At 42.2% G+C, this 144179-nt stretch overlaps 1 protein-coding gene across 1 annotated transcript; it reads left to right on the forward strand.

The window, feature by feature from the left end:
* The first annotated feature begins 2680 nt into the window (after positions 1-2680).
* On the forward strand, positions 2681-82256 carry CDK5RAP2 (CDK5 regulatory subunit associated protein 2). Its single transcript, XM_061352332.1, is given in 41 exon segments — positions 2681-2759; positions 2762-2898; positions 2900-2964; positions 3118-3179; positions 5205-5272; positions 9840-9950; positions 11230-11306; positions 12627-12750; positions 14841-14992; positions 16919-17081; positions 18592-18645; positions 19059-19178; positions 19760-19852; positions 21797-22015; positions 27396-27566; positions 28300-28473; positions 34133-34230; positions 38010-38140; positions 39704-39844; positions 40806-40840; positions 45144-45239; positions 45927-45974; positions 46579-46766; positions 48915-49377; positions 52240-52498; positions 54261-54377; positions 56464-57064; positions 58613-58845; positions 61483-61528; positions 62276-62460; positions 63586-63711; positions 68030-68134; positions 69974-70163; positions 70370-70491; positions 71876-72124; positions 73824-73907; positions 74038-74297; positions 76498-76644; positions 78645-78783; positions 81097-81143; positions 81959-82256. Coding segments are annotated over 41 exon segments (6024 nt in total). The 5' UTR covers positions 2681-2695; the 3' UTR covers positions 82019-82256.
* The last annotated feature ends 61923 nt before the right edge of the window (positions 82257-144179 follow it).

Below are 144179 nucleotides of genomic sequence, written 5' to 3' on the forward strand. Positions count from 1 at the left end.
TTAACTGAGCCAGAGCTGTATAAGTAAGGGCTACACTGGTGAAATTCCAGGGAGTTTATTGAGACCTGGTTTGTATTAGCAGAACAGTTTGATTGTGTGTGACATAGCTTAGGAGGAATTTCACTATGAACTGTAACAGGAGGAGGGATAACCGAATGCTGAGCCAGGTCTCCAGAGAAGGGACTTAAGGACAGGATGGGAAGGAGGACCCATACTCAGCTGATGGTGACATCTGTCCTCCTTATGCCACCATCACACCTCAGCCACAGCACTCTGAGTTGCTGGATTTCATCCTGTTCCTTGGGATGAGCAGCTCATCCATATTGTTACACTTACAATACTTCTCTCCTGGACTCCCTTTAGTGCTTTTGTTTCTGAGGCAGTCAGGATCTCAGGCTGCCTTGTAAAGGAAGAAAGCATCATTCCAATACAGCTTCCTAACACAAGGATTTAGAATAATCTCCCCAAATGTGTTACTAATTAAGATACGGTTAAACAGCATTAAGCAGATTATCAGGAGGCAAGTTGTTAACTGCTTCTAAACAATGCACTTCCCAGCCCCTTCTGCCCCTCACAGCTTCTTGGTGCTGCTGCAGATTGGGCAGTGCAGATAGCCAGGGAAGTTTTCCATTGTGTCTGTGTGTATATACATCTATATATGCCTTTGTCCACCAAACAACCATTCCATGATGTGATAACCACGAGGATCCTGATGATTTCCTTTTGAAAGACAGTAAGTTGGGACATAAACCATGGTTCTGCAGACACAGAGGTGCCATGCCCGCATCACATGGGCAGTGAATAATGTGTCCTGTACTAAACACTGATGGATGCTGATTTAATGGCATGTATCAAATACGTAACACACTATGGTAACCTGAAACGTGAGCCAGGTGGTACCATCCTCCCAGTAAGTGGGCTCACTCCTTCTGTGAAGATCTGCTCTGTAAAGGAGTGAAGCCATGTTTCAGACTGACTCATAGCACCCTGGTGCCATATGGCAGACCTGCTTTTGCAAACTTAACTTCAGCTCAACAGAAGGTGAGGCCACTGCACCCAGTCACATAAGGTGATAAATGTCTCTCAGGGGCCTATGGGGGAGTTGAAATGACTGAACTTTTAGGGTCATCAGACCCCGAATGCAAAGCATTAGGCATGGTCAATGGGATAGAGAGGAGATTAAAAGCTTACTTGTGCTAAGTAGTGCATGGTGTTTCCTGGCAGTTTGGGGCACCAGCAGCTGCTCCATCATGCACTTGTACACATAAAGTTGAAAGACAGAAGTAGGGATGGGAAGCCCTCCATGATCATCCACATCCAGTGGTCGCAATGGCCACTATCACCAGTCTAGTGCATTTTACAGGCTTGAATCTGTTCTGAATAGCAAGTAGAACTGGGAAGGGTTCACGCAGAAAACGGAGTGAACAGGGCACCATGATTTGGAATAATCATATCCTAGAACGCCTTAGGTTGGAAAGGGCCTTAAAGCTCATCCAGTTCCAACCCCTGCCACAGGCAGGGTCCCCTTCCACTGGAGCAGCTTGCTCCAAGCCCCTGTGTCCAACCTGGCCTTGAACACTGCCAGAGACGAACTTCTTCCTAAGATCTCATCTCAGTGTCCCCTCTGTCAGTTTAAAGCCACTCCTCTTGTCCTGCCCCTACCTGCTCTTACAAGGGCAAATAAACCCACCTAACTGCCATAGCCCATGGTCAGCCCTTACCCGTGGCCTAGATCCTGGCCAGGTATGAATCCCTTTGCGATAACCCAGATGCCACTGAGTGAAACCTGACACAGTCCGTACGGAAGAGGCAACCAAACCGTGTTGCCTTAAGCACATCACCGCTGTGGTGGGTCCCTGCAACGGGCTTCCTCGTGTTGCAGGTGACGCTGGGTGAGTCCTGCCACGATGCCCTGGTTGTGAATGTCTCAGAGAAGTTGCAATCTCGAGTTAAGAAGAGAATGTGGAGTGCATGAGGGACATGGAGGCAGCAGCTCCACCGGCTCCTGACGCCCTCATGGGCCCTCCTCAGAGACACAGCCCCTGGGGGAAGCATTGTTGTTAGCGTTTAATTCAGTTTGCCGTTTCCAGCTGCCTGAAGCGTTCAATATAATTCCATTTTATCGCTCAAAAGTGGGAAAGCTGCAAGGGTTAGCTCTTTGCTTTACAAACCACCCCCCCCCCGATTGATTCAAGATCGTCCTGTTTGGGTGCTGACAGCAGCTGGCTTCGCGGATTGTCACCCCTGCCAGCTACAGAGAATAGTGACTGGAATGGGAAATTAAAGCCTCATTATTCCTCTCTCCAAGCCTGACAGAGGACTGGCGCCGAGCAGGACATGGAAACAATCAGCTCCGGCGGCTCTGGCAGCAGCGTGGAGCCCGCAGCACCCCACAAAACCCTCTTCCAAAGGCGGAGCTCTGGAACTGAAGGCAGCGGGGAGAGGCGGGGGCTACCCCATTGCTCAGCCCCATCCCATCGCCGCCTCCCACACGGACTCGACAGGCTTGCCCTCAACAAAGGTGGCAGCCACTGTGCTCTCCGTGACCACAGCGGCTTCTCGCCGCCTGTCTCCCTTTGAAAGCAAGATGGCGGCTGGCTGACATCGCCCTGGCTTCCCTCACTCAAGATGGCGCCCGACGCCTTTCTCCCCCGTTGCCCAGCTGGCAGTCTCCACCATACTGCCCTCAGCCAACATGGCGCCTACCCGCTCCACTTCAGCCACTGCCCTCACCAAACATGGCGGTTCCCCTTCAGTTTCTATATGCCCGCTTCCTACGCTCATCCGCGGTGGCTTCAGCGGCTTCACTTCCGTTGACGCAAAGATGGCGGAAGCGATTGCGCGTGTTTGAATTCCAACGAAGCCGCCAAAGCCGCGTACAAAGGAGCCGGAGCTGTGGCTGTCCGGGTGGATGGACTCACTGCCGGGGGACGACCTGACGCTGCCGGTGGAGCTTTAGGGCAGGTAGGCGGGCGGGGGGCGCTGAGGCGCCTGGCCCGTTGCTCCTGCATCCCGCCGGTGCATATGGTGGGGCTGGGCCCGCCGGTTCCGAGCGGGGGTCGAGGGGAAGGGACCCCCGCAGCGCTTGTCCTCAGCGGTGTTCTCCTCCTTCTTCAGCGTGTCCCAGCTGCCGGACGTCTCCCGCATGGATCCCCAGCGCGATCTGGCCGGCGGCGACGGTAAGGATGGGGGCCGGGCGGTGCGGGAGGCGGCGGTGAGGTACTCACGGCACCCGAGGAGGAGTCTGCCCGGCTCTGCAAGGGGCTCGGTGCTCCTCTGGGTCTGGGAATTGCCCTCATGCAAGAGGGTTGGAGGAGCTCTGCTCTGGAGCCAGGCTGAGAGAGCTGGGCTGGGTCAGCCTGGAGAAGAGAAGGCTCCTGAAGGGGAGACCTTAGAGCAGCTCCGGAGCCTAAAGGGGCTGCAGGAAAGCTGGAGAGGGGCTTGGGACAAGGGCGTGTAGGGACAGGCCAAGGGGAATGGCTTGAACCTGCCAGAGGGGAGACTGAGCTGAGCTCTTAGGCAGAAGCTCTTCCCTGTGAGGGTGCTGAGGCGCTGGCACAGGGTGCCCAGAGAAGCTGTGGCTGCCCCATCCCTGGCAGTGCTCAAGGCCAGGTTGGACACAGTGGCTTGGAGCAAGCTGCTCCAGTGGAAGGTGCCCATGGGTTGGAGCTGAATGAGCTTTGAGGTTCCTTCCAACAGAAACCATTTTGTGATCTATGAAAAAAGTCAGTAAATGCCTTCAAGTGATGCAGCTTTTTGTCAGTTAGGTCTTTTTAAGGCTATAAACCACCAGCAACTGCTGCAATTACCACTGTCTGCTCTGTTGCCTGTGGTCATGATGGCTCTTAGTCTTACATAAGATGATCAGTGGTTTTGTGAAGCGTGTACTTAAAACACTTACAGTATCCAGCAAGGCAGTACTATTCTTTCATGTTGTGCTTAGTTTTAGGGAAGTTGGATGCTGTGTGTCGTTAGGTTTTCCAGCTCAGCTCTTCAGAGTTACTTCCTGCCTGAAGTAGCCTGCTCTAGACTCAGTATCTTTGCTTTTATCTATTCACATATTCAGAATCCTCCTTCTGTTGAACAGAAGCTTCAATTCAGTACAGTTTTGTATATGAGAGCCATGTAACTATGTTCATCTTCAGGTGTGGGAGGCTTGCTTGAAGCTCTTTAAAGCTGGATAGCTGCAAAGTACTGCTCTGAAGCCTTCTAGCTGTGGTGTTAACTGTTCTGTGTTCCGTTAGGTACATTTGAGGTGTATGGTTTTGATTTCTCTTTACACACGTGTGTCCAGCAACATAACTTGGCTGAATTCATTGTGTAGATGAAGTACGTAACTGAAAGTAAGACTTTATGGTTTACCATGAAGATCTGTTTGCTCACGAAAGGAAACACATGTAAGAAACATACCCATGCTGCAAAAGAACTTTATTGTATTCAGCCTGTGCTCTAGGAAAGCTGTCTGTGAAATTGCTTAGAAAATGTCATCACTGTTATTGGGGTGATTTTCAAAGTCGCACTACCTTACAGAGCAATTTGGGGACTGTTTTGAATGAAGTGTTTTCTTGTGGTTAGTATGAGAATGAGTCCTCAGCTACCTCTTCTCTACATTGAAGACAAGCATTTTATACAGTCTCAGTATTCCCATTAAAAGCTTGCTCTCACGCTTTTGAGTGGAAGCAAGTCCAATGTAACAGAATGTGTGCAAAAGGAAGCTTTAAGTTCATGTAAATTATGCTTTAGAAACTTACATATTGGTCATTTCCTATGTCCATGGTTTCCCATATCTAAGGTGGAGTACTGTCCTCTTACCAGTAAGGTACTGAGGTTTTAACTGCTTTCTAATGGTTTAATAGGACTTAATTCTAATATGGGACTCCTCTAGTTGCTCTGAGGACTTAGTATTGAAAATGCACCTCACAGAGCTTGATTTCAGTGCACATTTTGGTTTAAATGGCTCAATTTGGAACTTGGGAGCTTAAGTGGTAGAGAACTTGCTGTGATCAGAAAGAAATCTAGGTACTAACTAGTTAGTAGCACTAACATTTAATGTGAACAAGGGACAAGAAAAACGCCTCCTTCACTTCCCCAAAGGTGTTGTACTTTCACTATGTTGAGATTAGCTAGGCCTTTGCTGTTTCCAGCTTGCAGCCCAGCTTAGAGATTCTGCTGTCTGAACTTTTTCTGTCTTCTTAAATATCTAGGGCTGCCAGATGTGGCAGAAGACACAGTCTCACCAACCAGAGCTCGGACCATGAAGGACTATGAAAATGTAAGCAGACTTCTACTATAAGACTCGGTGATATATTTATGGCCAAGATGTATGTAACATGCTGGCTCAAGTGTTGACTCCCTGGGTCAGGCTTGTTCGTCTGTTAGACGTGTGACTGGCTGGCTGTGCTTTGAACCTCTGTTTCTGAAGTATTGCTTTTGAGAACAGAGGGAAAAACGTGTTGCTGAGACCAGCCAACTGCTGCTCTGAAGTTGTGAAACAGAATTGGCACCCTCTGCTTGAAAATTCATGCAATCACCAGAAACATAAGAACTTGGCTTGCAAGTCTGCAATTGATGTATTTCAAGGGATCGTCAAGCCTGTTTTCATTTGGGCTAGTAGAGGAGTTGTGGGTTTAATTCATTGACTGTGTGTAATACTTTTAAACTATGTAATTATGTATGATTCTGCTTGGAATACTTTCGTTATAAAGGTCTGGAATTGTGATAATTCTGTAGATAAAACTGGGTTTTGCCCTTGCTAAAATCCAAAGGAAAACGTCAGATTTTTAAAACCACGTATGAATTGTATTGGTTATTTAAACTGGATAAGCCAATCTTTTATAGCTGCTGAATGCTGCTTTGATTGGGGTATAACTGCATTCAGCTTTAAATTGCTTAACTCAAGTTCTTATGGCTGCGTGAAGAAACTGTAGAGGGGAAGGCAATCAAAATGCTGAGATGAGTGCTACAGATAAAGGCTGTGGCTTGCTATCTTTAGGATGTGTCGAGTGTCTGCAGTTTTTAGTGTGCTTCTGCAGCTGCTGCTACCTTTTGTAGCATTGTTCTGTTTGAAATGAGTGCTTCTTCTAAACTCTTGAAAGTTTCTGGTGGCCTTATGTCCCTCTAAGGCAGAAGCTTTGCTCTTTGGTCAGGATTGAATGCTTGTTTTGAAATGCCTTGGTCTGTGTCTGTTTCACTTCCTCTTTTGTTTTTATGTATTGGAAGACTCTTGCCTTGGCATTAGTATGTGCTTAAAATCTCTTACTGTGATGTGTGCCCAAGACTTCAGTCTAGCATATACATTCTGCAAGGGGTTTATTATCTGCAGTGCTCGTTTGCACGAGGGAAGGTGTTATAGCAGGGAGGAAAAAGTCTGTTGTTTGTTCCATGTGATGTAGAGGAGAAAGGGTGTCCTCACTTGTCTCTGGGTTCCTCGTGTGTACAGACCCCTTATGTTAAACTGAGCTGTTAAACTTCTCATGGGCTTTTATGGGTGCCAACAGTATAACAAAGCTCAAAAGTTCATTCAAGTAAGGGAAGAAGAACCCATTAAGCACTATTAAACACAGCGATATTTCCCGTGGTTTTGAGTCGAAGATTTCTGGTGGCAGAAAAGCTGAACTTGAAAAAGGGAGCATTGACCATCCTTGTCTTTTTAACTATTTACTAAGCATTCAGCTGCAGCTGTGTTTAGATGTGCTTTTGGATTGACTGTTCTTATCTCACTTTAAACCAAATCTAAACTAGTAGGTAAAGCTCGTGATATCTCCTGCCAGGAGGTGGTTTGTGTGTGTGTATACATATTTATATTACTGCATCAATTTGCTGATCTTTGAGGCTATGTGATTTATACAAGGTATGAGAAGGAGGTAATGAAAGGAGTGGGCTCCTTTGCAGCTCAGAGAACAAGATGGGTATACTGAGCCTTGAATGGGCTAAAGGGTGGATCTGTGTAGAAAAGGTCCTTTTATGTTTATAAAAGGATTATATATGGACCATCTCCGTATCCTGGAGATGCTGCTGATCTAGGTGATGTCAGAGGTGTAGATTTTGTTAGTATTTGGAGTCTGTCCCACTTTCTTACCATATGGGGGGAACCACCTTGTAATAGAATATGTGAATACGTGGGTAAAGTGAAAGACATCTGTAACTGAGGGCCTTGTTATTCCTAGATGTTAATGAGTAGAAAGGACAATTAGTACCAAGTTAGGGAACTATGTCATAGTATATGTGTGTTCATTTCTTGCTTCCCCAAACCCACTTTCAGTTTTGCTGTCTTGTTAAAATGGCCTCTGCTAGCAAAACCTGTGTTGTGCTGTGAAGCCACAGCCTCTGCTGACAGATGCTGTTTGGCATAAAAGTGGCTTTATGAACTTGAAAAGGAGCTAAACCAAGCTAGGCAAGTGATGTTTGCTACCGTGCTGTCTAGAGTATTCTGTGTAGAGTGTATTGCTTTGTTCTGGTTTTCTTTTTGGGAACAGTCTGTTGTTTCTCTTCTTTCATTCCTTTGTTAAATACAGAAATCAAAACGCAGAAAGGGATTAAGACTGAGTCTTTAAATGCTTAAGTTGAGATGATTGCCATTAAAATCCTTTTGCAGTGTGAAGTTGCTCACATTTTATATGTTGTCTTTTATTAAGCTATAACTTTTTAATTGTAGCCTGCCTGAATTAACTTTCCTCTGAGCAACTGAATGTCACAGACAACATTTGTTTCACTGCTTGGTTTATGATTGTGTAGTCTGTTTTGTTTGCCTGTTGAAAACAGTACCCTTAAGCTCTTTGATTTAATTCTATTGCCACTGAAATACATGTGAGCAGAATTAAGATATACGGAGTTCTTTTGAAATTGTTTCTTCCTTTCTGACTCAGACTGGGTTGTATGAGTGAATTCTAACAAGGAGTTCAACTAATACAGTTTCAGAGCATCTTTGGACTGTTTCTGAATGAACAAACAGGGACTATCTATTAGGAATAACCTACTGAGAGCATAGAAAACCTAAAACCAACAGCCCCAAACCAAATGCTGTAAGGTCTGCTCTCATGAGTTGAACAAAGAGCTGAGCTTGCCAGCAAGACATGTAAAATCTAGCACAGTTCTGCAGCCTTGCTTTAGAAGGTCTCTCATGTCTTTCCTTACTCTGAATAAGGATTTTAGTTCTGAGCAGTATTCTGCATTGGGCTCAGTCACTTGAATTCAAGTACAAAGTTGCATTGTTTTCATGCTTACATCCATTCGAATGTTCTGAAAGATTCATTCCAGTTACTCAAGATGCCTCATTATACTCCTGAGGTACCATGCTTTAAGCAGTTACAATGTGCATAGTTCAAGTTTGTCCACTACTGTTTGTGATCATCCAGTTGGAATTGTAGGGAAACAAGGGTCAAGTTAACTTATATGTATTGCCACTAAAGACAGGCTTCTTCAGGATGTGTGCATGGGCCATAGAGTTGATGTTGTCAAGGGTATTTTCAAAGCCTTGGATGATACTTACCAGTGTGAATAATGCTGAGGCACATCGCTGGGCAGATGACTGAACTGCAGAATTGTCTGCAGATACAGGTTCTGCAGTTAGAAAAGATCATTTTAGGTTTCACAAGCCAAATATTTGAAGAATTGTATTGCTAATAATTCTTACAAATGGTACAATGCTGTTCTGGGAGAGCCTACATAAATATTTGATTAGTAGCTCTGTAACGTATTAGATTTCCTTTTGCTGAAAGCATCTGGCAGGGGACACAGGGCTTATTTGAATGAATGTTTTATGCTCAGTTCCTTAAAAGAAATTTAGAGGGAGACTCCTTTCTTTAATGAAACCATCAACTATGTTACTGCTCCTACTAGGAAGGGTAAAAACCATAACCAAAGAATTGCACTATGAAATATGTGATGGGATAAAGGTTTTATTGGTGTGCGATTGGGCACACGTGCTTTGTGTGCCTGTGGCTTTTCTTCCTGTGAGTAGGCTGCCAGCCCATGCTTTTGCCAAGAAAATGCTTCAACACGATATCTTGTTTTGTTCAAGTTCTTTCTTATGAAAGAAAGAGCTACTTCATATTTTTAGATTTAAACCCCTCCAAACTCTTGGATTCTTTTTGTGTAAAGTCAGACAATGTTTTAGTACTTAAGGAACGTTCTAAAAAGCATTGTCTGCACAACAGCATGTATTATATATGTTTAAACAATACCCTTTTATAATTATTTGCTTAATTGCTGGTGTCTCCGAGTTTTGCAGGGCTAAAACTAAACACAAGCTAAATGATAACGTCTTGCACAAATGTACAAATTCATGTGTGTACCAATGGGCCTCTGTATCTTAAAACCTAAAAGCAAAAAACAAACCCTAAAGCATTCTGAAGGGGTAGGCTGGGATTTGATGTTGTTCAGGTGAGGAATGGAAGTGGGATATGGTAGAAGGAAAAATGTGATGCATGCTGAAGATGTAGGAGATAGAAACCCATTGAAGGGCTTGGAGTGTTTGCAGCTCCCTGGTGGTGCTATCTTGGTGGGAAGGATATTTCATTTTCATTTGGATGTCATATGCTGGTATTAACACCTTCACAATTTGAATATATATATATGTGTGTATCAACCACACATAAGTATATGTTTAGTTGTATGCAGTGTAGATAAGGCCCTCAGTGACATGGTTTAGTAGTGGATTTGGCAGTCCTGGGGTAATGGTTGGACTTGATCTTAAGAGTCTTTCCAACTTAGTTGATTCTATGATTGTACGAATTCCGATCTTGCAATGTGGAGAGCAACCCTAAATGGTAGTAGTCTTCACTGTTTAGCTTACTTGGTTTGAAACACATGCCATAATGTTCTCCTTTCTTATTTCACAGCAAATCACTGATCTGAAAAAAGAGAACTTCAACCTGAAGCTTCGTATATACTTTCTGGAGGAACGAATGCAGCAGAAGTTTGATGGTCCCACTGAAGAAATATACAAAATTGTATGCATTTAGAAGAATTTAATAGGTTATCTTTCTGAAGAGTTTGTTTTCTCATAGCTTAATCCTTTCCAGTAATAACTAAATTGAAAGAACCAGTATAAGATGTGGAAAAATGAGTTTCAAATGCATGAGTGTCCATAGGTATGGGACAGACTAAGATGTTATGTTTCCACTGAATGGCTATCAATCTTTGGTAGCTGTACTACTCAAATCAGATACTGAATGGGAAATAGTAGCAGCAGCAGCACACTTGTGAGTTTGGTATGTAATTACTCTGCTTTCTACCATCCGGCAGTTCAGTTCACCCTCTATTCTTTCCTGGGTTTATCAGGTGTTGGTTCAGCTATTTGGAGATGGTTTAAAGCGAGTAGAAGTTGTATTAGGGTTGTGTATAGCTTCTAGTTTTATGGCTGTGAACTGAAAGAATGCATATTTGTACTGGATTCAGGAAATCTGTGTCAGTTTGTGGAAGAAACTGACCTCTATAAGTTTGAAGAAGTTCGAAGAGTCAAGTGGTATGTTTTGCATCCTCATTATTTCAGGCTTGCAGATGATAGGAAGCACCTTTGGTGGTGCCTGAGTTCTAGAAGAGAAAAAAATCATTTTGGTATTTCAGTAGCATGTTATTTATAACAGGTGCTTGCCTCAGATCCCTTTTCCATAATAGGATGGAAACTTAACTACTGCAACAAGCACCAAGAGACTTAAGTTATAAGTTGATGTTTAGCTAGGTCGTGGTTTCAACTGAATATTGCTGGTGGGTGTTCTGTCCTGGTCTTCTATGCTGGTATCTTGTAATGGTTAACCTACTGAAATGGTGTCTGTAAACCTGCAGTTGTTCTTTGTACAGTGTGTACTTATGTCCTGAGTTGTTTTATTGGGCTGTACCAAAGTAATTTTAAGATTATTAAATAACTCTGTAGTTGATACAATCAGGTTTTTAAAAGAATACAAAATATATCTTAGGTCAAAGAAAAAAACCTGCATTGAAAGCTTTAGTAACTCCCTGTGCTGATCTGCAGTACCGGTCATTATAGTAAAGTGTGTGTAGGGGATTTGTCTTGCTTTAATACAATGGTCCTAAATGCTTTCTGAGATCTCTGAAATCTTGAACCTTGCAAAATATGTCCTTTAAAGCTTAAATATCTCTAGGCTATTCTTAGCCCACTGATATGTTATATTTGCTGGTCCAAACAAAAAGTAATTGACACATTGCCAATAACTTTTGGGTAGGGTGACCTCTGAGCTCTCCCCAGACACCTTAATTCTTTTGTCCTAGAACATTGAGCTGAAAGTTGAGATTGAAAGTCTGAAGCGTGATCTGCAGGAGGGAGAGAAGCTGCTTATCAAAGCCTCGTAAGTTCCAGTGTGTTTCTTCATGTCTGTTACTTAGGATTTCCAAGATCTTGCTGCTGTTTTTTTCCCTAATGTTTTAGGAATATGAGGATCCCCAAAAGTAGTATTTTAAGGATACTTATCACGCAATTATTCATTGCTGAAATCACATGTGTGAATTCTTAAATGCACAATGATGTTAATTTACTTACACTGAGTGGAGTGACTTTGATCTCCTTCATTCTACTGTTTTTTTCAAGTACATAAATGACTCCCTAGTTGAGAATGGCTTAGCATACCTGTTGTAGAAGTCAAGTTAAGAGCTTAATAGTCTCAGCAGGTGAAGAGGTGGAGGTTATTTTAACAGCACTGGATTGAGAAGACACAAAACGGTTCTAAGAAAGGCTTAGGAAACAGTTCAGAGCTAATCTAGAATGGGTCTTGTGGGTTTTAATGATATCAATGTGAATACACCTCGAATTCCTGCCTTTCTGTTAGAACCTCTTTTCTAAATAAATATTATTTATTTAAAAATTATAATGCTACATTGTTTTACAGCATGGGCAGGGTGGAATATGCTTTGAAGAGGGAATGGATAAGTAGGGCTGACAATAGCCTGTTAAACTGCTTCTTTCTAGATGTCATGTTCAAAACTAACCTGGACTGGCAGTGACTGATGGCTGCTGACTGCTACACAAGCTCAGTTTCAGCTGATTCTCGTTGTGTGGCCTAATACATATGGCAATGAGTTGTTACCAGTTTGCCTTTTTTTTCACAGAGGAGCCTAATTTCGAGTAGATCCTGAGGACCAGATTAGTTTTTGTTTGGTCTCTTCAGGTAACTGTTAAAGGCTGTTGCTGGGCTTTGAATGGAACCTTGCACAAGTTCAGAAAGTTTAGGGAGAAGTCATAACCAAGTGGTCATCCTTTGTTTAGTAAGGAAGCACTAGCTGTTGTGTTCCTTCAAGGTATTAACAGTTACTGAGAAGGCAGTTGGAGAGATCTCGGCAGCTGTATAACTTGACTTTATTCCACTGCTGCATTCAATAGAAAATACATCTCTACCAAAGCCTTGATACTGTATTTGGAAGCTTAAAATATGAAGGAATCATTACAGCTTACATGAATGATGAAAAGTGATTGGTTATCCGCTGTGCCAAGGCTTGTATGTGGAACTCATTGCTATATAGGGTGTAGATGTTTGTATTTAACCTTAAAGTGACAAGGAGGTACAGATGAAGTGGTAGATGCTTGCTCGTGTGTAATCTACTATCCAGTCTCACTTTAAATGTCTTCCACTTTGTTATGTAATGAGCTTTCTATCTATATTATGACCTTTCAGTAAGGCAGTTGAAAGCTTGGCCCAGGGTGGTGATGCTGAAATGCAGCGTGTAAAAGAAGAGGCACAAAAGAAGGTGCAAGAAATGGAAGAAATCCTGACTAGCAGAATAAACTTGCTGCAAAAGGTGGGTAACTGAAATGGAAGGAGCAGTTAGGAATCAGTACTGCCTTGGTGCTGTTGACTGAGATTACATAGTGTCATCTACCTGTATTTTCAGCTTTCCTGGAAAAATAGCCTCTCCATAGAATGACTGTTTTTGCCTAGAGGTTATAGAATGCCTGTTCTTTCTAGACGCTTTCTATATCTCCACTCTTGCTTGTTCATTATAGGCTGAGAGCCCACCTACTTATGGCAGCTTCTGGGTAGGTGAACCAGTGAGTGCTTCCCTCTGTTCTGCCTCTTGCATTCTGTTGTTAGATGGACCTTTATGCCAAATATTGTTGGCTTCTGCTGCTACTATATCTTTTTGCATAACATTCTCCTGTTCCAGAGGGTTATTCTTAACAATGGCTTTTTGAATTCCTTGCTCTCTGTGGTTGAGACAGTTTATTCCTCTATTTATTCTCAAGACATTGCTTAAATTGCCTCTTTACAGGGGAATTGCTTCGTGTTTCCTCCTCTTGTAGTGTAAAGCCAAAACCCCCAAATTTCTTTGCATGAATAACCTGCTTCCTTAGAAGGAAGAAGTTCAATTTCTTGTAAAGAACAAATGTGATACTGAGTGGTCTGTGCTGGAAATGTTTGTGTCGAGTTCTAGAAATACATAAACTCACGGTTGTTTTGCATCATTGTCTGTGTACACTTCACTGGACGTGTGGGATTTTATAGCTGTGTTTGTGAGAGGGATAGAGGTCTGCTGCTCTTCCTGGAAGTAAACAGAAATAGCACAAATGGATGTATGTCAATATATGCTTTCCCTTCCTAAAGAATGAATTAGACATGGAAGGTATTAGTAGTGGTCTCCTGATCGTATTTTTCTATCAGGAATTAGCAGTATTCAGAAAGAAGGGAGCTCCTGCAGACAGGAGAAGGGGGGAATCTCCACGACCTTTCTTTAGTGGAATGGGGATTTCTCAAGACATTCTTCATGATATTGCATTGGTAGAGAAGTTCCTAAATCACTTACTCTGTACTAAACCAGACAGTCAGACTGGTGTTTTCCAGATCTGCCAAGGTATAAGGCCAAATACTCTTAATTTCTTGGTGATACAGTGTTTTTTGTAGCCTGTGTTGGGCTCTGATATCAATTTCATTATGCTTCTCAATGTGAACACTGCAGAGTAGTTTTAGTCACTTGTTTATGTAGCAATATGTAGCATATAATGATACAGACCCAGGTAACATTAATAAAGGTTAACTTAATTCAGAGGTTTTGATTGAACGGTGAGTACTGACAGATCAGGTTTTCATTAAAGGGGTTGGGTGGTGAACTCTGGTGGTGAAGGACCTTTTCTTCAAGCTCCCCCAAAGAGATATGCTTTGTAGTATAGATATGAAATGGAGAGGGGAATTACTTGTTAGGCTACAAGGAGGCTTCTGTTTCATAGAAAACACAATTCAGTGAGCACAGTGGAGAAGCTTACAATGTCAAAATGAAGATCTGAAACAAATTTCATGTAAGAGAAGCGTGGGGTTATTTGGTGTTCCCCATGAGTTGGGTCACCTAGAGGAGGTTGACTGGAATCTCTGGGTATTATCTCCATTCTATTGCTGTTGAAGAGAAAAAGGTCAGGTTCAGACTTTATCAATTCTTGCAAAATATTATAAATGATGTTGGGAAGAGTTCCAATTAGCTACAGTGAGTTTGGGAATATTAATTTCATCTCTGATGTAATAAAAAAGCTCTTGTTTAACCTCTGTAAGTGTAGCTATTTATTATGATAGTGAGAAGACAGTGGGACAAAGCCGAATTATAATGGCTAAATCTAAAACCATAGCATAGGGGCACTTTTAATTCCAGTTCTGCTATCAGGGTATTTGTTTTATTTCTTTGAAACAAACTTCCCTTTTTCTGTGTATCTGGAAAATGTCTGCGTTTTCAAGATTAAACCATAAAGAGTTCAGAAGCATTCTCAAAGTGCTTGAACTACTTGGTAAAAGTTGCTAAATTAAACATGCCAACATATGTTTGGGAGAAGAAACTTAAATATGCGAAAGAAAATTGTGAACATTTTCTTCTTACAGGCATCAGGATTGTGTGTTTTTTAATTACAGGATCTTAAAGCTGCCCAAGAAGATGTGGAAAAAGCTGTTGCAATGACAGAGAAGGAGAAAGCTCTGAGAATAGCTGCTGAGCAGAAACTTGCTTCAATTATGAATGCCCCTGCGAAAGACGTGGATATGGTTACAGGAGCTGAGAAGGACAGGTCAGAACTCTTGCTGGTGCTGCTTCTGACTACTGGAATTCTTTGTTGTTCAAGTGCAAAGAGTCAACATGGATTTATAGGTTTTGATAGTTTGATCCTACCCTCAGATACATGAGTGAGTGTTACTGGCCATCTTATCTATTCTGCTATTAAATGAATAGCAACACAGCAACCAGTTTACATGGTGCATGATAGAAAAATCACCTTTAAAAGTTGCCTGAAAGTGTAAAACAATCAGTATGCATGTGACATGAGCATGTCCTACTTCAAAGCATCTTTGTAACTTTGACTTACCTCCTGCCTGCTGCTTTCTTGAACCACTACTGAATAGAACTTGACTCTACCATTTGTATTCACTTACTGCTTTTGTGGTGCTTATGAACTCTGCAGTCCCAGGGATGTGTATGTTGAGGCTAGTAAGCCTAATGGGGAGAGAAACAGTGTGTTTGAGCTGTTTTGATTGTGCTTTGCAAAGCATTGGCTTGGCTTTGTTTGGCAGGTAGTGGCAAAGGTGTGCGAGTTGTTCCTTAACTTGAAATGGGGAAAAATGTATCAAATAAAATCTCAATCCTTTGGAGGGTTTTTCTTTTTTAGGTATGTAGGGTAAAATATACTCCTGGCAAGCCTCCCAATAAAGCTGGATTGGTTTGGGGATATGAGCCCTGAATGGAGATCAAAAGATTGCTATGATTCCTTATATGTTAGAGTATCCTTTCCTATCTGTGACTGAGCCCTGCAGGTAGCTGCTCTGTGAGTCACTGCATAATTGGTCTACCCAATTGTGGTGGCCTGAGGCTTTCATTTTGTAGGCTTTATGTTATGGTAGCACCAAAGCAAGGTTTGCAGTGTGTTCCAGACAGTTCTTCCAAAAGCATAGAGATTGAAAACTGCCAATCTGAAATCTGTTGTGGCATAAAATTATGAATCTGTTCTAATAAGTTTTGATACTGCACCTTATGTGCCATGACTTAGTTATAACCTGGATCTCAAGTTATCTCCCTCCTTTCCCTGTCTTCCTCTTTCTATCTGTTAGTCATCTGTGTTGGGTACAGTTGCTCTCTGGAGAGACTTGAGCAGGGAAGGAGGTCTAAAGCCAGTCCCTTTCAGAGGCACTCTAGTTGACAGCTTGTGTGAAAATAGTATTTGAAGTGTGGAAGCAAATTGGCAGGATTGGAGTATAATGAAGGTTTTGTTTTAGTTTTGGTGGTTTTCTCCTCTCTTTAGCTTTCCCTCCATGATCCAGTGTTAGCAGGATCATCTATAGCATGCTGGTAGATCGGTGTAAGTATTCACAGGCCTAGAAAAACATAGTGCTAATGGAAGAAGAGAGCATTTGACTTCTTGAAGTGAATCAAATGTTAACATGCAGTGCTTTAAATTTGTCTGAGTAGCACATCTGGAATTCATATTGTATTAAAAAGATCCTTTCACCATTTATGCTACAATATACAAAGGGAATCACAGCTGGCATTTTATGCCAGAAAGTGTTGCCTTAATAACCCTGATATCTCTCAGGAAACATGAGCATTGCTGTGAAATGAGAACCAGCTTAGGTACAAATATACATGTAAATGAGTACTTGGGGGATACTCAGTGATGACATGAAAAGATATGGTGGTGTATGAAATGGAATAGATTGGTAAGCTTTTTGTGTATGCTCTAAAGGACGATGTAACTAAAATGTTGAAGCTTAAGTGTTGACATTTGAAAAGAAGAATGAGCACTTTGCAGGGGCTCAACACTGTTTGTTGCTTGTTGTAAAGTTACTTCACCTTTGTTGGTTTCTCTGGAGGGAAAAGAGGTTGTGAAAGTCCTCCCCAGAGTTTCACAAGTGTTGTCTGGAGCCTTCACCTAGGGAAGTTGTCTGCAAGATTTACTACAATGGTGGTACATGATGCAAGATTAATATTGATTTTGTAATTTCAGACTTATAGAGGAACTGAATCTGTCACTGAGAAGTAAAGAAGCTTTAATTCAACGCCTGGAAGAGGAAAAGGCTCAGAGTGGATCTTATGATGGGAACTTATCAGCAGAAAAGATCAGAGAACTTACCAATGCTTTGAGGCATGAAAAAGATAGTGAGATAGAGGTGAGGAAACTGACTGAACAGTTCTATGTGTTAAATCTCATGTGGTGGACGATTTTAAAGGCTTTGTGCATGTCAGTATATGAGTAACTTAAGCCAGTCTTTTAAAATATTCTTCTCCATGGTTGTTCCCTCCCTGTCTCCCTTCTCTGTTCTGTAACATTCACTGGTGAGATTGTGTTTTACTGGTCAACATTCATCCTTATTACCCATGCTTACCATTCATTCAGTGAGAGGTCCTGTTTCCCCTTGACTTTGTGCCTGTTATAGATACTGTGCAATTTCTTTACAGAAGTATATATTAAAAAAGAAAAATGCTAGATGTTAATCTATCCCTCAATAGATGCCACAGCTGCTAAAGAAGTTAAGAATGTGACTTGGGATTTAAGTGTTGGGAAGTATCTCTACTGTTATGGTCTGGAGAAAAAGCTGTGGTTAAGGGGGGTAGGCCTAAAAACCCTTCATGAAATAAAGGGGAAGTCTAATCTTTCATTTAGAAAAGGTGCTGTTAGCCTTCTATTTCACTTGGCTCTTAAATAGGAAGACAGATATCCTGAAAGCTGACATGTAGATAGAGCTTTTAAGGCTTGTTGTCTCTCTTTGTTTTCCTCCAATGGTTATTCAAGCAGTAAATTAAAGCTGGCAGAATTAAGAAAGCAATCATGGAGGCTTCTGGTGCTTCTGAGAAGTTTTACTGCCTTTGGTTTTAGAAGTTAATATTGATCAGTACCTGCAGACCTTTGATTTCTGTCAGGAATAGACAAGAGAACCTTGTATGATTGGACCAATGAGTAGAATTAGAAGTTTTGGGTGGTCTTGCAATTAAATCAGTATTCACAGGAAAAATCTGTATAATTATGCTGATTAAAATCTGCAATTAAATCAGTATATAGTAGGAAAAATTACCCTGAGTTCCCCAGAGTATTTGTGTTTTCAGGTGAAAACAGGGTCACCTTTAAAACATTTATAGGAAGTGGACAGTGTTCACAAACCATGTAGGGAAAGCCCTCAGTAACATGGTATAGTAGTGGTGGTCTTGGCAGTCCTGAGGTAATGGTTGGACTTGATCTTATAGGTCTTTTCCAACCAAGCTGATTCTATGACTGACTATGTGATCATTTTGGGATGCAGTATTGGAGAAAAACCCATGATGAATCACTTCACACAACCCTGCTGTTTATAAATGTTTTTAAAAATCATATGTATTTTAAAAGCTATTTTAATAACTTACTATATTTAATATATTAATATTTTCATATTAAATATTAATATATTAAATAATTTAATATATTAGTTTAATTTAATAATTTAATATATGTAAACATATATACACATTTATATATGATTTAAAAAATCATATATAAATACATGTTCCTGCCAAAAGGCATATACTAAGGTTCTTTGCTTTTCTTTTCCTCCCCAATGTTTTTAAGCTCATTTTGTCCAGTTTAATGTGTTACACTTGTGTTTAGACTAAATTTACTTGACTCTAACAACTGTTTTGTTCTTATAGGCTATTAGAATGGAGCTTAAGAATGAGAGAAACTCCTTTGAAAAGAAGATTCAGGTAAGTTCTGGTTTTAGTTGCTTCCTTGATCACTTACAGTACCTGTTGGGATCCCTTCTGTTATGCATTCATAGTTACAAAGAGGCCTTGATTCCAAAGGAAGCAAAGCAAAGTCTTCTGGTAAATTCTCTTATGTTAGGTGGCAGGAAGGCTCCCCTTGGTTTTGAAGCAATTCTTAATAAAGCTGATGGGTGCACTCACATATTGAAGCTGATACTCAAGGCCAGCCCATGAGATTAAGCTTCTACTGTATTCCAGGCACATCTTTAAGATGATGACTTGCATTTGGGATGATATTTAGTTAGTAATCTAAGTAATAAGATAGAAGAACTCTGAGAGAATGTACTTATTAATGTGCAGTTACAGTATCTCTTAGTGGGAAGTTAATGCAACTTTCACATAATCTAATTTAGTCCCTTCAAGAACAGCTACAAGAGAGAGAAAATGAGCTTGCTGTTGAAAAGAAGAATGGTTTGAAGAGGGATAAAACTATCCAAGGGCTAACTATTGCATTGAAAGTGAAGGAAAAAGAGGTATGGTAGTTATGATCTTGCTGAACTATTACTGGGAGAGGAATATGTGTGTTATGTGTGGGGCAGGGGTTGGCTGTGCCTCACTGTAACCGTTAGATGCTTCTGGTGGGTCCTTAATCACTGTTGTCATAGCTGTAAGCAGCTCTGTTTATTTAGAGTTTTGGGTCTTGGACTTGAGGAGAAAGGAAAAAGTACTTAAGATGAAAGATGCTTTCAGGTGCACATTGATTTTTATCAGCTCTGTGCACCACTTAAAAGGTAGGAGAAGTATTTTGTGGTGTTGAGTAAGTGGAGCTGTCATAAAGACACCTAAAATAGGAGAGGTCAGCTTCAGCTGGTATTCAGATTTTGTTGAAGCATGGGAAATACATAACCTGAGAGATGGGCAGTGAGTGAGTCCTGTATAAGAACCAGAACTTATTTAGACAAGATTTATTATGATGTATTGGGTGGCTTTGTTTTCTGAAGTGTTTGTTTAGTGTATTTGGATGAATGGGTAATGAGATGGGATAGCTATTACTGAATCACTGTCCCTTGGAAATAACTCTTTCTACATAGTATTCATTATACTTTATTTAAAGAATGAGGAGCTTGGATCTGAAATTGAAGTTCTAAATGCTTCACTGGCTAAGGCAAGAGAGGCCACTCACACAGCACATATGCAAAAATTCAAGGTAAGAAGCAAGCAGTTAATATGGTTTCCCTCATCCCTGCTCCTCCCTACTCTATAGTTCCCCGCAGCAAGTAGTGCTTTGTGTCTCTGAAAGCAGAGAAGTGGAAATGAGTTTAAGATGTCTGATTTCTCTCACTTTGAAGAGTTTTCCCAAATCAAATCATTTAGAATCACGGAATCGTTTGGGTTGGAAAGGATCTTAAGATCATCTAGTTCCAACCCTCCTGCCATGCGCAGGGACACCTCACATTAGAGCATGTCACCCAATACTCCATCCAACCTGGCCTTTACCACTGCCAGACATGGAGCATTCACAACTTCCTTGGGCAACCCATTCCAGTGCCTCACCACCCTCACAGGGAAGAACTTCTTCCTTATATCTACCCTGAACTTCCCCTATGTAAGTTTGAACCCATTTGAAGGGCAGAGTGTTAAAATTTATCTGTTTCTTGAGTTTCTTTTATAACAACTGAAAACCAAGGGAGAAATGTGCAAAACCAAAATGAGTTAAAAATAAAGGCACTGAGAGTTGTGGAGCTGAGATGGTATCAAGGTTGCTTTGTTGACCTAAGAATCTTTTGGGTTTTGTACCAAAAGTATGGTAACAACACATGCTTCAGGTTAGCAGAGTTGAACTGTCTATGAGGCACCTGTTTGGATTTATTTGTATAATAAATGTGAAACCACTATTTATAAAAGAGTGGAATGTTACTTGTGAAATGTGATTTAGTAATGCTTTCCTGTGTGTGTAGGAGAAGGGACTTTATGATGATAAATTATGCATTATAAAGGTCTTAAAATGTAAACTGGGGGAAAGCAAGAGTTTGACATTAAAGCAGACAACATAATGTCTCTTGTAATGGTTTCAAACTCATCTAAAACTAAGTCTGATAAAAGTATCTAATGCAGATTAGAGGCAGTGATGAATCTTCCATGATGATGTTTGTATATCCACTCTGAGCTCAGCAGGAATGGAAGAGGTTGATGTGCTTGTGTCTGGAATACACACAGCTAAAGCTTTTGTGACTGACTGCACTGTTTCTTGATGTCAGTCTAATGCAGTAGTGATCTTTAGTTTTCACAGAGCACCTGCATTTCTTCAAAAGCCATTTATTTCACTTAAGCCCAAATTTTAAGTGTGCCCTATATTGAAAAGCATATCCTGTTGCTTCTTCAGGACGTTTTGGCCTGGGTGTGAATCAGTAGCTAACGTTTGCTTTTTCATACCAATGGAAGTCCTGCTTTGAAGTATTTATCTAATTTTAACCCTTTTGTTTTAATGAAAACTTGATTATTTTTGAGAAGTTCTAGGTTTAAAAAGTGTGCATCTAATCCCTCCTGTCCACAGAATCCATATTGCATGGTGGGTGAAAGAGCAAGCCCTTCTCCTCATAACTCTGCTACTTAGCTACAAACGAGTTGAAGGCAGTTCTCTGTGAGTAGACCATGCTGCATAGCCCACTACTCCTATCATGTGTTGTGAACTTTGAGGCCAGTTCTAACAGTGTGTGATGGGGAAGAGCATAAATCACATGTTATTTCATATACAACAATATGCTTATGACTTGGTTACTCGTTGACTTAGTCTGGATTCAAACTGACACAAAGTTTATGTAATAAAAGCTTTGGGAGCCAGTAATAATAATACGATCTCACTTGCACTATGGACTCCTTTGCAGGTCAACCTTTGTCTAGTCCTTAGTTGTCTAAGGCTTTGTTATCCTGCACTGGATGCAACTGAAAGTTGTGTTCCATTGGTTGGGAAGATGCTCAGTGTAACCTTTTCCCTGTTGTGTGAGTAACTGTCACTCCACTGCATTTTTGCACCACAGTTTTGAAGCGCTGGAAAGAGATGTGTGAGAGTGGGTTTGGGCACAACAGGAGTGAAGACTTCCAGCCTCTACAAAATACCCTTATAGAACTTGGATGCTGCTTTATGTTTCAGGGTGCTGCAGATTATCAAGCTCTCTTGATGGAAAAAGAGACCCTCTTAGCAGAGCTGCGTTCAGAAAACCTTACAAAGGATGCTGAGAATCGTAAACTACAAAGGAGGATTAAAAGGACCGATCAAGAGCTCAATGATTTGAATTTAGAAAGAGAGAAAATGGAGAAGGAGCTGGATGAAGCACAACTACAGAAGAGCAGAAGTGACAAAACCATTAATGTTATTATCACTCTTTTCCTTTATTTCATAAAGTTTAAAAGTAGTTTAGCACTTTGAGCATGTCCTTCTCTAACAAATTGAGGGGTTTAATATAAGTAAATTTGAGAAATGCATTTCCCTAAAGTCAGTATTCAAAAGAATGGCCAAGAAGATTGCCTGGCACGTAGTCTGCATTGAAAAATATGTTAAATATCATTTTGATAAGCCTAGGTCCTCGAAAATATCATTAGCCTTTGGAAGCGCTAAATGGTTACTATTGGCTTCTGTCTGATGAGAGAATCTGAACGTGCACAGCAGTGTATATTGTATATTTCTGCTGTATTTCTCTTGTTACATATCTCTACAATATCTTTAATTACACTACTTCAATTAAACTGTAAGTTCTAATGCAGAAGAGGAACAAGTAGCGAATAGTTGCGACCATAAGCCAAACTTCGGCTTTTTTTGTTATCATAGCAGGGTCACTACAAAGGCTTTCATTTCAGAAGGCAATTTAATAATTTCTGCTTGTAAAATTCCCAAAGCAGAGGATTAGTTGATCACAATTTAACCTAAAAATGATGTGCTCTATCTGTTCATTAACTTTGCTTGCTTCATATTCCACGTAGGTTTTTTTTACCTTGCTGTAGGCATTTAGATAAGCGCTTCTGCTCCCAGCATCGAAGTGAATGATCAGGTTCCTTTTCTTCCTTTGAGAAAGAGTGCACTTTCTGCTGAGAGGTTGCCATAAAACTCACCTCTCTCTTCTTATCTCTTCATGTGTGTTTTTAACCAAAGCTTCCATTAGGGCAGCATTTCTCTAATGAGTGAGTCCTGCCTACGTGTAGAGTCTGGTCATCTTCAGTTAGGGATTAGTCTCCTGCTTTATTAAATTACATAAAAGATTAAATGAGCTTGTCTTGTTTCGGTTCAATTTTTAAATAAGGACCTTAATAAAGCAGATACGGGTGGAAATTGCTGTTCGTGCAATCTCACTTGAAACCAGTAGAGGGGACTCTTTACCTACAAACAAATTAGTTCCTCCTCCTGTCCCCAATTTAACTTGCATGTTCGGTTGATTGTCAACTGTGGTTAGGCTGCTGTCACAAAGTCTCTATCTTTGGTGTGCTTTGAAATTCCTTCGGGGTGTTGAGGTTAAGGAGAGAAAGAACAGATCGCTCCTGTCAGTAAAACAGCCACAAAGAACATGTTTTATTGATTTAAAGTATTTTATATGTCTGCGCTATTCAGAACTTTTTCTGTCTTTCAGGGGAATTAGGCTATAACTCTGTATAGCAAAGGCAGGAAAAATAGGGCTGAGTAGGGAGTTGCCAGGGGATTCAAAGTTACTTGTGTTACAGAAACCTATTTGCCTCCATTACGTCCAAGGTTTTCATGTAAATGACTAGTTCCTTGGGGAAAAGCATTCCTGCCAAAAGATGAGCAGTCTTATAAAAATTATATCCCTAACCTATTTCCTGTTCCTTGTAGAACAGCTGCTTCAATTTCAAGAGTTGCTGGTACATTTGGATACAGCACCATTGCCTGTGAAATGTTGCCCATTAAGTAGTAGCTATGTGGGAGGAAGAAAATATGCTGTGATATTTTGCTCTTTGACAAATAGAAAAGCACTTCAGTGATCGGTTGCAAACTTTTTATGAGACAGCCTTAAAAATTCAGTTCTATTTATACTCCAAAATACCTATTCATCAGTGTTTCTATTTTGTTAGAATAAAAGCAGCCTGAATGTGTGTAAACTGCAGAAAATGCCCTTGACATCTGTAATGAGCTGCTCTGTTGGCTCTTCATTCACTCACAGGGAAATTTTTAGTGACTTTTCAATACTGTAATTGGGATAACCCACTTTTTTGCATGTATCTATTAAAAAACCTTTAAAACTTGAGTTCCAGAAAAAGTTCTTCTTCCCTGTTGTAAACCCAGTTTGGTTGGAGATGATTTGGGTGTTACTGTCCTGGAATCGAAGAAGGTTGACCTAAGTTAAGACTGCTACATGCGAGCTTATCATACAAATCACAGACTGGGCCCAGTATCAGAACTGTCCTGGAGGGATGAGTGTAGATGTCCTTGGACAGCATCCCTGTCTCAGTATGGGTGCATGCACTGGCTTTTTACTAGGTCAACTTTAGAAGCAAACCCTCTTCCAGTTGTGTACTTGGCAGAAGCTGTTGTCAAGCATTGATTCAATTTATCCTCTTTGAAAACGGAAACTTTGGGCATATATATTCTTACATCTGATTGATGAGGATCAGACATAATCTCATCTTTAATGTTGCTTGTGTCCACCATGTTAGTGTCTTTGTAACAGAGACTCAGTGCTTCTTGATCAAAGAGTTTGTTCACATTTACATGAATAAACACTTCAAGTACCCATTCTCTCTCCAGGCCTAAGTGTAGACAATTAGAGTGTATTTACTAGGTATTCATATTTGATCAGTTGGTTGGGGAAATACAGAATAACTCATTAGGCAGAATTTATTATTTAGTCTTCCTGTCTGTAGTTAAGCCTGAGAGGGAGGTTTTGGAGCTTCACAACTCAATTATTCACCAAACTGTTTTCCATCTGACAAGGAGGGGGAGGCATCTGCTCTGGTCTTCTATATTAGAGTGTTTCACATTCATTTTCTTACTTCAACTATCATTAATCATAGAAAAGTCTCTTGGGGAAAAAGGTTGGCAGAGGGAATTGCAAAGTTTATGCTTTAAGAGCTGTAGCTACTATATTATCCTTGCAACTCAATGTATAGAAACCAATAGATATTCTCCCAGACAATTTGAGTGGTCAATGAGTTTGAGCAACCTGCTATAGTGATGGATAGTTTTGTGCTACAGAATTCCAGCTCATGCAAAGAAGATAATTTTCATTCTCAAGCCTTGCTTGTTTTGGGAAGGATTTAGGGAACTCTGGGGGCAGTAATAGTAGAGACAAAGTAGCTGCAAATTGAAAGTCTCTTGCAGGCTGTTTTACTTACTCCACAATTGTATGCCTTGTCAGTCTACCTCTTTCCATAAACCTAGCCATAACTTATTTTTTGCTGCTTTCAAGGCAGCGGCATGCTTTCTGTACCTGACAAGCATTGTACACCAAGATGACTGAGAGTAGATGATAGGGGGTGTACTACTGTTACTACAACAGCATCTTTTCTATCTATGCATGTCTATCATCATTCCTTCTTAAAGCTGTATATTGTTTTCATAATGAGAAGGCACAGAGTATTGGGCACTTGAACTTATAGCAGAGATCAAAAGTGTTCCTTTGAAGTTACCTAACATGTAATGTGTTCACTTAAAGCCTCTCAGTGATGTGATAGTATAAAAGCAATGTACAAATGGAAAGCCAAGGAGTGAACTTTGCAATGCAGTGACAATTGTAACACTGCAGCTGATCCTTTGCTTCCAATTAACATGTTCTATGTGAACAGGCTTAATGTGACCCCCTTGAAGAGCTCCGTACCTTGAAGCCAAACAACAGACCTTGCACTGTTTCCAAGAGAGCTCTGTCACATTCCAGGTTATAGGTAGTAGTTAGGAAGAAATAGAAACTTATTTGAGAGTTTATGTATATAGACAAACCTGGGATCTGATTCTGCAACTCTTCAGTTTTCTTAGTTAAGGAAGTGGTTCTTTTGATCCTGAAAAAAATTGACTTAATTAGTTTTCAGAACCGAAGGTCTAAGCTTAATCATTGCTTGAATAACATTCAAGGGTTTTTTTGGGGAGCTATTAGGGATTTTTTAGCTGAATCCTGGTAATGAAGCAAGTAAACCAAAGGCATTGTAAATGACGATTTGCATTTAATGTGCAAAATAAACAGAAGTAAAACACTGAGTAGTAAAATTGATGTTAAAGATTTGATGTGAACCTGCATGAAGCAAGGTAATTAAGCCAAGAAAAGGACATAAAGCAGTTTGTAAAGAGCTTGCAATTAAAGTGTCACTAGTACTATTTCTTTGTACTTAGAATGGGAAGCAGCTATTGCATTTGAGATCCCATGGGAGGTAAATGTAAAGTTGATAGGTGACTACCATATGTGCAAACTATTTAAAGGGCTTATGGTACTTCACAAATGGGCCCTCTTTGGGAATAAAAGGAAAACATTTATTTGAAGGTGTAGGCTGTGTTACCTGGTTCTATGGGTCTGAAGAGAAGGTTAGATGGGATAAAGTTTCCTCTAAGTTTTAATTGTTTAACTTCAAACAGCAGCTCCTTTGTTACAAGTTCCTACTTCTCTTTTTCTACACATGCAGTAAAATTCTCTGGATCTTCTTGGGGAATAAGAGCTTATACAATGAGGCTCTTAGTATATATGCAAGTGAGGCTAGCGTATATACAAGCTGTGCCTCCTTCAGCTGACAGGGTTGAAGATTCCAGCAAAACAGTTTGAAGTGACACAAATGGTGGTGGTGGGAGAGGAGATGAAACGAGAGAAGCCAGTTCTTAGGCAAGTGTAAGGAATAGGAGTTCTTTGCTGTTATTGCTTGGAACCCAAGGCTTTGTTAGGTGGTCAGGCTTTGAAACCCCATAGGTAACTACAGATGGCGGGTTTTCAAGTGAATGGGAACAGGATCTGCAGGAATGCAAAGGAGAAAGCTGTAACAGTGGTGTGCTTCCAGTGTGTTCCTGTGAACTAGGAGGTACTTCTTTCTGAATTGCAGTAGTCCTCATCGGTCTGTACAGATCTTAGTCCTCTGGACTTGCTACTGCACATGGTTATTGAAAGAGCTTGTTTCTGTCTTTTGGAGGCAAAATGGGCTTATGGGGAGCAAAGCTGTGGAGATGATGCAGTTAATCTTGGAGCTGCAGGAAGTAATTAACAGAGCCAGAATCGAGCTGCAGTTCTCTCCACAGCATCTAATCACAAATCTGACCTCAGTGGTCATTTGAAGTTTGTGCTCTTGCCAAAAAGAAAATGTTTTAACATTTGTGACCTTTTGTTTGATGCAAAAGGAACTGGTAATACAATGTTAGTGCAAGAATTTTCATGGTGTGATGAGAAAAAGAGCAAATGACAAACTGAATCACCCGTAACCAATTTTCTCCTATTTCTAGTAAGGCAGTAAATTGACTCAGAAGCGAGTGCTCATTCTGACAGTGGCAACATGTACGTGCATGATATTCCCGATAGCCTTGGAGCCCAGTCATTCTGTACCAAAAGCATTTAAACAATAGCAACCTGGAAGACAGCACTGACACCTCATCTAAAAGTTCTCTTTCATGCTGTGTTGATGCCAAGAGAAAGAGCCTGGATTAAATACCCTTTCCAAACTCTTAAGTGATAGGAGGAGTTTAAAGCAATGGAAAGTTCAACTAATAATATGGGTTGTTAGGCTTAAACTTTTAAAAGAGTTGATTTGCTGAATATTCAGTTTCGCTTGTTTTGTAGGATCTTAGAAATCAACTGGAGAAATTACACAGTGAAATGACTGAGAAAGAGCAAGCGCTCGAACATCATTACAATATTCTTTTGAGTGAAAGTAATCGGAAGCTGCAGAGCCAAGAACTAGTTATCAAGCAGCTAACAGACAGCATCAGTCAAAAGGATCTACTGCTTCAGGTAGGTAGGCTTGAAATGAAAAGTTGAAAGTTATAATTTGATTTCTGTATGAGAAATTAATACAAAATCACGTTTGTATTTGGTATTACTATTGATTTGGATGAAATTCCTTCACTTTCTATAACACTGTATTTGAAGAATAGAGATATAATTATAGTGTGTGGCATTCAAGAAGATTTCTTGTTAGGGTTTTATGAAGCGTGTGGACAGAGGAGGAAGAAAGCTTTACTAATACTTAGTAGAGTTTTCACTGTTGTGGTAAGATACTTTAAAAGCTCTGAAATGCCTTTGATTGTCAGTTTATTGTGCAGAAACTGGGAGTTGAGGAATAGGTAGAGATACTGAAATATTTAATCTTCTTTTTTTTGGAGCCTATTCACAATGACATATAGGAAGGAGCTGCCTGAATGTTAATGGACCCCTGCTCAGAGTTTCTTGTAGCTAGAGATGTAACCCTGGAAAGTTCTGATGGTATTCAACCAGCAATGCAAAGAGTAATAGTTGAGGTTGCTCTCAACTTGATTTGGAGACCAAGGTACATGCCTTGGGTTTTAATACTTGAAAGATTGGATTGCTGGAGAAAGTTGGATCTTTTCTTGCTTCTGTTATGTTAAATTGAGTTCTTCCTTTGTGTGGTAAAAAACACGTGCCTGATCATTCTTAAATTTTGCTTGTTTGCCTATTTTGCAATATAAAACTAGAGTAAAACTGTCTGGTTGTTTTCTTTTGTTAGAAACTTGATGGAACAGTTAAAGAAAAGGATGTGGAATTGCAGGAGCTCCTGACTAAGTACAAGAACCTTCTGAGAGCCAACGAAGAACTTGAACTGAAAAATGAGGGCTTAGTAAAGGAAAAATGTGCTGCACAGTCTCAACAGTCAATCATCAAGATAGTCAGAGAGTTGGAGGTCAGTTTTTTCATAACTGATAATTTGCAGATAAAGACCTTGACTTCAAAGTGAAGAGAATTTGAACTTCAGATTTGAAAGTGTGAACTCACGTACATTGTAATTCACTGCTGTAAGGGGCTGGTTTTCCTTCATATCAGTACCATATCCAAATGTTCTGTATTACTATAAAGATAGCGATGGTTTTATTACCAGTTGCTGAACATGATTTGTATGATTGTGATGGTATTGGTCTACCATCATAAAAATACATAATATTGTACTTGGAGGAGTTTATCCTTGGCATCACTAAACTTACTAAAATAAGACAGGTACTGTTAAGTTTTTTAATCACTTGCTGACTCCATCAGTGCGTTATCTGTACAGATTATTGAGAACTGCTTTTGGAGGTACATTTCTTGTCTTATTTTGGTGGTGGTTGCAGCCTAATATGTTAAGGTCTCCAAAAGCATCAGGCAAAGTAAAAAGGATTTGAGTAGTACATACTATATATGTACTGTTATTTAATTTCTTTAGTAATATATCAGTCATGAATGAGATTTCCTCAACAAAGTTTAAAATTAAGTGAGCCAATAGTAAAGGAAACATAAGTGCTGTTTTATGTCACATTCTGAACACACTAGTGATGACCCACTTAATATGTTATGGGCACTATTACTAAACAAGGTAGGTGTGAGCACACATTGAGTCATGGGTTATATGACAAGTTCAGAGTAAAGGAGCTGCAGTGCTGTTGCCAGGGTACCAGAGCAGAGTATAGCAAAGTATATATGAATATACATGCAGAGAAAATAAAGTCTGTGAAGTCTGAGTAGAAATTCTAACTCTTAAAACAAACTGCAGTGCACACACGTAACTTCTGTCCCAGAGGAAGATGGAAAATCATGCAGAATCAGTGAAAATCAAACACTAACTTTCCTCTGTACACCCCACTTCCAATACAGGTATGTAACCAGGGGAGAGAACAGGGGCAAGTGAAGCCCTGCATGCTAATGACCCAGTACCCACCTTCTAATCACCATCTATTCTCTGTTGCTGGTTCACTTAGTGGCTGTGAACAATACCTAATCACAACCCATTGTCCTTGCAGCCCAAGCTCTGTGTAAGATACCTCCCTAAGAACCTGCTTTGGCATATTAAACAGGAGGTTTTGGACACAGGTTACCCAGAGCTCTGCTCTCATTGGCTGCTTTGGCCTCTGATGACTTTCCAGTGCTGCACCAACTCTCAACAAACGCCCAGCAGGATGCTCCCCACCAGAGAGAACAGAAACCAAGCTGCTCTGGCCTCACTGATCTCGAAAGTTGAAGAAACTGAATTGAGAGATGCAGAACTTTCTGGCTTTTCATCAGATCTTTTTACTTCATTTGAATTTAATGATAGATTTTTAAAGCAACCAACATCCAAAGCTCTGCTGGGTGCCTTGGCCAGGCCAGGGAAGATAAATGACAGTTTCTAATTTGGGAGTGGATTCTTGAGCCACTGTCACAAGCTGAAGAGAGAGCATGCGAGGACACTGATAATTAGGGTAGTCATGCAACTGCTGATTCTGACATCTATGAAAGCTTGGAATGAAATCTATTTTATAGCTAAGAAATGCAGAATTGCAAATAGACTCCTTATAATTTTGGAAACTAGTTGGTTTAGTGCTTAATGCTCTTCTCTCACAACCAGTATTCCTTACAAAGCTCTTTTTGTTGGAGTACTTGTTAGGTAAATCTATTTCTGACACAGATTTTTAGACCTCTGTGGTTCATTTTATTACTGAGAAAAGCAGGGAAATTGAGCAAAGTGGCTCTTGTTCAGTCCTTGAGCTGTGCTTCTGGGTGCTGTTGTGTTGCAGGTGTAATCTTGCACACAGTGATACTGCAGTATGGGGCCACACTAATAGGAGGTTTAATTCTAAATTGATTTCTCTATATTTCTTTAGATATGTGACTTGGTGGCCTGTAACGTTAGCAATTGTCTCATTTATGGTAGCCAATACAGAAAGTTTACTGCAGTACTAGAAGAAACGACCAAGTTCTAGTACTGATAGATGGGTGGAAGCATCAGTGATGAGGTGTAGGTGGTGGTCTTCTCTCAGTCATCATCCTCGAACCTTCAGGGATTTTGGAATGATCCTAATGGTTGTTGTAAGCAGAATATTCAGTGAGTTAACTTTGCCAATCACTTATTTATGATGGAGGTATAAACCTTTTACTTTGCTTACAATTTGAGAAACCTTTAATGAAAATAAGTTACGTTTTACACCTCTGCTGCTTAGCATTAGTATTTCAGACTTAAATATAGACTTTAATGTGTTAGATTGCCTCCTTTCATGGGAATATAAATCTTTCACTGCAATATGGTCCTGGATGTCTTGCAGCTATCTCCTTTAACACATTTTCCCTCACACCATGTGTCAAGAGGTTTAATGTTTCATTAACTCCCACAGCATTACGGTCTATTTAAGTTACAGAGCTGCCTTATGTTTTGTGTACCGTTGGGGAGTTGATTGGAGTAATTCACTCCTACGCTTTATTTAGAAATGACAGTAATAATGTACAGGGGAAAAAACCCCCCATGTTCAGGCTGTATCTCCTCATCCTTATTATTCATGAGAGAGTCTGTAAAATCAAGAACACCTCTTCATGATTTTCCTAACGTCTACCTAGTTGGATGTAGAGTTTACTAATTTGTGTGTAGTCTGTGACATTTAGAATTAAACAGCTCATGTCTCCTGTTATGCAGGGGAAAAAGAGGGAGAATTTCACAAACTTCCTGAGATTTTGGTGCAAATGTAGAACTAAATTAACCTGTGAATTCTCAAAGCAACACAGGAAGCCGGAGCATCATTCTATGCATGACACTGCTTTGATAATACAACAGCCACAGACCCTGAACAACTGGTGACAACCGTTATCTAATTTGTGTACTGTAAACTCTTCACAGTGACATTACTTTGCCAGTGCTTCAGAAAGAGCTTTTAATTAGGATATGGCTCTGTCGTGTCTTCAGTAATAATTGCAGAGCTTGTATCAGACATATGGAAGAGTTCACTGGAACTTTTAACAGACTGTTAACCGACTAAATTAAGTCAAAAGATTTATTTCTTCCTGTGGCTTGCTACGTCATTGAATGGTGTCGTTGTGATCAAACTTTCTCCTAGTTAAACTGCAATCTGTGTGTTTCATGTTCAGTGGCTGTTCTTGAAAGGCTCAGATTCCAGCATCGTGATAAGACTCCTTCATTCAGGCTGTAAGACATACTTTTTAATGTGGGGTTTCTGTGAGGTTTTTTGATTAATGCATCAAGATGGATCTGGATCACTCGCCTCCATCAGTTTGCCTCTGTATTCCTCAGCACTGAGTCAGCAGAAGGCCTTGGTGTGTGCTCCTCATCTCTGTGTCTAGATAATAAACTTGATATGTATCATGAAATGGTTTGGGTTGGAAAGGGCCTTAAGATCATGCAGATCCAACCCCCTGCCATGGTGGGCTCACCTCACACTAGACCATGTTGCCCAAGGCTCTGTCCAACCTGGCTGGAGCCAGGAATGGAGCATTCACCACTTCTTTGGCAATCTATTCCAGGGCCTCACCACCCTCACAGTGAACTTCTTCCTTGTATCTAATCTCAACTTCCCCTGTTTCAGTTTGAACCCATTACCCCTTGCCTTATTGCTACAGTCCCTAATGAAGAGTCCCTCCTCAGCAGCCTTGTAGCACCCTTCAGATATTGGAAGGCTGCTCTGAGTTCTCCATGCAGCCTTTGCACTTTACACGTAGAACAGTATTTAATATATCCATTTCACTAGAAACATTTGTTAGAACTCCAGATACCATTGGGAATGACGGTGGTTTAACAGGATACACGTGCACAAAGGCAAGGTCAGAGTCCGTAGCGTTAGGTGATGGATGGTGCTTGCTCTGCAGTAGGATCTGACACGTAGCAATAATTTGATCCAAACCTGATTACACTTGCAGAATATTATTTACCACGTTTGCCAGCATACTGTTAAATCTGAGTGTAAATAATGAAAAGTAAACAACAGTTGTCCTTGCTTTTGTGCTGTTTGCTTTGCAGAATACTGATTTTTCCCCAAATTAACAGAGTCTGTGCATCATTAGTGTGATTTAACGAGGTTTTATTGGAGCTGGGTTTTTGTTGTGATCCCTTCCTTAGGAATTGCAGTTGGAGTAATAACAGCTGCTTCACACTCCCAGGTGTAGATTTCTTCCTTGTTAATGATCTGTTCTAATGATTTAGTATCTCTCGAGAGTTTCCTTAGCTGAGATTCCACCTGAGCTGTGGCACTTTTTTGTTCTTCCTTTCAGCTTTCAGTCAAAAGAGAGAAGTGAGAGAAGCAAAACTGCTCTTCAAACAGAGGCAGAATATAGGTGTCTGACATTAATACAGCTAAATTTGCTATAGCTATCCCAGTATTTTCTCTTCTGAGATAGCTTTCTTAGGTATTTTATGTAATAAGTGCAAGCAAATACTCCATTAAATAGCTGCATTTTTTGTCTCCTGCTGGAAAAGGGAGCATGTCGTTGTTTTGGAGTGAAAAGATCTTGGGGAAATCAGTGGTTCCTTACTGAGAATGGAGCACAAGTGTCTGGATTTATTCACATAATAATAATATACTGTCTGTGAGCAAGACTGCAGGCAAACAATTGTCTTTTCTTTGCACAAGTAAAGCAGCAGCTTGCAGTGACCCAGCTGAGCGTGCAGAAAGCTGACTCAACGAGTGGATCTGACATGTTCATCCTTTATTTGTCTGCTCAATACAGTCCTTTTTGTTCAGAAGTGGAACAGAATTTGCAGGAACCCTTCCCTCAAAGAAAGCCAGTTTTATCCAGAACACAGAGAGGACTGTTAGGACAATGTTCTAAAGGATGTGCTTGGAGCTTGCGTTTGTCTGCTTTCCCTTCTCCCCCTTCTCCTCCTGCCAGATTGTTCCTGGGGTTTTGAGTTGTAAACTGGAAGTGAGGATGCTTGGGTTGGGGGGTGCAGCGAGAGCTGGTGTGGTTCAGCCTGGAGAAGGCTTCTTACGGGGAGACCTTGGAGCAGCTCCAGTGCCTAAAGGGGCTACAGGAAACCTGGAGAGGAGCTTTGGACAAGGGCCTGTAGGGATAGGATAAGGGAGAATGGCTTTAACCTGCCAGAGGGGAGACTGAGATGAGCTCATAGGCAGAAGCTCTTCCCTGTGAGGGTGCTGAGGCACTGGCACAGGGTGCCCAGAGAAGCTGTGGCTGCCCCATCCCTGGCAGTGTTCAAGGCCAGGTTGGACACAGTGGCTTGGAGCAAGCTGCTCTAGTGGAAGGTGTCCCTGCCCGTGGCAGCGGATGGAACTGGATGAGCTTCAAGATCCCTTCCAACACAAACCAGCCTGGGATTCTGTGACTGTGATAAAAATGTTGAACCACTGTTTAGATCTGTGACTCATAATAAGGAAATAGTGAAGCAGTATTTTTCCTCCTTTAATAATAGTTGGTTTTAAGTATCATGAGCAGTTTCCAGGTTCAGATTAGGCTTTGGAGGTGGACAGTCCTGTTCAGCAGATTTGAACTGTACTTACTTCACATTTTCTTCAGGACACAGGTGCACACATAGCTGTAGATGTGCAAATGTAAAACTGACACGGTAAGCTCAGTATGTTCTTCTTTTAATCTAGGAAAATAAAGAAGCTGAATATGAAAAGCTGATGCTTGCTTTAAGAAAAGAACAAAATATTTATTCTGAGCTAGTGAAGACCTTCAAAGAGTCGGATAGGTGAGTACTGTTTCTGTTGTGGTGGATAATCTAAATTCAGAGGGCAAAAGGCAGAAGTTTGTACCTGTCAGCTGTTCATAAGGGTAAAATGAGCTGTAAAAGAGAAATATTTGTGTAAGTGAGGTTCTATTATGTAAATTACCTAAATGTTCCTGAAAATATTTGTGTTTGCATTGAAATCTCAGATGAGCCACATTTCCATTTAGCTGCCAAAGCAAGCAGCTTAGGGTTCCAGGAGTCAGCTGTGTTGGAATATAGGGGGGAAAACTCAATTCACAGTGAACTTTTGGGTGCTGGATGGTTTCTTGTGCTTTACTCCTGAAATACAGATAATGCTTATCTTAAACGTGACACTGTGAGGATTTTGATGGGAACATAAGTGAGTAAGATTTCTTTAACCAGAAGGTTAAACAAAACAGAGTAATTGAAGTTTGCATAGTATGCCTTCAATGTAAGGCGTTCAGAAGTATGGCAGAGCAAGTGTTTTTTAACCTTTGAGAATCAAAGAATACAATATTTTAGAAAGGAGTCTGTGGCCTACTTTGTAGCCTATTATTGCTTGGCAGCTGAGGAGGACATGTTAAGGTAAAATAAAGACAATTCTTAGCCTTTAGGAAAAATAAATGTGTTTTAGAGAAAAAAATTACTTTTATGATTACAAATAACTTGGTTTTGACGGTATTTACAGAGCTGCCTCTAGTCTCCCTGCTGAAAGCAATGGCTTGTACCTGCCAGCTTTGTGGGGATGTGTCTTTGTATTTTGCAGTTGGTTTATAATCCACAACAGTTTGGAAACTATCAAGTGAATACCACTAGAGTGGGTAAGATCTGGTGTTTGTATTAAGCACATTAATTGTAATGCCATCTTGTGCTTGGCCACAGCTTGGAAGCAGTTCTAAGTACCAGAGTCTTTTTCCTTAGAAATAGTGATAGAAGTCAGATTATGGGTTCAAACTGAAACAAGGGAAGTTCAGGTTAGATATAAGGAAGAAGTTCTTTCCTGTGAGGGTGGTGAGGTGCTGGCACAGGGTGCCCAAAGGAGTGGTAAATGCGGCATCCCTGGCAGTGTTCAAGGCCAGGTTGGACAGAGCCTTGGGAGACGTGGTCTAGTGTGAAGTGTCCCTGCCCATGGCAGGGGGTTGGAACTGGATGATCTTAAGGTCCTTTTTAACCCAAACCACTCTGGGATTCTATGATTCTATGGTTGTGGACTTTATTTCTTCTTTCTGGGAAAAGAGCAATATATTTTGTGACTTTTCGGTTGAATAGTCACCAAATGAAGGACAAGTCAGTTGTTTTTAATGTCTTATAAAGAAGGTGGGACCTGACTTTGAAATATGTTCTGTGGGTAAGGTGGTTGTCAACACTTCAGAATGATGACAACAAAATAATACAGCTCTGATACTAGTTTTTCTTAGAATAACTTTCAAATGAAGAAAATGATAACTGTAGTTATAATCATTAGGGTAATAGGAGTTTTGCAATTAACTTCTATAGAATGTGGAGCAGGATCATTAGTTTTGTTTTCTTGCCATTGAGTTACAGGATGCACAGAGCAGCGATTTGCAGAGGGTGTGCAGTGATTCAGCAGCAGAGCTGGAAGCTGGAGGCAGGTTGTCTTATGTCTCCTCATAGTTTTGTGGGCTGAGATGTGCTGTTAATCCCATCAAGGAAGAGTTGGCCCCCCCAGAGTTCTGGGTAGTTGATAAACAAGCCCTGCCGATAAATTCCACTTCCTCATTTGTGTAATTGCCATCAGCAGTGCCACAGATTTTAGGCAAACATCTGTTTTCTTGCTGACATATCTTCTTCTAGGCGTTATTTATTTTAAGCAACCTGGATGGTTATTTTTCAAGCTAAGCTACTGGATGTCAGGACCAAGACATTTTGTGTCTCTTCAAGCGGGAAATAAATGCTTTCTCTTATAAAACCTTTAGCTCATGAAAAGGAGGAAATGTGCTTACTTAGCTTCTCGTAATGTGTGGGGTTGGTTTGATTCTTAATTTTTTGCTGAGCATTTAAGAGAGCTCTCTCTTCAAAGATCCCCTTGAAGGTGGGAGAATTGGTTAAAGCAGTAGTTTCTTGTGCTAGAAACACTGACACCAGTCATGTCAGAAGACAAACTGAGGCTTTTCATACATGCTGCCTGTTGATTAATGTGTTTCTACAATATGCTGTTATTTTCACATGAGTATGATGTGCTGGATGTTACTGTAGAGTCTCCTCTAAGACGGATTTAAATCTGTTGTAAAGATTCCTCAATTCTCTGGCATTTAGTGCTGTGGATTGGAAATCTGACAGCAGCTTAATTTCAAACAGTGAGGTTCTGAGTGAAGTAAATAATACAATGAGTTCAGTAACACTGAATTTGTTACTAAATCCACTTTATTTCATATTACAGTTTCAGTTTTTAGTGTATTTAAGTCTTTTTAGGGACTGATCAGAACTGAATTGGTATTCTTGAACAGTTTGGGGAAGATACAGCAAGGGGCAGCCAGAGGTGCTGACACTGAGGACAGTGGCTGATGCTCAAGTAAGAGCCTCAGTGGCCACTTTGGAATGAAGCTGCTGAAAGAATTATTTTACCTTAACAAATTGTAACCTGTAAATTTTGGTATTGACACCCCCTTGAGATAATAATAATAATAATAATAATAATATAGTAGAGACGATTTAGACCTTAAAAAGTCCTTTTACAGCCTGTTGGATAAATCAAGGAATAAAACAGTTGTGTCTGGGTCATGTTTTCAATGAAACACAATCTTTTTGGTTTTATCTTAAGTGGAGCATTAGACTGTATAGTATAGTATGGGAAGGGAACAAAGTTTCCATGGTCACCATATCGTGGAATGCGCAGAGCCATCAGTATTATGTGCTAATGATATTTTTGGGCATTGTCGTGGTTTAAGCTCAGCCGTAAATCAGAACCATGCAGCCATATTTCTTCCCCCCTTTCCTCCCCCTGCTCCTGGAGGGATGGGGAGGAGAATTGAAAGAATGTAACTTCCATGGGTTGAGACGAGAGCAGTCCAGTAACTAAGGTATAACACAAATCACTACTGCTACCACCAATAATAATAATGATAAGGGAAATAATGAGGGAAGAGAATACAACCGCTCACCACCCGCCGACCGATACCCAGCCTGACCCCAAGCAGTGATCTTGCCCTTCCGGGTAACTGCCTCCCGTTTTACCTCCTGGGCATGATGTGCTGTGGTATGGAATACCTCTTTGGCTAGTTTGGGTCAGGTGTCCTGTCTCTGCTTCCTCCTGGCTTCCTCTCCTCCCTGGCAGAGCATGAGACTCACAAAGTACTTGGTCAGAGTAAACTCTACCAAGCAACAACTAAAAACATCGGTGTTATCAGTGCTGTTCCCAGGCTGAAAGTCAAAATCACAGCACTGCACCAGCTACTAAGGAGAAAAAGGACTGCTACTGCTGAACCCAGGACTTTTCAGAAGTTAGCAATTGTGATTTACCTTAAATAGAATTACACAGCACTTGGCTGGTGGAATATGTCTGTTGAAGCTGACATAGAAGCAGTACAGCTCCAAACAGCAAGATAAGGTCATATATGTAAACTTTTAATCTCATCTTTCAATATAGAGATTTGTTTGTGTCTATCTATCAAAATGCTGTAACTGTGTGGTTACACACTAGTGATGGCTTAATGGGAAACAGGCTCTGTGTGGAAGCGCCTATGTATAAAACATGCTGAGATCCACAACAGAATGTTTTACATTGAAAACTGAAGATTGCTTTTTCTCCGTTTCTTTAGTATAAATAGCCTGCAAACGGAACTGAACAACATTATCATGTTGAGAAAGGAACTAGAAGAAGCTGTTTTAGATAATCGGAATCTCCAGAAGATCTTAGAAGATCAGATTAAGAACATTAAAACCCGACAAGGTCTGTATACAGCAGCTCATCCCTTTCCTTGATCTGCTTGCACAAAACTGGTTTTACTACAGTTTGCTGTGATGGAGAAGAAACGTTTGAGAGAAGAAAAAGGTGGGAAAAGACTTTTGTGCAGCTTTCTATACCGAAAATTACGTGGAGGATTTGTAACAGAATGTCTTTGAGCAATCAGGGTATATAGGGAGGGACAGCTTTGCTCTTTCTGTGCAGCAAATGTTAGCAATTCCGTGGCAGTTCTCCTGCAGTGATCATTTCAAGCTGCCTACAATTTTGCACCCATAGAATTTACTGTTTTCTGTAGGAGTAAGAGATTCCTGCCTTTAAGTGAAGCTGTGGCCATGGGATCTCTTTCTGGCCATGGAATGTAATGATTTCACAACACTTGGTAAAGAGCTCGTCTCAGGAAATGGCTAAACTCCTCCTACCTGAAGTGCTTCCAGAGAAAGAAGAAATGGCCAGAGGTTTTACTTTGTAACTCATAAATAGTAGAGCTTTTAAATATATCTTATCTTCTGGCTTTTTTATTGCACTTCTTTGGATGTGTTTTTAGTATACACTTAGATATAGAAAAGAATAATTGAAGTGGACGTAGTTAAATATAGTTTACTGCATCTGTACAGAGGTATCTGTTTTATTCATGAGGGGATATATAAATAACAGTAGAGCCTGTTCAATTACCCCTTTCAACTTAGATTTTCAATTTTAGCATCACTCTCTTGACAGCTATGCTAGGTGACAAAAGGTAAGCTTCTGCTGTTGCAGTTTCCAATCTCAGCAGCACAGAGATGATGAACTAGGGTAGGCAAAAGGGTCCTGGGGATACTCCTGGCTTCCCAGAGCAGTTATGCTGAGGGTGGGGCTGATAGGAATGAAAGCTCTGAACGTTAGGAGTCATTTGTGAAGCTCTGGGTCTTTGCAGCAGCCACGGGATCAGTGTCAGAGGTGGGAAGAGGATTTGGATGTCTCCTCTGTCCTCATTTAAACACGCTTTCTCTCTATCTAATGAGATGTATTTATAGAATTAGCTGTCATTTATAGTGTAAATGAACAGGTGTTTATTGAAACATAACAAATCATTCCTGCAGTTAGAGAGGAAATGAATAGGTAACTATGCTCAATTCAATTAATGCAATCTTTTGACCCCAAAGCAAACTCTGTTCAGTAACCTGGCTTTTCACCTTGAGACCTTGTGTTTGTGTCTGTGAAAAGATGGTTAAACCAGAATAACTATTCGTGCCTTCCTGCCCCTCCCTAAAAATTATTCCTAATTGTAATGCTAAATATGCAAATTATAATTCAGAACTCATCCTGATACCCACAGAAAATAGAGCCCCAGAAAATAGAGCCTGTCTGCATGTCAGCGGCACAGAGATATGAGGGCAAAATCTGTTCGATTAAGCAGAAAGCTTATTTTGGGGTTTGAAGAATTTTAACTGGCCTCCCACAGACTTTACTAGTTGGTTCTTATTTGAAAAGTCCTGTCTTTGTATTTGATGCTGTGTTTCTCTGCAAATAAGTTTCTGAAATAATTCCTATCCTTGGTTATTTTGACAGATGAAACACTTTCTTTCTGTGGCGATCAAACATCTTATATGAGTATCTGTTTAAGAGAGCAAGACCATTTATGCCCACATATAGACCATCTGTCTCTCAAAGAACTTAAGGAAAAGGTATTGATCTCGTCTATTATTTACTGTTTCTAATGGCTTAATTCTGCTTCTTTTAGAGTCTGTGTATCTCTCTCAAAAAGGTTTATTTAGGTACGGTTGGGTAGTCCTGAAAGGATTTGAAGTTTTCATCTCTGTGGTTTGTGATCCGCCTTTTATGAACCATTTAGTCTTTGTTCCACCACATGAGCTTCAGAATCAGCTGAAAGATAGCTGGCTTGCTGCAAAGGTTTTATGATAGACACTTGGATTAAAGTTGTTTCAGACTCAGTACCATATTTTAGTGATCATGAAGCACCTCCAAAGAAAGGTTTGTGCATTGAGAATCCTATGACGTGTATTTCATGCATCTTTATTAATCATGTTAGTGGTGTCTATAATTTCTACTTCTCTATAGCATACTCCATCCCAGGATTTTCAAGTCTTTTGGTAAATATGGCATGTTATAAAATAACCATGAGGTAAGTTAATGTTCTCTCCGTTCTACATAAGGAGATCTGAAATTCACAGAGATTAAATGTGCAGACCATTATCAGCCAGTAAATCAGTCTTGCAGTTCAGAAACTTGTTCTTGTTACATACCCCGTGCAGTGACCTCCGATCCATGCACCCATTTATGATAAAGAATTACTTTGACTATGGTTGTTTAGGAGTGAACATAAATCAAGTTTTACATTTCTTATGGCCAGCTGAATTGTAGGCAGGCGTTCAGAATCTGAGGGTGGGTAATCGAAGGGAAGAAGTTTGCCTTACACTGAACAGGTTTCAATAAACTGAGCCCCAGATTGTGTCCCAGTCTCGTTCTGGGGTTATACCACTTTTATCTCTGAACATATTCCCTTCAGTACGTTCAGGGATGCTCATTAGCAAAAGAGTTTATGGTTTATAAACCATTTCTTACTTGAAAAAAGGTTTCTATGCTTGAAAGCTGGTCTGTTTTCCCAAGTATTTCAGTTGGTCTAATAAAGACATTCCACTTTCTTCTGCAGATGATGTCTTCTGCCTTGGCAGTGTTCAAGGCCAGGTTGGATGGGGCTTAGAGCAACCTGGTCTAGTGTGAGGTGTCCCTGTCCATTGCAGGGGGGTTGGAACTAGGTGATCTTAAGGTCCCTTCTAACCTGAACCTTCAGTGATTCTTGATACGAGTCTACATTACTCTGTGACAGTGATGTCTGTTCAAGAGCTTTGAACATGGTTGTCCTATGAAACTACTCAGAATTACAGTGGTTATAAAGGGTGTTTGAGGTAGATCAAGGCTGTTTCTGAATGCTGCTATTTCCCTGTAATGCTGGTTTCCCTTGCACTGAAATGTTTCTTCTCAAATCAGTTAGTTGGTGTGAGGTGCCCTCAGGTTTCTTCTTGCTGCTGAGTTGCGAAACATGGTACCTCAATAACATGGTTGGAAACTATGGCCTTACAAGTTAAGATTTCTTAAACTCACAAACACATAACTAGGGAGATTGCCTCATGAGCATTTTAGTTATTACTGAAAGTCTGCTTGTCTACTGTTCAAGAGTCATTCTGATGCTGTCTAATTCTGTTCACATCTCCTCTGCATCAACAAAACGAGAGTTCACTGTAGCCAAAAAAGAGAGAAGAGCACTTCAGGTCACTCAAATACTTGGCTGTTCCTCCATATAGAGTATAGAAGTATATGGAGAAGCGGACAGCATGTAGTTAGATTGCTGAGAGGTGCAAGGAAGTAATCATTGCTGGGTGTTTCACTCTTTAGCCCAAAACTAAGACTTGTTTTAGCTGTAGGGAGGAAGATGTCGTGGCAAAATACTTCCAGTGAGAAGCATTTTGGGTCCTGGATTGCTGGCTGTGAATGGTGAAGGAGGCTCTGGTAGATTCTAGTGAATGTTCTAGCCTCTAGTCACAAAATACTCTTGCTTTTTCAGTTTGAAGCCATGCTGGTGCTACCTTTAATTGAAATACGTTTTAAATCATAGATTGACCTTTAGAGATGCCATAGCTTTTATCAAAATAACGGATTACATCTTCCTGTAATAGCTTTGCATGAAAAGCTTGTGGGCAATCTGCGCTTCCTATAGATGAATACATGCGGCAGTTTGCCCCTTTACCCTGCAGAGGGTGCTGCACTCCCACTGATGCCATAATTAACGCCAAAGATGCTTGTGTCTTGTGTAATAAAGATTATCCTGACAAGATACTGTGTGCTCCTGTGTTTGTCTCAGCGCGAAAAGTACATGTAGGGCTACTTCCTTAAGAAGCTGTCTACATGAAATTAGATGTAGAATGACAGAGTGAAGCTTCTAAATTACAAATAAACCTCAACATTCTAGTAAAGGAAATAGGAAAATAAAATAGGGTATTTTAACCATTTTAACCATGCCAGAATGATAATATCACTACGGAGCTCAAAAGTGAAAGGAGCTATAATTAAGTGTTTAGTTTAAAAAGTATCATTTGATCAGTCTTGACAATAAAAGGCAACCTGGATTTCGGGCTATGGTTTGTGACAGCAGTGTGTTTTACATCTTAATAACTATTGTCAAAACCCCCCTAAGTTCTGGTTTTCATGTGTATTTTGGGCTCAAATTTGCTGGCAGGTAGTGCTGAGCTGACAGTAATGTATGTGCTATATGAGGGATTTGGACAGGCACAGGAAGATGTATACTACTCTTGTTCTTACAATGTACCCATCTTTCTTTTCCTTTGGCTTCTTCCTTGGCTTCGGCGCACAGATCAGATGAAGCTGCATGTTGGTGCCTCTGAAGGGCATTTCCCTAAGGTCTGATAGCCCTTAGGACTCTGGGTCTTGGCTTAATGTTCATGCTAGGAGGGAGAAGGAGGAGAGAAAAAGGTTGTTTTTGTACTGTCCTCTGAACATCTGCTTTCTCAGAGAGAAGCAGCCTCAGTGATTTCAGCCTTCAGGGCTCCAGGGATCTTTGCAAACCAAGCATATCAGTGGTTCATTTAGGAGAAACATTCTCAAGGTTTTTAGTCTCCAAGGAAATACTTTAAACAGCAGCTTATTCTGGGTAGGCTTTTTTCTTTTCCTGGCCTTAGGACACTTATTTTCTTTTAATATTATGGTTGTATTCCTTAGAGCACAGCAAGTTTCTTTCCAGCATCTCAGCCACAGGACCAGGCTCAAACCGCAGTCGTTTGTTAGAACGGTGTTCTATAACCCAGTGGTCCTGTGTAATAGTTTCAGTCTAAGTATCATCACTTACTAAACCAAATACTGGCCTGGGAAAAGCCTATACTAATAAATGCTGAAGTATAAAAAGTAGTTGCATTGGGTGGGTAAAGGTGTATATGGAAACAAGTTTATTTTCAATACACAAGTGTAAGGTTTGTCCTGAATATACACAAAGAAGATTAAACCTTAGCAGTTTTCTTTATAATAGCTAAAATGACTGCACCTTTGGCATCCCATGAGTACAACAAAAAGATCTTCTTATAATGCATGCCCTTGCTATATATCAGAATCCTGTCTGTGTCTTCCTCCCCTTTTCAGATGGTCTTTACTTTGTGCTGCCCTAGAAAACCAAGTCTGAGTGCAGATACCAAAATAATTCAATCACGAGGTGGAAGTTAGTTTTCAATATAGATTTTTAATAGCAAGAGGCAAATATATCAATATGCTGCACCATCCGGTTTCTGCCTTTTAAAATTCATACTTTAAACCATTAGAGCTGCTAATGCTGGAGGGATAGGAAGATAAGGCTTTTCTCATTTATTTCATATATATATATATATATATACATGCACACACACACATATATATATGTGAGTACATTCTCTGCATACTCAATTAAAACTCAAACCCTACACAAGCAGTCAATTCCCACTGTCCTTAAGAAGGAAAACTTATGCCCCTTGCAGAATCCTGCTTTCCTGTGGTTGCACTGCCATGCTGTGAGCTGAGACTTTCCAGCATGTGGTACAGAGGAAGCAGGTTTCTGTTCTCCTGCCGTAAGTTGCAGCCCTGTGCTGTGTACCCCTCAAAGCTATAAATATCACATGCACGACCCCTAGGCACCAGCTCCTTTCCTTCCAGTCCATCTTGTGAATCTCTCTGCCTATGAACTCCATTTGCTGTAACTATGCTGAAGATTCTGCTTTCCTTAAGGTAATCTTTCTTTCACCCAGTCACACCAAAATACGACTGTTAAACCCAGAGGTGCTGTACTATTGCCACAAGTGCTTTAAGACTAATGCAGGTTTGAGTCCTCTGTTAGTGCTGTATCCTACTATGGTTTAGGCATTTTAGACACAGCATCCTTAATGTTCACCATCACTTTTGCATGTTTCTACTATTTAATGAGATTTTAGCAGCAAAGATCTAAAGAGAGGGGAGGTTTAGATCAGACATAAGGAAGAAAGAAGGGTGCTGAGGCACTGGCACAGGGTGCCCAGAGAAGCTGTGGCTGCCCCATCCCTGGCAGTGTTCAAGGCCAGGTTGGACACAGGGGCTTGGAGCAAGCTGCTCTAGTGGAAGGTGTCCCTGCCCGTGGCAGGGGATTGGAACTGGATGGGCGTTAAGGTCCCTTCCAACACAAACCATTCTGTGATTCTATCCAGCAAACCAAAGGGATTCTCACCTTCCTGCCAGTAATGCTGATGTCAGGAACTTCAGTTCTGCTACTAAAAAGGCTTGAGTCTTCCTTCTTTTTTGTTCAGGAATTATTAGTGATGGGCCGTGGATTGGGTCTTGTGGAAAATAAATGGAAAAAAGATGATTTGGCACCGTTTGCCACAGATTGGCATATTTGGGCAAGACACAGCAGATTGTAACTTGAAGTGTTACAGGAAATCTTACTGTCTAGCAAGCTACATGTGCTTTGTTTTAAAAGCATCTATGTTTTGGATGCTGGAGCATAAATCGTGTACCAAATGCAAATACATTCTGGAAACTGGTGAATAAAATAGGCAGAGAACATGAAGAGACAGAGGACTTTTCCCAGAAGGTTTTTATGTTCTTTGTAAACTCTGAAGAGAAAGGGTTAAATATAAATTATATAAATAAATATATATATATAAAAGGTTATATATAAGTATAAATAATAAGGGTTAAATATAAATGAAGAGAAAGGGTTAAATTTAAATATAAATAAAAGGGTAAAATATAAATGAAGGAATGTATAAGACAAAGTTTCATTGTATTGTGAAATACACTGGGTCTGTGTTAATTTTCTTTGATCTTGTTGAAGGAACCTAATTCAGTGTTTGTTACTTTGTATTGCAGCCATTTCTTATTTTTCTTTCAAGACATATCACTGACTTATTTATGCATGTTTCATATCATGGTATTTTTTGTTGTGCTACATTTTCACATCATTCCATACTTTGTGTAGTGTCCTGAAACAACAGAGGAGCCTGTCATGCAGACTGAAGGCAGTGACAATGCCAGGAAGATGCAGAACAGCCAGTTTTGTGAGAGGGTCAGTCAGGTAGGGCTTCACTCTGGGTTCATTATGTTAAAGTGCTCTTCTCTCTGCATGCCTTTAGAAGTTCTGATTTTGTCAGAACACTCTTGCAAACAAAGCATACTTCTCTTGGTATCTGATTTTGCTTTCAACTAATCGTTATCCTAAAGAGGTTCTGAAAGCTTTTTCTGCTGCTAGGCTTCTGCAGTCAGGACAGGTTTTGTTCTGGTCCTTGTTTTCTCTTGTTTGAGTCATAATCTTCCTTAATGGGGATGTCAGTCCCTTGAAGTTGTTTCTTTGCATACACACAGACTGATCTTAAGCCTCCACTGCAGTCAGGCCTGTAGTTCAAATTGTATAAGGTTCACTTGCTATGATTGAGGAAAAAATGCTGTAGATCCTTCTTCACGGTTGAAATACTTGATGTCTTGATTATTTGATGACTGCATTTTCATGCATACAGGAAACTGTTGTGCTCTTATTCTATCACTTAAATGCAATGTAATAGAAAGCATCATGGCATCATAAAATAATTCAGGTTGCAAGGGACTTTAGAGGATCGTAAAGTGCAAATAAAGGTGAACCTTTCTTGTTTAAAAGTTGAAACAGGCTAAAATATGACACAAAATGGAGCATTTTGGTTAGTAATCATGAAGAATATGATGTTCTGTTCTTTGAAATGTGTGATTTCTGTGTTCCTCTGTTTACTAGGTATGCCCTCAAGTACCTTCGGATTTCCCATGTGAAGTGGATAAACAGGTAAGTGACGTATTGTAAAGGTTCTCTTGATGACCGTTAAGCATCTTAATCTCATGTCGCTGGTATCTGCTGGTAGAAATTATATGAATTCTCTTTGAAGACTTCAATTGATTTAAATGGGGTTGAATTACTGGAGAGATCCCATGTAAAATTTGCTAAGACATCTCTATGGTGTTGCATGTAAGAAGCTGGCAGCTTGTAGGTACTTCAAGCTTCATCTTGTCCTGTCCATCAGGGCTTGCATCTGGAGATCCCAGGACAGAATCTGTGCTATAGACAGCTGATTCAAAGGGGAACTAATAAAAAGTTAGCTCCAATCTGCAGACAACATTCCAGAAGTTTCATACCCCTTCATAGATAAAGACCTTCAGGGAAATCTACTTACTACTTATGAAACAACCAATCCCTATGAATTAATCATATGGAATAGATGTTAATTAGTTTTTCTATTAATAAATAGTAAGTGAAATGTCTGTGGATGCTTCTTAATGTAGATAAAAAGCATCAGGAATTACAAAACCTGATTACAAAAAGATTACAGCCTTGAATTTAACAGAACATTACATACCTCTGTAATAAGAAGATGTTGGCAATTTTTTAACAGATAACTCCATCAGGCTATTCAGAGAGTTTCTGCACAAACAGACATTATAGGAGTCCACATAAGCTTCAATTTGAACATGATACACCTGGCAAACACTTGGGCAGAATGGGAATGAGTGAACATGACACAGAAGGGGATTTGCACACATCTCTGCTAAGAGAAAAGAGAACATCTGTGCTGGAAAATACGTAAGTATGAGGGATATGCACTGCTTTTGACAGTATTTCTATCTGAGAAGAGAATAAAGTCATTTTGCTAAAGTGAATTTAGATAATGGCACTGTCTAATTTACCTGAGAGATTGACAAGGCACCTTCAGAGCCATTTTAGTCTATCAAGCAATTAAGTCATTAGGAAACGTACTATCAGTAGAAATCCTTGAGAAAAACCCATTACAAGCAAAAAAACCTCTCCAAAGTTACTGATAGAGGGAATTTTACCATAGGAAACGGTTGTTTTCAGGATGTGCTCTAGCAGTGTGAAAGGCCACGGATAGGTGTTAGTGAAAGGCATTATGGTGGAGGAGACAGCACTTCTTTGCTGTAAAAATTACTTGTGAGGAAGTGAGGTGGAGGAACTGGAGTGACAAGGATTGTTTTACATGTTTAATTCTGAATGGACGTTACTGTATGCTCTGTGGCCTTTGCTGTTTCAGCTAAGCTGCTTGGACAGAGGTTTGCTCTATGTGTGCAGTTTAGGGAGTCTGGGCCTGTGTCCTGTGGATGACTGATTGGGTTACTCCAGTGTAACTACTTGTAGGACTGTGCTGAGATGAGCCATATAGTAAGTAGTTAGGTCACTTTTCATGCAGGAGAAAATACTTGTGTAACTGAATCTATATAAACCCTTGTGTAATCCATGTTTTTCAAGTGTGTGTTACACTATGGTTTGATCAGTTTCCAGCTGAAATGCTCATTTCCATAGGAACTGGACCATGCGAAGCAAGAATATAGAAAAAATCACACCCTGACTAGTTTCGTTTCCCCCAGTTTCATGCTTACACCACTGAATCTGGTTGAAAATAGAGATAGAGCTTTTGTGGAGATCATTTTCATTTTCCTTTCCTACTTCTCTCCCTGCTGTAATAACTGTGTACAGTGTATTATGTGACCTTTTTTCAGTGCCTTTCAGTGCTGTTCTTTCAGCTACCCATAGTTTCTGGAGAGTAATGGGAATGACCTGCCATACACGTTGTGCTCAGCGATGCTGGTAGCAGCATCTCCTGTGGAGTTACAGAAGTCACATCCAGTTTTCTGTGTTCAGCATGCACTGTGCTTGACTTTACTCAAGCACGTCTATATTTTTACATTACTATTTAAAACTCTCCAGTATGCATAAATGGTCTTAGTTGCCTAAGCACTAGTTACTGGCAAATGAGGGGATGCTACTGTCTTAGAAGATGAATAGATAATGTTGTTTTATTTGTTAACTTTACTTAAAAGGCTGCTAATGAGTGATTCCAGCACCATCATCTTTACCACTCTAGTGTGTAATCTTTTCTATGTTCAAGTATAAATGACCAGACTGACTGGTGATGAGCCTGTACTTTGCATAACTGAATTCTCACTAATGACATTAGGTGCCAGAGAAAGACATAAAAAGCCTAGTTAGCGTCCCCATTTTGAATGCTAGCTATACAAATGCAGTTGTTTTAAATGCTGGTTTATATGTTTAGTGGCACAAACAGCTCTCTATTGGACACATGAAATTGTCTGTAGAATTTGAGGGCTTGCTTTTGCTTTAAATGGCTCTTATTTGGCTTCAGTTTCTCTTAAAACATTGCTTTCTGAACTGTTGTCTATGGACCACTAGCTATCTGTGGGGCAGTTTGGTGGTCTGGAATGAGCTGGCTTTCAGGCTTTTAGCTGCTTTCTCAGTTTCTATCTTCCCTGGTTCATAAGAAATACATGAAGGGATAGATTTTCAGATAAACTCAACATCTGGAGTCTCTCGTGGTTTTGGTAGAATTCTATTATTAAGGTAGTTAGAGAGTAAACTCTTTTGCAAATCCATTTGTGTTTCTTACATTGCTGTTCTGTGTAAGCAGTTGATTTTGTTAGCAGAGGCTTAGCATCTGTTCACAATGGTGAGGGGTGAAAGGGCATAGGTGGTCATAAACAGGAGAAGGGCATTGATGGGATCATGTATGATATAACTCATGTTGTAAAAAGGTTTGAATTCTCTTTGTTAGTAATTAATTCATTAATGAGTAGAATGGAATGTTCTGGGAATTTCAGGTATGTCAAGCCACGTCAAAAGAGTTCTTTAGAGGGTATTCTTGTTTGCTTAAATAAAAACCTAAATTCTTGCCTTTTCTTTCCTCTTTCCTGAGTATAGCAGACAAGAACAAATGAAAATTGTAAGTGAACTCTTAGATCATCTAAACGCAACTGAGGAAGAATGTTCAAGTGAAGATATGGAGAGAAAGGATGAAAAAGATCTTAGGCAAATGATTATTCAACTAAAAGCTGAACTTAAACATTTCAAGCAGGTCAATAAATTCTTAAAGCAGCGAGTGGAATTGAAATCAGCTTCTGATGGGAAGGAGAAGCTTTACCCAGATGCAGTGCTGCAGATTAATAAGGATATTGAGTTGTTGAAAGCAGAATTGAAAGATGCAGTTACACAAACAATGACTTTGGAGGGTAATGTCATGAGATTCAAACATGAAGGCGAAAAAGGAGCCTCAGAAGAAAAGTCAAAATATTCAAGATTAAATGCAGAAAGAGAACATCAGCAAGAAAATGTGTGTAAGAAGGGTGAGCAGCATGAAAGAGTGTTTTCTGCAAGAACAAATGAAGTAAGTTTATTTAAGATTCACTTTATGGTACTTAGGGAATAGATGTATAAAAGGGAAAATAATGTTTCATTTCTAATATTAAAATCTTGCTTTTGTGTAATTTTCAAAATTAGAAAAAGGAGATGCAAGCTCAAATATATTTTAGATAATTGTTCTTAATGTTCAGAGCTTTTCATCACATACTTCAGTGTGCTTTAGAACATTAATGAATTGAATTTCAATCCTCACTGGGACCAGATACTGGTAAATATTATAGCTATTGGAAAAAGAGATAGTTTGTAGCATAATGGCCTGATTTGGTACTATCTTACATCTCTGCCTACATGTTCATGAAGTGCAGAACCAGAGCATTGAACTGAATGCTTATGAAGTCGAAATGACAAATGTGTTCTAGCAAGTTGAAAACCTGAGAGCTGGTGTCTGAGAGCTGGTGAAGAGCTAATAGTAGAGTACAACAAACCTGAATCTTAATTTTAGGCTTTTATTAACATCTTATCATTGTGCCTTGCTTTTAGAGAAGCATGAGCAGTAGTACTCTATAAAACTGGGGGTAATTCTTCATGCTTGTTTGGAACCTATGTGCACAGAATCTATGTTGTGGCTTGTCCTGCGTTCAGCTTAAACCACAACATGAGTCCAGATGTAAACTGCTTGTGCCAGCTGAGTTTTCAAGCCTTTTGTGTGCAGGCAGTCTGTAATCCCAAACAAAGAGGTGGGAAAATTATCTACTAAAGAGTTCATGTGTATTGTTTCAGTGGCAGTCATAGAAGTGAAATTGAAAACTCTTTGAAGATCTTCATTCTTGCAGAGCAGACAAAGGACAGTATCACTTTTAATTCTGTGCACTGTTAATAGAGAAACATCCTTCAGCAAAGAATGTTTTCCATGGTGTTGGTGGTCAAGAGGTTTGTGAGCTAGAAGTTGGGAACCATGCCTTTTTATTCTGGCTTGTTCTTGTTGGATCCTTCCTTCTGAAGAAAGGGACTTGTAAGCCCAAGAATATTGGTAGGACTTTGTTCTGTACAGGCATAAGCATCTCAGTATAGACTGGGATCTTAAGGAAGAGATTCTGGCAGGAGTGGATGTGCTTCCTCATCTGTTGGTGTTGGTGCTTGCAGGACAGGTGACTCCAGGAGTACATGAAGAGAAGAGGGCAGGGGGAAGTCAGGAAGAGTACAGGTAGTAGAGGGGTTTGAGGACCTCTCTGGTCTATTAGTGAAGATCTGCTTGTGATGGTTTGCTTGAGAACACTAATGATGTCTTTGGGTGGCTTGTCTTCTCAGCAACGAAGGACAGCCTCTCTGAAGGCAAGTAGAGGCCTGTCTGCCCTCCACAGGGAATACCCAGAGTTCTTTCTGCAGACCTCCTTTTTCCTATTTTTGAAGTTCCTATTTTTATTGATTTTCAGTGTACTGTTTTGATTCATCAATTTGCAGATTCTTCTCGAGTTAAATCACTTGCAACCTCAATGCAATCCCTGAGTCAGATGCTTTAAAAGCTTTCTTATTTGGCTAATGCAGTGTACCTTTTGCTTCTGAATGGCTTGATAAATAATTACCTGCAGCCAGTTGAACTGGGCTTGGGGTAATCGGGGTGACGTATATGTCTGTACAACAGCCCTGAGACAGCTGGAAATTGTTGGCTGTTATTAATGCAGTTTAGGAAGTTCATCCCGTCTGGATTTATTTTCCAGCCTCCAAATGATATTGTATTCATGTATGTACCACAGGAATTGAGTGTGCCATTAGGAAAATGGAACTTGCTTTTTATTATGTGAAATTGTGTAAAGACTATAATTGCTAAGAACTGAATGTGAAAAGGTACTTCAGAGTACATTGGGTGGTGAAAGACATTAAGGGACTTACAACACTGGTGGAGCAAATGAACAGCAAAAAAAATACACTAAATCTATCTGAATATGCCATTATTGAGTTTTATTATTATTACACACTATTCCATAACTCTCATCAACATACAGCACGCGTTTAGCTTTTTGGAGATAGCAGCCTTTAATGCTCTGTGGTTTAAACAAGGACACATTTGTTTTATGCAGAGTCTTCAAAAGGTGAGAGGCTAAAATGTAGTGACTTAAGAATTTGGCTTCTTAAAGAAATCTAGTTTTTTTCCCCCTAACTTCAATGATGGAATGTCTGTTCAGTAGGAAACAGGAAGCCTGTGGAAGCTGTTTATAGAGTCTATGGGTGAAGCAGCTATTCTCCTTCATAAGAGTTTCTCTGTGGCAGTATACATCTCCTCTGTAGCTGGTGCAAAGCCATGCTGAGTTTCTCAAAGGGATGGACGTGGGCTGGTATGAAGTAGGGACTGCTGGTTGGAGACAAAAGGAAGAAAGGAAAAGAAATTCAGGAATGTGTGAAAAGCTAGGAGGAACCTCTACTGAAAGAAGATCGAAGGGAAACAGTTCCTGGGCTGTCTGACATTTGTGATATAAAGGAGAGTGGAAAGTAGGAGTTGGAGAGGTGAGGTTGGGTGAGAAACTGTTTTCCTAGACCATACACAATTCAGAGTTAACGAAAACACCTACTGATTAAAAGCCTTTGCTAGTCAATGGTGAATTGTCTGTCTTGCTTAATGAACTGGAAGCCATTCCCTGCATGGCTGCGGATGCGTAAGCAGCAGTTACCTATAGAAAGTGAAATCAGTGGGATAGGTGTGTTTTCCGCTCTGAATGCTTGTTTTTCCTGTTGCAAGGCTGTTGCCATCTCCTTTTCAAAACTAATGTGACAGCTGGCTGATCTTATAGGAAAACCTTTAGTTTTCCTCTCTGAATGTCTGTTTATACTTCATTTACTTGACTATAGATGTAAGCTACCGACTGCCCATCTTATTCCCTGCCTTTTTCAGACTGATTCTGCTTTCCTGCCCAAGAAGTCCCGTCTGCCTGTTCTCTTAAAGTCACACAGACCATTAGGAAACGTGCCTTTGAACTCCTGTGCGCAGAAGTCAGATTCAAACCTACAGCCTCATAGCATGGCACCCTATGAAGGTCTGAAAGCCTGTGAAGTGCAACCTGAACAGATTGAGCCACAAACAAATGGAGAGGTGAAAGAGTCTGTGATTGAAAGCCTTCAAGAAGATCGACAGAAAAGCAGATCAGTGAGAGGTAAATAAAGAGTAGACACAATGACTTGTAATAGTGCTTGAAACAGTGTCTTCTCTTCTTGTAGTAGAAAGTAAAAACAGATAAGTTTTACATAGGTACAATGCTGCTTAATCTGACGAATTTCTTGGGTAGGCAAATATATATAGACCTTGAAACATACCTTTCTTTTTCCTTCTATCCTTGCTGCTAGAATGGAAACCAGCTTTACATGGAATGGGAAGTGCTGTGTAGACATGGCATAACGTGTATAGTAAATGACAGTTTCATAGGGTGCTCACAAATGCACACATATGTCAACGAAAGATTTCCTTTAGAGATGCCAAGTCTAATGAAACCTGTCTGTAATGGAGACAGGAGAGTATAAAAATGCTGTATTTGTTCATGCTGCATAAAGAGGCTTTCCCAATATTCCGCTATCAGTCAAGTCATCCGTGTCTGTTTCCAGTGTGGCTGGGTGAATTTCAACTGAGCTGTTGACAAAGCAGCTGGATTGGCAAAGGATGATGACAAATGGTAAGGCAGAGAACAATGGGTGTTGTATAAAGATTTGGAGTGGTAAATAAAATAGACATGTGCTTAGCAGTTCCATTAAAAACTGAGTAGACGTGGAAAGGATAGGTGAGGGAGAGAGGAGGTATAAATATAACAGAATATACTCAAACAGCAAGTGAAGCACTGTCAAACGCGGAGGTTGCAGAGATGTTGCTAATGTTATTGTGGTAAAGGACAGGTATGGCACTACTTTCTTGAGAATACTTAAGCTGATAGGACTTCAGCCTTGAGAAGAGAAGGCTCCTTAAGGGGAGACCTTAAAGCAGCTTCCAGTGCCTAAAGGGGCTACAGGAAACCTGGAGAGGAGCTTTGGACAAGGGCCTGTAGGGACAGGATAAGGGGGAATGGCTTGAACCTGCCAGAGGGGAGACTGAGATGAGCTCTTAGGCAGAAGCTCTTCCCTGTGAGGGTGCTGAGGCGCTGGCACAGGGTGCCCAGAGAAGCTGTGGCTGCCCCATCCCTGGCAGTGTTCAAGGCCAGGTTGGAGACAGGGGCTTGGAGCAAGCTGCTCTAGTGGAAGGTGTCCCTGCCTGTGGCAGCAGTTGAAACTGGGTGAGCTTTAAGGTCCCTTCCAACCCAAACCAGGCTGGGATTCCATGAACAAATAATACTGGTGGGTGCAAAACACATGGAGAATTCCGAGAAGGGCGGTGCTGGTGGTTTGGATCCTGAAATCAATGAGAACCTGTTGGGACTGAAGGCGTGAGATTTCCCTTCCACACCAATTCTTTCACCCTGGCTAAGAGCTGTACTGCACAATTAGGAATTCTGAGACTTGATGCAATAGGAGATTGCACAAGATTAGCTTATGATCAATGCTCATATTGGAGAAACTTTTTAGCCTTTTCTCTAAGCTTAACATAAACCATTTAAAAATGCACTAGAAATTGAACAACTGTTACGTTACGAAGGGGACCTGCAAACCTTTATTTGGTGTTAGGAAGCTTTGCAGTTCACATCTTTGTAGTTATCCTTATAATCAGTTCAAGGATTTGAAGAATATATACAAACACTGTTTCATGTGACCAGTAATGTTTGTAATATACTTTCAGTTGTTGTTCTTGGGTGATTTTCCTGTTCCAGGTTGTAAGAGAGCTAGATTTGGGTTTATGGGGTGGGTGCTTTTGGAGGTGGTCGTGGTTGGTTTGGGGTTTTTAACTATCCTTATTCATTATTTTTCAGTCACTGACTTCTCTTTCACCTTCTCCAGACAACTCCTCCCTCAAACTGGTTAATAGTGAGGTCCAGGCGGAGCTGCAAGGTGTTGATGCAAATACAGAAAGCAAGAATGAATATGCAATGGACAAAAGTCAGCTGAATTATCAAGGTAGAGCATTTATATGGTATAGTTAAAAAAAAAAAGGAATTTTAAAACTCAACTCTCTTCTGAATTGTGCCAAATTGTAAAGTACTGCAGGTAATTGTCTCCCTTGCCATCCTTTGTGGGGTTTAAAACTTGCTTTCTTAGGTAGCATGGATTAATTGCTGCAAGAATCCAAGCTGGTCTTTTAAGGGTTATGCTTTCAGAAGGACCACAGGGATTTATGAGTCTGGTTTCCAGTAAAACTAATGAGTTGTATGCCTAACTCTGATCTCGATTGCTAACGTCCTCGCTTCTGAACTCTCCTCTGAATGAAATCTTTGTTACTTATTGCTTCTGCATCTAGTTATGAACTATTGGAATGAAGCAACCAAGTGATAGATTTTTGCTTATCAGAATTATTTGAAAGCATTCGGCTAGGTTGATACCTAATGGAATTGTTTAATGAAAATGTAAACAGATTTAGTGCTGTGTATTACGTGTTTCTGCATCACCCATTAGTATTTTTGGGGATGGCTTGAATAACCTGATTAGCGTATTGTCTTATAGAGGATATGGCCAATTTGGTAATCCTTTCTCACATCCTTTGTGTACGTAGTTTCATCAAAGCTGGGCAGTTGATTCACAGGATCATGCCCTTTGTGTGTGTGAACACGTAGTTGTACAGAGACCTTAACTAAAGGGCAGTGTTTCATTAAGAACTATAACCAGTATTCTAATCAGGACTATTTCTGCCCTAATACCTGATTTTATTTCCTCTTCTTCTTATGTTGAACTTCTGCATGAAATCAGGATGACAGGTTTTAAGAGGTCATTTAATACTAGGATTTTTCTATCTCAGTTGACATCTGTGTTAATGCAGCCAACCAGGTGGTAGAGAAGGAGGAGATGATAATGAATTTGAGTGTTGCATTCCCTTAGTCAATGCATCTTCTCAGATTCATACACAGGCATTTTCTTGGATGCATTTCTGTCCTGTGATTGTGTCACCTTTCCAATGACATACATAATACTGTGCAGCAATCCGTGTACTGCAAACATCATCTAGCCTTAATTTCAAAGAAGTTGATATCCCAGCTTCATGTTTTTCTGGCTTTTAGGTTATATTTGTTTCTATTCTCTTGCATTTGACTTGGACTTTCATATACAGCTGCCCCCCTCCCTGAGACTTTATACTGAGTTAGAGCTTGAACCTGGGCATTCGGATTCTCCATGGAAACCAATTTGAAAGTATTAAGACCTCTGCAAGATCAATGAATGACTCCCAGAAGGGAGGTTCTAATTCATAGTGATCTTTTGCAGAACTAATAGAAGGGGAAAATTTAATTTACTTGTAACCAGAAAATAACCATTTTCCAAGATACTTTACACATAGAAGCCCTCAACATGCCCAGAACTATAAACATAGAATATATGTAGGAATATATAGCTTTTATTGGTGTGAAGCTGGGGTGATTGCATTACTTATGAATGGCAGAGTCAGCTAAGGGATGTGATGTGCATGCCAAATGAGTGCCAGTAAAACCTTTAACACTGAACGTATTAATGGATTTTAAAAAGAAGTTATTAAAGCCCTTTTTTCACATTTTACAATTTTGTTGATGATCTTTTTACAATTCCACTGACTTTCTGCTCCAGTTGGTTTTGTATAGATTTTTGGAGTGAAAAGTATTTAATTAGAAGTTTTAGGAAGAACCATTTGAAGTCATAGAGTCTACTATTAAATCTCGGTGCCTTATGTTTGAGGTTGTCATCATTGTGGCTGGAAAGGTCTGGGCTTCATTGGTGTCTGATTCAGGACTGCCTATAGCAAAAGTCATTTTCAAGCATTTGGGCAAAGAAAGCAGATGTATTTTGCCTATTGTTTATTTGAAAGATGAGAAGGGGGTTTGAATATTTGATGTGCAAGTTGAATTAATGAGCAAATCTTAGAAAGGGGTCAGAAGTCCAAAACTAATATTGTAGAGCTTGTAATTATTCTGCATTTGTATTCTGTTATTATAGAAGTCAATGAATTCATTCTAGTGCTGTTAAGAGCAGAATGTCAGATAAAGAAATATTAATATTCACATGCAAAACTCCTGTTTTTCAGATATGCAAAATCATCATAGCATCAGCAATGTGAATATCCAGCGTTCATTAAAAGAGATAAATGAAGAGTTTTATTCCACAGAACATGAGGGCATTGACTCAGCCTCTGCATATTCAGGTTCCAAGTGCCTGCGTTCTCTGAAATTGAGTGTAACAAGTACAGATGCACTTGATGACTGTGCAGTCATAGAGGATATAGAAGAAATGAAAGAAAGAATTAAGAATATGGAGTCTGAGCTTGAGAAGTACAAAATGTTTGTGTTTCATTTACAGACCTCTGACCAGTTCTTATTGAGTGGTGTTTCCAATATAGCTTTAAGTGACGCAGCCTTGCCTGTGGAAGGACATGTTACACAAGTGCAAGACAGAGCTGTGCAAGGGATCAAACCGTGTTCTAATGTCCATCAGCTGGTGGATTATGAGAATCACCCTGAAAATAGGAATTCAGTGTCTTCAAAAGCACCTGATACTTGGACAGCACAAAACCTTAAGGAACTGCTAGCAGCAAATGAGGCAGAACTTGAAAAAGAGCAAATTGCAAATATGCATCTTGATGAAGTGTATCATCTTCAGAACAAACTGAGAGAAACATCACCATCCAAGTGAGTAAACCTATTACTGTTTCGGGTTCCTTTTTGTAGACAGCAATACCAAATAACACAGGAAGGCAATATGAAGACAATTTCGTTCACATTGGAGTGTGTTGTTATAGTAAAGGCTGAATTTCACTAACATTAACATACAGCCACTGAAACGTTTAGTTCAAATATGCCTCAAAGTACAAAACAGTATTCCTCTTACAACACAACTGCTTCTGATGGGCTCATATCCTCTGGTAAGGACTCTACGCCAGATACCTCTGTCTCTCCCCACACCTCCCTTTGCTGCAAGACATCCTCTGTTGAGCAAAGTCAGATTACTCTGTGAGATGGGCTGACCTCTGTAATTAAAGTATTATACTGTTGCATACTCAGGGTTTTTTTTTTCAGGTGACACCCTTTTAATTTCCCCCCTCTAATATTCATATTGTCCTGAGAGCCTTAAGGAAGTATAACAAAAAGGTATTCAGCCTTTGGCTTCAGAATGCTTGAAGAGAAATATCTGGAGACATTAAGCAACCACCAACATGGCCTGCTGTATATCTCTTAGTATTACTGACATAAAATACAGTTGTGCTACATAATACATATAAATGTACATACCTTGAAAATATACCTCATCCATTTCACAAAGACAGATCCAGCTATAAATTAAGGGATGAGACAGTATGGATCGCTGTAAAGGTTTTATGGCCACTGTCTAGGACAACTGCATGAGTCACAAGTGACAGGCCCAAAAGTGAGTTATGCATCTCTTCTTATAGCAATGATGCTAAAAATCCTATAACAACCCACACCATAGTACATTTTGTTTATGCTGCATATTTTCCTTGATTCCCTGCATCTTTCCATTTCCTCTGCCTTTTTCTCCACTAATTCTATAGAAAGAAGTCAATCTGTGATACAGACAGTGGCACTATAAAAGGAGCATCTGTATTTGCAAGTGCAGAATAACTGAGTTGAGATTTATATCCTGGTGTGTGGAGTACAAGAGTTTGGACATTACAGCGTTTGTCATGGCCATAGTCTCTTGTAATAAACATGGAGAGACATGGAGAATTTTCAGACTGGGTGAACCCATCAGCTCAGAAAGTCCAATACTGTGCTCCTGGCAGTAAGTACAAGAAGTTGTAGAGGAGACAGCTCTCTATTGTTGGATTTCTTCTTAATTCACTATGGAAGAACAAAACCAACCAGTCAGAAAAATATGTGTATTCTAAAAGATTCTTTTCATGTATTCACTCATACTTACTTTCATTTGGCACCTTTGAGTGCCATCGAGGTTATTTTCAAGCAGACAAACAAGTCATCACCTTAATTTCTGCCCATCTTATAAATGAAGGATAATAACCCACAAGTTATGCCCATAAATACAAAACTCGCCAGTTAGAGACGATCCATTTCTCATCGTGGAGCTGTAAAAGCATTTTAAAAGCAAATTGAGTCACATCAAATGATAACTTAGGAATATAAGTTTAATTCTCTTTTTATGTATACTTAAACGTTCCTTATGGTCAGAAAATGACTTGAAAGCTAATTTCATTTTCTCAGCTATGATTCATTAGTTCATTCCCAACCTCGAGAAGTCTCCTTCCAACGCCAGCAAATGAAAGAGATCCGCAGTGGTTGTGTCACTTACCATCAGCATCTGACGAGCCTTATTAAAGCTTTTGAGGAACTGCTTCAAGCCAGTGATGTAGATTATTATGTTGCTGAAGGCTTCCGTGAACAACTGAATCAAAGTGTGCTACTGTTCGGGAAGCTAGAAGGGCAATTCCTGTATGGTAAGTAGGAGTATTTTGTGCTTCTTGGCTGAAATATATTAACATTCTTGAAATTTGAAGGGTTTTTTTTTCCTCTTTTCAGAGGAAAGAAAACCTTACTTCCTCTTGGCTGTTTTAGAATGATTTATAGTGAGGACTGTCTTGGGAAGTACAATTTTAGTGCTCCACAAAGACTCGGTTTTGCTCCTGTAGTTATCCTCTGTGTTGACACCTTCCATTTTGAGTTGTTTATCTCAGCATATGCATATTTTAACTGTTTAAAAGATAGTGGTTATAGTTTATTAGAAGTTTAGTTGCAAGTAGGCTTTATGATTTTCTGTATCAGGAACCAGCCCAGCTGATTTGTTGAGCCTGAGCACCAGATACCTCCATTGAAGGGTTCTTACAGTTGTTTTTTAACACAATCTATATTGAACTAAACCCCCCAAAATTACAAGTTCCTAAAGTTTTTCTCCTAAAGTGCAGTCATTTGGAAGAAGGGTAAATGCAGTGCAGACATCAGGACTGTACTTTTAACTTTGACTCTAATATATAGAAATGATTATAGCCGTATATGACATGGCTGATTTCTATGGCCAGTTCCTTTAAAGAAACCACAGGGAATCTTGCATTGGACAGCTGGGAGATAATACCAATTGATGTTCCTGTAGAGATAACACAAGTTAAATCATATGCAGGTATAAAATCAGATGTCATGCAATATACCAAGAAAAAGGACCATAGATATCACAGAGAAACCCACCCAAATGGTGCACATGGACAATTAGGGGGGAGAAAGGGAAAATCTGTTTGGTTAGAAGGCAGAGGAGAATTCCTTCAGAATTTTGAGTAGCTCTTGAGTTAGAGACTGTGGTATTGCAAATCAGTGCATATTTGTAGGGCATAATAGAATAAGAGCCTTCTGAGCAGAGGTCCTAGGGGAAGTCAAGTAGAGAAGTGTTGGCCTTGTGTTAGAGAAAGCCAAACACTCAATGGAGTGCATAACCTGGGAAAGGACATTGTAATGTGTACTTGTGAGCAAAGCCCTTGGAATTATCAGTGAGAACTGTCATGTTGTCTGAAAAATGGGAGCAGTTTATCGCAGTTTTCCCACCTACTCTTTGGCAAAGCATTAAGTGGAACCATGTCAGGACATACATTATTCCTATATATATATATGTTATTAAAATTACCATTTCTAGTAATTTTCCTAAGAGACCTGCATCTTGCTGCCAGGCAGTCCAGCTTGTTAAGAAAAGCACTCTGTCTTTCATAACAGAGAGCTACAATGCAACCATGTTTGGTAAAGTGAGCATCAAAGTCAAACTTTATCACCTGAAGGAAGGGTACCTTGTACATGTTGCCTTCAGTCCATAGCTGGAAGAAAGTTAGCAGCACAATGCTGGAAAAGGGATGCTTTCATGGGCGAAATTCAGCAAGAAGGACCTTTTCCTATCATCACAAAGTTGCTCTTTCTGACCCAAAAGCGATACTTCCACAGATGTCAGTACAAAACTGCCACCCTCAGCAAAACACTTGAGCTGGCTTGAAATAGGGCTTCTGACCCCCACATCTTCCCAGAATTAGCTCCAGAAGATCACTTTGTTCAGAACCATCCAGGCCCCAGCCATACAATGATCTGTATTCTGCCTTTCACTAAAGGTAGTGGCAGCATGTTGCAGTTTCAATTGCTCATATAAAGGAGCTGTATATGAGAAAAAGGTATTATGGCTACTGTGTCGTAGCATAGTGTAATAAAAGATTGAATGTATTCAAAGATTTCAGTGGCTACAGATTCCTTGCATTATAAATGAGAAGACTCTGTAGTGAATAAACATTAAATGCCTTTAAACCAACAGATGGTACCCTATATACTATGAAAAGACACTGACAACCGAGACAATTCAATATATCTAACACAATGGTGCTGCATTGAATCACACATTAAAGTAAAATGATGTTTGTAGGGTTATAAAGAACAGCCAGCGTACTAAGAATTGACTGTAAAGAAGCATCAACAACCGTCTGTCTCTGCATTTCCATCCTGACCTTCAGTTCATTCCCCTGCATTTGCAGCTGTGCAGCTCTTGCCTTCCACCTCTGCTTAAAGGCACTAAAAAGTCAGAATATGGGGAGCCAGGGGGACACCACAGAACTCTTTATTTCCTTTGTTAAATCAGTGTCTGAATCCAGCTCTCTTGCACTGGATTGTGCTTGTGCACGCCATTGGGAATATTGGAAGCAAAATCCTGTGTATGCCCCTTTATTGAGGATAACTGATAAGCCTGGGTGGACAAAATCCAAATGTGATGGAATTGGGTTTATGTATTTTTTTAATTGAAGATATAATGGCATGTAGGCCCAGTCCTTTTGCTATATAGCACAATATTTTACATCTGTGTGCTAACTGAAACACCAAAGCCATAAAATCTGGGCACCTGTGGTACCTCGTAATTCTTTTTGAACTCCAGAGAATATTGCTTTGTTGCTGGGCTGTAAATAGTTGTGCATTTGACACTAATACGCAGTGTGTTGAGTATCTGTTGGCTTCTCTAATTTCTCCTTAATTTACCATTCTGTATATAAATAGTTGAAGATGGAGGGGGAAAAATTATCATTATCAATATCTGTTTTTAACCAGATCTTTCTGCTTTGCAGGAGAAGCAATAGGGGCAGAAGTTACTATACTTGAATTAGCTCAAAGGTAAGAGTGCAACTGAATGTTTACCAAATGGTTGTTAAGTTGATAAGGATGCTCCATGTTTTGTAGCACAACTTCCACTCTTTTGCTTTCTGGAGGAGCTTTGCTTATGTTGCATATTTCACTAATATATATTTAGTTAATAAAATACCCATAGAAATGAAACTAAGCCTTTTTTTCCCCCCACTTCTCATCACACTGAGATACTGAGAAGCTACCAGGTTTGTTTCTTTTATGAACAAACAAAACATGTGCCATAAGACACTGTGTGTGCTCAGGTATTACCCTCACTGCAGCTGCCAGGAGGGATACTCAGCCACCTTTCTGTTGCTGTGACCTTGGGGACTGGCTCAGGATGACTGGAGCATGGTGCTGGTGCAGTTTGTTCTCTATTACCCTTATGCTGAAGGTGAAGAGAGCAGGTGGTGTTATGCTGCATGTGTTGGTTTTATGCCAGCCTGGGATTCTTCTGTGCTACAGAAATCCTCAGCTACCTGTTCAAGGCAGCTTGAGGTCCCCTTAACTCAATGGTAACTGCCTAGTGCTGGGACATAAACCAGGCCTGAAGGTCCATTGATTCTTCCTGCTGACTTCAGTGAGGTCTGGATTTCAGTTTTGATCTGTTACTGTGGTTTGTCATGTTCTGTCACAGAAATTCACTCCTGTACATTTGCCACTGTGCTCTCTATTCATGCTTCTAAAGTAATAAACCAATTTCTGTATTTGAAAACATTTTGTTTGGCACAAAAGGGATAACGAGAAGAACACTGCTATGTACCAGCAACTGAAGGAGGAGTCACCTGTACCATCTGCTCTTCATAGCTTGTCTGACTTTGATTTGTCAGAAAAGTCATCTCTTGGCTCACCCGAGCCCAGGCACGACCTGGAAGGACAGCATGGCACACTGGAGCTTCTGCCAAACAAGTTTCCCCCAGGTAATTTATTCCCCCACTGAAGATTCACTGGATATTGGGAAAAAATACCCTAAATAAGACACCAGGGAACTAATTAAGAAATAATGAAGAATGTTTGTCTGCTTCAGCTTTCCAGGATCCTGGCATAATCATTGCAATTTCAGTAATAAGACATCTAGAGATGACAACGATTTGAACTGCCTCCTGCTTGAAACAAAATTAGCTTGGATGTTTTGTGTCTTTGTTGTTTTAGACTACCGTCTTTTTACAGTACTCCAGACGGTCTTTAAATAGACATGTTATAAGGGGAAAACAGAAAATTGTCAAGAGAATATTACATAGAAAAAGAGAGATTTTTCTAATTTTATAAAAGCCAGTGTTATGTTTCCTTGAGAATTGTAAGTGCTGCATAATTAATAAGTGGTGTCGTGTTTGACCTGGATAGTTCCACTGAGCACAAGTGATGCAGTAGTTTGTTATAGCCAGCGATGAAAATTTAATAGCTTGAGATAGCACATGCTGCTCGGGAAAATACTGCAGAGTAAACCAGGAGTTTGTGACATGGATAAACTGACAAATGAGGTGGTGACAGTTAGAACAGATAAGTTCCTGAGTGAAGCTCAAGCTCACAGCCAACAGAAGAAAAATTGTAGAAGGAGAAAGCAAGAAGAGAAAGGTACAGTAATGAAATTTGGTAGAAGAGATGCATTTATTGTGGCATGCATTGTGTAAGTCAAAGTCAAATTGATATCTGAGTTACTCTGGTAAGCTTCCCACTATTAGAAGATAAAATATATACTGTTGGTGTGTTGAGCCTGAATGTGAAGCTGCATTGCAGAACTTTGGATTCGTTTCCCAGTATGTGCAATGTTTTTACCGGGCAAATTTGTTATCTACTACAGTTTTGTAGGAAGAAGTTGTTTAAGGAGCCTTAAAACTGGGCTGTTGTTTAAGTTAAAATGGAGTTTTCATTCCATTTTTCATATGGAAAAATGTTCTTGTGGTGTCAGATACTCAATGTCTACCAGTTTGAGCAGTTCTGTATTATTTTTTAGTGTTAACTCACATTAGATTTGACAGGAGTACACAGTATAAGGGAATACAATCATTTACTCTGAATAAGAAGTGGTCTGTTGGTTTATTTAGAGTTACTAATGGAGCATCTGCAAGAAATTAGAATCCTGAGACGACGTTTAGAATACTCCATAAAAACTAATGAGAGACTGAGGAAGCAGCTTGAGAGACAAGTAATGGACAAAGAACTAGATCAAGGTAAGGATTTATTCCATAGCAAACAAAATCCACTTTTCCTGCTTTAAAGTGTGAGGGATGAAATGCTGCTGGAAACGTTTTGTGTGCTTTTTAGGCTAAATCCCACCCCTTCACATTTGGAAAATGCTGGGTCTTTCTCTGAGCACTGCTGCATCTTGAGCTCCAGCAGCAGACACAGCTTTACCATGCTGTGTGCACAATAGCATTAACATAGACTTAATGTGCCTCTTCCTCAAGTCCATCGCTTGAATTGTATCCAGGACTGATGCACAAATCTTATTTCTACCTCTGTGAGGTAACACGACACAGCCTCAAGCCTACAATTGCGTGTAGTGCTGAGAGAACAGGACAACCAGGTAGTTTTATGGTGTTTGATGATGCTGTGCTTGAATTTCATAACAGGGAATTGAAACCTTTCTACTTCTGTTATCAACAAATAGCCTGCTTTTTTTTTGTTCCTTTATTGTGCCTTTGGGATATCATTATTGTTGTAATGATCATGGATTCTAGGATGTCATCTTCTTTTCATTCTCTGCCATGTTCAGCCAGGGATAGCTGCAGGAGAAGAAGCCCTTTTTGCCAACACACTTTCAGTGAGGCCTGGACCCACTCTGAATACAGGAGGAGGTGCTTTGTTCTAAATTACATTGCTGCTATTGATCCAAAGTAGGAGTTTTGTGGAATTAGCTTTCCTGTGCCTACTCCATGTATACCTGAGGTGGTCAGTACAGCAGCACTGCTAACAGGACTGTTGGGACATGCCTCCTCTGGAATTTTCTGAGTGCTTTGAAGCCAGCTTGTATTCGCATACAGGGACAAAATATCTGTAAGAGAGAGCCTAGATCCAGCTTGTCATTTGAATTGATTGATGTCAGAAATGTCTCCTGCACAAAATAACATCCCGAGTTAATAAGAAATACCTGACAGCAACTGATGGAAATTGGTTTTCGTTCCAAACTCTAAAATAAAGCAGTGGATGAAAACCACTAAAAATAGGCATGCAAATTCAGAGTCACAGCTCGCCATTGCTTGTGTTCAGCATTTTTGAAACTCAAACTCTGTGGTACCTTTAAAACTTCCAACAGGAGGGTAGCCAGGCTCTCACTGGGGATGCTTTTGCAGCATCTTTTCAAGCACACCATACCAGGCATACTTTCCTAATCTTATTCCGTTCTTGTTCTCCTTCCCACGTTTTTCCCCATAGGACAACTGATTAATATGCAATATTACTCAGACTGGAAGCAGGCAATAAATACTTACATGTTTTCCTTTTACTCAGTTTCACTAATGTTGACATTAGATTCATTATGTTTTACATCATCCCCATGATCCACTTCTGTTGTTGTTTAAATGGAGACTACCTGCAAATAGCAGTTGGCTTTCAGGAATAATTTACAGTGATGGAAAGGTGTATAAAAGCATCCATTTCATTCATGAAGTATTTACGCTGCTGGAAAGGCATACTGTTCCCATGAAATAACCACACTGAAACACTTCCAACTCTTTTACAGCTTCATAAAGATTCTGGCAAGGGCATCCATTAATGCAGTGAAAGTATATTTTCTTTATAAACTGTCTTTTACCTTCCATCTGTCTTCTTGTTGCCTTAGTGCATCTGCAAATGCATGGAGGGGAAATCTGGAAGAGAAAGAAGGAACTACCTGTTAGAACAGCTCATTTTTGTTACTATGATCTCTCAGTGCTTCCTGTTTGTTTTGAAGATCTCTTTCATGTTATCAATATGGATATCCTCTCTGCTAGTAATGATGCCTTTTTTCTTCCTAATAGATGGGCTTTTTTTTGGCTTTAAGGGCAAAAATGAGTCCCGTACTGAAGCCGAAACAGATTTTAGCTTTGGGACATAATAGTTCAACGTTTTAACTTAATATCCTTAGTTTGTTTTCCATCAAAAACCGAAACCAAGTTGTAACATACTTAATTGCTGATGAAAGCTTGTTAAATTTGTGTGATTATTGTTTGTTCAATCAGAGTTAATGCACAGATTTATTCTTGTTTGCTGAATATTAGATGGATGTTTGTACACACATCTGCCCACTATTTTTGCTATACTATTTCTAATATTTAGATTCTCAAAGTGTTTAAATGCCTCTGGGCTTCTAGTAGTCTATAAATGACTCGAGTGCTGGTAATGACTACATCGTTACTGTAGAGCTGAGGTTTGCAGTGCAAGGAGAACTGAAATAATTGCTTCTATAATTTCAAATGTTAGGCTTCCAAATCAAATCAAAGGTTTCATTTTGAGTTTCCAAGGTTTCAGATCTTATTAATGGCAGTTAACATTAAAAGGGGGTTTTGTTTCCCTTATTTTTAGCCCATAAGTAACTAATGTATCTACTCAGACTTCAGCTTTAGTATGCCTTTATTTTGCTTTACTGGGAATGAATATTGGCTTCCTCTTGGCTGTGGTTTTCAGCAGTGCCTGTCTTTCAGTCAGTGTTTTCTTTGAAACCATCAAGGTACGCTTCCTTAGCACTCACTTTTTTCAGCACAAAACATAATGAAGACTCAAGTGTATTGCAATTGTAGGCCCTGACGCTCCACTTTACTGTGGCTAGATAGACCTTTTGCATCTATGGAGAGCGTAATTGATGTCAGCAGGGCTCTGCACAGCAGTAGTCATCTCGGCAGTGGGTCAAATTGCAGGATTGTGGCCCTATTACCACTGGCTCTACATTATCCCTTATTATGTAAGATAACTGGTAGTTATATTCTAAAGCCTTTCAGTAGAACTGTGATAGCATAACTTGTCAAATAGGATAAAGCTGGGTGATGGGCAATAAATTAAATTAGAATCAAGATGAGACCATCAAGCCTTGCCACTTCAAGTTGAATTGCTTTGTTGGAATCTGAAAGGGAAAAGCCTTTTGAGTTCGCATAGCTACTTCTACTCTTTAACATATAGATAGTAAAATGCCATTAGTGCCAGGCTTCTAGAGCCTTTGAGTCTTTCAGTAACGACAAGAGGTGCATATCATGGCACACTACATCCCAGTTAGGTAGTGGGTAAAAGCTTCAATTGGGATTACAGTAAAAATGAGATTACTCAGAGGAAGTGCAGCACATCAAATTGAAGTGAACTTCCAGAGCTGAAAGGCATCCTCCTCATACATTCACCTAATTTTTGTGCCAGCTGGTTATTTCTCCATTAACCAAATAGTTGACACTCATGTAGTTGTCTGAAGCTTTAAAGTGTAGGATATACTGGGATAACCAATCAACTGAAAACTATTCTTAATAGTAACATTAATTCCCGTGGGTCCTGAAGTGTTTTACTGACTATAAGCAAGTTATAAAGGGCAATAACAGTTACTTGACTTGATTTCAGAGGCAGCCCTCTCTCAAGGGAGAGTGGAATGTGTCACTTTTCAGACTGTACTGTAACATTACACATTGCTGTGGGATGAGTAGCAAAGATACAGTGCGTTGTGAGGATAACCTAGGCTGAATTTGACTGGATATGCAAGTTAACACTTTATACAACTAGTGCAGTAAGAAAGATCCTCAGAGGATCACAGGATTCTTAAGTTTCTAAAAGATAGACATCTAAGTCTGTGCTGGTTACTCAGAACTTCTCATGGAAGCACTGAAGAGTTGTACTTCCCTTTGGAAAACAGGGCATCTCATCTGCAGAGAAGACTTACTCATGAGTAGCTCTATGGTGGTGCCCATTTCTCCCCATGATGGCTGATCCACACTGGCTCAGTTATCTAAATTTTAGACACATGAATTTAAGAGGGATGAATCTTCATCCCTGTGATCATAAATGGGTTCTTGGTTTGTAATCAGAGGCAAAGACAGTGTCTCCAGCCTTAAGTTCTAGGCTTGTGCGGTAACAAATCTGTTGCCAGACTATTGACGTTACTTCCTGCATCGTGGATTAGTTAGTAGAATCTAGTGGTCCTTTGCAATGGTATCATTAAATACAAAAGGGTATGATCAGAGCCAGACTGAAATATATGGGAAACCTTCCTCCAGTTTGCATAACTTTCAAAGAATAGCAGTGTTACAAAATCCTCCTGCATTTTGTCCTGTTGGAGTATTAGTGGATAGGTAAGGACTGCCAGGGATAATTTTGCCATTTTGGTATGGTTGCCCAGCAATGAGAGGTACTTTGGATTACTTGGCATTAACCTGAACTGCCTTTTAGTCTGTGGGGATAACCTTCAAAATAGAGAGGGGAGAAATCTCTTTGATAACAGATTTTTCTGCAATTTCTTAAATTGTTCTTGTCTGGAAGGTTTAATCTTTAATGACCTAGAGATGAGTCATAAATCATCTTTTCTGTATATATTTATAGGTTCTGCAAACATTTTTAACCGTGGTTCAGAGCAGCATAATTCCTTGACTTCTGAAATACATTTCCTGAGGAAGCAAAATCAAGTTCTGAATGAAAGATCCAGAGGTAAGGATGACAGCTAGTCATTCCACATCAGAAAACAATGAAATATTAACAGGCCATTCATTAAACTGACTTAACTCTTCTTCCCACCACTGAAATTCCATGCTCAGCCATGAGCATTCAAACTGGAGTTAATGATAAAGAAGTAGCAGTAATACTCCTTCTTTCTGTTGATTTGTAGCATTTTCCATTTGATATTCCCTTTCATTTCTCTGTGCTTCTTTTTGCATTCCTTTTGGTTCTATACATTCTTTTTCTTCTTCCCCCTGTGCCTTTTATTACCATTTGCTTCCTCCTTTTTCCCAATGCTTCCATTCTGAAACCCTTTTAAAAACAATCCATAGGATAGCATTATTGCTGAAAATGTGACCACTCAGTACAGAACAGTTGCAAAAGGAAGCAAACTAATTACACTTAGATTCCATAGTCTGCTACAGAGGCTTGACTGGACAGACCAGTCCAGGGTTGGAACCAGATGATGTTAAGGTCCTTTCCAACCCTAACCATTCCATCATTCTATGACCAAGCCATCTTTTTGGAAACACTTCAGAGGAGAACAGAACTGAGGGAATCCCTTTGTAAGTATTTGTAATCTCTGAGATTAACTTTTAACTTCCCTCATTTTCCCACCTGTGAAAACAGAATATTAAAGTCTTCCCTCTCCTTTTCCCCCAGGACAATGAACAACTCACCATGTAGGGGTTTAAAAGCAGCTTAAGCCACCATTAGTTTATAAGTCTCCATGATTTCAGGTGGTGTAAAAGCACTGGTGCCTCTTCCAGAGTTATGTATTCCCTCATTTGTTCTGGTACATCTTGGTGCTTATCAGTGTCTGCAAGTTCTACTTGTTTAATTAATATATTCCTGCTTTTGTTTCCATGTTGACAATATGATCTGATAATATCAGGGTTTCTTTCTTAGAAGAAGCACGATGAATAGAACATTGTTGCCCTTGTGTGTAAAAATAATGTCAGTATTTCTGGAGTTTGGGAGCTTCTTTTCCTTTTAGTCCTGGATGCACTAGAGAAAGAAAAGCCTCTTAGATACCTCCTGCATGTTTTGGCCTCAGGTGCTTTCTGTCTATAGTCTTAGCTTGGCCTTCCAGTAGTGAAGGGCTGGTGATGTACATTTTTAACAACATGTGGGGGTTACCATTTTCATATACTTTCAACAAGAGTACTGAAGATGAAGGAAGGGTTCTAACTACTGGGAGATGGAATGATTGTTTCATTGCCAAGATTGACACTGTCTTTTCCAGTGCTAAATGTAGGGTCATGGAAAACTTGGGGTCCCGATAAGCCTCTATGAGTGTATCTATCTCAATGTTCAGTTGTCCCTGTCAGCAATTCCATGTCACAAGACCAGTTGGGGAAATGGCTTGTGCCAAGGGAAGGACTGATATATGGTACATTTGGCAGATGAATAGGGCTGGGAAAGAGAGTACAGGGAGGAACATGGATACAACGTGCCCTAAAACAATCCCACTGAGATCTTTTCCTCCTCAAGAGAAGTCAAATCCATTATTTGGCGAGGATTGGCAAAATTCGTGTACCTGCTTTGAGATCCACTATTTGCTGAATACTGTCCTTCTGACCAAATCCCAAGAGGTGCTGGGGGCATTTGGCCTATAAGGCTGTTCACAGGTTTTTATTGAGCCATTATAAGTCCTATTACAGAAAATATATCTAGCAAAAGTCATTAGAAAATTGAAATGCTGAGATCCTAAAACTCAAAAGAGCAGCTGTGATTTTTTGGCAGTCTCTGAAAAAGCTGGTTTTGTTAAAGCGCATAGCTTTGGTGGGCTGTGGGCTCTGTAAATACCTGGTGTTCTTCTTGTTTCAGATAAACAGAAGGAAAATGAAAAGCTGAGAGAATCTCTTTCTAAAAAGAATGCAATCATTGAGCATCTTCATGAGGATTATGAATGTATCAAGAGAGAAAATGAAAGGCTGCAAAAACAAATTGGCCAAAAGGAAGATGAAACCAGATATCTGACATGTCAAATTTACAGCAGTCGTAATGAGTTAAACAGGTATTGATTCTGTCCACATTTAGACATTCATTTAGAGAAGAAAATTGTCAGTGTGACAAGCACGTGTTTAGCCATAGCCATTAACATGAATGAGGTGCATAGATATATTCCAAAGGCAAGGGAAGAATGATTGAGGAAGGGGGAATGCGTTTTGGATTTTGGAGCAAATTGAGCTTTTAACTTAGGTATTTATTGGGATTTCACAGGTTGCAAACAGAAATTAATGTAAAGCAACATCAGTTCTCTGAGAATGAGAAGTTACTGCAGTCACTCCGAACTGAGATCAAGGTTTATGAGAAGCTGGAAGAAGCAAGAAGGAAGAGGACAGGTATAAATGCACATCGTTTCTACACCCTTAGCCCTTGCAACCCTTTGCTCTCTGAATACAACCCTGTCAAAAGGACAGGTAGTTAGGTTGCTGTTTCTACTTGCTCCTGCTATGCAAAGAACTGACAACTTGATAAAATATTGCTTTTTACCTTTGGAATGCAGCTGTGAGGTTGAGATCTGTGCTATGTTCTGACTTGGCATACCCAAGTTTCCTTTAGCTTTTTAGCTAAGCTAAAAACAAATACCGAGGTTCAGCGGCTCCGGATGGATAAGCTTCATGGGGAGCTTTACCTGTCATCTAGAATTTGATATTTACTTGTCATCTAAACACATGCTGCTGCATCCTCACAGGTAGTGCTTACTCAGGATGTGCCTTCTCTTGTCTGAATCCAAGAGTAGTGTCTTCTCCCTAGGGAGGGCAGAAGCACTGGCACTGCCTTCTGAATGGGATGTTTAATTACTTCCTGCCTGATTTTCTGTCACTAAAGGTGAGGAGTGACACTGACGTAAGTTCTTCCTACCCCTTTTAAGAAATCCATACTATCACAAAGCTGTTGGTGTGGTTAGGTAAAGAAGTGGAATGCTGTTCATTGCTGCTTACTCATTACGGCATCCAGCATATTTCCCACTGGAAGTGCTTGTAAAAGTTGATTGTTTTTTCTTCCTGCTTCTTTAAGTAATATGCCCTGCCATCACTTGTATTTCATGCATAGCTGCAGCAGAAGAGCCCTGTTAGCATAAGGCTTTAAGCCAAAGTTGGCTCAAGGATGGAAGTAAATCCCCTCCAGAACCGGTAATGTAATTAGAGAGTAGCAGCACTCTCCTCATGCAGTTGAGCGCCTCCCCACTGTCTGGAGAACAGTTGGATTTCAGCATGAAAGGATACATGGAATTGTTTGTGCACTGACCTCCTTCTATGGAAAGCCAAACACAGCCCTTGCTTTTCAGGTTCAGATTTGTTCCTCTGGTTGCCAGGTGATCACTATTATTCGCTTTGCTTTTCTGTGTATAAAATGAAACTCCCAAGTCTACTTCATCCCTCCTCCGAGCTCAGATTACCTATTCCTTTTCACTGCCCCAGACTGTGCACTAATGCACTTTGTAAATCCTCTTCATGTTTGTTTTTATTGTGTTTTTTTTGGTTTGCTTTTAGCTTCTTAGCTTTTATGGACAAAGTGAAAAATAATTCGGGGCTCTTTAAATCTTTCAAGGGTAAAAGCAATTAAGACATGCTTTTTTGTCAAACCATTATCTTAATGCTGTTTGTAGTTCATTCGTAATGTCAAGGATAAGGCTGGCTAGAATTTATTTGCTCAGCATTCTGATCCTAGCTAATATTTAATTGCTAAAGATGTGAAGTGTTTCTGTTCAAATTGTCTCAGATCCCAGATGTGATGCAGCAGAAGAATTCTGGAAAGATCAGAATAATCCACTTGACTTACACGAGCTGTTGACTGAAATCCAGAGTTTGCGAGTGCAATTTGAGAGGAGCATCGAGACAAACAAGTCTTTGCATGAAAGACTAGAGGAACAGCTTTCAAAAGACAAGAAAGAGGAAGTGAAAGCAGTGTCAGCTCTAAATATCAACTATCTTTTGAGACAAGAATCTCAGCATTATGCAGGAATGAACGGTACTGTGCCGTACATGCTTTTGTTACCCTGTAAAACCTGTGCCTTGTCCTTTACAGATGCTCTTAAAGCCTTGTACAACACTGACTGCACGTGTAGGAGCTGCCCATCAGCCTTCCTGATCCCTTTTCTCTTAGAGCATTTCACATACACACTGTCTTACAGCCTCCAACTGTCACTTCCTTTTCCTTCCAGAAAAGCATTTGCAGACAGGCTCTGGGATGGAAGGTTGCCTACATTAAATTGCCATACATTTTGCTTACCTGGGGGTTCTTTTTTGGATGCAGAGCTCTATAATGTTTGCTAAGGGCAAGTATATATTATTCAAGAATGATCAATAAGTACACTACATGGGTTTTTTTATGAATCAGTTGTTCCCTTTTTGCCCTTGAGGAATACTTTACCTTTATTTCAATCACTGTTAAGTGATACTGCTTTAGCAAATCAGGGAAAATGTAGTGTTTACACTCAGGGTTAGATTATTGTCCCAATATAGAATCATAGAACAGTTAGGGTTGGAAAGGACCTTAAGTTCATCAAGTTCCAACTCCCCTGCCATGAGCAGGGACGCCTCACACTAAACCATCTCAGAGGGCACAAGGATATTCTTTCCTTGCTGCTAAAGTATTTTGCATAGTAACAGCTTTCCATACTTCGAGCATAAAGCCACCTCTCTTACTGCTTGTAGGTTTACATCGTGGTATGGGAACCAATAATAATGGGGCTTTTTGGGTCCATACAACTGAACATGACTACTTAAATCTTATGTACCACCCAGAGCACCCATTAGCCAGAGGGTTAGCGTGAGAGCTTATGAGACACAACAGGGGGTTTACCACCTTATTTGTGTGTCCATATCATGACTGGACATGCATCCAGTCAGAATCATACTTCAGATGAAATACATAATGAGCATAAGTCTACTCCATACAAGAAAGAAAGATGCTGAATGTAGCAAATAACATTTATGGGTTGCTACTTTTCTCTGTGCACTTCATACTTGAACACTAAATTACAGTCTGTGCTCCATAGGGGGATGGTTTCTTAGGGCCAGTCATGATCAAGTAGGTGTGGAACAGCTATTGTGGGGAACTTGTACCACCAGTGTCCCCAAATTGTATTTGTTCCTGGTTTGTTCTAGATAGAAACCTAGATGTTGCTTTTGACCTGTGTCAGGTAGAGTAGAGAGGAACTGGAGATGCTCCTTTGTTCTTTAAGAAAGTGGTGAATTGAGTTATAACAGCTTGGTTTGATACGGACCAGAAAAACTCCTTGGAATGTCAACAGCTGAATTTGTTAGCTTTTTACATGTGCTGTGATTAGTCTTTACTCATAGGTACTTAGGGAATTTGGAAGGTCTGAAGAGTGGGGAATACAGATATGATCTTTATGCTATAGCTGTGGAAGGTGTCATGCTTGTGGTGTTAATGAGAAGATTGCATATGCTGATTAAAATGTCTTCATCAGGATGTATTTTAGATTTGATTTTGGGAGGTACCTAGGACTTGGGATAGATGCTAAAAAGGTAAATGTGCGTAAATACTGGAAGATAGATGGTGCGGTACTAGAAAATTAACTGTTTCTTTGCTTCCTGAGCCCAAATGTAGCATCAGCAAAAAAAGGGAACAGACACAGAGTTATGAATTGTTTTTTATGCATGTTAATGTTACGTACTCTCCCTTGTCCTGTTTTTATATATAGAAAATCGGTGCAAATGCCCTGCTGCCAGCAGAAAGATTTGTGAGGTACAGAAGCATGGACATCGCATTTCGCTAGTGAAACCAGGTACATCCCAACGTGTCTTTAACACGTGTGTTATCAATAACCCAGGCTTGCTGTTTAAGACGAGTCTTGTGTCATGGAATCGTAGAATGGTTAGTTCTACATGTAAGGATTAAAACTCTTTCTGCTCCAGGTACACACTCAGCCTCTAAAGACGACGTAGACAGCACTTCACACTGCAGTAGCACCTCATCCTCCAGCACAGCTTGCACCCCTCGCCTCGTGCCCGGGCATCGGATGTGGGCAGACAGAAACGGGCGCCACGTTCTTGGCTTGATTGAGGATTATAACGCTCTACGGAAGCAGATTTCAGAAGGGCAAAAGGTTTTAGCAGAAATGGAGATTCCTTTAAGAGAGGTCACTGGTACAAAACTGCAGGAGCCTGGAATAAAGGTAAGCACGGAGAGCTGTTAAAGGATGGTGAATTTTACCTAGAGGTGCAAAATGCGTAGGTTACAAAAGCAAAGAACTAGGTTAATGGTGCAGCAGGCAACTGAGTCACTCTGTCAGGACACCTGCAGCCTGACAAGCTTCGTCTAGATGCAGGCACCTATTTGTGATTCTGGGTTAATGAAGCTATGGGTGAATTAGTTAATTCTGGTCCTTTAATAAGCAATCACACTTTTACTTGCAACTTGAAATGAGGTGAAACTACTTGTTTTGACTCTGGAAATAGGAGATTGTTACACTGGAAGTAATAAAGCCAAACAAAACCAATAAGAAACTGCAATGCTTTAGAAAGGACTTAAACTAGGGCTATATATCAGTAACCTAAGGATGAAAATAATTAAGGAGATTTTTTTCTAATGAAGACTTGGCATAAACCCAGGAACTATGAGACAGTTAAAAGAAATCTGATATGCAGCTGATGAAGTTCCCTGCTTGGTAACACCAGGTTATAACTGTACATCGATGACTGATGTATACTAATGAGGCTTGTTTCGTATTAGGGAAGCTTTTTAATATGTTTCCAATTCCTGGAATCAGTCGAATGCTTGAGCAGTATTGGGAGCTTGAATATCCCATTAATGATTAAACACTGTCACTAAGGCAGTGTCACGTGTGACACAGTGGTATCAAATCACAGTCCTTGTGCTGTAGTCTTAAAACACAGTTATTCTTAAACCAATGAAATGTTTGCCTTGTATTGAATAATGTCAATCCTTTTCCTCTAGAATCAAGAGACCTAGTGTTTGTTAATGCTAATTTTTCTTATTTAATACTGTTAATTTCTGGATACAGTTGATGATAGCAGGTTTGGGGTGGACTGAGTAAGACAGATCTACCTACAAGCTTCAACAGGAGGGAAAGAACAATATGTATATGTCCATGGCAGTTAATAAGGAACCACAATAGAAAAGCCTGGATAGGGCATTTAAAATACATGCCAGTGATAAAAATAATGAAACACTGGAATGGAGGGTGCTTGTAAGAACAGATTATGTGAATGCTTGAAAAATTACATGTAATGCTTTCCTGCCTTGGAGTGGGAAAGTAAATGAGGTGACTAATGAAGGTCCTTTCACCCTTATGATTTTATGATAATATAAATGTGCAAAAAAATATGCTCATTGCTCTTCAAAAACCAGAAGTTCTGAACTGCATGGATAAATCTGCACTACTTATTTTGCCAGTCCTAATTAGTAAAGGTATTGAAGATGCAGTCTTCACCAATTCGGAACAACTTTTTGAGGGATCACATGTGTGCTCACACAGTAAAATGATGTCTGAATGACACTTAAGACTCTCTGAAGTATCATATATTTTCAAATGACCTAGTTAAGATCCTGATAATGACTTCAAAAGTAATCTGGCTAAGTTTGTAACTTGTGTTGTTGGTGTAAAGATAAAAGCAGTAAGTTTTACCATTTGCAGTTTCCTATCAAGCTTTACATCACTGAAATTTCAGACTGCTTAGCAAATGGGTTATTTTATGTGGCAGGAGGGTTCTGGTTAGGTAACAATGCTAAATACATATTCAAATGGAATACTGCACGGGGCAGGAACTGTGAATGCTTTTCTTTCATTACCCTTCCCCCTTCTGTATCACCATTGCTCTGGTAATTCATTTCCAACCCTTGCGTTCTTCCCCTCCTTTATTTTACATTTATGCAATTTCTTCAATTTGGTTTTCTCATCTGTCAGCAGAGGAAAACATTTTATGTGTGTCCTGATAGTTCTTTTAGCATTAAATGGAACAGTTTAAAGGGTCTGCTAAGGAAGAAACATCTATATTGCTTAAATTGATGTCTGTAATCATTTGACTTTCAAATAACATGACACGAAATGCAAATGGAGAGAGAAGAGAGTTGCCAGCTATTACCATGTGGCATAGCAACTCCAGTAAATATAATCTATTATTAATCATGGTTATTGATTAGGATAAATCCCCTCCCTCCCTGAGATTCTCAGATAATGCATAATTCAGCAGTCTTTGCAAACCAACAAATTAGCTTTTGGGGCACACAATAGCTGTGTACATCATCTTAAATACTAAATCAAAATACCAGCGGGGTTTAAACCATTAATTAAGATTACATTTTCATAACGTTTTAAGCATAAAATTTGCCATGTCTCTAACCCTGTGCCACAGGTACCAGAGCAGGCAGCACTGCAGAGCTTTTCAGCAAACATTCACACTTTACAGCAGATCTTAGAAGAGGCTGCACGTTTACTCAAACTCCTTTGGAGAGTTTCCCTTCCACTGAAAGGTGTACACGGTACCACGCATGGCACTCAGGTACTGTTGTGCTTCATTCTGGGGGGGTTTAGTGGGGTTTGTTGGTTGGCTGTGGGTGTTTTTACCTGCTTGGAGGGTTTTTTTCTTGTTGTAATGTGTCATTTGGGAAAAATCCTTTGAAACCCCTGAACCTTGGGTGTCTTTGGCCACATGGATTTACAGTTCCCATCATTGAAGGCTAAGGCTGAATGCGTGCTGGCTTTCTATCACACTGCATACTGAGGTGTTTATTTATTTACACTTCTATTTGCGTATGCTTTATAGTACAGAGGTAATCTGTAATGATACAGGAAACCCAGGCAGGCAAATGCTCCATTTCATCAAGAAAAGGTTTGGAGTCCCTGCTATAGAACCCAATTCGTTTATGTATATCCTAGTAACAAGAGAAACTTCAGCAACTTTGATGTAAAAGGAGAATGTAGCTCAGATAACATATTGGGTGCCTAAGATGGAAAATAGAATGCTTTTTTACAAGTGTGACAAAAGCCCCAGACAAGTTTTATAACGTTTTAACTAAAAAGGATTGCACTGTGCAAATGAATGGAAGTAAACTGAATGAGGAATGAATTATCTGTACTGTCATAATACCGCCGCTTAGCAATGAAACTGTTTCAAAGTCTGGCCTGAAAATGAATCTGAAACGTTTTCACTGAGGGGTTTCTGTATGTGTTTCCTTAAAAGAACCAGGATATTGCTGGGAAAATAACCCCAAACTTTAGGAAAAGTAAATATTTTCTATAGCATTTTCATAACATTTTTGCTGTTATTTTCTAGCATCCTTCGATGTGTAAAATCACAAAAACAGTAAGAATAAACTCTGATGTCTAATATATTCACTGATGTTTCAGCTCCATATTTAGGATGTCTTGACAAGTGTGTATACTTCCATTTTTATCATGTGTATAATCTATACAGACAGTTTTGTATTGGCCTGGATTGCAGTATCTGAACATAGCTCGCACACATGGTGTGTGATGCATCTGATGCTTTAATGTTAGAGAGATCTTAAACCTTCTTGATCTGGATCAGTCACTTCTGAAAATCCAACCTTAACATGTGGAATATCTGAATTCCCAGGACTGCACCTAATTAGAGCCTAATAGAATCTTTCCTGGAGTTTCTTATCTAACATCCTGAGATCTTAAGGATATTAGATTGTTTCTGATGTCTTTAAATGCAGTGTGTCTCTTGAAGCTTGAGTCTAAAAGATACTGAGCATTCACTGCCTTCTCTTCAGCCCCACAGGAGTTGTGAGTAATCAGTTCTTCTGAAGAGCTAAATGCCAGGGGCAAATTCCAGAAGATACTATTAGTTAACAAGTGGCACAACAAGAAAAGAAGTAAATGTACAAGCTTAAGTTTGCATGAGAATCAAGATCCATGATACTGGCAGACTATGTCAGGGCTGCTCATAGTCCTGTTTTACAAAATCCTAACACTGATTTGGTTGGAATGGTGAAAACTGAAGCTTAAATGGTGACAATGCTAAATAATTTTGCAATAGAACTGTCCCAGTCATTTGTACAATGTTTTTTAGCTCTTGAATGAAGGCAGCATCAACTATTAACAGCACACTGGAGAAGGAAGTTGGAAGCTCTCAACCTGGTAGGCAGGATACTTGCTGATCCCATAGCGCTGGTCTTCCTTACATTTTCTAGTTGAGGAGGACAGAAAAGGAAGAGAGGTCTGGAGGCTGAAAACCAAAAATAGACACTGGTTTTTCTCAGAACTAGAAGGAAAATGAATTGCACTAAAAGCCAGTTAAGAATTATAACTGTCTCTTGGCAGATACCATAGGAAATCATGTATATCACTGGGGAAGTGAACATAGAAGGACAGGCAATCAGTGGTGCTTCACTCCTCTAAGGAAGCTTAAAGGGTCTTGTACAAAAGTATTTAGCAATGCACAATATACTGTTATATAATACTGATGTAGATATATATAAATAAAATATACTTATATATAATACTTTAATATTTCATTTTCTTCTCTTAATTTAGGATGATGGAATGAAAGCAGAAATATTTAGATTACGGAAGAAACTGTCTGAGCAAGAGAAGAAGTTACACAGCACAGTGAAACGCTTGCACTCCACAAACCAGCTGAAGGAAAACATGGAGAAAGTCATCATTGACCAGTGTATGCTTTATTACTGGTTCTTGTTTGATTTTTGTAGTCTGTGGCTACTTCTAAAGCTGGAGAAACAAGAATATGGATTTTTACAAGGCTCTGTAGGGACAGGACAAGAGGGAATGGCTTTAAACTGACAAATGGGAGATTTAGATTAGACATTAAGAATCTCTTCCCTGTGAGGGTGGTAAGACTCTGGCACAGGTTGCTCAGAGAAGCCGTGGCTACCCTATCCCGGGCAGGGGTTGGAACTGGATGAGCTTTAACACTCCTTCCAACCCAAACAAGTCTGGGATTCTACTAAATGATGTACAAATTACTTATATTAAATCCAAAATTCTGTTTTGTTCAGGTTTAAAACTCAAACAACTCAGTTTGGGGTTGTCATATAAAAATCAAAGCTATTCTGGCATGTCTGTCTGAATAATATCCCTGGGGTATCTGCTGGTTTCATTTGGTCAGTTCCTACTTGCAGTGACATCTCAGACATACTGGGTAATTCCAAAAGTATAAATCAGCAGAGATTTTGCCCTCCTGGCCAGAATGGTATCCCCACAGCCACTCCATGCTCTCAGAAAGAAATACATCTCCCCCTTAATTTACTCACTCCTTCTCAGGACATTCAACCTCATCTAAACTAGGTCCTTATAAAACAAAGCCTGTATTTCCTGCAATCTCCGCAATGCAAACTATTGGCTGGCTAGCAGCAGCTTGGCTGATAGAGGATGTGACACTGAAGGCTCTTCATGTGCTGAATTTAATATTTTTGATTTAGAAAAACCTAGTTTGCCAGGTGAAATGACTTTACTAGCAGAGTTCTTTATGAGCACAAAGCAATCTGCTACACAGAAAGACCTAGATATGATTTTCTGTGAGTTTCACTGATTATGGGAATTATGGATGTCAGATTACCTTTGCCTTTAAAGAGCAATTTCAGAAAGGTTTCTAAATTGCATCTGTACACAAGTTCCTGGCCAAGCATACAACAAAACTGGGGGATCATAAGAAGCTGCTGGATTTTGTTAGGATGCTTACACTTAGTTTTGGTATTTCTTCCTTTCTCCTTCACTAGTAAGAGCAAAAGCATCACAGTAGGTGACTTTGGCTGCCTTCATTCTCCTAGCATCCTGTTAGCTGGCCAGTCCACTGAGGATATTCAGGTTTCTTCTGTTATTTAGTTGAGCATTCCTAAATCTATTTAGAGGCAGAGACTGGAACATTCTGGTGGCTCAGAGTTTTCTGTATGCTTTCTCTGGCGAGAGAACTCATTGCTTATAAACCTCATCTGAACCTCTGAACATGTAACAATGCAGTGCCAAATTGCAGTAATCTGCCAAGGGTATAATTATCTCCTGACAGCTATACCCTTGGAGTTGTTGGATTGTTATTATTGTAATGAAAAATCTTTATTATGGCTAAATTGTTTATTTTTGAGACCGGGATATTCAATTGGTACTTGTGAATGGTATTTTTCCACAGTTATGGACCTGACACAGATTAGAGAATCACATTATTCAACCTGGCATTTCTAAAGATTAGTTTTGTTTAGAAGCATCCCCTCCTCCTTTCACAGGTCTCATGCTGTCCCCACAGAGGCAAAGTAGCTGAACACAGGAAACTTGGAAGCCTTCAGAGCAAGCCACTGACATAATTTCCCCTAAGCATATATAGCTTGCTTTGTCCTTGAACTGCTGGAGGATCTGGCTTCCTTCTGCCATCTGTCCCTTTCCCAGTGCATCATTCCACATAATCTCTTCACTGCACAGTTTTTCTTCCCTTCCCAGACCAAATTAGCTACTGAATAGATCAAATTGTAGTTTGTACCACCTCCCCTTAAAATTAACAGAAAGTCTTCCTTTGATGACTTCTGTCAAGGAAACCAGGTCATCAGTATTGCAGGTGGCTGTTCATGTCTGTACATTAACTGTAGTGATGAGCTATGGCTGTTTTCACATGTATTGTTCTTATGGCAGAGAAACTAAAAGCACTTCCCTAATGTTTAGATTTGAAAATCAGATTCTGCACTAGATGAAACATAGGCTGGGGATAGGAAATGCCATTTCAGTGCATGTCCTTCTGCCTCTTTCCTAACCATCTCCTAGAGCAGCACGGTCCCTTAATCTGGGGTTGCTGCAGCTGGAGGGTTGTACTGCAGCCTGAGCTTCTTAACAGGGCTCAGGAGGGAGAAAACAGTTCTGGGTTTTGGCGAGTAGGAAAGTGGAAGTGGTGTGTGATTGTGGCGTTGCTAGTTACGTACCTTATTTAGGACTTGAATATAGAAAGTCTGCGCAGTGTTCTTCTGATTCTCCTCTTTCTTTCCAGTGGCTTTGACTCATGATGTCTTGAAGAAGGCTAGAGGAAACCTGGAAGTAAGTACAGTTTTTGGTTGCATTTAATGCCTTTTTATATACTCATTAAAAATATGCATTGCTGTGTTAGTAGTTATTCTGCAGAATTGGTCTGATTTGCTTTAGGTTTGCTGCCTAATCAGTCTGGGTGGCAGCAGGTTAGTAATATTCTGCAGTATCTGATGTTTGAATCAGTGTTTTACGACTGATCACATCAAACTGCTCCTTTCTGGTGCTTTCCCTACATTAATACTCATCTATCATCTTCTTCCAGTAGTTTTATTTCAGCAGATCACAGTCCCATAACTTGCCTACTGAATAAGTTCAAAGGCACCATTACTTAAAGCTTGTGTATGTATTAATAACTAGTGGTGCCTTCATTTAAATACAGGCCCACAGGCAAAGCTTTTGCAAATAGCTATTTGCTAATGCAGTGTATTAAAGTAATCACTGTTTAGATTTGATTTCTCCCAGAAGGTTTGGACTCTACTCCCAGGAGGATGCAATGCACCTCCTGACTCCTGCATCCCCTCCTTCTCCTCATGCCACTCCACTCAATGACTACATTTCCCAGCCCCTCCGTAAGTTTCCCTCTGACCTTTTCCATGCATCCCTTTTCCTCACCTTTCTGACTGCTGTGTGGCTGCAGTCCTGTTGTCTCAGCCCTATGTGAGTTAGAAAGTGGTGGCATAATAAAACTCTTTCTACTTACAGAAATCTTCTTACAGAAGCTCCTATTTGCAGATCCTTTTGCAGCATCATGGCCCAGGGGTAGGGACAAACCGTGTGTGCTTGAGATACTATAAAATAACAATAATTGTTGCTTTTCTCACCAGGTCCCACCAGCTGAGAATCAAAAATCACCTTCCTATACCAGCAAGAAAAGGATTCTCTGAAAGAGAAGATTCCACTCATAGAGACTGCTCCTGTGACCTTTGGTTCTTTATGCCTTACTCTTTGTTGGTGTAAAAACATTTGTTCAGCTGTTAATGGAATCAGCCTTTGACCAAAAAGCCAACAATAATCTTTTGGTAAATAACTTATTTAATGCTTTCTGTAAGGTAACAGATATCTTTTAATATTTATTATAGAAAAAAAGGTACTGGAGAAAGTGAAAAATCCAGATTTTTTTTTTTAAGTTGGCTTATTTTGAAATTTTATATTTGTACTTGTCTGTTAGAAAACTATTTGTTGTTATAAACAAGTCCTGAAAGAATCACAGATGTGATTCACCTTCCACAGTTTGTCTACTGCTAAAAGAAGGTAGGTTAAAAGAATAATAATACTGGCAGTTGGCATTGTTCTGTAGCACTGTGAGAAATGTTCACTATTTTATAGCATTTTAAACCTTTCTGGAAGGTTCTCTGGAGCTTTTTTACCTCCCTGTTAGAAACTTAGGTCGATGCTAAGTCTGATAGTCTGATGGTGTTACTTAGAATCAGACAATTATAATGAAACATTCATTGCAAATGTGTTTGTGTTTGGCCATTCTATGACTCTTTGTTCAATGAGTGCTCAGAGTTGGAAGGGACCTTAAAGATCATCTAGATCCAGCCCCCTGCCATGGGAAGCCACATTAGAATGGAGTGAATACTTCATTCAGTCCTTCATGATGTATCTATAAGGTACAGACAAGGATTGTCCTGCCTGAGCAGGGATGCTGGAAACTTGCTTTCAACAACATTGAACAGAAAGACCTAGTGCTGTTGGTAAAACATTAGTGTTACCCCACACCCCCACTGGGATCTGTACAGAGATGCAGAAAGCCATGAGGGACACAGCCTGACAGGTTTGAAATCAATTTTTTCTCCTAAAACGCCTGAAAAATGTTTCATAAATTCAATTAAGTCTTTTACTGGGGTTTTTATGTCCCATATTGATACATAGAAGTGGTATTTGGCAAGGCCAGAGAACACAAGCATATAAAACATGCGTTCATGCTCCACTCATGCTGACTGCCTGCAATCTGCTCTCAGTGCCACTAAGTAAGTGAACTGGGAAGGTGTTTTAACCCTAAAAAAACCATAATTTAAAGTGATTTTTCTGTTACAAAATAATTTCGTGGTACAATCATGACTTTACTGATCTAAGTGAATTTCTCACTAAGTGTGATTTTTACTCTTTTTCCCTTTGATGATGTCCCATTAGAGTGGATAATTCACCCTCATCATCCAAGGTCAGCACCAGGTCTTGGAAATCTCAGTGCAGGTTTGTGGTTATATTGTGTATAACCCGATCTAATGTCCTTGGATATTGCACTCTAGAGAATAACCAGTGTGTAATTTCACAACAGTCAGTCTGTGCTCAGTTAAACCTGACTGTGAACACAGATAGCTCTGACACCCACTGAGCTGGCCATGAGACAGGAGCCATTTCAACTACTCTGGTACTACATGCACATGTTGAGGAACAAGCCAAGCCAGAATAGCTCCTTCCACTAAAGCTTTGGTGTGTTCAAATGGTTTCCCAGCAATTTGTTGGTATTCAGACAACTGAATATCAGAAAGATGCTCTAAAGCACTTTGGTTCAAAATCACAGCTTGATATTAAGAGGTCAGAGCTGTGCATCCTCCCTTTGGGCAGCCCTGTGCTCCTAAGCTTAGGTGGACACCAGTATAGAGTCATAAATGGTTTGGGCTGGAAAGGACCTTAAAATCATATAGTTCCAACCCCCTGCCATGGGCAGGGATGCCTCACATTAGTCCATGCTTGAACACGACCAGGGATGGGGCAGCCACAGCTTCTCTGGACAACCTGTGCCACAATGCCTTCTGAAGGATGAAGATGGATTTAATAGGAGATCCCATGGTTTTCCAGAGGTGTCATGCTCTGATTACATTATGTGCCTTGGATATCCCAATGTACAGCTCTTACTTGAGTTAGCCTGAGCATCCATCTCGCATTGTGGCTGCTGAGACCTTGCACCTGTAGTCCGTGGAGGGAGGTGAAAGCTCAGTAACACCACGTCGTTGTGCTTAGCTGACAGCAGGGGGAGGCCAACTCCTTCATCTGGATGAGGGGAAAGATGCCAGGATAAGAAAACTGGGGAAGTTTAAAAATAAACTTTGCAAATTGACAAAAAAGGGGGAGGTAAGGGAAGAGCCAGTGCAGGCAAACTCCTTCTTGAGTCTCTTCACACATTATTGTCCTCACAGCTCACTAAAAATGTCGAGTTAATTTTACTAAGGAGCTAAATTATAGACACTCAGATGCAATCAGAGCCCGCTATACATTCCAACTCACAACATTAATCACCCCACGGTCTTGAGTTACACCACCTGAAGGAAGCAGCTGTACATCTATATATAGTGCTCCCCTGTCTCTTGGTCCTCTTGCAACCTCTCTTTTCCCCCCCTCCATACCACCTGTACTTAAATAAACTGATTAAACATTTCCCTTCCCTGCCATGATTTGCCACTTCATGGTCCCCGCTGTGCCCTCTTCGCCTGACCCCTTTTCCCTTCCTTCCCATCAGCTCTGATTGCATCCAGCTCCCCATCAGCGTTCGCGCCCTGCAATGTGCTGAGCAGGTCCCATGGGATGTGGGTGCTACGAGACTGGGTTAACAGGGGAGTTAAAATACAACCTATAGTGTATCATCACCTCTTTAAAAGCAGATAATCCTCCAAGTATTTCATCTTAATGAGAAGTGCCTCTTAACCACATGCAATTTACTGGGCTGGTTTAATAATAATTAAAAGAAAGAAGGAAAAATGCTTCCCAGATGGAGCAGGCAAAGCCCATGGAGTGTTAAACGTGGTTCCCATTAAGCAAAATTGCGTTTTCCCCCTTAAAAATCATTATGCCCAAGAAAAATAAGCAGTGTAAGCAAATGGCATTGTAAAGGAGGGGCTCATCTGCTTCATGAGCTCCTGCCTGCCTCTGCTCTCGTTAGATGTGCAAGGTGAGGGGAGACATTGCTGAGAGGAGGTCAGGAACCAGCACTTGAGTACATGAGGGAAGAGGCTCAGGGTTGGTGCTGTCTTTACCTGTGACCTTGAACCTCCCCTGTGTTCCTGTGTGCAGCAAAGGGGATTTCTCAGAGAGGATGCTGAAGGCAGATGAGAAAAGGGAAAAGAGAGAAAGGGAAAAGAGGGAAGAGGGACAGGAAAGAGGGAAGGTAGGAAAGGGAGGAGAGAAAGGGAAAAAAGGAGGGGATAAAAAGGAAAAATAGAAGGGAAAGGGAGGGAAGAGAAGGGAAAGGGGGGGAAGAAAAGGGAAAGGGGGGAAGAAAGAAAAGGGAAAGGGGGGAAGAAAGAAAAGGGGGAAAGAAAGAAGGGAAGGGGAAGAAGGAGAGGGAAAGGGTGCAAAGAGAAGGAAAGGGGGAAGAAGGGAAAGGGGGGAAGAAAGGGAAAGGGTGCAAAGAGAAGGGGGAAAGAGAAGGGGAAAGAGGGGGAAAGGGGGGAGAAGAGGGAAAAGAAGGGGAAGGGGGGAAGAAAGAGAAGGGGAAAGGGGGGAAGAGAAAGAGAAGGGAAAGGGGGAAAAGAGTTTTTTCCTTCTCTTCAGGCCCCTAGAACATGTGCAGCTCCACAGCAATAAAGGAAGCATTAGAGCAGTGCATTAACGACACGCGCATCCCCAGTGCTGCCGGCCAGCCCCAAGCCCTCCCTTCAGTACAGCGTGGCCGGGAGCCTGCGCCTGCAGCTTAAGAGCAAGGCTGTACTTACCTCTGCCAAGAGAGCAAACAGGAAGGATACCCAAAGCCTCCCCGGTGGGTGGCTGCATTAGACATAAATCAATGCTAATGCAGTCGGGCACTTGGAACAGCAGCGCAGTGGAGCCGGGCAGGGGGTTAATCTCAAGAGAAGCTGCCAGATCCCATGGGAAGCTCTGTGGGATGTGTCTGCCCAGGAGGAGAGGAATGGATCTGTGATGGGGCTGTGGTGTCCTGGAAAGCCAAGCAGAGGGGACCCCAAGTGTAAAGCCACTCATGATATAGGCAGAAAGCAAGTCCTGTTGGTGCTTGTAACTGCAACAGAAGTGATCTGAGAGGAAAGATAAAGTGGGAAGACCCTTTAGAACCCTATTGCCATCAGATCCCAATTCACAGCAGCCAAAGCTCGACCTCCAGCCACCCTCAGATGTGAGTCCATGTGCTTTCCCACCTGGATAGGTGCTTAAATCCCGTACCTGGAAGCAGACACATGGCTTTGCTATAAGATCCCCTCTGAGGTTAGGCTGCTTGCATTAAAGCCATTTGATGCACCCCAGCAAGCACCTGGGGTGATCTGCGCCTCCAGACACAGGTCCTGCTCTTGATGGGTCAAACACAGGCAGCATCTTGGAGGCTGTCACGCTCTGGCTTAGGGAACTCCAGCACTAAGCTTCCCCTATGGGCAGCGCGCTGGGCACAGCCTCGTACCCTGGTCTCATCCTCACTTCTGTAACAACATGGAAAAGAGCTGCCTGACAACACCAATACCCCCCCCATACATTTCTCCCCTTCCTGCCTTTCTCCATCACCACCTTGGCTGCCCAGGTCCATGTTTGAGCCTGTCTGGAACAGCCACTAGATGGCACAAGCAGGTTGTGCTGGAGGAGAAGCGGGGCTGCAGCGCGGGGAGCGGGCGATGGACCCCGCCGTGCAGAGCCCAGCATCCGCGGCCACCGACCCTCCCCTGCACGAAGCTGCTGAGCTGGGTTTGTGCTTAGTTCTGCTTGCGGGAAGCTGAAATAACCCCAAACACAGGGTGCTGGGGATCGTGGAATGGTTTGGGTTGAAGGGACCTTAAAGCTCATCCAGCTCCAACCCCTGCCACGGGCAGGGACACCTTCCACTAGAGGAGGTTACTCCAAGCCCCATCCAACCCGGCCTTAAATGGCATTAAGATAAGGTCTGAAGCCAGCTTTTACTCTTTGTTACTTAAATGGAATAAAACCCCATAGCAAACAGCCTTAAAACGTGCCCTACATCGAATCACAGCAATCCAGAGGCCTCTGTACAGTTATCAGCATGTTTGGTGCTTGCTGAAGTTTTGGTACCCATTCCTCTTTTCAACAGGCTTTGGTTTCTAAAGCAGAAAGTGCTTATGGATGCTCCATCCCTGGCAGCACCAAACCCATTACCTCTGCTTGCAGCAACATCCCCCCTGGGTCGATGGGCATGAAGCTAAAGCAAATCCCACCCCATCTGCTCCTAAAATGCCACTTCTCTCCACCCCCAGGTTTAACACTACTCCCAAATCAGCATCCACATTTCCCACTATGGTGCAGCACTCCAGAGGGAATTGTTCTTGGAGATGGGCAATGGGCTCCTGCCTCTCCTGCTATCCTGCAGTGCATAGCTCAGAGTTAGCAAGGGTGAAGCACACATGGGGAAAGGGCTTGGTCACTTTATACACTACAGAAGGAAAGGATGCAGCATCTGCTTGCAGCTTCTCTCTTGCAGGGAGGGGAGGCAGCATCCAAGGCTGCAAACAGCAACAGTTGGGGAAGCCAAGGCTGCTCCTGGGCTGCTGGCAGCAAGGAATAAAGATTCCAAGTCACTTCAGTGGCCAGTTCCCACCTTTCTGTCCCCTCCTCACCATCCTCTCACATGTATTTCGTTCTGCTTGCTCCTGTTGTACAGAAGCATCTCTGAATGCAGCATCAGCGCAGAGCCGCATCACATCTAATTGAATGTGGTAAATAAATCAAGTAACCCCTTTCCCTACCCACAAGTCATTCCTCTTATAAGCTCCCACCAATACAAACTCACACCTTGGACATCTCCACAAGCAGCTCTGGGTTGTCCCCATCCATCCAGGACCACAGAACTGCTGTTATCCCACTCTGTTCAGACCTGCTGCTCCACACTCATCACCTTTACTTCCATATTGACCCCTTTTGCAAGCATCTCTCCCTGTTTTTTAGGTGATTCTCTTGTCATCCCTTTAGAAAGACACTCAGTACAATATTCTTTCCCCCTCCTTCCTTTCTTCCAGCCCCATTGGAGGAATCTACTCGGGTAATTTGTGGCAGCAGCGGGTTGCTGGGCCATGCATTATGCATGAGATGCAATCTTTATCTTTGCGCTCCACTGTGTGCATCCGCAAGCAGGAGCAGCGTCGCGCCTGCACGCAGAAGGAACATTAGCAGCTCAAAAAACAACATCGAAAGGAAAATAGAAAATGGCCATTTATTTAAAGGAAAGTAAGGAAAAACCCACCCTACCCTCCTCTCTTTCAAGCTGTTCTTGTTGGTATTGCTGAGCACCAAAGAGCAGTCAGGCTGTTCCCACTTCTATGCTCGGAGCTGCTGTGTTCAGTGCGACACAAGCAGTGCTGGTGGGGAGCTTGTAGGTGCCTGTGCACTGTGCAGCATCACCAAAAGCACCCTCAGCTATAGGTGATGGCAATGGGGATGCACCACACCTTTGCAAAACAGCAACCTTAAAGTAATAAATACATCAAGTGACCCCTTTTCCTGACAGCTATGGGACTGTGGTACCTGTGCTGGGAGGATGCTCACTCTCTCCATCCCTCCTGGTACCTACGTGTGCATATACACATATATGTGCATGTCTGCTTGGGTTTTTGAGCACATTCTTTCTTGCTATTAGGGATCACTAAAGCCTGTATTGGCCACCTCTGTTGACAGCTTTCAGAGCATGTCATGGAGCTGGACCCCCAAGACCACAATTACTGAAGCTTTGAGCCTTTTTTGGCAGATCTGCCCTTATTAACCCACCCTTTCCCCTCCCAACACACACACTTTACCTTCTCCTTCCCAAGGGCTGATGCCAGAGCCCTTGGCCACCTACACTGGGATCCTATGACATGCTATGAAGCGGGGATATGGCAGCCACTGGGAGGTCAGATGAGTGAGGATACACACTGCCACTAAGTCTTATATCAAAAGCCTTTAGGTTAAATGCATAAAGCAGAACCACACAGAAGAGATGCAGAAAACTCATAGGCCAAAACCACCCCAGCTCCCACCTCACTGTATTCAACACTTGGGGGTCACTGCTATTGTAGAGCAATAAGATGTGAAGCTCATTTTAAAGTCCATTTAAAACTCACCTGTGACCAGCCTCAGCTCCTCCATCACCTCCTTTGCACAGGACCACTGTGGACAGGGGGTTCTCCTCCAGCTCCACAAGATGGGCTATGGCCAGTGCTGGATCATCATCACCAGGAACAGGGTGAAAGCTCAGGGACACAGCAGCTTGGAATGGCTGGAGGAGGAAACAAAGGACAAGAAAACAGGTCTGTTAAATCCCAACAAGAACACGAAGCATGGAAAAGAATTCCTGAGAAGGAATAAAGAGGGAAAAATGCCCGGAATGGACAATAGGGAAAGGGAAGAGGACCCATGGAAAGGAAAAAGGAACAGGAAAAAACAGAGACCAATAAGGCCAATTATTTTTGATTCTTTGGCTTAGGAGCTAATCTATTGCAGCAGTAAGTCACAGTTAGGACAGGTAATACCATGCTCAGAGCCTGGATGCTATTTAGACAGTGCAATCGTGATATTAATGCTCAGAAAAGTGGGAAAGTTTAACTGCCTACTGGCCACATCTCGCTCTGTATGGTCTCCCCTTCACTCAGCATGAAGGAATTTGGCAATTCCCCAAAGCCATTGGGCTTCACGAGGGGTAGAAGGGGTTTATGGGGAGGCAGAAGGGGTTTGTGTTCCCCCTCCTTAACATCCCATCGCTGCGCTGGGCTCAGGCTGCAACTCCACATCTTCCTCCTTCCCTGCCCTTACACTGTGGTGCTGGGGATGTGCCACCTGCACATTAACCCCCAGCTGTACGTGCTCACTGGTGTGCATCCCACCACACAGGGGTAGTGGGGATAGGTCTTCAGCCGTGATTTCTGGTGCAGGGATTTGCTGTAGGAGCTAACTGAGGCTGAGCCTTTCAGCACACCTCCACAGAGCATCTTGGCTGACAGGGAAGAATCCTTACACTGTATAAAGTTGGTGTATGTATAGAAATAGACTTTCCAGGGGTTAGAAGAGGCAAGGGGCTTGTTACAGAAGCCCTCCTCCACTGGCTCAATGGATCACTGAAGCAGCAGTTCATTAAGGTATTTGTGCTCCACAATCTCTGAGGAGTCACACTCTGATGCTGTACCTGGTCCTGCACCAGTCTATGAGGTGCCATATCCATCCTATGTCCCTTTTCCTACTACCTTGGCTGCAGTTAGAGCTGGCGCGAACATCCCATGCGCTCCCATAGGATGCAGCCAGGGCACAAGCAAGTGTCTGGGTGCTCATCCCTGATCCCCGCTGGCCCTCAAGGCTGCAAGTGATGCTGTCAGCCTTGAAAAATGATGTCAAGGATGTGACAAACCCAACCTGCCCTGCCTCAAGTCATCAGAGCACATCCTGCATTCTCCATCAGTCACCTCATATGAAGTTAAAGAACTCCATTGCGCACCCGGCTGGATGGGAGAGGAGAGTTCTCCGCTTCCCCTGAGCAGACTCTGAGCCCATTTGCTCCCAGTTTCCCTCCAGGATCACTTGCTGTGAAATCCACATTGTGATCCCATTCAGCAGATGCAGGAGCATCCCCTTGCAGCTCAGTGTTTAACTTACAGACATCTCCCTGTCCTCAAGGTGTGGAAGACACAGAGATTGTGCCGTGGCACCAACCCATACCAGTGTTGCCTACAGTACACACTGGTGCTCTGATAGTCCCCACCAGTATTCTGCTTGCCTAAAGCCACATCAGGATGGTGGTTTTTTTGGGGTAGATGGGAATATATTTAAGGAACGTGTTTACTTACATCCTGTACATCACAATAAACCTATCTCCAGACATTGCATTTAAAGAAATGCTGTGATTTGAAAAGTTAATTTGTTCTCAGCCTCCTCCAGGCAGAATTGATAATAAAAACCAGCAAACCACTGGTGGATAAGGAGGAAAAGAAAGGAGAACCACACAGCTCTGATTTCACTATTCCTACTGGGCCAGCACACCAAATGCACATGTGGGATAATGAGTTATATCTTGGAGACACCTATTCATTTATAACACTGGTAAATAAGGGCTGATGGGGACAGAGGAGGTGGTTTAAAGAGCGGTTTGTGTTGCTGAGTCCACCAGATGTCACATTGGCACTTAGAAGCCTGAGGTGGTTTGAAATGCAGAGTGGATTGTCTTGTGTTTGATCTCCTAAACCCGTCTCTATCCATCATCGTCCGCCACTACCAAGATAATGGGACCAGTTTTGATGGGAGCCTGACTGGGTTTTGTTGCTGTAAAGGGAGGGATGCAGATGGGCCTGAAACCTGACATTCCTACCTCTCCTGCTGGGAAAATGTGACTTTAAGCAGGAACAGGGCTAACTCCCACCCCAACCCCAATTTGTTTGATGTGATTCAGCCTGCAGAATGGGAAGGGTGTTTGTATTTATGTCCGCTTGAGTGCAGGCTCGCACGGACCTGCTCCTTGATTGGTTTTAGTTGCACCTGATGGTAATGCAGAGGGAAAGGTCAATATGAAGTGAGCTGGCCTGGTAACCTCCACAAACAGTGCAGGCTTCACACTGAATACAGGGAAACAGAAACATCCTGACAGCTCCATGCAGCCGGAGCAGCTTTGTACTGATCTGCTCTCCATGGAACTCAAGGCTTTCTGCATTGTGCTGGGTTTTCCCTCCATGATCCACATTTCAGGAATGATTTTCCAGCTCCTGCCAGTCCCTGCCCGTAGCAGGGGGTTGGAACTGGATGGTCTTAAAGGTCCATTCCAACCCAAACCATTCCATCATCCTATGTCCCCTATAAGACCACGCAGCAACAACCTCATTGAGACCAAGAACATCTCCATCCTCTTCTGCATGGAGAGCTGAGCCCTGGAGCTTCTCTAGTCTAAATACACCCTCCAAATGGGCTATCTCACACTGCAGTGAGTGGCCACCATGGGCATGGCAAGGCCATCACCCTTGCTGCAGCTCCTTAACAGAGACTGCAGAGTCCAAACTGACTCCATGTTCTATGGAAGCTACCATGGACCTTGCCTCAATAGAGCAAACAACCACCCTCTTGTGAAGGGGAGCAGGAGCTATTCCAGCCTGATGGAAACCAGAGCTTTACAGGGGCAGCAGTTATGTGGTGGGGGATCTGCTCAGCCCACCATTGCCATTGGCTTGCATGGTGCTACCATATAGCCTCTTGGGACCTTGGCCTGGCTCCCTCCCTAAGGAGCCCCACCATCTACCCAGGGATCAGCCATATGAGCAGCAGCAACAGGATTTGGCTCAAGACACCATAGTAATACGGTGTCGATTAAGGTTTTTATTAGCATGAGCTTGTGCAGCAACAGCATCGCTCACAAGTGCCAGTAAAACACTTCCACCACGCTGTTAACCAGCCTGTGTATGCCCCATCACTCTTGTGTAAAATACTCCATAAAGTGTTCCAAGTTCTTCTGTCATCTTTTTGCCTTGGCTGTAAAACCAGGCTGGGTTTAAGAGCCAGAGCTCAGCTGAATAGAGCCTGTTATTCGTGGCCAACTTGGATTTTAACTCCATTTTCACTGAAGACTCCAAAAGGACCCATTCAAACTCTTGTATGTGTAGGAACAGGAGGATTCATCTCCAGCAGTGATGGAAGCTGTTTACAGAACATTAGGGGAACAGACCGAAACAGCACCCCAAACCCCAGCCCAGTGCTGAGATGCACGCATGGAACCTGACCTCTTCCCAGCATTCACCACATGAGCACTTCATTGTGGAGTCTTGGATTGAAGAACCTAAAACCCAACCTAAGGTCAGTCAATGCAATCTGGCTTGTTCCAATGAAGGGATTAACATGAGGACAAAACGCATTCACTTTGGGATAAACCTCATAGAGGAGGTTTTTGCGTTGGCATGGGGAGAGATCAGCATCTAAAACCTCTCAGAAAAGGGAAACTTTATATGGCTGGCAATAAGGATAATGCTGCTGTGCATTAGACAGCCCCTATTATTCCCAGGTAAACCCCACAACCACCTGAACAATGCTGGTGACATTAAAACCTGCCCTGGCTTCACTTTCTTTGCCTGCAGGCTTTTGGAGGGCCATGATTGAACACAGAGGTCAGGGACCAGAGTCAAAGAGGCTCAGTCCTTGACGAAGGTTTCTGGTCACAGGGACAGACACACAGACACCCATCACATCCTATAGTGCACGTGCAGCACAACCAGGGTTGCACAGAGCATCACCTGTATCCTGTGCCAAGCCTTCCCCCTTCAGCCCTTCATACCCACCCTGCTCTGTCTTGCCTGAAGTTGAGACATGTCTGCTCCAAAGAACTAATGTCAAACCACTTCCTTTGGCTGTCCTTGGGCTACTGCTCCTCGTGTGCTGTTTTTGTCTGGATTTCCCCCCCTCTTTTCTTTTACTTTTCCCTTTTTGTCCCTTCAGGAACTGACACAGTTGAGAGAGCACCGAAATTAAACAGTGCAGGATCGCCTCCCGCATTGATAGACTCAGATTCTTATTACACAGAGACCTAAAATACATAAATATTAAAAATCTATATATTAAAACCATCTTGGAAATCTGCATCCCATTAACTCTGGCATAAGGCAAAATGCAAAGCAAAAGAAAGAGAAGCTCACATCAGTGGGTAGCTTGAAAACAGAGGCAGAGTGAATTAGCATTCTCAGTGTGCAAAGTGAACGGAGCCCTTTGCACTCATACAGAATGATCCTGATGGGAGGAGCAGTCAATCCCTCCTCAGAGCTACAATACAAACCTATGGCCAAGAGGGGCTGGGTGAAGTTGGTAGCAGGGATAAGAAGGAGCCGATCAGTTTCTTGCAATTGATGAGCAATTGGAAAACACATTGCACCACACTTGGGAAAACAGGAGTTGAGAGCACCCTGACACTAAACCTCCATGCACAGACAGCTGAAGGGAAGCTGGAATGCAAGGAAGTGACAATAATCCCATTCCACAGTGACAAGAGGCTTGGCTCAGTCCCTAGGAGGGTAAACCTAGTGGGAAGTGGAGCAGGGTCCATCCAGACTTGGTGAGATGCCAGCTGTGCTTATGGGGGGCTGGAAAGCTAAATCAATGCCCCCTCTATTCCACCCAAAGGCCTACCACCCTCTGGATGCTGAAACTGCCCGAGGGGATGAGCACCATCAGAAACAGTGGGGAGGCAGTTGGCAAACCAGGACAATTTGGCTGTGCACAGCTACCAATGGTGCTCACAGCCAACCAGCAGCAAAGGGACCCCCTCTGCCCACCACGTTTCTCTCCCCATTAGTTTGTGTTGGCACAAGCATTAGCACAGAGGGGGATGATGCTCATCCTAGTGTGGGTCTGCATGGTGCTCGGCACAGTGGGAGCTCAGCGTTCCTGAAGGTCTATAGGCATGGCCAATGTGTAATTACAAGTTCATCTGCTTTGGCAGCAGATAGGAGCTAAGGCAGGGACCCAAGCAGGTCTTGGTCCCCTCAGTGGGGACCGAGCAGTGACCTGCAAGGACCCACTGACATTTGCCAGCCTTATTTTCTCAGTGCGATGCTCTGTGCCGGAAGCAGCACCCCACCAGCACTGACACTAATGAATGACCATCTCCCATGGATTTGTGTCTTAGGGCAAACTGCAAGATCCAATTGAAGCTTTTCCCACAGCTGGGTTGCTCATAAACACCTTTCCCACATGGACATATTAAGATCTAAGGAATGACTGGGCTTGGGGCTGATCTTTCTCCAGCTGAAGCATGGACATTGCACTTCTCTGCAGCGTGTCTCTGTTTCAAAGCATTGGTGGAATATAGCAGTTTGTGAGCACACAGCAAGGTGCAGAGCAAAGGAAGGAGGCTGCAATAATAGGGAGAAGGAGACATAAGGTGATGGGAGAGCAGCAATGCTTGTGCTGGATTCTAGTCTTAAGTGTTTTCAAGGCTAAGGCAAGGTACCAGCTTTCAGAAGTGCACCAGGACTTGTTCATGTGCATTAATGGAAGCTTATTTGGGACATCTCTGTCAGATTGGGTTGAAATCCAGAACAGCAAAGAAGATGCACAAAGGTGCACATAGACACTGATCACATCAGCCTGTTGCCTAATGTCATCTGCCTGTAAAAGATATTAAAACAAACAAGTCCCCAGCACATTGCAGAAAGCACCTTCTCTGTGGACAAATTCCCTTCATGAGCAGCACGTAAAGCACTTCCATGAAGTTCTGCACAGGGGGGAATTGAAGAGAAAGGAGGAAAGAAACACTGCACATCCCAAATAGACTCTCACAGCCCCTTCAGCCCTCATGGGAGCCCTGTCACTTACAAACCGGGAACTAAGACCAGCACACAAGCCAAATGGCACTGTTTGTAGTGGTCCACACCAGCAGAGGTGATTATGTGATGCACACGCGCATCTTTCCAGCTGGAGGTATTTTTAAGCACGCAGGAAATAATGTCAGAATCACAGGACTGCAATCTTTAGATTATATTCAAAGAAGATGCTCAAAGCATCCATCATTGAATTATGAACAGCTTTGGCAGCCTTATTGATGATGTTGAATCTGGTTGACAGATGCATTTACACTGCATAAGCATTTGAGATGCTGGAGTAATTGCTTATTAGTCTTGTTGTGAGGCAAAACACCAGATTGAAATAAATAGGAGCTCATGAACACAGAATTTTGCTGCCTCTCTGATTATTTTTTCAAGCTAACCATCTGCTACGCATCTGGGATTCTTCGACTCCAAGATCCGTGCCACACACAGGTGGGACTGCAAAAACACAAATGGAAGGAGCTTAAGAGCCCAAACAAACCGTAAGACAAAATTGTCCAAAATGACTAAGGAGTTTCTTTCCCAACCTGCATACAAATGTGGGGAGTTTGGTTCTTAGAGGATGCCCTGCACAGCCAAGCAACTGCAATGCCTTCATGCACTACTGCTCCTCTAAACGTCCCAGGGATGGAATATGGTCTATAGTGTAGCCCAATGTGGGGCATAGAGGGATGCAGAGCAGCAGCTGAGCAGCAGTGATGTTCTCCACAAATGAGATCCTGAGGAATCCAAATTCCTTTAAGGTCATTAGAAAGACTTCCAGGACTCCCTAGGGTTTGGCTTGCAGGGGTTATGGTAGATATTGGAAGACTTGGGGTTGTCTCTGTCCCTTGCTAATGCGTTTTTAAACCTTCTACCAGATTCTAAGCACCTTTGACAGAAAACAAACAGACAAATGCCCACATGAAGGGAAAGGCAGCAGTGTCTCCTCAACCCTCTGCTGTGGGTGGTCCTGAGGGCAGGGCTGTGTGCCTACAGAGCATCCATCATGATGGAGATCCAGCTTTTTATGCTGGCTGCCCTTCCCTGGTCTCCAAACCTAACCAATGCACCCATCCTTGTCCCCACTGTGGCCCTTTGCCAGCATCATCACCCAGCAGAGGATGAGGAACACCAGCCCTGTGGGTGCTCACCCATCACAGCCTGTTCTGTTGACCTGAAGACACAGGGGAGGAGGCCTGGGTCTTCCTTATGCACTTGGTACAACGTTGGGAGCTGCAGCATCAGCTGAGGTGCTGCAATCCCCACAATGAGCAATGATCTCCAGTGCAAAACTCCAGTAGGAGAAATCCAGGAGCTGCAATGACGTTTTGCTGCACAGATTAGTGCAGCCTGTAGGATGGCAGCTTTGATAAGAACATAAAATTGGTATTTGAATTTTCCCCAGCTGTCATTGCACTTGATGCTGAGAACACGAGTTAATAAAAACAGCCAGTTAAATAACTGTCAAACTCCAGCAAATACCCATAAAGCAAATGTTCTCCTAAAAAAAAGCAAATTAGACATGCATTTTTTGCCATGAAAAAGTGCAATTAGAGAAGCTTTCTAACTAATATTTGTTTTCTGTTCTAAAACATTAAAGATCTTCCCTAAACACAGCACAGTGAAGAGTTTCAATTAATCTCCTTTGAACACACACATTCAGGTGTTTAAAAAGGAGCAAAGAGGAAAGAATGATTTGTGCATCATGTTCTATCATCTCCATAAAGGCTGTAAACAGTATCTTAGAGAGCAGGGGTTTGTGTGACAAATTTGAGATTAGGTGGATTCTGATCTAAAAATTAACTTGCTTATCAGAGAAATAATATTGGAGCAAAAGAAATGAGAATCTCTACTGAAGGCTCTAAAAAGTAATTTTTAAAATTAATTAGAATCAAAAAGATGGATCTCAAAGGATAGGACAATTCTCATTTAGACAGCCGGTAATTAATTCCTTAGCTCAGAAATTCATTAACAGGCTGTAAGAGCAAATCATTCCTTTGCTGGAGTTAAGCTCCAGAGGGAAAGGTTCAGCTGGAAAGGGGATATGAGAGGTCCCCTGCCATCCGTGGGCATGAGGGCAGGGAGGGCCTCACCAGCAGGCTCTTGCTTGGGGTGTGTGGTCAGGGCAGCAGCTGCCTAAGAGGGCTGCAGTGATTTATTCTGCCCACACATGCCCATAGATGAGCAGGGCTTGGATATGAAGCTGGTGATGCTCCTGGTGGGGTGGTGAGGATGCTGCAAGCGCATGGGTGATGCTGAACCATCCTTGCCAGGAGTTGTGGGTGGGAAAAGAAATAATCCACAAGACATCACCCTAATGCCTTGTGAAAAACAATACAACGCTATTCCCCTTCCCCAGTCTTTGATGGGGCAGCAGGTTTCACCCTTCACTGAGCTCCTGACAGATCAGCACAGATCCACCACAGGCCCTCAGGCTCTAATGGGGAGACCAAAAACCTATGGGTTTGAGGGAGCTCTACCTAAGACTTCAGCATGCAGCAACAGGGAACTGAGCTCGGAGACAACACATTTCCATCCTCCTTCTCTGTTCCAACAGACACGTTTCACATCTCTAACAAACAACCCCACTCAGCTCACAGAGAATACGCAGGAAGGAAACAACTTGTGCACCTCAACAGACTCAGTGCGTGAGTTTCCACCACTGATAAACTCAGGCACTGGAGCCTGGTTTGCTGCCAGCCCCCTCGGAGCAGTTTCACCACTGCCACTCCACTCTGCAGTCCTTTGGAGAGGCCAAAGCACAGCGCTGGTCCTTGCCAGCAAGCACACTCTGCTAGCTGGCATCTGGATCCCTTTGATAACTAGTTAGGCTTGAAGCTTATCCTCCGAGCTGGAGGGTTTGTCGAGGGGAGGATAAGCAATGTGTGAATCTGTTGCCTGTACCCAACTGGAGAGGAGCCCAATCCTAAATCCTTATCTGGAAAGACCGGAGCTCTGGATCTGGGTCTGAGGAGCATCCTGCTGGCCCTCCCATCTGTGAGGGAGGCAGCCCAAGCCCTGGATCTGGATGATGGGATAGAAAGCTATGAATACGGATTTAACCCTCCAGTCTGAACCCTCTGGGCTGAGGACTGATGCACAATGCATGGCAGCAGCAGTGCTGGACTGTGCTGGCTTCTTGGCCCTACTGTAACAGAAAAGATTAAGTGGACATTTCTCCATGGAAGAAGCCTGGTGACCTATGTTATGCATGGACAGACGGCTCCTGAGCTCTTCATCCAGACACTGGACAAGAGAGATAGAAGTACAACAGGATTAGCTAGCACTAGTTGCAAAGTAGTCTTCCTCTGTACCTGAATTCATGGTCCTAATGGGAGAAGCAGCTTCCAGAGAGGAGGACAGCTCACCTGGCAATGGGACATCACCATCTGGGACCAGAAAGGAGCCACACGGCACAACATAACATCGCAAGAGACACTTAATACAAGATCCCACACTTTGCTCCCACTTCTTTGACACAAGCTTCAAGATGAGTTCACTCCTCACCTTGGCTCATTTAAGCCCAGTTTAGTTCCAGCCAGAAGCTGAACTTGGCTCCTTGTGTCTGTACTTCCTTTTTCCTAAGTCACAAGGCAGCCTACCCCTCCTTTGCTAGGAAACACGAGTTACTCCTGGTTGCAGAGTGCTCATTTGTGAGCGCTGCACCCCAGGATCGCCTGAAAACAGGGACAATTGGTGGCTACCTCTGAAGTATTAATTGAAGTGACAGACTGTGAAGGTGCCAAAACCAACACGTGTGTGAGAACTGCCTAAACCACCCCAAATGCAGCAGTCTGTCTGCTTTTCTTTCTTCCTTTCACAGAGGCACTGCTACCTTGAAAGTCCTTGCTCAGACTGAGAGAAATAAAGGACACGGGGTTAAACAGATGATTATAAAGCCAAGTAAAGAGAGGATTTCTTCCCTCTGAAGTTTCCTGGGATGTTTTAGCCGGAGGCAGTCACATTGGCGCAGACTGGTGAGGGTGGAAGGTTGATATAAAGCATTAAAAGGAGGAAGTTTTGGGCACAGGCGGCACAGTCTCATCTGCATAGCACTGCACGTTTGAAGAAGGGTTGATAGGCTGGGATGCTCCTTTTCCTTCCCCTTAGTGGCATTAGCAGGCCACAAAAGTCATAATAACTCCCTCACAAACCTTATCTGGCTTCTGTCTTTAGAGAAACACAGCTCCAGGAGCTGCACTGCTCTGATGGTGCTTATGGATAAAGTCACTCTGAAGACACAAGCCCAGATTGCTGCTGCAACCTGGGTCCTCTCATGGCTCCCAGGAGGAGAGGAGACCCCCAGCTGGCAGAGGTGGATGCAACAGTGACACCTTACAAAGGAGCTGAGAGGAATTAGGTACCTATTCTGAAGTGTCCAATGTCGCTGATACACTCTTAACATCCTCAGTTTCTTTGGGGCAGGGATGAAAGATAACACCTAAATTATTGCTTCTACTGAGTGCCATCAGTTCCTATTTCACTGCCAGGTGTGAAACAGGAGGGAAGAGCAGTTTCCCATACGGAGTCTGTGAAGGAGGCTTGATGGGGTTTTGCTCCAGCTGTGCCTTAAGACAGAAGAACACAAGCCACAGCCAAGCAGAAGAGAACCTGCCAACCCCTGGCCTGAGCAGCACACCCCAATCCGCATCTGGGGACAAAACCCCAGATAGTCCCTGGTGACCCCAGTACCGCAGATCCGGCTGCTCACACATCATCATTTCATGGCTCCTTGTGAACCAGGAATGTACACTGAATTAAACAGTGGCTGCAGCAAGAAAGATGATGGTGGAGATGTTCAAGACATCATGTGCCACCAATATATCACAGGTCCTGGCTTAGAGCTCTACCCTCCACTGCTTCAGCTGCATCAGGAAGCTAGTTAGATCTACAACCTCCAGGTAGAAGGAGCCTATTCTAAACAAGACGTGTGCCACAGATTTAACATTTAGATATGTTTGACCTCTAACCTGCCCTGATGTGGACATTAGGGGATGCAGCGGGGAAATGCGGCCCCTGCAGCATCTCAGCACCTGGTGCACCAAGCAGTGATGGACCCACCGTGGCACTCTCCTCCTCCCATCGGCTGCTCCACTCTATTCTCTTCCTGACAGGCACTGGAATGTGGTGTTGTGGGCAGCTACCTTTACAGCTCAGTGAATCAAATGTTCTGCTCAACACCGCATCGTCTCTCTCATTTACTGTGTGACAAATGCCTGGAAATTGTTTGGGTTTCTGTCATTATAACCTGAGGATATTAAATTTACATCAACCCGTCAATGAGAGCACAGCTAAGGAAATGAAATGTTGCCTCTGGAGCGAGGAAGGGACAGGCATCCCTTGGAATGCACTCTGCGGGTCTGGATTCCTGCTTTTCCTCCTGCCTCATCACCACCTCCCAGGCTGAGCACAAGCAGCTTGATTTTAGTGGAGAAGAGACCTTGTCACCTGGACAGAGCAGGAGGTCGCAGAAGGAATGTTGCTGGAGATGCCTCTCTCTAATACCTTTCAAGCCCTGTATGCCCTAGATCGAAGGCATCATCACACCACATCTTCAGCTACCAAAGCTTCTGCTACCTCTTTTGCTTTCCTACAGCTGTAACTCAGTGGCTGGTTCCCATCCACAGCCTATGGGGAAACATCTGCCCAAGCACAAAGCTCTGCAGGGTACCACTCCCTCTCCATCACGGCTGCGAACACTCCAGAGCTGTTACCCCATCAAGAATCCCCCTGTTCCTTCCACAAATCCCCAGGTAGCCGCTTAGCTGCCTCCTAATCCTCAGGAGGACTCTGGCTCTCTGTATTGATACCAAAAAGCATTTCCACTTCACTGTAAGCTCCTTATCTCACCAAAGAGCATGCCTAATGTCCCTTATCCCATTACCAAATAGGAAGAATTCCTTCCACCTACCCAAAACGGGTTTTTTTGGTGTGTTTACAACTTTGTTACCCAAATATTTCCCATCCTGATTGCTGATAAACATAGAAATCCATTCCCCTCCTAGCAGGAAGAAGAGGGAATCTTTTATCCTCTCCCAATAAACGGTAATAAGCTTCTTATCCTCTTACCAATAACCGAGCACATCGCAAATCCTCCATCAGACACACTAGGGTTAGAGCTGTTAGCATGGCGCGCAGAGATTGTGTGAAGTGGCAAATTAAAGGTGCATCATTTTGCTCCTTTTAGCTGAAACTTCCTTCTCAGAGGCAAGGCAGAGTTGTTCAGAAGTGCATTTAATTGGGCATTATTCAGTACCAGGTTGAGGCAATCTCTCCTGTCTCCCACAAAGAACTTGTGCGCTAATTTGTTCCTCCTCGTGGATGAAAGGTCATTGGCTGACAAGGAAGTTAAGTAAACAAAATTAGCATCTGATTTACGGGACTCTTTATTCCCTCTGGTGTAAATTAGTGTAAAAATCAGCAAGACTTCCAGTTGCTTCTGTTTCCTGCATTTGAAATGCAGCTTTCCCCCCCAATTTAATGGTGTGGAGGCTTATTATTTCTTTATTTATGCAATTACATACATATGGGTGGTGAGACGGAAGGGACTGAGTGCATCAGCTTCAGAAGTGAAAGTCATTCAAGGTTAGCAGAAGCAAGATATAAGAGCTCACAGCAGTGCTGACTCCCAGGCACTGGAGAAGCAACAACTCTGTATAGATGGGAAAGCATCAAATGCAATGTAGACCCTCAGTGGTGAAAATCAGTGCTGCACAATAACCCAGGGCAAAGCAAACCCACCTTTATTACAAGGTGCTTCACTCAAAGCTTTGATTTTACATTTCTTTTAAACTGAAATAAAAGTCTCTGAGGTGCTCATGTCCCATTCAAATCACTGAGTGCTTTTGTAAAGAAAACCAGCCACTGCTTCAGATTAAGGCAGAAAATGCCAACAAACATGTTCCAGAAGCAGGTTCTCGGTGAGCTGCTCATTATAAACCTTTAAACTTCTGAACCATCCCTTGCTGATTATTGCTGCCCAATCTAATAAACGACCCAATGTGGCTGCAGCTTTCCCAGATGAGCTTAACTTTGTACTGCATTCATGAGAACAGCTCCATACAGGGACAGAGGGCTGAAAAGTGTTAACACATTAGATAATAACCTCAGAGAATGAAGGTGATAGAAGTGTTTTCTATCCTGATGGGTAGAACAGGCAATCATTCCTGGGGAGGGATTAGGGCTTGAGCAGGTATTAAAGGAGCACCTAAACCTTGCTATCTTCCAACATCAGTGATAAGAGAGATTTCTCTATTCATCATTTCATTGGTTTAAAGACTATTCTCAGCACATCACATGTATTCCAGCCAGAGACAGGAGGTATGAAGACACCTATTTAATTGGAAGGGCTACAAAAGAAAGCCCAGAAGTGGGGGTTTTGGGAATGCCTTTGGCAGAAACCTTCAGCTGCCCCACAACAAAGTGAGGGGCTGGACCTTTGGTCACCCCCATCTTCGCATCTCTCCCAAGACATTTTTGCTTGGAAAAAACCACACCAACCCATCTCCCCAAACCAGGGCTGGTTACAGATACTGGCAAGAGATGCTGGAGGTTTGCTATTTCTATCCACATGCAGAGCCCCACTGTGCATTGACCCCATAGAAGAGTTTCTCCTCCAGAGTTACACTGGATGCTCTGCCCCAAAAGAGCCGTGAGCTTCCCTAAGGACAAATCTTATGCCAAGATAGCAAAGCTAGCCTCATTGAGGTAGGGGTTCCACTGGTCCCCATTGAGGTCCTCCTGCCATAGCATTTTCAATCTTACACGCTACTAATTTGGAGGTTGATTTTCCACTGTGCAGTTCAAATACATTTCCACTTTAAGTGGGAAAACTCAGTCCCCAGACCCCCAAAAGAGGTACAGCATTTTCAACCCAGCTCATCATTCTGAGCCTGCAATTGCTTGTTAAACCAAAAAGACGGGGAACTGGGACCAATATGTTAAGCTTAATAACATGAATATTAATTCCCTGAAGAGTTATGGAATATATCTATTCAACCAGCTAAGTGAAGGTAAAACTCTTCTCCAGCCCCATAAGAGAAAAGCAGGTGCTGAAGTGATAGTTTGCATTTCTTACTGACTCAGTTGAAGATGTGAGCAGAAACACTGGTTTTCTAGTAAAGAGAGAAGTTATTGCAACTGCCTTCAACAGGAGAGGTCTGGGACCTCCCAGGCTTGGAGAGGACCACTGGTCCCTAACTTAACAGCAGAACTGAGCCAGCCCATGTGCTCAAATTCGGGTGTTCCCAATATCAGAGCTATCAGAAATCAGGCAGGTATGGACAAACCCTTAGGCCTGAGTGCCAGGTCTGATTTATGTGCCACCTATACATAGCTGCACCCCTATGCATAGCTGAACTGGGCTTTCAGGCAGTCACCCCAAGGAAATATTATCCCAAATCATCCTTGAAGGACACATGGAGTCATCAGGTGCTAAAAGATCCAGCTTACAACCTGAAAAAGCTTAGGAACAACCCCAAATGTTCCTTTTCCCATAGGGAGAACAGTAACTGCTCCAGAGCTAGCTCTGGAGTGAGTAGCTGGGATGTTTTCTCCTGTTGCCCAGATCATGCGTGGATGTAGCAGCCCCCTCTAATGGGTCTGGCCTTGATCCCACCTTGACCAGCCCTGAGCCAGGACTTCTTGTTGGAGCCAGTTTCCTCGCTATTGTATTCTTCCTTGCAGTCCATCAGCCAAAAGCAATGCTAGAGAGGAGGACAAAAGTTCAGAGCCTGTCACAAAAGGGACCTCTTACTAAAAGGTCAACAGAGCTTGTGAGTGCTGGGGCCACAATGCCTTACAACAACAGAGATTACAACCACAGCTACGAGCAGTGAGCAGAAGAGCCATTGAGCATATGCTGGGTACAAGCTAACAAACACATAAACAACACCAGTTGCAGGTTAACCATAGGTGAGAACTTCCCACAAGCTGCAGGTCCTAGGCACACATTGGCAATAATCAAGTTTAATGGTTTACAGTCTCACTGGTTTGCATGTTCTATTCTTTCCTGTGATATTAGCCTATAAAAGCAAGTATCTCTGTACTTGCAGATCTGTTGGGGTGGGAGAGTCCCAGATGTTGGAGGCATCACAGCTAACAGATCCGCAGGGACAGGGAGGTTTTGCTCTGTTATAATGCTGAGGCCTCAGGCAGAGTGTGAAGAGTGCAATAATAAGGATGAAATTACCAGAAGTGATACCTAGCACAAGTGCTTAAGTCCAAGGGAATAAATTCAGGCTTTCATTTCCATACAGGTGGAAAGTCCTTCTCACTGGAAAAATGCAAGGGGTTTGTGTACAGAGGGATGGTTAAAACACAGGGATTGTGGTTGCAGCATAAAAATGGAATCTCTGCTTTGCTTGGACTAGAAACAGAAACAAATGAAGCTCATCTGGGGAAAAACACAGCAACCTTGAGCAACCTGACAAAGGCTGCCCTGAGAGAAGCTGAGATCTCTGGAGCAGCTACAGGCATTTGCAGCTTTCCTGTGGGATCACACCAAAACCAGGCAGCACAACCCTAACCCATTCCTAAAGGGGAACAAATTCCTCCCTCTGCTTCCTGTGCATGGAGCAGAGCCTTTTTCCAAAGGAAGCTACAGGTATCCCTGCAGAGGCACACACGCATGCACAGCTCTCAGCCACCACTATGCACCAGAGGCACACACCGTGTTGGGAGCACAGGGACCTTGGCATCACTGTGATTAAAGCTTAGAGAGCAGTCCATCAGAACAGGAGTCAGTGCCACAGACAATTATTACTGTTATAAACCATTTCTATAACACCACAGGTTTAGTTTGCACCTTGCAAACAGGATCAGAGACTCTGGAGGACCTGACTCACAGAGACTCCATCCAACACAGGGCAGAACATGAGCAAAACAAACTACATGGGCAAAAGCAGTAGGAAGAAGGACTCAAAATAAGAGGGAGGATCAGGTATTCAGCAGAGCCTGGCTTAATAAAAGCTTTCAACCCATCTACTTGTTTCATCAGCATCTGTTGCACAGCGTTGCTAACTGAGTGCATAAGAACACCTCCAACTCTCTGATGAGGAAGCAGAAAGCAACAACACGACTTACCTGTTCCCATGAACTCAGGCCAGGTTTCAGGCAGGTCTTACTCCAGGCCAACATTAACACCCATAAAATGGGGGAGAACAACCAAAGCAGCCCCTTTCCCACTGTAAAATAACCTTTCCCCACCTCCCCCTCCAACTGATTTGCCCTTTGATTCCTGATTGGCCCCAAGCACCTCACACAGCAGTGTGTCAGGAATTAATTACACCCTCCTTCAAGCCTCCTGATTAACATTGCCATTGCATGCTAATGAGACACTTCCTGGCTTCAATCTGCTTTCCTTCATTATAGCTTTCTGGAGACAAACCTTATACATTTATGAGAAGCATTAAATGCACAATTTATAACTGCCCTGGCCCTGTGGAGTGTGTGTAAAGACTCAATGTATTATTGTATGAAACCCAGAACGGGCTCCTTAGAGCTAGATCTCCATCCCCAGCTGTTTCTTAGGTCACTTGTGAGGTTGCCGTCACTGTAAGAAACAGCAACCAAGCCCTGCAATGTAGATGGATGCAGCCTACCTGAGCCTGCAGAAAATGGAGCAGAAAGTCCACCAAACAGGGGCAAAGTGTTACCTCCAAAAGCACAGGGTGATCTAACTAATAACCATACCTCCAACAGAGAGATTATTGGGTTAGAAAGTTAGGATTTGCATTTTGGGCAACAGGCTAAAGAGTGAGAGCAATACATAAAAAGATGGCAATGGGAATACATATAATAATACATAAAAATATATGTAAAGATGGCAATGGAAATACGTATAGTGATGCATATAAATACATACAAATATGGCAATGGAAATACATATAGTGATACATATAAATACATACAAAGATGGCAATGGAAAGACCTGGAATGTTTCTTGCATTTAATGCAAGAGGAAGGTTCCAAGGTTTGAATAAAATGACTTCACTCCTATCAAGGGGTTTGCAGTTATACTCACTGTAATTCTTACGAGCCCTGGCATTTACCGCGTACATTCAGCATCCAGAGAGGCTCACTCCAATACATAACACAATAAATACACAAGAAGCTTATGGCAATAAATACAACCACACTGCAAATGAAACTGTAATTAGAAGCATAATTCAGCCAGATTTTAGTTAATACCTATTTACTAGGAGGTGCTAATCTCCCAAATAAATGTCCCATGTATACAAAACGGGCCTCCACGCTCCCAACTTCCTCTGTCACAAAATGCTCACCTGCTAATTGGAATCTTAAAAATTGCCCCATTTTTCTGGAGCACGCTGGCAATAGCTATATCAGCCTTTGGAAACTAAATGCTGCCAAGCCAAACAGTTTAGCACCTCACTGGAGAAAGCTGTAAGCAAAGCAATCCATCCGCCTTGTCCTCCTCCAGCCGGGCTGGGATCCATTGCACCAGTACTCCATCTCTCCTTGGCTCATTCCCAGCATACACCCACTCCCAGACAGCACATCAATTCCCTGCAAGGCCATGGAACTAGGAACTGGATGGGACCAGGGACAGTCTGACACTAGCCCGGCACATCTCTGCTTGCTGTTTGGATGGGCAACAGAGTCCCCTCTACTTATTCTCCCTATTGAGACCCTTGCCAGTGTGTGGCACTTCTGCTGCGTCTCTGGGGGGGCTCAGGCTTCATGCCTGAGCTTTGGAGTGAGTCTAGGAATTATTTACAACTTGGAGTAACAGGCAGCAGAGGGGAAAATTGTTTATTCATCCTAGAGTGGAGCCCAGAGGTCCCAGTGGAGCCCAGGGCTTGGCTGCTCCCATCACTGAACACATGCAGAATACAAGGCAGTACCTGCTCTGCCCTACATCAGCAGACAAAGGCAGGAAACAAGGATGTTCCTTTGCCTCCTTGCGCAGAAGGGGAAGGGAGTCAAGCCTATGATGCACAGATAGCAGGGAGGGAAGCAGCTCTTCCAAGTCCCAGTGCAGTATTCACAGCTCCAAATTATTCAAGTCCTCAGTGAAGCAGTGCTGAGCCAACAAAAACGAGTGGCAGCTTCTGCCCAGGACTTGACCTTTGCTCTCCAGAGGAAACATTAAATAGAGTAACTGCAGCTAACTTTTACTTCTCCTTCCCTGTGAGGGTGCTGAGGCGCTGGCACAGGGTGCCCAGAGAAGCTGTGGCTGCCCCATCCCTGGCAGTGCTCAAGGCCAGGTTGGACACAGGGGCTTGGAGCAAGCTGCTCCAGTGGAAGGTGTCCCTGCCCATGGCACGGGGTTAGAACTGGATGAGCTTTAAGGTCCCTTTCATCCCAAACCGATCTGGGATTCTGTGGTTCTATGATATATGAGGTCACAGTAGCTGCGAAGCCTTGCACTATCTGGGGATGAATGCATGGGATGCTGATGTCACCAGAGGGATGCTGTGCTTGCAGAGATGCATCCTTCCCACTGGAGAGAGAAAAGGAGACCTTAAGGGAGCTTACCAAAGCTCCTGATGCAGATCCCCACTTCACTGAGGTGCACTCTGATGTGGGAGAAAGTCAATCAGTGCTACCCTCTAGCTCTCAATACCTGGAAACCCCTCAAGACACCGAGGTTGGAGGCAGAGCAGGCTGTGCTGCAGAGAAAGCGTTCACAATCATAGACACATAAGCACCAGCAATTGCCACCAGTGCTCAAGCTGGACTCACAAGTGCCTATCAGCCCGTGATTAAATAAAAACACAAGCTGCTATCAGTTGTGACAGCCCAGGGAGTGATCTGACCCTAAAAAGACAGCAAAGGGGTAAAGTGGAGAGCGTTATCGTAGGACCATAACCCTGCAGCCCCACACTCTGCATTCACTGCTGTCTTTTCTCCCTCTGTACTGGGGTCATGTGCAGTAAGGAATTTTATCCTGCAGGGCTGCCAGCCTTTTAATCCAAGTAGTTCATTTTCTCCTTGGAATTCATCTTTGGATCGGGACACACTAACTACGAGCCTGCATTTGTGATAAAGACCACGAGACATAAATATTTTATGCTGGTAATGAGATATTTAGCATTGATATACAGCCGAAAGCCCAGCGCAATTCCAGCTTTGTTAATTATAATGAACTATTGTGGGACTCGACTTCATCTGCTCCTTGTAAATCTCATAGTGCTGCTGTGTTGTGCTGGTGGCTTCTTTCCAGGGTGAGCCTGGAGCTCATCCTCGTGAGCGTTTAATCAGATGTTCAGGCCCACCATAAGAGCAGTTTAATGGTGCGAATGATGCGTGGGTTGTGTTGGGCTGCTGCCTGGCTCCCTTCTGGAGAGGAAAATATGGTCCTGTGCATAGGGCTGGAGTACAACTGCATTGTAAACCCATTCTCCTCCTTACAGATCTCAAACAAGGACTGAAGCTGCTAATCATGAGGACTGTCTTCTACTGCCTGAGCTGCCATGGCTAGTAGGAGGGAAAGCCAGCTTTTGTCATATAGCTTGACCTCTGAAGAGGATATGAACCTTAGCCATCACCTTTTGAAGTCCTTTGGACACCTCCTGTCAGCTGCCTGCTCTATATGTGGCAGTGTTGTCACTCCTCCCAAAGGAACTGTCCTCACCCCCTAGCCCCCTGACACATCTGGTCCCAGTTTTGGAAAGCTTAAAGCTCACATTCACTGATAGTGTGTGAAGACAGGGCAGACACACCAGGCATTGGAGGGAAAAAAATCTGCATTCAAAGTCAAGTCACATAAGCCCTGCTGAACCTAGACTGATACCAGACTAGGAGGCAAAAGCATCCTCCCTTTCTGAGAAGGGACCAATCTCCCACATTTTCCTATCATTGCCTGCTGAGGAGGGTCTCATAAGACATGGTGCTTCTTACACTAGATGATGTCCCCGAAGGTGAAGTAGCTGTTGTATCCCCCTCTCCTGCCTTCCCTAAATGCTTGGAGAAAACCACCAATTCCTTTGCTCCTTCCTGTGTCTTTTGGGGAAACGCCTCTCTTGGATCAGCTTGTAACATGTAGGGCATGGGAAGAATGGAGGAGAACACGCTATTTGGTTGAACTGATACTGAGAAGTCACATACTTCTATCCAAACTAGCCAGCATGGATCAGGCTCTGAATGAACCCTGTCTCTTCTGAAGCATCTGGGAATGGAAGATACCAGTTGCAGGAAAAGCATCAAGAACCTGATGGAGTGTGAACTGGGAGCTGCCATGCAGGAATGGCACAGTTCTGCCTTTACTTAAAATTAGTGGAAACTTGAAAAAGTAGCTTCACATTTTGTCAGATGCTAAGCATAAATCTGGATAATCATTCACGCTGCACTAACCCCTTTATAACAGTAGTTTGCTAAAACAAATTGAATTCAAACCTATATTCATTTACTAACTTAATGCATGGCATATCTGTGAATAATTTTTCATAGCCTAAAAAGAACTCTAGGCACAGGCTTGGTTGGAAAAGGGCCAGCAAATCTTAAATTAATGTACATTAAAGCATAACTGGTACTCTAAGTGCATTGGTTATATGCAACAATAACTGCTTTAAACCCTTTTATTTTGAGAAAGAGATTCTTGTGTAATAGCTGAAAGAAGTTGAGATCTGAAAATCCTGGGGTAGGATGTTAAATCAGTGCTTCTTACTGTTTTCGAGTTGAGATTGTGCAAATATGGGAGGAGGGAGGAACCCAAGCTATTTGGCACTTGGCAGATGCAGCATTATTAATGGAACAACTTAAAGAAGAAGTTTGCCTTCTCTTTTAACTGGTTACTGGAGGTGGAGGGAGTGAAGCTTCTTTGCTTTAGAAGATGTGTCTTGAAAGCATGCAATGTCAAAAGAATAAGAAGAAGGAAGAAATGACTTCACTTTCACACATTGCATTCCAAAACTGAAGTGATTCCAAGTTGGATTTCCTTTTGAGGGGTAATAGGGGAAAAAAAATGCTAAGTTCTGTAAGTGCAGGCCTGCTTCTACACTACTTCTGCCCAAAATGATCACTGTGGTCCTACAAAACCAAAACCAGATCCGTTTGCTTACCACGTAAAAGTCTCACCCTCAATGTGACCTGCTGCACAGACAGGACCATTTGGACAAGAGCAGTTATGATTTATCAGGGCCACCCAGTGCATGAAGGATGGAAGACACCCAGCAATACCTCGTGTTTTACGTTACTACCTCCTACAAAGATTCATAGTTCTGAAAGCAGGAACACTCCTTGCACACCACCCAAAGGCTGCCTTCTGTGTCATCCCCTCCAATGCACATTATTAATTCCTTCTTCCTCCCCCATCCCAACAATTATTTACTTTGCTTTGGATTTACTGTGGCACTTCAGCTGAAGGCAATGTGCCTGGGCCCCACTCCTGCTGTAGGAGAATTAATTTTTAGCAATCTTAATTTATTACCAATTAATTTCTTCTAAATTATAGGAGAGGCGACCTGCTGTAGATAACTGTTCCATCCTAATGCCTTCCTAGAAAATCTCTCATTAATGAGCCCATTAATTTGATGGTGGCAGGGGCAAATCATCCAAAGAGAACCCTTCAGTTGCAATCTGTATGTCCCGCCTCATATTCTTGAGAACATGGGAGGAAGAAAGCTGGGTTTGTTTGCAATAAACGCGGGGATAAAATATGCCTGGATATGTATGTATGCAAATAGCCTGATCTAACATCATTAAACCTCTTAAGGAAATACGAAGTTTTGAAGCCATTTCCCACTTTAGAGCTCAGGCAATGACTGGAGCATCTGCATTAAATGTTTAATGTTCAGCGGAAGTGCAAATCACCATTTAATTAACTTCTTCCATGAAATATGACAGTTTAGTGAAGTGAACACAGATGAATTATCATTATCCAGGAGGATGCTGAACACACTGGTGAATCCCAGACTTTGTGAAGCTGACAATGGTGGATCAGGGGGGTCCTGGTACCTAAACCAGAGTGGATTCTTTTTATAAAGGACCATTTATTATTTATTAAACTGCCTGTTTTCTACTCTTATCTGACCCAGACATATGAATCCACAAGTAAATGCAGAATAACTACTGCCAACAGATAGTTTTTCACCAAGCCCTTCCTTGAGCAACCATTCGTTATCTTCTGAGCTGGAGCCTCTGCAAAGCCACTGTTTGGTGCTAAAAATGAGCATCACTGTGATTCTCCCATGAGGGGAAGACACTGCTCCTGGACGTAATTTGAAAGATGTCACTGTGCTATGATGTGGGACAAGCCATCCCCATCTTCCCTCTGAATGGCACTGTTGTAGTCCCTCCAAGAGGGACTAGACAGAGAAGGAGCACTAGAAGACACTAGAAGACACTAGAAGACACAGAAAGCTGAGCAGAATTCCCTCTTTATGCCTGCAAAAAACTGGGTTGCTGCATCCTGTGTAGAATCCATGGGGTGAACTTTTGGGGTGCTGGATATTCAGATGGAAACCAGGAGCTTTGCTATCGGATGCTCTGGTGCTGCCTGCATTAGCAGTCTCCTGTGACAACTGAGCTGTCCCAGCCTGTTCTCAGGCTTCCCAGAGGATCAGAGATGCGTCCTGCCCTCAGCAGCATTGCAAAGGCCACATCACATTGCTTTGCTGGAAATGCCCTTGTTCCTCCATGATCTCTAAAGCTAAAGGGTGTTCAACAGTCTCACTGATTTCTTGCTCAAACTCCAATTTTGTAGACTTCTGCTTATCCCCAAGCCATCTGGAAAAGATTAGCCACTTTGAATGGATTAATTTTATCTGATTATTGCCATCTACCACTATGCCACTCATCTACGCTCCTCTCTAGTCTGTGGAGATGAGAACAAGCCCATTGAGTGCTCTTAGACATATCTCGTGCTGAGTCACCCCCTTGAAACATCTTTCCCTCTCTCTGTTGATCATAGATGGGAGCCTAGCTGCTCATTTAACGTGGAACAGTTATTATTTTCCTTAAAAATACTCCTGCTGTACTATCCCCTGCCAGAGAGCCAGGCCAGGCAGAGCTATGCCTTGTCTCTGGGGAACAGAGAGCCTTTCCCACAGCATGTTGGTTTACAAGGCAGCACAAATATGAGCTACTGCAGAGAGTGGTCCTGTGGAATAATGCTCAAAGCAGAGGGGGGAGAAAACCCCTGAGCAAAGATGACCCGAGGCACTTCTGAGTGTTGAGAAGAATAATGAAGCTAAATGTTTCAAAGGTCGACTTCTCCTGTTATATTTTCACTCCTCCACTAACAATGATCCTGTGCTTCATCTTTCGGGTTCTGATCTAACAGCGCTTCTGCTTGCCGAAGTCTTGTTTTCCCTTTTGATGGATGTTTCTTTGAGAAAACCCTTCTCAATATAAAAAACACATTCCATTTGAGCAGTCACTAAAACTGTCTTAATGTCTTCACTCTTCACTTGAAGAAAAACCCCAGCCCCGACGAGGTGATTCTCTGCTTACATAGAGGTAAATACATCTGTGACAAAACCAGCTTAATTTAATGTCACTTCAGCAATCATTTAACTCAGGTTGGCTGTCAGAAACCATCTCCTTTGCCTTGAATACTCGCTGTTGCCTTCCCATCGATAACTCCCTAATCTCTAACAAACCTGCACTTTTCCCCCCTGCTCCTTTCATCAGTTCTTTTTGCTATTGGCGATTCCCACCATAGTGGGGTCACGGCTGACAGACTAAGAAGTGGCACTCATCGTTCAAGGTAATGTTTTATCATGTGTGCTGTTGTCACGCTCACACATGCACACACATACATAACCATGCTTCTTGCTGAGGAAGTGTCACTGAGTTGCCCTTTGCTACCTTTCGCTAGGTTGTTTAAGTCTGAAGCTAGAGATGGCTCCTATCACAAAAAGACAAGCAATTGGCATACACAGGGGGGCAAAATGTTGGGTTTTTTTTCAGTTTGGAAAGAGGGGCAGATGGAAACAGAGTTCTGTATCCAGAAAACAACTTATTACAACAAATATGTATTGCAATGCTTAGATATGAGTGTCCATGAGAATGAAGGATGTGAATTCTCTACAAGCACAGAGCAGAACAGCATGTTTTGAAGTAGCCAGAGAAGTTCTGAAGATGCCACAGATGCAATCACCTGAGAAGAGCATGAGCATGTTTATGCAGGTGACAGTTTATCAATTGATCATCATTTTCATCAACAGCTTCTCATTCCTTGTTCCCATCAATAGGGACATCTCTGAAGGTTCGTTCTGACCAGGACAGATTCCTTGGTACTAGAAAGTTCAGTGTTCGAAGATTGTATGATTAGGGAAATGTACAAATTCAATTTCTTTCAACCAGATTCAATTCTAATCTAATCAGAGAGATAGAAAACTCCAGTGTAATAATGACAAAGAAAATTACTTTGTTTTAGGCCATTTAAATGTCCCTTACCGCAAACACTCCCAACAGAAGAGGCTGTGTTTAGAGTCAGAGCCAGGGTATTTGCTTTGAATTCAACAGTAAATGGGCCATTTTCTATGTCTAAATTAACATACTCTCTTTTTGAGAGAGGGAGACACACCATCTAAGTCAAATGAGCATTTGTGACATTTAATAAAGCAATTATATCTAAAGGCTAGGGGCTTGAGATAGAATAGACTGGCTAATGTTGTCTCAGAAAAGTCTCTCGATAAAGGAGTGATGCTTCTCTTCAGGCTTCCAATGACCTTGAGCAGAGTAAAATTAGTAGTGGAGAGCATCTTCCATCAGCTCTATTTGAGTCAAAACCAGACCTGAATAAAGGCAGGTTATTATGTGTTCCTAAGTAGGTATTTCAAAAGAGCCTAAAGGACTAAGAAGATTTGACATTAGGCTCTGAAGTGTGTTACAGCACCCCCTGAGAGACCGTGCCACCCCTTCCCTTGCTATTGGCTAACCCCCTTGGTACTGATCACATCATAGGTGGCTTTTATACCTTGAACTGAGACCCAAGCTGTGCTGCTAGATCGCTGCAGACACCTGAGCTAGCTAGCTTAAAATAAGGTTAGCTTTATCTGCATAAGCTTCACCTGCTCCTTTGACTTCCTTGACAATGTGATCCTGACACTGAACAGTTCAAGAAGGTTGAAGATGGGCATTCAAAATAGGCTGAGCTTTTGGGGAATGGTACTGCTGGTATTACAGTAATGCCTGGAGTTTCTGAGCAGGGATCTTAGAGCCACGAAGGCATGAGGAGGATATACGTGGAGGTAAAATTTCATGACAGCAACCCATTTGGTTGGAATTCCCATCAAGTCCTATTTCAGCAGAGCAGCATCTATGCTGAGAGCTGCTGGAGCATCTCACCGTGTCCTTGTGCTTAACTCAACAGCAAGAAAAATCCAGGAGGGGCCAAATGACAAGATCATGTTTGAGAAACTCAACATTGAGTTTTGGGATGATCTTAAGGTCCTTTCCAACCCTAGATATTCTATGATTAAAGTGACTTGCGGTTGGCTGATGAATCAGTGGCACAGCTGGAAATAAACCCCAAGAGTCATGGCTGCACAACCACTCTTTCGTTGGTGTGACACCACTTACTGTTAGAGCAGTAAAATCCCTTTTGCTGGCCCCAGAAACAGCAGCTCAGTTACTTCAGTGCACATTCAAACCCAAATGGGCTGGCACAGCTTCAGAGCAGCCTCATCACAATACACCTCGGCGTTGACTGGAAATACTTCCACGCTCATAACAATATGCATTGTCTTGAGCTGGTGCATAGCCAGGGTCAGTGGAGCATTGCTTTTCCTTTATATATTGTTAAAGGGAATTTTCTGCTTGTGAGAGGCTCTTGATTGACAGGTCTGAAGACTGAAGGCCTTAATTTAACAGGAGAATGGGGTAGAACGGTTACAATATGAGCTTTAGTTCTGTTCTAGTATTTTATTTGGCCTCATATCTGGGCTGAACTGAGCAATGCTAAGCATGAGTAACATTTCTCTTTACTTTCTGGCCTTGCCACGTGCTGAAAGATTAACTAATAGGAAGCTTGCTGGTTTTATGGGTGACACTGAGGTTTGATTTCAACCTCGTTGTTATATCAGCCGAAGCTTTAGTGACAAGGATCTGTTCTTGTACTTTCTTCTTCCAGCTAATAAAAACCCTGGCCAACAATAGTGACCCAATTGTGAGAAGTTCAGTGCTTTTTCTCTGCTCCTATGAAATAAACCCCACTTTCTGCTTCTCATGGTCTTGCAAGCAGAAAGGCTGGAGAACCTCAACAGGGAAGGCCACCCTGCACACAACTGCAAGGAGAAAAGGATAAGGCCATCATGCCTTTGTGGTGACAGTTGAAGCTCCTAGATGGCTCATGCGATGAGAATATGGTCCTTGAATGAATATGTTCTTTTTGGCAAGGAGCAGCTAGGCTCTAAAACTGACAAAATGGCACAAGAATTTGGGCTGATTTCAGAGAGACTGCCCCAGATTTATCCTATCACATTATAAAGTCCACTCAGGCATGTGTGATTATAAGCAGTAACTGACAGACCAACTCCTGGCAGCCAGTTCCCCCACACAAAGTGCTGTGCAAACATGGAAATGGTGTCCTGGCCATTAGCAACTTCAATTTTAACTCAGAACCTTGGCAAAAAAGGCTTTCCCTGGGTGATCTTGTTACTGTTTGATGACCTGCAGTTTAATCCTGCAAATCCCACCAGCCTGTGGGTACCAGGCTCACCATCATAGACCCTTTGGCACCTTAGAAGAGCCTGAATCCTTCCTAAATGCATCCAGAAATGAGTTTCCAGTTATGTGAGATTTTAGAAGCTTCGGTTTGTGATAAAGGAGTGAGTGCTATTGCCATTAAATTGAATAGAGATTTCTTTTAAAGTAACCTAATTCAGTGCCATGAGAAAGAATCTTCCAATCGTAGGACAATTTAGATCAGCAAATATTACCATCATTTTGTGACACCAAAAAGTCATTTCAGAAGGAAAGGCAATCCAAACTAGCAGTCTTTTACATATAATGACCTACAAATGAAAGCAGATAATCTGTGCATTTGACATAACCATCTATGCTATATTCCATTCAATTATTTATTAATAAACACAGGCCCCACTGTTGTAATGTAAAACTCCCAAATTATAGATGAAAGTAGGGGCTACCTGTCTTTAAAGTAATTAAATTCTTGGGTTTTGGTTACAGAGGATTTTATTACTCTCAATGATACCATTTCAAACCAGGAGAGGTTTTCATAAGCTTCATTTGCATGTTGATTTTTTGTAGTAATTATCAGGAAAAGGTCAAATATTTGCTTTATCTATATAATTCAATTTTAGAAATGCCTTTGGGATTCAAATTAACTCCCTTGTAATATCTTCATTGAAAAAGAAGATTAATTATGCTTACAAGAAACCTAATTTGGCTTATCAGACCTTTAATGTTACAGGGATCGTTAATGCATTTAAATTTAGGATTAGTAGAGTGATCTGGTTCCATTATTTTGGTGACTTTAATATTTGTCATTATTTTTATGCATACAGTTTCTTTTCCCTCAAGTGAAATTATAATGTCTATTATAAAGGAAATAAACATTATATATTGACCTTAGTAATTATGCTTCTGCATTTTAAGAGTGCATAAAAAGATGCAGTTGTGACTCACATATAAATTCAGCATTCATATGTTAAGTGGTCTTGCAGTGGTAGCAATGCCAAATTCATCATCAGAGGAGGACTTGGCAGGGACAGGGAGCAGGATTCAGGTAGAATCGCAGTGAGGACCCCCAGGAGGATGAACTGAGCTCCAGCCCCACTGCACCCATCCTTCCCCTCTGCCTGCATCCCATGCATCCATGGGGACACCTGCTCTGCTGCACTTACCCTCACAAGAGTTTTTCAGGTGCACTGAGTTTATTTGGAGCAGAATTCAAGATCTAACAAGTGGTTTTGAGTATATTGTCCATAGGCCTGGGTTCATCCCAAAAATACCCCCAAAATGCTCAAAAATATCCCAAACCCACCCCATTTCCTGCACTGTTTTTCCTCCCGTCCATATATACTGCATGCACAGCCCACAAATCTGGTTTTGTGGGTGGCTGCAGGGGTTAAGTTTTCTGGCTGCATAGGGAAAACTGGGAGCGCTCCAATGCTGATTCTGCTGTATAAACCTCTAACGTATTAATAAACACATATCAATGCCCTTCTACCTGCCTCCTTTCTGCCTTAGTTCTGCTGTGGTGGTTGGTGTGGGGATACAATTATTCATGCCATGCTGACTGCCGGGATTTGGGGTTATTTACGCCAGGCTAATTGCTGTGGTATCACAGTGTTCATGCTAAGCTAATCACCATGGCATTGGATTATTTATACTGAGCTCACTGCTTTGGTATTGGGTTATTTGTGTTGAGCTCATTGCTAGGGTATTGTGTTATTCATGCTGTGCTCGTAGCTGTGGTATCGGGTTATTTATCTTGTGCTTATCCCTGCGATATCTGATTATACTGATTAAACCAGTTGCTCCTTTTGGTAGGCTATTCCGGTGTCTGATCTGGTATTGGAGAGGAAAATTGCCCTTTCTCTGCTCTTCAGAGCAGGTTCACATTCATATTTTCTTTTGGTTAACTGTAGAACCTCCTGGCAGTGGAACTCCATCAGCGAATATAGATGTAGAGGCTCTGAGTGGTTTTACAAGCAGCAAAGAGGTGTTAGCACCATCAAGGATGCCCTCTCTAGTTCCAGCCCCATCTGGAATTTCTGTAGCAGCGTGGTGGATGTTTTAGCAGCATACTGGATGTGATTTTAGGATGAGAAAGTTGGGGCTGTTCAGCTTGGAGAAGGCTGCATGGAGACCTCAGAGCAGCCTTCCAGTATCTGAAAGGGGCCTATAGGGATGCTGGGGAGGGACTCTTCATTAGGGACTGCAGTGACAGGACAAGGGGTAATGGGTTCAAACTTAAACAGGGGAAGTTTAGATTGGATATAAGGAGGAAATTCTTTCCTGTTAGGGTGGTGAGGCACTGGAATGGGTTGCCCAGGGAGGTTGTGAATGCTCCATCCCTGGCAGTGTTCAAGGCCCGGTTGGACAGAGCCTTGAGTGATATGGTTTAGTGTGAGGTGTCCCTGCCCATGGCAGGGGGGTTGGAACTGGATGATCTTAAGGTCTTTTCCAACCCTAACTATTTTATGATTCTACATTAAGAACTTGGTCTCACTGATATCTGGACAAAGAGCTCTGATCATTTTCTTGAGGCCTGCATGGGATTTACCTTTATTGTGCTGTTCTCTGGCATCAGGACTCCTACAAGCTGTTCTTTTCTTAGAAATAACTGAATTTTCTACTTAAGGTCATTATTTTCATAATTCATTTTGCAATTCATTTGCTGCCAGTTCCAGATCCATCCTTCTTGGTCTGAATGGCATTGCTGTCTTCTGCAGGTGGTTTACTCAGTTGGTAGAATTCAATGAGTAAACCAACCACTCCTCAACCTTGCTGATTAGACTTTCGGCCACCCATAGGGTGCATAGTGCAGAACCAGACTCGTTGCCCTTGTAGGACTTGAATCCAGTAGTTGCTTAGAATTGGGATGATTTCAATTTATAAAGTAGCAGGTCATCCACATGCAGCTAAGGTATGTGACACATTAACCCCTTCAGCACTTGAAAACATAGCCAGGACTTTTCCCCCCTTCATTTACAAGGTGTCTTATATCCCAAACTGCCTGTTTATGTTGCATACTAGAGGCAAGATACTTAAATATGAGTGAGCCCAGTGGTAACATGCACATTGTCACATGAATTTGCAGTACCTGAGTATTCAATGCAGCTGGGGGACAGATGCTCATCCCCTTTTAGGGCCAGATCTAGCGCACTCTCAGCCTTCAAATGCTCTACTACTTGAGTAATGACTGTGTTACAGTCCCACTTTGTAAGTGATGATCCTTTGGAGGCCTCTCTGAGAGTGACCAAATTGTTACACACTGGTGTAAGTAGGGGCATTTGACATGGTCATTTTTCTCCTCCAGTTCTGCACACACAGCAGTAGGAGGGAACACGCTGTCACTTGCAGTTCCAGGAACAGGGGATGCTCTCTTAGCAAAAGGACTTTGATTTGCTTGCAAGACTGCAACTGCAGGAGGGCTTGGGTTGAGCAGCAGTTGTTTGGGTGTCACTGATGCCTTTAGATACCTGCACAGGTATCACTGACCTGAATCACTTTATCTAACCCTAGCCACCAAAAGCCACTTGAACTCTCTGCAGTGTTGTCCTCTCCTTGGCTCTGAGAAGCCTCACTGATTAGACTCAGCTAGATGCCTAACTTTGGGAAGAGATGAATTTCATCCCTAATCTATGTGCCCAAGGTCAGACAGAAGGATTCAAGCCCTGCTATGCTCAGTCTCCCCCCAGCCCTCTCTATTCCTGTACTTTGCTTCAGCTTGAGCTGTGCATGCTGCTTGTCTCTGCCGGTTACACACAAATAAAAATGATCAGCTTAGCGGTGCCTGCTTTCCTTTAAATTGTTTCCAGGATTTTTCCGTGCATCAGTGACTCAGTGCTATCTATGTTTCAATACAGCAAACTTTAAAGGTGCTTAATACATCACACACAAAAATAAATCACTGCGAGAAAGAGGCACTGATGTTAGCTTAGGAGGAAACCTTTTACAGTGTTTTTGTTTTGCTAACAGAATGCTCCTATGTATTATTCATTACAGCCTCTGAGATTTAATTATTATTAGTGCTACTGATGATTGCTAGAAAAATAAACTGTAGCAGAAGGTGTCCGTCATTGTGTGAAGGGCATAGATGTGTTGTAGAACTTTGCCTACCCATTTGCATTAATCTCATTAGTTGCCCACAGTGCAACTCCTGAAATGCTTCTTGCTGGGGAAATAGGGGAGCATAGAAGCAAAGGGACGCATCTGCCCTCCCTGCTCTGCTCTCTGTGCCTGGCCCCCCACACCTTCCTGGGCTTTGTGTTTTGGAACATGGAGGGGAGGATGAGTTAATTAAGTTCATCTCTGGCTTTCTGCCTGCAATAGGTCTGTACCTGGGATTTCTCTGTGGGACTGCTCAAGCATTTTCATCTCCCCCATGGGCAGCCCTTTCTACCCAGCACAGTCTCATCTGCAATATTAAGGCACTTGCAACAAGGAGAATGAAGTTGTTCTGTCAGGAACAACCCCTGATATCTGCCTGCTGGCTCGAGGCACACACAGGAAAGCTACCGGAGTGAGTTTAAGAGGAAATCTTGATTCAGCAACAAGCAATGTCTTTTAGCATCCTCTAAACAAGACACACAACCTCGCAGGCAGAGCATTCAAAGGCTCTGCCGTCCCACGCTGTCTCCCAGCCTCAGTCATTGAGATTCATAGAAGACTGGTATTGTCCTCACTCTACTTCAGTGTAATACAAGGCAGGGTAAGTCAGTTCTGCCCTGCACAGTACATTGTTCCTTATCACACCAGCCACACAAACAGCATCTTGCAGCATTTCCTGGGATTAAGCAGCACAGGGACATCGATGTTTGTGCCAGGAGCTGTGGTGTTGAAGGAGGGGGCAGCACACCTTCCATCCCTCCCTGCTGTGTTGCAGTTCTGCATCCACCTTTCTCATTCACCCCAAGCCTCATATGAAGCTTGAAGCCTCTCTTCTAGCACCTAATTTACTCACGGACTTGAAGGTCTCATTAATTGCCTGCTAGATCTTGCCTGGCCTCTCTCAGAGGGGCAGGAACTATGTGTGATCTCTGTGCAAGGGTTTCGACAAAACACTGCAGATACGCTGCCTTTCCATTTAGTAACTCTGACATCCCTGGCTCCACATTTGTAGCTCTCATTAGAGTCCGGAGACAGGAGGAGAAGAACGCAAGTTCTTTAGACTAAAATTCAATCTCGGTCCCTTCTGTCCTACATGACCTTGTTAAATCACTTGATCTTTTGAAGATGCAATTTCTCCATCCGCTCCATGAGGAGGGAGGGAGCGAGTTATGCCAGGCTGAGCATACTGAAGCTCATGAGATACTTGGACACAGGCAGGGTGGGGATGGAATAAGGCCTGGGACAGTGTGACTATTCCATCCTTTAAATGTCTTCAGCGCGTGCAGCAGCACCGTAACAGACCAAGTCCCTGGGCTTGATATTTCCTACTACATGGTGCTTATTACTCAGCAATCTTAAACCTCCTCTATGTCTCCAGAGACTTGGTCTCTCAGATGGTCTCATGCCTGTGTGAGATCTGTTGCCTCCCTTTTAATCCCCATTTCTTCTCCCTTTACAAAAGCATCACTTCTAAGTGAACAAAATGGAAAAACAACTGGGAGGCCACGATGAATCTGGAAGTAAGTTGTGAAACATCCCTCAAATGGGCATGTGGATGTGAACAGGTCCAAGAACGTGCAGTCTCCAACCACAGGGGTTGGACAATGCTCGGTGAAATCTAGAGGCCTACAAGACTCCAAAGAAGGGAGGCATATTCTAGTAACTTGCTTTTGCACTCCAGCTCCTATTGTGAGATGAATGCATTAACTGCACGGAGGCACATCAAAAGGGAAATAGCAGGAGCTGAATCGTTCAGAAAAGACAAGAACAGAAGAGATCATAGGGCAGCAGGACTGGACTGAGCCAGGTATCCACTGGGGAGGTGGGATATGGTGAGGTTTGATGCTCTTGATTTGCAAGAGATAACAAAGACAGATTGAAATCTTAGCCAGTTTAGGCTATCTCATACAAAGGAGAAACAAAGTTTGATGCTATTTATTTTGTCTGATTACAGAAATGAGGTCTCTGCATGTCCTGCCTCCTACGTGCAGATTTGGAGGACACTGACTGTCCTTCTCCTAGGCTGGCCTGAATACTTGGATCCAGTTTTCCCCTCTCTATGTTTTATGTAGGCTGCTGCCCTGGCTGCTGTCTTTAGCCTCCCCCGTGGCAGCATAAAATCTTGACTGGATTTTACATTATCCTTATACACGCAAAGCAACTGCTGTCTTCAGCAAAGGTTGACTGAAGATCTCAGGATTTAGCCCAGCAGTTTCCTAATCTGCTTCTGGGACCCTTTACAGTGAAAGGCAGTAGATAAATACAGGATGGTTGGCTGAGTGAAGCACAGGCGGATGGGTTGCTACAGGTCATAACTCAGCGCATCTCTGGTACAGCAAGGAGCCCGCTCTGTCCTTGGAGCCACAAAGCCACACGTTTTTATTGGGACTTGTGTGTTTAAAGGCTGGAGCTAATCTCATAAAATGATCGTGTAAAGTGCTGGACATTTACACTTGGACTGTTGAAAGCATATGGTCATGGGGCCACGGAGGGTGTTTCTCTGGTTCTAATGCAGAAATATGCATTACATCTAAATTGACACTGAAAACTGACTCAAGCCTGGTATTAGAGGAGATTAAATTAACCCCCAGCAATAGTGCCATATTACAAAAATGGTTAGATCTTAATAAATTGAAAATGATAACAGCGGCAAAAGCTGTACATTTTCCCTCATGTTCCTTTATTGCTGTAACACTTCTTTCCAGTTTGTTGCTTCCGTGGGTTTTATTAGCACATTTCAGTGGAGTAGATTTGCTCTGAAGTGATAAAAGCCGACTGTAATCAGAAAGCTATGTTATCTGCAGCAAACAATGGTAAATGCCACCTGAGAAGGGCTCTGTTCAATGCCTTCATTACTGTGATTAGCTTAAGACGCTAGAAGATAGCAACAAACTTCAAACTTGCTGATAAAAGACTTTGTTAAGAACACAGTAAACACTGAACACCCTGTACTTCAACCTAGTAAAGAAACCACTCCAAGTGCACCCATGTCTAATCAATACCATAGACCTGGTGTAGAACAAGGTCTCTTCACCTGTACTATGGTGAATGAACCTAAAGCAGAAGGCTGGGTACCACGCAGGCAAGAATAGATGCTCTGATTCAGCAAAGCACTCTCCTCAACAAAACTTAAGCATGTGCAAATATAAAGTGTGTGCTCCCATCCTTTGCTCACAACAGGCACAAGAAAGGAAAGGGATTTGGCTGCTGCAGGGACCTTATTCTGATCCTCTGCAGGAGGATGAATATTGCTCCTGGCAATTAGGTGTGAAACAAAGCAAGATGTGCAGCCATGCTGTACTAATAAGTGCTGCTTCTCCTTTTGTAAAACGGGATTTTTTTAATTAGAAGAGTCTGTGTCAATACAGGAAGGTTTTCTGGTGGGTTGCATTTGGAGGAAAACAGCAACCACATCAGGAAAACCTTCTGGATGGGCAACCAGCCTCACAGAGCACCCCAGTGCTATGTGCCAGGGCTGGGAGAGCATCGGGGGACCAGCAGGCTCTAGCACAGAAGCCAAGGCTTAGCTGAGGAGCCCTGCCACCAAATGGAAAGGTAACACAAGCCAGCTTGGCTACTGCTCTTCTTGGCACTGCAACAACCTTTCAGAATACTCTTAACTTCCAGCAAGAAAAATCAATGTTGTGCCTAATTTCTAAACACAAAATTAACATTTCTATGGAAGAGATAAGTCTAATTGAAAATAACCCTTAGAAAAACAGCAGTCAAAGCTTTTAGGAGAAACGTATCAGCTCTCATAGAAATATTCTGCTCAGGTTTAGCTACAGGCTGCTCAAAAGTGTTTTCCCCTTAGCCCAGGAAACAGCATTTGGCTTTCTAATGTGTGCAGTGGAGTTTGCGCGCTTGCTGGAGGTAGTCAGGGGGTCTGTGCCTATATGTTAAGAAGAGCACTTTGCCCTTATTGAAATACACTTGCTTCCCAGCTCTGTTGACAAATGCAAAAGGCAGAAATCTTAAATGGATCCGGGAAGAGCAATCCTGATGCCCAAAGGTTAGTTTTGAAGTGTTTGACATTTTCTACCAGGGCTGAGCAAATCAGTTATCTGATTAATTTAGTTTCCTCTCTGTTCACAAGTTGTCCAGGAGCTGCTGCTGAGATTTGCTCAAATTCATTTGTTATCTGAAGTTCCTGCCTAGCTCTGCAGCTTGGTTGTGGGCAGTTTGTTGTAAGCAGCCACAAAACTCAGAGCTGTGTTGGTTGTTCTTCATTGGGCATAGGTGGCAGGGTATTGTTTTAGCTCCCTGCCAGGGTGATCTAATCCTTTGAATTAGATTTCTGATGCGAATGCAAGTGACGTTTGTCTCTTACAGATAGGCTTTGCTGTTTGTCTATAGGTCACTGCAGCTGTGAATGTTTATGCCAGTTCCCAGAACTGCTCTTGAGACAGTAAAGGGCTGTCTTGATAGTCCAGCCTGACCACGTAATACAGACCATAGGGACAGCATTCAGCTCCCTCTGCATCAACACTGAAACTTCAACAAGAGACATCTTAAGAAAAGGCCACCCTTGGATTTGAACACTGTGAACTGGTGGAGAACAGAGTATATTCTATGACCCAATCTGATAGGGATAACTGGGGCCCTGGAAATAAACAGTTTAGATTTTAAAGTACTAAAGTGGATGAAGAGGTATTTAAAGAAAAGATTCCTATGCCTTTTGGGAGGAAGAAAGTATTTCTCTTAGTCTTCTGCACAACATACACATCGTACTAACAGACATCTTTAATTTCTAGCCCCAAAACACTGCTTTACAGACTAAACCATAACACTACATGACAGGAAGGATTACAGCAATATGCTTGTATGAGGTATGACATCAAAGTGGGAATAATGAATCCAGGGTTTGCATAATTGAGATGCTACCTACTTGGGCTGGAGGGCTCGTCTCACTGCTCAAAACTCAGCAAATAATGGCATAAAATTACATCCATATTTTCCTGCTTTGTAGGAATAATTGAGTAACCTGGTTCATCCTTTCAGTAGCTCTTGGCACATCTTGCTGTCCTGTGCATTCCTCCAACCTCAGCGTCTGGGTGGAGGGGGAGCGGAGGATGAGGGGCTTCATAATAGAGACAAGGAAGGAATGGGGATTTCTGTTCTGTGGAAGAATCCTGACATTTGGAAATGAATAACTCGCAAAGCATGATGAACAGTCACCCTCGTGGAGTTTTCTGCCAACAGTTTTTGTCAGGAGTCTTGGTTCAGTGCCATCAAGACATGTTTTTTCAATAACGTCCAATCGCTTTAGTTTGATAACTCTAACCCAAAATGAACAACGTCCAGGCAAAAGCTGCAGACCTTTTAATTAAGATATGATAGATGATATAAACCTGCTACACCTCCTGCATTGCAATGAGCGTGCAAGGAGAAGCTCAAAGAGTGGCAACAGATTAAAACCAGGAATGTTTTCTCTTAGGAGCAGGTGTGGAGGTGATGCCTTTGAATTGAGCTCCCTCCCTAGAGCAGCAGCACCAGTGTGTCAGGGGCTGTATATGTAGACCATGGGAGAACAAAAGTCATCCTATTGACCTGCCACGCTCAGACCTCCTAAAACCTCTGCTGGTGCTCAGAACACAAAGTTTGCCTTTACCATACATCACAATTCTGTGTGGAGATAAATTTTACCCCAAATGATGCCTGCTTATGCGTTCCCAGCTTCAATTAGAAATTATGGGTCCCTGGAGCTTAACAAAGAATCATCATTAGAAGGTAAACTAGATCTTTTTCTTCCCTTTTTTTGGTCTTTTCCTTTTTTAAAGATCCCATTTCTTTGCTTCACTAACTGACATTTTTCATGCATTCCCAAGGAAATAATACACCACAGGCATTAAAACTTGGCAGCTTACAAAGACATTCACAAGTACCTCCTTTTAACAGCATTCAACGGGACTTCATCCAGCGACAGGGCTTTTCTAGTGCAGCTGGTTTTATATCCAGAGTGAAAGAGAAGGTGTTTCAGGCTGCTTTAGCCATATGGAAAGGATTTCTGTGAAAGGTCACAGCAGGACTGACCCTATTGCAATAACAGAAACTGCCCATGGACAAAACCATCCCAATAAGCACACAGTATATTCCATGCACAGCATCTCTCCACCTGCTGTACATTACTCTTTTGCTCTGTGCTATTACTAATAGCAAGAAATCTCATAAGAAATTGTGCAATACCGGTGAGGGGGAAAGAAAACCCCCTTGAAGACTTTGTTAGTGGTGGATCAGAGTCTTTGACAAAACCAAAATCACTATGTATTTAAATAGGTTGGCATATACCTTAAATCATATGCACAGTGAGTTTCACAGAGGAGCAGCATTTGAGCCTATTGAAACTGCTGACACCTCTTATTACAAAAACACTGCTGTAAGATGATTATAAATTTGGGCTGAAACTGTCCTTGCTTTCAGTTTGTATCTGATTGCTTTGCTTTAAAATATCAGAAAATACATTCCTAAACCAAGGAAATGCACTTCTACCACCACAGCAAGGGAGTTTTGTGTTGTGAGATCATGTGTATCTGTATGTTAATGATAGAGCAGTAACCAAGACCCCAAACCATGGAGCAGGATCCCACTGTAATAGGCAGCACAAACACCTAGCACTGCAGTATTTGGTTCAGATGAACTATAGTCTAAGCAGGGTATGCAAAATGAGTGGGACTTTTAAAAGTGCTTGTGCCCTGAGGTCCCAAGTTCTAAATTACATGATTCTGAGTCAAAACAAGACCTTATTGGCATGGTGGGTTTAAGGCAGTGAATGGTAAGCAGCCTCTCTGCCTCTTGCATACCTGGTTCTTACTTCCCATCACACATAGGGTCTGTAGATAGGTGCCAAGTAAATACCGTGAAGGACGGGGGGGCTTATTTAGGAAATGAAACTCTTTGACTTGTCCAGCTGCAATTTTAATTTAAAATTTGGCCTGAGTTTAAGGGATGGTTGGAATGAAGGGCTTAGAAAAAGGTTAAATCAGGTTAAACGACCCAAAGCCAAAGCATTTTGTTTCAGTTCATTTGAATATTTGGGTGGAAATATTTGTACCTTGCTTAAGAAAAGAAGGCAACAACAAAATAAACCCCAGAGCACGGCCTTCATTTCTCTTCTTCTCCTTCTCCTTTCAGGTCCCCTTGCCTGTTTGACTCCCCTCCTGCTTGTTTCTAGAGTGGCTTTATCAATCTCTGCCTCTTCCCTTTGAAGTCCTCCTGGTTGAGCACACTTTGAACAATAGTTCTCTAATTGCTCTTCAGAGAAAACTCTGCCAACAACTTGGAAGGGCCCTCTAGCTGTTTCAGAGGAAAGGGACTCCTTTCAGAAAAGGTCTTTTAAAACTGAAGCTGGGCTGGTTTTCTAATGTTCACACTGATAGCAATGCGTCAGTGACAGCCTTTCGATGCTGGGCCCTTACAGCACCATGAACAACAGTCATGGAGCCATCGAAATTAGAGGCTGATGGAGGAAAAGACACACGTTTTCCTTTATCTGTCCTTGGGACTGCTAAATTAAGGTGCTCTGGAGAATATCTTGGGTATATTATGTTCTTCTTTGATGAGGACATCAAAGGACACAATGTCAAGCGGTGCTGCTCTAATATCTGATGGGTACGATCAATCATTCATGTACGGCTTGAGAAGTGAAGTGTCACTCTGGTGTTTGACCACCTTTATCTGACCTTGAGAAACTCCTACTAACTGCTGAGAGGAAATGCCACGGAGCGACTGTCATTAGAGTTTCTTGGTTAGGTGACCAACCCGAGAGAAAAAAGAGGTTTCCTAATGGGAAAACTGAAATTAACCGTCTTTAAAAATTCTCTGCAATGGGAAAGTGGAGGGAAAATTGCTCCTTAATCAATTAAAAACCCCTCAAGCTGATTGATTTTGGAAAGCTCTATTTAATACCTGCATATTTGAGTTTAAATTTGATGAGGCTAGACTCAGGCTGGAAGCGGTACTCGAAACAAATCCCCTTTTAGCAATTGAACGCATTTATCCTAAGTATATAGTAATCTGCAATAAATTCCCTGATCCCTATACGAATTCGATGCCCTTATAACGCTCGGAAACAAAGCAAGTTTGGGCTTCAGAGATCTCTGAAGCCTCTGCAATTGGCGTATTCCTTCGAATTCCACTGGAGGTCAGTGCAGCATTACAGTTCTGCCTCGCACAAGCTGTCCTTTTCACTCTGATCTAGTGCTACAGCTAAACAGAAACCCCTGTAGAGCTGTTTTTAAACTAGGTTTGTATAGTAATAAATACGGGTTTAAGAACCGTGTTTTGTGGTTATATTTGGAACATCCTAGCAGGGATGTGCGAATCTAAACTCGTTTGGGTGTTATTCTTTCTCTTTTTCTCCCCCTTTTTTTTTCCTGTTGTTGTGGTGGAGGTTGTTTTTCAAGAGCTGAGGATGTTTTTTTTCCTCACAAAGTGAAACTGATTGGAATACAAAAGTAGCAGATTTGGTGTCAAGTTTTCATAGCTCCAGAGAAAAGCCTAGCTTCATGTTCCTATTCTGCTAGAGCAGCACTGATAAGTGCGGTCCAGTGCTGGCCCTGTGCACTTGGGGGCTCTGGACCACACCATTTTTTATACTGATTCAAATGTGAACTCGTTCAGGTCCATGCTTTCCTCCTCTTTGCCTCCCTTATCTTCCTCCCCTTTCTGGTTGTAGGGCATCCACACACACTGTGCTCACTTTTCTAACTGAAGCTTCCATAGCGAGGGGCAGACAGACCCAAGTGAGCTCCAAACCAACCCCTTTGCATGATGTGCCTTGATGCAGGTGGTGAAACATCACAAAACGCTGCCAACAGAACCCAAGCTATGTGGTTTAAAGTTGTTTTAGACAAGCTCTTGGGTCTATAGGTGAGTCCTCAGGGCTTGCTGCCTGTTCAGCTTTCTAGGGAACATGCTGCTCCTCTGGTGTGAGCACAAAGTGCAGGCACATCACACATCTGCCTCCCTTTGTGGCTGTAGAACAACAGCTCCTCAAACCTACAGCCCTTTTCTAGTGGACATCAAAGGCAGACTCTAAAATATAAAAGCAGAGAAGAACAAAGAAGGGAAATCTGGGTCCCAGACACTACAACGAATGTGTCTAAATGCTTGATGCATGTGGAATGCATTACAGGAGCAAAGGTAGCAACAGCAAGGAGGCATCATCACAGTAAAGAAGACTTAGCCAAAGACTATGGAGTGCCAGCAATACAACCAGTGACTGACATGGTCTAGTCCAGCCAGCAGATGTGCCAGCCCTGCTTCACAAAAGCACAGATAGTACCAACCAGGATAATATAGAACCTGGTCTTGGTACCTCAGCAGTAGGCTGAGCTTGATGTGGCAGCAACAGACGTATCAGTGGTCTGCCCAGAGGCTGGCTGCCTGCTGGCCAGGCACTGAGGAAGAGTAAGGCATGAGGATTCAGCCCATGATCTGCTCTGGGAGCAGTTTAGGCACAACCCATAGACTTGCTGCAAGAGCAGCATGCAAAGAGCAGGATGTTTCTGTCCCTGGGGTCTTCGGGCAGGTCCCGAATCCAAACTTTTCCTCATTCTGTTCCAGGTACTTTGTTCCTGATCACTGAGTTATTTTTCCAGCTATACTGGCTAGAGAGCTCATTAGGAGAAGGGGCTGCAAACATCAGTTTTACCCCCATTTCTGTTAAAAGGAATGTTTTACATCTTTGGGTTTTCATTCTTCCTCCCCTCTCTGAAGGGAGATGGAGGTAGGAGCTTGCTTTGGCTGAACTGGCCATAAAGGACACTCCATCCAGGATTTGTAAGGGTCAGTTTAATTCAGGGTACAATTAGCTGAGTCAAAACTGTGTTGGCAGAGGGCTATATTAGACAGGCTCAACCTCCTTTATACACTCAAACACAGATATTTCAAACCATGCTGCTTAGACCATGGAGGATTCCTTGTGTTGGAGCAACCTCATAAAGAAAACACTGACAGCTGCATCTACTGGTTCATTTAAAACCCAGCTGGAACAAGCTGGGCAAAATATTACTATGAAGTGACTCTCATTTGTTGTTGTTCTGTTACTGAAGCAACAGGTTTTACCACCGGCTGCCCCTCTTGTGTCCTTGTGCCCCAACTTAATTTCCCTCTTGGTTCCTGCAGTAATATACTTCTGCTCCAGCACATCATAACACTCCTGCTCTGAGCCTGCTCTGCTTGACCCATCTGGCACATACAGACCCTTGTAGTCCCCCAAGCCTTCCTTCTGGAGAGCTGAGCAATGCCTCAAGAATGTTCCCTTTACTCTGGTTTTGCTTGTGGTTCTGCAGCTCCCCTCCATCCCCATCCTCACAGTGGTTACAAGCAGATGCACTGCTTCTTTGCCTGCGTTTTCTTGCCCAGTGATGAGGCTTGGCTCACTTTCCTCTCTTTGCAGCTGGGTTTAGGGCTCTTTGGGGAACAATGATGTGGCTTCCCAAGCCATTCTTCACCCCTTCATTCACCATCTCCCTGGAACCATCCAATCAACCCCTGTCATATCTCCCCTACATAAAGGAACCTTTGGCAAGTGAAACGGATCATCTCCCCTAGTCATACAGATCTCTGCAACAGCTGACTAATATAACAGTATTTTCTGTTCTAAACCTCCCATGTCTTTCTCATGCTTCCATTCACCAAAAAGCTCCTTATAGGCCAAAATCAGGAAAGCTGGAAGCTTTGGCTTTTTTTTCACAATCAGCAAGCCTTTCTTCCAAGTCATGTTGTATAGTATGTTTTATATTTCTCTACCCCATTTCTGTGCCTTATTTTATGCTAATAGTTCCCTAAGTATTATTAATTAGATTTTTTCTCAAGTAAAAGTTCTTGAAAGTTAATTAAAAGTTGCAAAGAGTAATTGTGCAAAAGTAGCTTTTCCATTCCAAAAATTAAACCTTTCTAATTAAAATCCGATATTAATTTAAAGATTCAAATGGGCTGTTTATTACTCATTTCTTATTATTATTTTTTTGCCACTTTGGAACTGGAATTGCTCCAGCAGAGGGAAATCAACCCAGCCCCAGTGCTTGAGGTGCCCTGTCCCTCTGTGGGAAACGGGATGTTTCCATTATCCCGACTGCATCAGACTGGATCCCGAGTGGAGGGACAGGGGCACATGCCTGCTTGTGTCTTCATCTCCTCCCCTAACAGCCTGTCACTGGTGTTTTCCCCCTAGAATGTGAAAAACTTGTTGTCTTGTTATCTCAAGGATGGAATAGAGATTTCAGAAGCTATCAGCATCCCCTATGTGCTGGCAAAGAGGCACATTCAAGTAACACCGAGGCTGCAAATCGAAACAGGTACTAGCTTGGTACAGCCAATATTAAAGAAGAATTGAGAAGAGGGTTTGGATGCTGGTCTAAATCCCAAGTGTCTCGCTTCACCAAAGCACATCTGTCAGTGGGTCTGGATCACCCCCATGGCCTCAGTGCTATGAATGGAGGGAGGGGAAGAAGTTGCCCTAAAACAAAGCCACCCCTATGGCTGAGGCTGTGTTCCCAAGTTCCCAGCACTGAAGTGCTCAAAGGGATGTGGGAGACGACGGGTGAGGATTTTCAGAGGTGAATTCTGTTCAGCTGTTAACATTTAGACCCCAGGGAAGGGATATGATTTTCCCTACTTTTGTCCTATTTCTTGGACATGGAGCCTGCTCAAGGAAGCTCAGTTGGCTGTGTGCTTATCTAAAGATAAAAGGCATATCTTTAGAGTCCCACAATACTCCAAGTGTGAAATCACATTGTAAAAAACCAAGAATCCCAAAGCCAGCCAACCTTCACTAATTAATGGGGACTAATTATCATCTCCCTCTTTTGGCTCTACAAGTAGCCCTGTATCAGTGGCAAAGTCACCCCTGCATGTAGCAAGCAGGGTGTGAACGAGCTTGTATAGGACTTTATGTGTCCCAGAGTTCAATGATAAGTAGATATACGTCATTATCATAAAGTTATTAATCACCGTGCTGAGCTATTGTCACCTATTTGCCTCTGTAAAATGCATAGAACACCAATAAAACAAGACAGAGCTATAATAACCAGCATTTAATTAATAAGTGTCAATAAAGAATGCATAATCAACACAGAACTTCCTGTGATGTGTTTAGGAGATGGCTGGTCCCCTGGTGCACCTCCTATGGCCACAATGTTGTTATCAGCCATTTGTACTGAACAACTCTTTTGGGGGTACCAGAGACATAAGGAGGAAGCAGATTTGCTTAAAAACGAAGAGGAATTACCTAAACATTGTGAAACTGGAAGCATTTAGGTCAAATGCAAAAAGCAAGGCTTTAGCAGCAGAGAGAGTGCTGTGAGCAAACAGGACAAACTCCAGTCATACAAGCATTACCAACAGAAATAATCAGGAATAAACAAAATCCTTGTTGAATTAGCGCAGAGGGAGATCTCATTTGTCCTTGGGCTGGATGATAGGAAGGAACTTTTCTAATGATATTATTATTACAGTGCACTAGAGCAGCACACTGAGTACCTCATCAAGATAAGGGCCGTTACTGTGGCAGCTTTCTAGGATGCACGAGTATTACAAGAGAGACCCAACTTAAAGAGCTTACAGTCAGAATAGACAAGGCTTCAGAGGAGGGGCTGTCATCGCACACAGGGAAGCTCAAGGTTACAGTGGTACCCAGTACCTGATCCAGTAAAGCTGGGGTGCATCACCCTGATCATCAGCCACATCATCCACCTCCTCCTCCTGGGGATGCACCCACATATCTAAACTGGGACTTACCAAGCCCAACTTTAACCCTTTTAGGGTTTCATTTGGTCAAAGGGCTGTCTCCAGAAATACCCCCAAAGAGTGGCAATTCACCCCAGAAAGAGCCTGCAGATGTATTTGAGGATTAGACACCAGTTTAGGTCTGTTGAATCCCAGCCTTAAAATCCTTCCCTGTGTGGTTTTGGAGAAGCCACTTCCCAGCCCCAGACCTGAGTTTGTAGCACTGAGGCTGACATCTCTAACTTTTGAAACAGAATAATCACTCCTGAATATTCACAACTGCATAGCAAGGACTCTGATAAAGGTGGTTTAATGAAATAAAAGACCAGCAGAAAACCAAATATAAAAAGAGAGATGATTATTCCCCCAGCATTATCTGTGTGCTCTGCACCAGTACGTTTTAAAGCAATCTCAGCTGAAAAGATGAAGACGTAGCCATCCTTACAAACAAGGATATTTCGTTCAAGAGATAGAAAGCTCTAAAGGGTTCCAGCTTTGCTGAAGCACTGAGACACTGAGAATTGAAAGAGGTGGGAAGAATTAATTAGACTTCTGATATTATCCTGGTAAATAAAAGTTATAAGCGAAGCTCTGGAAAGCAAGACCTGATTCATATTCAAACATTTACAGAATAAACAGCTGCAGATTCTCCTATCTAGCCCACTCCTTATCCTTTAAGGCTGCAATAAGTGACCTCTTAATCCCAGGCAAAAGACTGCATGAGCATCTGGAATTGAAAAAGAAAGCATATTTCCTTCCCTATTCCAATTTCCACTCAATTTCAGTATGAAGATGTTTGTGGCTTGGGTTTGTGGCTTCCCCCCCCCCCCCCCCTTTCTCCCAGTTCCTAAAGCAATGTGTGTTTGATGATGAGATTTTGTGCATCTGAACACGTCTGCAGCCTCTTTCTCCCCCTAAATAGGAGTACTGCAGTCCTTCAGCTTGGTTATATCTCCATTGTACTGGCCATGCTCTTAAAGCACTTATAGCAATAATTTCTTGGTATGATGGACAGAATCAGCAATAACCTGATCCTGCAATGCACTGAATAAACGCTTTAGCATTTAGTACATGGACACTAATGTGCTGGGAAGTAATTGCTTAGAGGTTCCCAGCTTCAATATAATAATGCAGGGATTGCATTTATACAGCATACAGCATAGGAAAAAGAATTGTTGTTGGCCAAACTTCCTCTCTCCCATTTTGATTAGCGCAGGAGAAGAGAGATGAAGGTAAGCACGAGGTGATCCTGGGTTACCAAGTCCTTCAAGCACTGGGGGCTATAGTTGGATGTGGTTACCCCGAAGTGGAGAAACGCCACTGACTTCAGCCCCTTTGCTCTGATTTCACACCAATGTTCCTCAGAGAAGCGCCTGACTGTTAAATATCCTCCTTCACAACAGTAATGCTGAAACGAGTGAAAGATTAAAAAGCCTATGCTAGCTTGGCAAAAGAGAAAAGTATCTTCTCCAGTAAATACATAAACATGCAACAATCCCAGGGGTGAGCTGAGCTTAAGGCTCGGTGGAGTTAGCAGAAGTAGAATGAACCAAAGTTTTGCGTTTCCACTTATGCGAATAATTACTCGAGCCCTCATCAACATTGCTTTGCTTAAATAGCGTGTATAAATTCAAGAGGCCTAAACTTTAAATGGAAACTAATTTAGGTATTTTCTTTATTATTAAAAACTTTCTCCCTGGACACTTTGGATTCATAAATGATTACAAAACAGTTTTGCTGCTTGCTTTTCCCACTCCTTCGCATTTCCCCCTTCCTAAGCACTGCAAATAACTCCTTAATGACATGCAAAGCGTGGTGGCTTCTAGGGTAGAGAAATGCTGCTTGAAAACATTTTCTTTTTAAAATATTTGAATTTAGAACTACCCAAAAAAAAAAAAAAAAGAAGAATATTCAGAGGAGCCAAATAAAATAAAAAGAACAGCTTTCCCAATGTATTATTAATACCAATAAATGGGAGCTGGCGGATTTAAAAGCCAAGATCTAATGCATTTTCCTGGAGCAGTGAGCCTTTAAACAAGTTGGAGTTACTGAGATTGTGTAGTAAAAAGTGGTAAAGTGAAATATCTTTTCAGATAGGATAATAAAGACAGGCTATATTAACATACCCTTCCTGGGAAACACAACTACAGAAAAAACATCAGCTGCTATTCTTTATAGACTTGGTTGCGGGAAGCTTGGCAAGTGACCTGCAGAGCCTCATCTTTACTGTCATAGTCTGGAAACACAGAATCACGGAATGGTTTGAGTTGGAAAGGGCCTTAAGATCATCCAGTTCCACCCTCCTGCCATGGGCAGGGACACACACTAGACCATGTCACCCAACCTGGCATTGAACACTGCCAGGGATGGAGCATTCACATCCTTGGGCAACCCATTCCAGTGCCTCACCACCCTCACAGTAAAGAACTTCTTCCTTATATCTAACCTAATAGAATCAACCATGTCAATGAAAATACAGGGAGAGCTTTGGTTCTGCTTGGCTTTTATTTGTCTCTATGGGGCATTACGTCAACCAGTACCTCTGTGTGGAACACGTCCTCTCTGTCTGGAGAGTCAGCACAAAGCCTGGTATCACACTGATGCTTTACAATGACACCTTCCTGGGGCTTCAGGGTGTTGGAGTCAGTCACCCACTGCACAGAAAGGGATGGGGTGAGCACCTTGTGGGAATAGAGGGAATGGATACCAAGGGTATACCTGAGCCAAGGATCCTTGCGGCATCACTCTTTACTGAGTGATGAATCACCATCCCTGCATGTGTATAGATGAGGCCTCAGTGATATGGTTTAGTGGTGGTCTTGTCAGTCCTGGACTTGAAGATCTTAAAGGTCCTTTCCAACCTATTTGATTCTATGACCACATTCCCATGCCCTGCCCCAAAGCAGAAGCCTAGTCTGGCACTGTCTCTCCAGGGAAACTGAGTCAAAGAGGATCAGAGCACTGGGACATATACCAAAGGCTTTGAATTAAATGCTTGTTAAGCCTTTGCTAGTTTGCTAAGCTGTCAGAAGGCCTAATGCGAGCACTGAGTGCTAGGGGAAGTGATGCCAAGGCTGTGCAGAGGAATGACTGAAGGATGAAGGATGTTGTGGAGCGAGGGGAGAAGATGCTGGTGATGGGATGGCAAAGGGTCGGATGCTAGTGGTGGAGCATGGTTGTCAGTCAGAGCGGCATGGCTTGTTTTGCACTTAGTATCTCAGCTCTGTCACAAATTAAAACGTAAGCTTTCCCAATTGCCAGTGTCCCCATAGTATCTTGGCAATCTGTTACACTCTAGCTTGTTAGTTTAAACATCACTTATCCCTAAGAACTTCTTTTACTTTAACACCTGCTGCCCACCCCCCAGTACCTTTATGATACTCCAATAAAACTGATGCAGAAGCACTGAGGAGTTATCCTGTGCTTTCTATACTCTTGATTGCTCCCCCTTTGTCATGGCCCTTGGAAGCTCAGGAGGGGTGGACTGCTTTTAATGCACTAAATTAATCTCCTGTTATGTATGTGTATGTTCAGCATTTTCTTCACATATTTTTAAGCAGCCTTTTCTCTTTTCATCACATCTCTCCTGCTGCAATCCCTATTCCTGCTGGCCTCAATACGGAATCTAATGCAGATTTGTTGTTACAGGAGATGACAACTAATCTCTTCTAGGTAAGGTATCCATCTGATAGTGACTCTCTCCCTGTTTTGGGTATACACAGACCTTGGTTCAGCAGGTAATGCTAGGTACCAAACAGTTAAACACTGGCAAGAAGCACCCCAGTATCACAGTGGAAGTCAGATGCCTGGCTCTGACTGAAAGGCAACTGCTTTAAGCACTTGTTAAAATCCCATCTATGATTGCACAGGGAGCCTTCCTGCTGGGGCTGAGAAAATGAAATCCATAGTTTTGACTTTAAAGATTTCTTTTAAATAAGTTCCCTCGGTTTTCAAATTTATTATAATTATTTTTTAAGCTCCTTTTAAGAAAAGCAGTGTCCTGCTGCTACTTTCTGCTCTAATTCTACCTCCACCTCACATGGATGCAGTGCTTAAGCACTTGGCGGTGTTAAAGGCAGAGGGTCAGGGCAGCCAGCTCTTCATCCGCATCCAGGGTGCAGAGTTTGCTGTGAGCAGCCTCCCTCTGCTTCCCAAGTTGCTCAGCTGCATGCTAAGAGCACAACAGCAATGATACATCTGCAACTGCTCGGGGAAAGAGCGTTTTAAAGGTAAAGAGATTTAAGGAAGGAAGAAAAAATGTGCAGAGATAAGGCCGAGACAGCGTCAAAGAGATGGAATATACATCGGAGAGAAAATCTTAAAGCAGATCATTACCCAAAAAATACTAGCTGTAAGCAACAGTTTGCAGTGCAGAAGGAATATTTATCCACTGATGTGTTGGTAGTCTTTCTATTTCTTTCTTGTTTGCTTCCACTGAGGAGTAATATTATTCAGAGATTAGAAACAGAGCTTTGGAGGCAGGCGTGGGGTGATGGTGTCTGATCCTAATTCTGCCCTTGCTACGTGATGCTACCTGCCTCCTTAACCCCATTGCCCACCAGGGACTGGACACTGCTGTGCTGGGAGCTGCACATCACCAGAACAAAGAGGCTTCTTGATCCAAAGGGTTTGTACATGCATGGGAATTAATTTGGATAACCGAAGACCAACTGCTTGGGGTCAAACTCAAGGTCCCTTTGAGTATCTCCTAACAGTGGGTGCATTGAACAGGGTATTTAGAGTGCAACCCTCCAGCTCCCACAGCTTTGCTGCTCAGGGGCGCCTGACCCAGAAAAGGTATTTTGTGTTTAAAAGCAGGAGATAGGCTGTGAATTTCAATTGTGGCATCTTTTCTCCGGCAGTTGGCATGCCTTATTCCTGTTTAGTTTAGCTCACTTTCAAGCAGATTAAACTAAACTGGTACACAGCACTCTTATTATAGAATAAGTGCTCACAGAGAGAGCTATTCAGGAATAATTATTCTGATTTAAACATTTCTGAATAATTCCATGCAAAGGCAACTTCTGAAGAGAGAGACAGCGGGTTGATGTGGCATACAGATGGGGGAGCACAAGGAGCTGTAATGCACAGTGTATGCGCTTTCATGCCAGAGTCCCTGTTCTAAATGTGAACACATCCAGTCAGGAACAGAAACCCACCAAGTGATCAATATGTCCAATGAAACCTAACATGATCCTGGTGAATGCTGACCATTAAATACGCCCAGCGAAGTCCTCTTGAATGAGACACGTAGCAGAGCTTCCTCCCCCCAAATAACTTAGCCAAATAGGTTTGAATAATGAACGCAATGCAGAAAAATCACCATCTGCTTATGGACAACTTGTAAATAGAAAAGAAGGAGCAGCATTCTTTTAATAAACGATCTGTTATGAATTATTCACACAGCTCTAATTAGCATTAGGATCCTTAATTTCTCCAGGCAGCTCTACTATAACAATACTTTATGATTCCTCTGCCTTTTCTACCCAAGACACCTCCCCCCCCCAAGCATCTTCAGACATGCAGCAGGTAAACCCCACAGCCCTCTTTTGAAGACCGTGTCTTCATTCAGCTGGGGATGAAATGGAGACACATCTAATAATGTGCTGTTCTGCAACTTTCATCTATAGCAGTGTGCATGGCAGCTTCTGCCATTGTCATTTTGGGCCCTGTTTTGACACTGATGCTAAAGAACTCTGCAGGTGAGTGAAAGCAGTGATTTGGAGTACACTCGAGTGTCACAGGAGCGTAAGATTTGTCCTTTGCATCTCATTTGGTAGTGGATTGCTTTAGCTTTAACGGTAAAACAATCACTGTAATGCCTACGGTCCTATTTTGGTAGTGGAAAACACAAAATAAGTGCCTAAATTGCCATGTCAGTGTAAGTTACTAATATAGTTGGAAATAAATTCAGGGGGAAATAGAATTTTCCCAATTTTTATGGATAGAAAACAAGTGTGTCTACCTGCATCCTTTTATCACCACTTTACTACAAACATAGAAGCCTCAATTTGTGAAAAATGGTCTCTTTCAGCAAATATCTTATTAAAGCAACGGGTACCCTTTTAGCAACAGTATTCCCAATGGAAGCTGCGTGTTTGGGGTCTGGAATTACACCGTATGAGTTATGAGTCAGCATTATCCACTTATTATGATACGGGGATGGTTCGTGTGTTGCTATCTGGGCAGAGAGATTTACACCATAGTAGAAATCTAATGTGTAGAGATTAAAGTCAGCCTTAATTCTAGCGTCATGGAAATTAAATGTTAGGTTTTTTCACTACAGACAAGTTGTGCTAAAAATGACTCCTTATTAACAGAATGCTGTGATATATGGCTACATTTTCCTTGTTGGCCAATGTACCGTCTCTGAATTTAGCTCAACAATTTCAGATGGCATTTTCCAGCTCACTCCTCCTCCTTCACAGTTCAAGAATAGGAATAGCTCTTGCAGCTGAAGGACAGAAGTTGTTTTTCATTAAAATATGATAGTTTAGGGAAAAAACTCCACAACCCAATTCATCTCCTGTCTCTACATGTCATTAAACACACTCAGCATGCAGCATCTCTGGTGCCTCGCAGGTGACGTCCTCAGCCATCTTCAGAGTCAAGTTTGCTGCTTCCTGCATCTCACAGACTCCTGGCTCCCCAGCACTTCCATAGCACTTTCTCATTTCCAACTCAAACATATCTTTATTAACCTCTGACTTTCCTGAGCAAATCCTGAGGTTTCCTCAGGGAAATAAAAATCAAAGCCTTGCCACACTTCAAGATGTAGCTGGCAAAAAGGAAGGCACAAGCTTGGCTTTGTAGCTCAAGGAGGGAGGGTTAGGAAGCGTTATAACCTGGGTGTGTACCAAGCCACGAAGTATCTGGGGAAACAGCCTGGGGTCTTGCTATGAGTGTTAGAGCCTTATAATAGAAGGCTGCCTGACAGGGAAGTAGAGATGATAAGTTCTATGAGATAGGATGGAGCCTGAAGGTTATGATTTTAACTCTCAAAAACCTGTTCAATTAATTCTTTATTTGGAAACCATATATTTTTGCCTCTTTTAACCCTTGCTGGGGACCTTGGGCACAGTTGTGATGCAAGCGAAATGAATGGTACTAATGAAGAAACAAAAGCATCCCCAGAAGAAATAGCAGTTTAAAAACCAAGACAGTTCAGGCACAGGTCTTTTCTCCCTGGGCTACCAAGAGATTACATTCCAGCCTTTACCTGGAAATTGTAACTATATACAATCACTCTCCTTCCCCCCAGACTTGCAAAAAGGAAAAGGGCAGAATTTAGCTGTCAAGGACGGTAGCTATTTCAGATTGTCATCATCTTCAGGGGTATTTGGTACCATTTAGGCAAGGGACTGGCTGTGTGGCTGCTGCTGCTGCTTTTGCATCATGCTGAGATATTTAGCAGCTGAACATGGAGAGCATCCATTTCCTCTTCTGTAAATCTGGAGTAATGCACACAGTGAAGACAGAGAGTGAATTCAACATCTTAACTTTAGTACTCACCAGCACTTATAGTTAGTGAGCCTTTACAGCGTGAGCCATAGAACTCAGCTCATGCAGGTGCCTCTTAATAGTACTAGAGTCACTCTTGCTACCTTCTCATTTTGCTTCCAGCACCCAATACTGGGACAAGGTGCTGTCTCTGCTGCCATACTGCCTTACTCGTACCTCTGCAAGGATGTTCCAGATGAGAGAAGCTGTGGCTATGAGGTGCTGTCTCCCACCCCAGCCCCAGGGCTGGCACCTGGAATGATTTAGATGAGCAGCCAAAATGATGCCCGGTGAGGAAGCATTCCTCCAGGGCAGCATGCTGCTGTTATTACGCTTAGATGACCTGATGCCTCCCTGTTCAGATACTGCTCAGCATGATGCAGTGGCATGGGCCCAGCGTTTCCACATCCTTGTGCCTGTCACTGTGATCTGACTTGCAAGTGAAGGAGAAATCTCCCCTGGCTTCCCTTCCCCATGTCTGTGTATGACAGCAGGTCTCAGCAGCAACCAAATTGCCTGGCTGGGTCCTGTGTGAGTCTCTCCTCCTTGTTGAACTGCCGTGGTAAATCAGGATTAAACTACAGTCTGTGCTGCATCATAAAGCCTTTAGCTCTCGAGCACCAGTTGAGAGGCAATACCACTCTCTGCCTCAACAGGAATGGTTTTCTTTCACACATGTTCACTGACCGTAACCATCCCCATCGCTTCTCTTCCCTACCCTCACTCCCTGCATCCAGCCAGAATTGCAAGCTGAGTGATGCTGGAAGTGGATTTTTTGTGGGTTTTGTTGGGGTTTGTGTGTCTTTCTCTTTTTTAAACTAATAAAAATAGGAAAATAAACAGCCCACAAATCTAGTTCTCCTGCCTGATCACTGCTTCCCTCCATCTCCCTTCGGCATTGTGGGAAAGTGGCTCTTGGAACAACCTCTTCAAAATGTATCGGCAAGAAGAAGGGAAATTGTTCTCGGTGACAACAATACTGTACACATATTTGTATATTTATTCTGAAGATCAAATTGATAACAACAGTTCCCTTCATGCCTGCTGATTTATCTGCTGAGCGGGTATCTCTACCGTATGCACCGCATGGCTATAACTGTCATGGCTGATACAGGGATAAGATGAATAACCTCTACAGACTTCAGGTACAAGTAGGAAAATGTAATCATAACTCACTTTAGAGCCAAGTGATACATATTTATACTTTGCCTATCACAGGCTTGCAAGCCTTTCCCTTTTATTTTGCATTCATGGAGCTGTGATGCACATCAATCTCTTCTTCAGTTTGTTAATACTGTTGTCACTCAACTGAAATTCATCGTCACATGGCTTACGATTGGGAGACAGTTTCATCTGAGGAACGTTCTCTTAATTTACCATATTCAAATTTCCTCTCCTTGCTTGACTCTGCATCTCAAACACCGACCCTTTGCCTGGTTCAAACCTATTCCGCTTTATTCCTCCCAAACTAAAAGCCAATGAAGGTCCTAACTATTTATAAACCAAAGAAGAACAGAAAGTCAAAGGAGCAAAACAAAATGGATATAAACTCCTAATCTGCTCCATTGTATTTAGTGGATGGGCTCAAATGCCTGTGGCTGATTTCTCTTGGGAAAACTGGCCTTGAAGGATCCTGTTTGGATCATGAGTTGTCCTCGTGGCAAAAAGAGGAGACATGACTACATGCAGCAGCCTTGTGCAGAGGCAGTCAGAAAAGCAGCTTTTCCTACTTTGGGCAAATTATTAGGGCTCTAAAGGCCTCCTGCACTTCTAGTCTCACCATACTTCATCTGAATTCCATGCCATGAGCAAAGCAGCAGTGGGGTTGCCTTCCCAAAGGGCTCCATCACCACGGCTGAGCTGGCTGGTCAGAGCTCTTTGCACCTCTGTGATTTGGGGATGAGGGTAACCCTGAGCAGGACCAGCATGAGGCTGTTTCGCCTGGTCCAGCCCCAGCTCGGCAGCTCACACCTGAGGAAGGGTAGACCTGGCCAATGCAGAAAAGTCTCCACCATCAAACTTCAGGAGGGAAGAATTTAACTTTTCTTTCTTTCAATCTTTTCTTAGAGATCATAAATATTTATGAAGAGCCTGTCAGTCATTTTTAGGGTTTCTGACTGAGTGTCACAAGAGAAGGGCTTTTATAAGGATTTATAGTAAATTGCAGTAAATTGTATTCCTGTCAGGGAGCACAGAGGAGTTACAGGATGTCAGGGGAAAGCAAGCCATCTCCACAGTATGGCAACGATGCTGTGGGGTGAATCTATCCCTGTCCCAGGGGTCATCGCGGAGCCTGTGCACTTTAAGTGTCACTTCAGTCCTCAAACTTTCAGGGTCAGGAGAAAGTCCCTTTTCTTGGGCAGAAATCACAGCAAACAATCCCCATCCAGCAGGTCCATTGTTTACGTGAGTTCTCCATAAGCAAGATACTACCTCTACACCAATGCATACCAATGCCAGGCGTTATATCCAACTCTTAACACTCCTTTAACTGCAGCCCAACAGGGAAACACTCCTGAATTCTCACACCAGCAGGATTTTTGGAACTTTAAGGGATGTAAATTGGGCCTAAGGCATCAATGCAACAGGAAGCATTAAAGACACTTTTCCTTCAATAAAGCAAAGACAAAGCCAGTGTGTGTTGCAGGAGCACATTATTACAACTATCTGCTGTAAAGTGAAAGCAGGAGGCAAAGGCTGCTCTAACCAAACCGTGCTGTGACACGCTTGTCACACAAGTCCTTCGTTCTCAGAAACCCCAAGGTTTTAACAGTAATTCCTCAAAAGCTACACCCAGGAATGTCCTTGCACTAAATCTACTTTCCCATCTCATTGCCAAGTCCAGAAAACAAATGTAGGAGAGCAGCATAACTCGCCAGTTTTACTAAAGCATGAAGTGCTCTTTCTCCCTGTCTCTCAGTGCCTCTCAGTCCTAACAACTTTAAAACAAATGAGAAACTACAACACGTTCCTTTTAAACCTGCCACAATTTCACCTGATTTTGCTGCTCATCATTAGGACTACAAAAGATTTAGGGGGAAACTGACAGTACCCCAACCCTGCAGCAAATCCTCCATGGATCACAACACATTAACCTGAAAGCGCTTGATTGTATTATCCTACCAGCTTCCAGAGCCACGCTATTATTCTTTGGCTGATTCCACCACTTTCTATTTTGCTCATTAAAGTGAGGGAAGAATGTCAAGATCCCATTTTGCCCAACAAGAAAGAAGTGTGAAGATGGGAAGTGCTTTTGCACTAATTGAATCAAGGAATGACAGTGAGAGCAGCTTTGAGCCCTATAAATCTAGATGGGCTCTTGTCAGATAAAGTATCAATGCACTTTATCAAACTTTGCCCATAGATTTATAGAGTGCTCAGACCACAGATCTGTAGTTCCTCAATGTAATCACTTTGGCATTTTCTAGCTATGCTACCAACCTCCATGTGCAATAATGGAATTTATTGACAGAGAAGCAGGCACTGCAATTTTGCTGTTGTTTAGAAAAATTGCCCATCAATGAGGTGTCCGTGGAGAAAGACAAAAGATACTGAAGGAAGATGACTATCTCCTGACTCCTGCTGAATTGGTAGATGAGCCATTAGTTTCCATAGGGGGAAAAGGAAAGGTCACTCTTCCAGAGAACTGCTTGGGCTGGTTTTTGCTTACAAACGGTACTGCTCCAAGACAAAACAATAAATAAGATGAAACCTCAAACCCGGGACTTGTTCCAGTCTGCTGGATTACTTCAGTCACAGGTTGCAAGTCAGAAGCCTGGGCTTTGTCAGTGTTGTTTTGGTCAAGCTATCACAATAATTAACCTCCTAATAATATAGGTCTGTCTTGTGAATTCCTGTTCCCATTTCACTGTCTATTAAGATGTGTAACTACCATTGATTGCATTAGGTA

Source organism: Neopsephotus bourkii, unplaced genomic scaffold, assembly GCF_033783945.1.
Source record: "Neopsephotus bourkii isolate Nb327-2 ecotype Australia unplaced genomic scaffold, CSIRO-AGI_Nbou_v1 NB_659, whole genome shotgun sequence".
NCBI classification, from domain to species: Eukaryota; Metazoa; Chordata; class Aves; order Psittaciformes; family Psittacidae; genus Neopsephotus; species Neopsephotus bourkii.